Here is a 144,179-nt window from a genome sequence, read left to right as displayed (position 1 = left end):
GTTGTTCAACGAGGATTTTTTCAAATAAATACTAATGTAGTTGCCATTTGATGCACTTGATTGGATACATTTATTAAATTTATTACTTGAGGACAAAAGAGAGAATATTGTACCATTATTATTAATATTAATTATTAGAGCAGTGAAATGATATAGATATCCAAAGATCTAATTATTTAAGTAAAACCAATGAACCTGCCCTTTCATATTAAAATTAAGGCATGTGACCACCGAATCAAAGAGTCAAATACATACTCGATTTTGTTAAATAGACAATAATTTTTATGAATAATATAAATAATAGACTTTACAATTGACCCAATAAAATAAAAAAATATTATACCCTAAGTTACTTTTTAAATCTTAATATTAAGATAACCATTTGCACATCTAGTGAATTGAACATCCAGCTATTATTAACTGTGTATGAATAAATCGAATAAAAAAATAACTATCTAATTAAAAAAATGAACATAATCATTTGCATATCTATTGAACTGAACATTCAATATATCCATTATTTATATTATTTAATATTCTCATTATCTATCTATACTTTTCCATGTTTCATCTATCGTGACCAATCAAGCAAAACTATCGGACTTGGGCTTGGTTCACTAAATAAACCTAGCTATAGTGATTTTCATTATTCATCATTAAGCAAAAGATTAACATCATATATATATATATATAAGCTAAATCTCTATCTATTGCATAGTGTTTGAAGATGAAGCAATTTTGTGAGATTTTGAGATGGCTAAAAATATAGAAAATAAATTTTGAACTATTTTTAATTCACTACAAAAATCTCAGCCGATAGCGGCAATTTTTAAGTTATATAGTGATCATTTTTTATCATCGCAAAATGATTAGCGACGATTCTCGAATTTCTTTAAGATAGGACACGGCTAAAGAAAAAAATAAAGATAATAAAATTGTATCTTACATAACTTCTTAACGAAAATAAATGCGCTCCGAAATTATTAACCAATTCTCTATAACTTCTCCGAATAAGGCAAATGATACTTGTTTATTTTGTTTGGTATTGAAAGATGTCTTAACATTTTAATATACCTTTTTTCCTAAATTAACATCTAATTAAACTTCGGAGTTCTTATTATAATTTGAGAAGACTTACATTGTTTTATGTATGTTCAAATTTTTAGATTTAGCTGAAGATTCAGACAAAATAATTAATAATAATATTTTAAATGGAACAAAGATTGAGACACGTCACAATTTTGTTGAGGTCACATCCCTTGAAACTGACATTGCCATGCATTTCGATCTAAATAAAACTTTGGAAGAAGACAATAAAACTTTACATGGACAATGAAAAAAAGATGAAGTACAAGTTGCATATAGAGGCTTCGATATGAACAAAAAATCATAGTTTAAAGATAGTTTATCAAATTCTTTAGCATGTAAAGCATGTAGATTTATAACCGAATATTTTTTGCTAAGTTAATACGATATTTCAAAAGAAGTGTGATCTAAATAAAGCACTAGTAATTGATGATATAATGGACTTGCTAATCTTTGATTTTAAAAATTGGGTTGATTTATCATATTTTAATGGTTAGGATTATAATATTAAATATTTATTCGGGTTACATAAGGTGCAATTTGAAAGAAGCCTTTCTTGATGTTTAATTGAACTTTGTTTTATTTTTACGAAGTAATGATAGACAGCAATATTTTTTCTTTTAAATTTATATTTAAACACAAATTCAAAAGATCTTAAATTAAACAAGCAAATTTAATTACTACATTTGTTCACATGATAGAAAAATTTTAAATATTATTTTAAATTATTTTGTTTAAAGTCATTTTTGATATTTTTTGTCGCAACATTTTTTTTTTTGAAATTGTACTATAAATTCAAAAAGTAAAAACATATTCGAGCATTGTAATTTTATGGTAGTGGCTTATAAATTGCCGCTAAATCAATACAAAAGTAGTAACGACTACACATCCGTCAGACCGATCGCCATAAAACAACCATTTTACAGCGATTTAATAAAAACTGTCGTTAAATTTACGTAATATTATAGCGTCTATCCAAATTACCACACTCTCCGATAAAATATTCGTGGTTTTCTATCAACAATGTTGTAGTGATATTTCATTATTTTTGTCAAATTATATTTTATAAAAGTTATAACTCAGCAAGTCTTTGTAACTATATATAAATATATTCTATTTGTTAAGGATTCATGTTCTGGAGCATGCAATAATGCATGAATTATATTCATGCATGACGGCAGAGAGATAATGGAAACCTAGAGAAAGCTGAGCTGGCTCTTTCTACTCATTATCAATAATGATGAATCTCAACTACAATTATTGTTAATTATATGAATTATTCTCCAAGTATAAATCATTTTTCGATACAAGTCTATACAAGTCATTTATATTCATGTACGCACGGTCTCTTTATGTCGTTATTGTACGTTCTTCTTCTTTTTTTTTTGCTGTACGTTCTTCTTCTTTCGTTATTGTCGTCACCAACACCACCACCTCTTCCTCCTCCTTTTTTTTCATTGAAATTTTTTCTCCTTCTTCCTTTTCCTCTTTCTCTCTCATCATCAGTTACCTCGTTGTTGAAAAAAATGAACAATTTATCAAGTTCAAATTGTTAATTGAACCAGAACGAAATTGATTATTATTTTGAATCCAATCAAGTGGCTGAGGTGTGGTTCGATTCTAGTTAATATTTTCGTTGGTAGTTTATGATTCTGTAGGTGAATAATGTTGTTTTGTTTGTGAAAATTATTGTTCATCGTTGATGGTTTGAATTGAATGTAATGTAAAAGTTCTGCATTAAAGAAAATATTTTTTCTGTATTTGCAGCAAATTTTGGTGTAATACGAAAATATTTGGGTGTACATGAAGATATTTGAGTGTATTATTTAAGAATTTTTGGTATATGTGTGCTGATAAGTTCTGTATAATTCAAAACTCTTCATCTTCCTCCTCCTCATCTTGTGCTACTTCTTCTTTTTTTATCATCATCATCATCTTTTTCTTCTTTTTTTCTTATTCATCTTTTTCTTTTTCTTTTACCTTCTCAAATTTTTTCTTGTTTTACTCTCTTAACAAAAATAAAAACAAAAAAATCAAACAAAGAAGAAGAGGATGAACTTACATTCATTCAACTAAAAGAAAGAAAGAAATAAGAAAAAGAAGAAGAAGAAGAAAAAAATGCAATGTTAGAGGAAATATTTTTCTGTATTTCCAGTAAATTTGGATGTAACACGAAGATATTTGAGTGTAACACGAAGATATTTGAGTGTATTGTTTAAGAATTTTCGATGTATATATGCTGATAAGTTCTGTATAATTTAAAACTCTTCCTCTTTCTCCTCCTCATCTTCCGCTGCTTCTTCTTCTTTTGTTTTTCTATCAACATCAGTTCATCATCACCATCTTTTTCTTTTTTTTCTTATTCATCTTTTCCTTTTTATTTTACCTTAAGTTTTTTCTTGTTTTACTCTCTTAACAAGAATAAAAACAAAAAAAATCAAACAAAGAAGAAAAAAAACACATAATGGTACAAAATTACTTAGAAGATGATGAACTTACATTCATTCAACTAAAAGAAAGAAAGAAATAAGGAAAAAAGAAGAAAAAATGCAGTATTAGAAAAAATATTTTTCTATATTTGTAGCAAATTTGGGTGTAACACGAAGATATTTTGGTATAACACGAAGATATTTGAGTGTATTATTTAAGAATTTTCGGTCTATGTGTGCTGATAAGTTCTGCATAATTTAAAACTCTTTCTCTTCCTCCTCCTCCTCATCTTTTACTGCTTCTTCTTCTTCATTTTCTTATTTTATATTCTCATCATTTTTTTTGGGAGAAAAAAATCAAACAAAAAAAATTACATAATCTTGCAAAATCAATAAAAATAGGAGTAGAAAAAAAATACAGCAATAACAACAGTAATAAAAAACAATGATAGAGATAAAAACACGTGAAAAAAATAAAGAGAAACACAAAAAAGAATGAGAAAAAAAAGGAAAAAGAGAAAGAAGAAGAAAAATACAGGATACAATAATTTTATGGGGAGTGTTACGGTAAAGATGCAAATGATACATATTTACAAATATTTTAATTTGTGATTTTTTGAAGCACCACGTGTCAAGAGACTAGTGTGTGTCTCTATTAGTAAGTTACTAATTTTTTGAGTAAAGTATCGTTTTTTCCTCAATATTTGGGGTAAATCCTATTTGTGTCACTAACGTTTAAATCGTCATATTTGTATCTCTAACGTTTGTAAAAGTGATTCAATGTTATTTTGCCGTTAATTACACATCATGAACGCTTTAGTTTGAGTTTTAAAAATGTCTTCTTGAAGTTAGAATACAAATGTTTGGAATAGAATCGATGATCCACTCCGAAAAATAGCTCATCAAAAGTTGAAACTAATTCCTACAACATTTATATAATTCACTTTTCTAGGGACATAATTGAATCTAAACACAAATAGTGGGCATAATATTAAAATCGAACACATCCAAGTGAGACCTAATTGAGAATGAATATATTCAAGTAAGAATAATAGAAAAATATAATCTGATTTGTTAGTATAATTGATAGTATGATAATATTGAATCACTTTTATAAACGTTAGGGATACAAATAGGACTTACCCCAAACGTTGGAGACAAAAATGATACTTTACTTTTTTTTATTAAACCGTGACTTTATAACTGTCATTAGTCTTGCACTATGGTCTATTTTTAAAATTAATATTTTTATTTATTTTATATTTAAATTAGTATTAATCAATTTTTATTTTTTATTAAAAATTTTGATTTTTTATTTCACCTTAAAAAGGCTGAAAAAATAAATGGAAGTAACTTATAAAAAATATAAAAACAAAATAATAATATTATTCTTATAGAAAATACTTTTGATATTTATGTTAAAGTAAGATTATTATTAACTAATTATGTTTTAGCAAAATAAAAAGAGTTCGTGTAATAATTATCACAAAATATTAATATCAAAATAATGTATACTATAAAAAATGCATACACCTTAAAATTTAGAATGTTTTATATAAATAAAATAATATTTATTTACAAATATATATAATTCTTGAATACATCGATTATGCATAATAAATACATAAATTTTAGACGATGTGCATCTGAAATAAGTAAGATTTGAAATTGACTAGATTTTAATTTCACCTGTAATGTATAATTAAGACTATGAAGATACGAAAAATATCAACTGACAAAACGAGATGTAACACATCATCGAGACACTGAATTTTTGGGATTGGTATTATATTTTGAGTTTATTTTAGAAAAAAAATATTTTTTATTATTTAGTCATATTACAATAATTTTAAGTTAAATAGATCAGAATAAAAACAAAACAATTTTGAGGCATTTTAGTTTCGTTAGTATTTCGAAGTGTTACCTAAAAACAAAATTAATTTGGACTTAGAAAAGAGATCCAAAAAATGTAAAAAAAAAAAAACTCACTTTTTGCTAAAAAAAATGTCATTTTGAAACAAAAAAATACTTTTTTTATTAGGGTTACGATAACACTCCCAAATAATGAAAGAAAACTCACTCGCAACTCACTCATCTGCGTCGTTTCTCTCAAGTCTCACTTTCTCCATGTTCTGCCGCAGTCGCCGTTTCTCGTCGAGCTACCGTTGTTTGCCTACGTCTGCTACCTCTGTTCTGATTTGTGTCATTGTCTTTGTGAATTTTACCTATGTTGCCCTCTACTTTGTATTTCTTCACATCTTCACTATCCGCAACTCCATGGTGCTATCATCGTTCACGAGTTCGACTACTTCTCCTATAGTCCTATCTCTGTTCTGGTTTGCACCGTCGTGAAATCTATGACTATTTGTCGCTGTCGTTTTGTGTTGCTGCTGCACCCTCACCATCGCTGCCTGCTGCACCGTTATCTTCGATCTGTTGTTGTTGGGACTTTGCCCCTTCTTTTCTTCTGTATCCTCTATTTTTTGTATGCCTTTTGCCATTTTTTGAGCCATTGCTTCTTGATTTTTTTTTTGCTTTTTAAATTTTATTACTTCTAATTTTAGCCTATTACTTATCGTTTATGTTAGATGGCGAGATGGTTCATCCATTCATGACTGATTAGTAATTAATTATTTTGATTATAGTTAATTTGATTATTTGATATTGTTCAATGTTCAATTAAAGATTTAGTATTACAGATTTAGAATTTTTAATTTTGTGTGTTCTATGTTGTATTTGTATAAGAATAATTATAGAGGATTTGAATGTGTATTTTAAAGTATTTGTTATAATGTATGCTATTATTTTAATTTATTATGTGCTTTAAGATTGATATTATTAATTTTGAGGGGTTAGAATTGAGTAAATATACATTATGTATGATATATATAAACTTCATAATAGGTGAACTCGTACGAGTCTATGAGTTAACTCGCGAGTCGAGTCTAGGTCAGCTCCACGAGTTTACTTAGATTCGCGAGTTTGACAACCTTGGGTGAGAGTTTTGACTTATTCACTGAAATGGCGATTTATCTGACGTCCTCACCTGGACGATAGTGAAAAATGCCTACAAGAAATTTTGGTGCCTAAGTCAACAAAAAATTTATGTAGGTTTTAAGGGACTCACATAAGATACGAGTCTGCCACAACCTGCAGTCCCTTGACTTAAAACCTGCATAAACTTTTGTTGACTTAGGCATCAAAATTTTTTATAGGCATTTTCCACTACCATTTAGGCGAGAACGTTGGATAAACTGCCTTTTCGGTGAACAAGTCGAAACTCTCACTTCTAAAGCATTTGGACCTCACGTCTAGGTCCAAAATAAATTTAATTTTTAGATAACACTTCGTAACACTAACTAACCTAGCTAAAATACCTTAAATTATTTTGTTTTTATTCTAATCTATTTTACTTAAAATTATTGTAATATAATTAAAGAATAAATTATCATTTGTACCCATAAAAGTTTAAAACGCTAACAAATGTATCCAAAAAAAATGAAAGTGACTTTATATCCATAAAAGATAGATTTTTACAGACAAATATATCCAAATCTTAAAAAATTATTCAAAATTTTCAATTTGTCCTTTAAATATAATCTAATTTTAATTTATAATTTTATTCCCCATTTTCTCTTCCCCAATTCCAAACTCTGCGTCCCTACCACCGCTCTCATTCCTTGCTACCACCATAGCCATCAACATCATCGACCCACCGTTCTCCCTTCTAGACGTTTCTGCCTCTTTCTCAATAGCCTCTTTCTCCTCTCATCGTCAACATCAACAACCCCATCCTTATTAAGGTTTTTTGAATCTTCCGAATTTCTAAAATATTTCATCATTTCTCACTTCTCACTGGCGCCACTCACGAAGGGCGTCCCATCTTTGTAGGTGCTGGAAGCACTGGTTCGTCTGAGACGAAAACGCTGTCATCATGGTAGCCGTTGTCGTTACCATTTTCTGCTACATGCACCAGTTTGAAGGGAGACTGGGAGTAGCTTAGATCCAGATCGCTGAAACCGAAGATGTCTGGTGAAACAGACGGAGAAGTATGGTTAACGACGGAGACATTGCTGCTGGAAAAGCTGGAGTAGCCGCTGTATCCGGAGAAGTTTTCTTTGTCGGCGTGGTTTTGGTGGTGATTGGAGTCGACGCTGAAGGTATCAAAAGTAGACATGTCTTCTGTCTCTATGTTGTTTTTATTCTCTCTCTCTCTTCTGTACAAAGATGGGTGCTTCGTTTGCTTAACTTAATTAAATAATTGTATTTAGAGAAAGAGAGAGATACTGTTAAAATTAGAACGTTTATTTGAGAAATAAATATTACCAACACGTTCATATCTGCGTTCCTCAATTGCGGATCCTTTTTTCCTTCACTTTGATTTTTTGTGTTACTGATTTGTGGGGTGCCTGATTTTTTTTAAAGTTTGAATTTTTTTTCCATAATTGATGAAGAGGAGAATGAGTCTCGGGAGGAAATAGATGAAAACGAAGGGGACGATGATGATGTTGTTGGGGAGGAGATAGATGAAGACGAGGGGGACGATAATGATGTTGTTGAGGTGCATGAGATTGAAGACGACGATGATGAAGATGGGGTTGAGTATAATGGCGGCGGAAGTGGTGATGATATTAATGGCTATGGTGGTAGCAAGCCAACGGGTTCAGGGTTGAGCCTATTGTGGGGGATGAAGATCATGTAGAGGAATAGAGGGCAGTTTAAAAATTTTAAATAATTTTTTAGGGTTTGGATAGATTTGTCTATAAAAACCTATCTTTTGTGGGTACAAAGTTATTTTTTCGTTTTTTTATGGGTACATTTGTCAGCGTGTTAAACTTTCATGGGTACAAATGATAATTTATTCTATAACTAAACCATCTCAACAATGAAAAATATTTTTTAAAATAAACTCAAAAAATATAACACCAATCCCAAAAAATCAATGCTTTGATGTTGTGTTACATTTCGTTTAGTCAGTTAATATATTTGTATCTCCATAATCTTAACTATACATTATAGGTGAAATTAAAATCTGGTTAATTTCAAATTTTACTTATTTTAAATACATATCGTTTAAAATTTATGCATTTATTATCCATAATTGATATATTCAAGAATTATATATATTAATAAATAAATATTTATTTTATTTATATAAAACATTCTAAATTTTAAGGTGTATGTATTTTCTATAATATACATTATTTTAAAATATTTTGTGATAATCATTACATGAACTCTTTATTTTTCTAAATCATAATTAATTATTTTAACATAAATATCAAAAGTATTTGGTATAAGAATAATATTATTATTTTGTTTTTATATATTTCTTAAGTTAGTTCCATTTATTTTTTCAGCGTTTTTAGGGTGAAATAAAAAAATTAATTTTTTTAATAAAAAATAAAAAATGATTAATACTAATTTAAATATAAAATAAATAAAAATATTAATTTTAAAAATAAACCATGGTTTAAAAAAGACTAATGATAGTTATAAAATTACAGTTTAAAAAAAATTTAATTGTTTATTAATAAAGACTCACACATTAGTCTTTACGTGGTATTCTAAAGAATCATAAATTAAAATATTTGTAAATATATATCATTTTCATTTTTACCATAATATTTTTCTAATTTTATATGCGCGTTATGTAAATAAATTTTGTTAGGTTAGAGTTAAGTTATATGAGTCGTCGGAGTATATATATATATCACCGATCTAGCTATACGTATTAACTAGTTAATCTAACTAACAAATGCCACGCTGGCAAGTACTGTATAAACGGCAATTCCCACCAAGGCACCAATGCATGAGTTGGATTTTTTGTCATAGTACTTTTTTTGTGCCACCATACACCCACAGCATATGCTCCAGTAATCTCTATAAACGGCTCCTCTGTGTCAACAACACTCAATAGCTCACACCATAAGGACCAATATCAACGGGCGATAGCTTTGACTTGCAATCCCCAATGTACTTAATCAAGTGCGCGCGTGCATATGATTCTATCTGCGAGTTCCATTTTACTGATTTAACTCCAACTTTTGCACGTGTAACGTTGTGAGTCTCAACTCTCAAGATAGTTTTTGGAGAATTTTGAGCTAACAAATTAGGAGTTTAGGAGCGATTGCTGTGCGATTTAAACTAAATATAAAAAAATTGATCCGATTTGATATAATTTTAAATGATTTGGATGGAATTGAATTTATAATTTTATAAATTAAAAAAATTAAATATATATAACAAGTTTTAACATTAAAATTTAAATAATTAATAATGACATAACAAATTTTAACAATATCTTAAAAAATTAATAATAATTTAATAATAAAAATAAAATTACAAATTAGTTAAAATAAATAAATAAATAAATAAATAAATAATATTTTAAACATAAATTATTTATTAAATAATAATAAGACATAGATAATATAAAAATATAACGAATTAAATATATTATAAATATAATAATAAAGTAATAATATTATAGTATATTATGCGGTTTAAATTGGATTTAATCGGTTTTGATAAATAGGTCTGAAATCTGATTCGATTCATACTATTGTAAAAAATAGAATCTAATCAAATTTAAATTAGTGTAATTTTAATCAATTTCGATTTAGATTGAATTGAATGAGTAGTCTAATTTAAATGCATTTAAGTTTAAACACCCAAAACAAGAGATTACATACACAAAATTTATTACTAGCCTCAATATCTTCATTTTTAGTTTTGTTCTTTAATTGAAAAAAATTAAAGGCGATTAATTATATGTGTTATCGTATATAATTAGTATTTATAAAGAGAATTATTGGCCTAAATGTGGTGTCAAGGGCCAACAATTTCAAAGCTTTTATGAGGTGCACTTTGGAGAATTGAAGGTAACGAGGTAGAACCGCAAAATTTTTTTTTAAGAAAAATACTTTTGCTCCTCATCATGAAGGATTTTATTTTTTATAAATAAATAAATACTATTGCAGTTGCCATTTGATGCACTTAAATAAATAATGCATGCATTGATTTAATTTACTAGAGGACAAAAGAGAGGACATTATTAGTACCAATTATTATTAATAATTATTTGTAAAAAAATTTTATAATTAAATCACAATTATATAGTAATTTCTAGCAAATTTTCTCATAAATAAGAGGTTAGATATCTTTTATAATATATTTGATGATTATTAAAAAAATTCATTTGAGTCATTATAATTAACATTAACCGATTCTTTAACTTAAGTTTAAAAAATCAAATCACTCAACTATAAAAAAATTATTTTTGTAAATTATAAATGTTTTTAATTTTTTTTTCAATTTTTTTAAAACACCCAATTCTATAATTATCCGGTATCATCATATTAGTTGCATTCAGCGACCTACAAATTTTGGCCAATTCTATTGTTATGTCTTGATTCAAAGTCTCTTTTCTCAACTCTTGGTTTGTCTCTTGAGAGAATAACCAACTTAGTTTCTTCATATTTGATATTTCTATTCAAAATGATGTTGCACACATGAGTGCTGCAACAAAATCACGCACACGGAGTTTCCATGAATTTTTCCTCCTTTCATTTTGGTTTTTCTTTTTAATTTTTTAACCTTTCTTTTCAACTTTTTTTTTTTTTGATTGGCTGAAACATTCAGAAATTGGATGGTTCAGAAATTGGAAAAAATTGTAAAATTAGTCTTCTTTAAAAACACTTATAATTTGTAACAATAATTTTACCATGCTTGAATAGTTTGGTTTTCTAAAAAATAGTTAATTAGTATTAGTTATCTTAATTTAATTTGTAATTTTTTTAATAATTATAAAACATGTCATAGAAGATAGTTAACCTCTTATTTATAAAAGGGTTAGTTAAAAATTACTCAATTATATCTATAAGAGGATTCGTTTTTTGTTGAATTACATTGAATTTTAAATATAACAGATAAAAACTATGAAAATGTTTAATAAAAAAAAAATATTAACCAAAAATAACTAAAACTTATTTAATATTTATTAATTATTATAATAATTAAAAATATTAAATAAAACAAATTCTGGTTATTTTTTTGTCTTTCTAGTATTACCGTGAAAATTAATAGCATAAATGCATAACTAACACCTTCTGAACTAATAGGTAATTCAATAGGTACAGTATATAATAAAATTTTGAAAATAAAATTAAGGAATAGTAAGAATTCAATAAAACAAAAGTGTCTAATATCGTTTCACATTTCAAATGCCATAAAATCAATTTGTTTTTGGTGGATTATTCAAGCAAGTGTTAAATATAAAATAAATAATATTAACTTCTAGATAAAATTGTCTAGTTTAATTTAGTTACTCCCGTGATTTGCGGCTGACTAGTGCAAGTCAACTATGGAAGTCTTCCACTATCTGCATTCTTCAATAATCTGCATCCGTAACCATGGATGCTAAGTTCCTATATATTTGGCTATTACTCTTATCATTTTATCATTTTGGGTATTTTTCTTCCAACTTGAATAGTCATCCTTATATACTAAGTCGCTATTTAAGAAAAGTAATAAGATCATCCGGAGATTTTTACGAATAACATGGAAATTTTGATTAAGTCAGTACGAGAATTAAAATAGCATTATGCTAACATACATCGATAACAGTAACTTAATTTAATTAAGGATTCCGCTAAAGAGACAATGAATTATTTGTACAACGCATACGAAGTATAGTAAATATCTGTAAGTATTCATGAGCCACCGCCCAAAGCCATTCCTTAACGAAAAATCGGGTGGATTGGGGTTTACGTGTAAGAAAGATTTTTCATTTATATATATATATATATATATATATATATATATATGGTATAGTCTATGGTAGTCACAAGTTTTGGTACTTATGGTAGTTATGAATTTTATAAAATGATATTTTCAATCAAACAAAATAAAAAATTGAAGCACGTTTCAGTTCTATTAATAAATAATGACATATTTATGAGTATAAATAAAAAAAATTAGACCATTTATCATATTTCTTGACAAAAAATGATCTACTTAAATTTTAATATTAGAATAATTATCTGCATACCTAGTAAATTGAACATCCGATATATCTATTATTCAAATTATTTAATATTTTCATTGTCTACTTATACTTTTCTTTTTTATTATTAATAATTTTAAATTTCACTTGACTAATATTAAAATTTAATTAATAACAGTAACTTTAGACTTCAAATTTTTTATTGCAGAATAAAATGATTATTTTAATTAAAAATAAAAGATATAAATAATTATTTATTAACATGAGAAAAAAATTAATGCAATGTAATTAAATATTTTTAGATATTATCATTTTTTAAATTTTGGGCATTGGTAGCAACTCAATTTTCAACAACGAGAGAAAATGATAGATCATTTTTTTGTCAAAAAATACGATAAATGGTCTAATTTTTTTCTTTTATTTACACTCATAAACATGTCATCATTTATTAATAGAACTAAATCGTGCTTCAATTTTTCATTTTATTTAGTTAAAAATATCATTTTGTAAAATCTATAACCACCATAAGCACCAAAATTTGTGGCCACCATAGACTACACCTATATATATATATATATATATATATATATATATATATATATATATATATATTCTAAGAATAACTAATATTATTCCAATCCGACAAAATATTGATATTTGTGAGATTATGTATTATAAATAATAGTTTAAAATTAAATATAAAATTAGTTATTTAATATTTATTTTTAATTTAATTTTAATTTTATATTAATTTTAATTATTTTATCAAAATAATTATATAAGTAATAAAATTTTTATTTATTTTTTAGAATTTAATTTTGATGCACTGTTAGTGTAAAGTAATTATATATGTATATTTAATTACGTAACACTATATCAGTAAAAATAATTATTTTTTACATTGATTGTATGAATGGTTATCCAAAGATAAAATGAATGTAATTGCACGATAGAATCGGTCAGATAAAAACGTTTAAAATGTCTTTTTTTTAAAGATAGTCTTAGTAGTTAAAATTTAATACATATAATCGATTAAATCGTATTATTTTTGTCAAAATTAGGCCAGACAAATTAATTTGACTGAAAAAATGGTGACTCAAATCTTGAACCAGTCTAAATTAATATTATTTTTTATAAAAAAAACTACAATACCCTTATTATAAAAATGACTAAAATACTCATATTATATATATATATATATATATATATATATATATATATATATATATATTTTTTTGAAAACTCTAAATTCTAATCCTATAACGGCAGAGAAATAAATTACTAGAATCTAGAATTCTCAAAATTAATATATATATATATATATATATATATATATATATATATATATAATTAGAATACTTTAGTCGTTTTTTTTATAATAAAGATATTGTAGTTATTTTTTATAAAAAATAATATTAATTTAGATCAGATTAACATTTGATTTATTATTTTTTTGGTTAAATTAATTTATCTTACCTAATTTTGATAAAAATAATACGGTTTAATTGATTATATTTGTTAAATTTTAATTACTAAAAAATATTTTAAAAAAAATGTTTCAAACATCTTTATTATCTGAGTAACTCCTTATACTTATACGATAGAATAAAATATTTTACATTATTAATATATTAAAATTAAATTCAATCAAAATAATACTGCCTTTCTAAGACTTCAATTTTATTTTAATTTACGTATTAATTTTAATACAAATTTTAATTTTATTTGAATTTATTTTTTTAAAATATTAAAAATGAGCTTCGGGCTCTAAATTACTACTTACTCAATTAGAAATGTCAAATTCATAAGATTTTTCACTTATAGACAAGACATAATTAAATAACTTGCATAATACTTGAGTGGTTCTCTTCTTATTAAGACCTTTACTATGAGTAACTCTTAGAATATGGTGAAAGTTTATCGCACTTATTTTGATCATCATTTACAAAAATTGTTGCAAGATCTTTCTTCTTGGAAGGAAAAAAAAAAAGGAAAATCACTTAACTGGTTATTCATATACATTTTTTTCCTTTGAAGTCAAACATACAAATTCCATTCAATACTCAAACGTTAATTCATGATGATGATGATGATGTATACGTGGCAGCCATGACCAACTAGTTAATTCAATAAATAGTTCGTAACTTGCAACTGGTTTAAACGACCGAACAGCTGGATAGGTACCAGAATTTCTAAATAATTAGTTGATTAATTTTCACGTTAGTTTTCCTAAGTCCTCTCCGTATACACTACCATTTTGAAAATTCTACTAGTGTTTATTAGTTTCCACGTGAAAATTAAATCATTATAAATAGATCACAATATTAAGTCCAATATTTTCATCAAACCCCTTCATATATATATATACCCTAGAACACAAATAATATATGCATATATCAGTATACTATAAGAAAATATATTGATCTTGAAATAATATCACAACATGGGTGTGACTAAGATCTCATCAACAACGCTTCCTCTCATGGCTGCCATAACCCTAACCATATTATTATTATTATCATCACAAGTTTGTTATGCACAAAACGCACCCCAAGACTACATCAACGCTCACAACAATGCCCGTTCCAAAGTTGGGGTTGGTCCAATGACATGGAATGCAACCCTTGCTTCTTTTGCACAAAACTATACTAACACACTCAAAGAAAGTTGTAACTTGGTGCACTCTAGGGGTCCTTATGGAGAGAACCTTGCAGGGAGTAACGGCGATCTTACGGGCACCGCCGCGGTGAACTTGTGGGTGGCGGAGAAGCAATACTATCACTACAACTCTAATTCTTGTGACTCCGGCAAGGTTTGCGGCCACTATACTCAGGTGGTTTGGCGCAGCTCGATTCATCTTGGGTGTGCTAAAGCAAGGTGTAAGAATGGAGGAACAGTTATAAGTTGTAACTATGCTCCACGTGGCAATATTATTGGCCGAAAACCTTACTAGCTGATTGCATACATACATGTTATATTATCCCTTGTTTCCACTTTCCATTAAGCAGTTAGTTAGCTACTGCTTAATATATAATTTTAAATAGAAATAAGGAAACATTAATAATAATAATAATGATGTTTGTTATATTTTATTTTAATTTATTCACCTCTAATTAGACGCTAAATTATACTACCATTGATTTTTAAGTTGTAGGTAATATTTTTTCAATGCAATTAGGTATTTAAATTTTAAAAAAACTGACTAAAAACTAAAATTTAAAAGATAAATAGCTTGTACATCAAAATTAGTTAAAAAATTAGTTATATACATTTATGTATAAATATATATTATTTAATTTATTTTTAATGTATACTTTGTATTTTAATATATATTTTTTATATTAATATGTACTTAATTTTGAGAACTAATTTTAATATATATTTAATATTATTTTTTATTTTTTTCTCTAAGTCATCGCGCTATTTTCTCGTGGCTTCTAATAAATACTTATATTTATTTATAGGTTTCTTCTCATGGCATAGATTTGGAGAATACGATGATATATTATGTCAACTGAATATATTTGCATATTTTTATAATAATAATAATAATAATAATAATAATAATAATAATAATAATAATAATAATAATAATAATAATAATAATAATTGTTATATTTTATTTTATTCACCTCTAATTAGACACTAAAATAAACTACCATTGATTTTTAAGTTGTAGGTTATATTTCTTTTTTTATAAAAATATTATTTATACATTATAATTAATGAGAAAAATTAACTATATATATTTATATATAAATACATATATTTTAATTTATTTTTAATGTATAATTAATTTTAATAGTTGATTTTAGTATATATCTATTTTTTTTTTCTCTAAGTCATCGCGCTATTTTCTCATGGCTTCTAATAAATACTTATATTTATAGGCTTCTTCTCATGGTATAGATTTGGGGAATACGATGATATATATGATCTATGAACTGAATATATTTGCATATTTGTTTAGCAAGATATAAAAATACTCAGCAAATGTAGTTCTTCTAAGCTGCAAGTATCATTCATTTCTAATGGTAATAATTAAGGAAATTTGCATCTATATTATCTAGAGTTTAGGTTATAAGGCCGTAAACCCATTTCATATTTTTTTTAAACGAGAGGTGTTATACGGATCATTAAAATAGTTTTGGACTTTTAAAAATAATTAAATTAATTCTTGAATTTACAAATAATGAATTTCTTTTATTTTTAGCTTAATTTAACTGCATTTAATATAGTACTAATATGGTATATTAAAATATCAGCATTATTATATCTTTAGCATTGAAATGTCATGGCTAAAATTTTAGTATGATTAAATAGATATCTTAAATAATTAATTGGAAAGTTGAATTAGAAATAACTGAATATTTATTTATAATTTGTAGATTCACGAATTAATTTAGTTATTTCTAAAAGTCATGAATTATTTTAATGAGCGCTCAAAATTTGAGAGACCAAAATTAAATATTACTTCTAATATAATATGACCATAAACATTTCTAACTATACTGCACAAACAAATAATTGAACAATGGCAAAAAAAATATTAATAAAATAAAAAATGAAGTGAAAAAGATGCATCTATCAACTGAGGAATAAAAATAGATTCAGATCAGACCAGATTTTAAAAAGCTAAGTTTATATTATTGCAGTGTGATCTTGGCCGTAGGTTTATTAAAAGTTAAAACCTTGTTTAGATGCTGAATTTAACATGTGCAAAAATTTAGTCTAACCTAAAATTTATTAACAAGTCTGTTAATTAATAAATAAAAAATTTAAATTTAAATAAGTCTAAAGTTTAATAAGATATAATTTTTTTCATATATTTATTAAAAAGATTTGATAAATAAGTGATAATTCATTAATCAATAATAAATTCTTAAATAAAATTCATTCAAATATGTTCTGACCCGGCCCGTCTGAAGCAGCGTCTCAACCCGACCGGCCGACCCGACCGGCCGACCCGTGAGGGGCCAACGTACGCGACCCGATAAGAATGTCCGAGCACCCCCTCTCTTCCCGTACTGCTTGTTACAGCTGGAAGGGGGGAATTTTCTGGAAGGAGCAAGAATCCTGTGGGACCCACTCTAAGGGGTATGGTATATAAGGGGAGGATCTTACCCCTCCTCTAAGGTACGTCACTACCTCCATACTTTTTTTGTCATTTGTACAAATTTTGACTTGAACGTTGGAGTGTCATTGCAAGTGGCTTTTCCCTTTTTGCATCGCAACAGCTCAAAACGTCGCAAAATCTCAGCCCTCACTTACCAGAGACCCAGTTCCAAGCCAGTTTCCACCATCTCACCTTCAAAGCATTACTGACTCGTTCGAAACCCGAAGTATCGAACAAAATCTCACTTATAACATTTTATTGGGTTTGAATTTTTTTTTCTAGTTAGGCTTAAGGTCTTTGGCAAGCTAGTTCTACCCCTGATATCAAACATCTACTTTATTAAACTACGTTAAAAAAAAAACATTTTTAGAATTTTATTTCGTAATTAAAAGTGAGATTTTATTGAAAAAAGAATCGCAAACTATCTAAACAAACAAAGAAAGATATATATATATATATATATATATATATATATATATATATATATATATATATATACGTCAGGTAACCGGAGATTAGAGGATTGGACTTGTAAGGTTGGCCCGATCATATGAGGAGGGAAGCCCTTTGTCTCAGCGCTCGTTCGGGACTTCTGTCCGATTTGTGCGTATGAGTGAATGGGGTGGTACTTACAAAGACACTCTGATGCCTAAGTAAGCAAGGGATCTAAGCAAGTTTAGAGAGTATGGGAATTTTGAAATACCTGAGGTGTCAGTGTATTTATAGTGGTGAACCCATAATCACCGTTAGAGTGGTTCTATCTTTTAAGGAGGATAATCGTTTCTTTATCTTGGGGAGGTTGAAATTTGACTCCTAGAAGTGAGTTGAGAGATTTTAGGAGCAGTTATTTATTTGAATGAGTGTTATATATCTGCCAGTTAATCTTCTCTTCCAACTTTTTTGTGGCAGAATCTATGTAGAATCCGACCTCCTACGAGAAAGTCGGTTGTGGGAGAAAGCCAATCTTATGGATTGGGCCTTTATGTCCTATTTGGATTTGGGTCTTGTCATTGGAATATGGTATGAACCAAATATATATATAATTTATTTTTATTATAAAATTTAAAAAAAATAATATTATAACAATATTATAACATTTTTTATCAAAAAATTTAGGATTCAATTATTATTAAAAAAATAGCATAAGATAAATATATATAAAAGAAGTCTATACAACAAAACAATTCAAACAAACCAATGAAGGAAAATATGCTTACTGAAAAATCGGTGCTGATTACTTATTGGAAAAATATGTTATCGTATAAGTAGAGGCATTATTAGTATTGACTGACTCAAAATTTGAACTGAAATCGTGAAAATAAGGATTAGATTATATTATTTAATAACCAGAGTTAAATAGTTAATTCCCCTTAATTAAGTTCCAACTGTTCTTCTTCTACTTGTTGATTTCTAGATGTGGTGCAAAGTCTAATTCTTCGTATAAATGGATTAATATACAGCATTAGCTAATTAATTAGTCGGGCGGCTTCTAGCATGAATCATAGCTGCTGAAAATTCAACCACAATTAATTACTTGATTGTATATGCCCATTTCTATGTTATTAACTTATTATTGATCTTAAAAAAATATAGGGTACTAAAATACTATCCATTAATTTATTGTCAATAATAATCCATTAATTTATTGTCAATAATAATTAATTATTATATTTTTGAAAATGTTTGGTAACAAAAAAATATTAGCCAAAAATAGTTAGAATTTGTTTTATTTAGCATTCATTAATTATCAATAAGACAAGTTCTGGCTGTTTTTTTTTGTATCCCTAGTACACCCTTATATTTTAATTACAATTAGTATTGACATGTATAAAGAAACACATTCACAGAGACACTTTTATTAGATACAACCATAAAAAAAGGAAAAGTATAGGGTACCAACATATTATCTGCCAATTTATTGCCAATAATAATTAATTATCATATTTTAAACACATATATAAAGAGACACATCCAGAAAATATATCTATAAAGACACTTCTATTAAACACAGTCATAAAAAAATATTTTTATTAGACACATTCACAAAGATACTTCCATTAAACACAGTTATAAATAAGAGTTGGCAGAAGTTGACAGAAATGCTGTTGGTAACGTAGCGAAATTGTAAAAAAAAATATTTTTGTTAGACACAACTATTTCTATTAACCACAGCTATAAACAAGAGTTGGCAAAAATTAGTAGAATTTTTATTGGTTACGTAAAGAGATTGATTGATCTTTTTTGGTAATTTTTTTCTTTAAATTTATAAAAATATCTTATCTTTAGAAAATAAAAACAAAATAAAATGCACAAGTGAAATGCAGAAAACGACAAGAGTGGTGAGAAAAGTGGAGAGTGGCATTGATGAATTTGAGAGTGTTGCAATGTGCCCTTTCACTTTCAACTTGTTACCGTGTCATACCACATGGATGTGAAAGCTTGCATTTTGGCACCTAAGCTCACATTGATTGGTTAGTCTCGTCCAACACATACATGATGAGACAAAGAATAATTGATCATACAAACTAAAGTGACCGTAAATTGGTGTAATTGGTGCGCCTACCTTCCCAAATTAAATTCCGTAGTGCTACACTACTTGTATCTTTAACAGGTCTCTTATTTTCTTATCTTATATTATGTATAGGAACCACGTTCAAAGGAAGTGTAAGAAAATGCGTGACAATAAGGTAAAGCAATATCTTCACTTAAAGTAAAGTGAGCTAATAAGTAATAAGTACATGTTCTGGATATATATTATAACTCCACTGTAGTTTGAGATACATAACTTGAAAGAACTGTCAAAATTTACGCTATAACTCAAGATTATCTTATATTATTCATAACTGATAAATATTTAATACTCTCAATTTTATCCCAGTAACCAGAGAAATAAGTTCTACTTTTTCTAAGTTTCACATAAATTTCTTTCAACCTGGCATTGAGTGTTTGAATACTTTTTGCAATAAATTTTGCGGGACCAAATGTCTAAACAACAACAACAACAAAATCTTGTTCTATCAGGTGGATTTGGCTATATAGATTAAACGACGCTATTGAACTCTATCATATATTATGTCTATAAAAAAATCGTTTATATGTAGATATCATTTGACTATTTTATAGATGGTCTTCTTAGGTTTTTCTCTGTCTTTCATCTCTTATCCATCTCATTCACCCTTCTAACTAAGTATTCTCACAGTCTTTTTTTCACATGTTCAATATCTTAATTAAAAAAAATTAGAATAAAAAAAAATGGTAAGAATTGCACTTTTTAATATAGATCTACCAATTCTTTTATAAAATGTTTGAAAGTATGGCGCCTATTGTCTAAGTGAAGCTCAACTTTATAAGCACAAGAAGAGTACCTAATTGGTGTAAAGTGCGCTAATAATAAGTTTTCCACAACGTTCATAGTGACATATATCATTAGCAATCAAGTACCATCTTTCTTCATCTCATGTTGGCGAATAGAGTAGGCAGCATACATCAACTTGCATATATGGCAGTTAGATATTTTCGTACAAATTCGCAAGATAATTATAATCAACAAGGAGTGCAGCCAACTGCTGCAGCCATGCTTGTAAGTGTGCCACCACACTTTCAACTTGCAAGCTAAGATTTCCTATAAATACCTGGCAACATCGCCAGCATTTTTCATCAAACACGTTCTTCATTGATTTCAAAATCAAAATGGTTAATTCTTGGTTACACAAGATTTCATTTATTCCTCTCCTCTGTGTTTTAGGGTTAGACATTGTAGCCGATATAACCGCCTACGCTCAAGATTCACCGCAAGACTATCTTGATGCTCACAACGCAGCAAGATCAGAGGCAGGTGTAGCCGATTTGGCTTGGGACGATGACGTTGCGGCGTTCGCCGAGAACTACGCATCGGAACGGCAAGGGGACTGCGAAATGATTCACTCCGGTGGCGGCGACGAGGGTTACGGCGAGAACATTGCATGGAGCAGTGGTGATCTTGCAGGCAGCGAAGCAGTGGCAATGTGGGTGGATGAGAAAGACAAGTATGACTACGATTCAAACTCGTGTGTTGGCGGAGAGTGCCGTCACTACACTCAAGTTGTTTGGAGTAACACTATACGGCTTGGATGTGCCAAAGTGAATTGCGATAATGGAGGCACTTTCATTACTTGTAACTACCATCCTCCTGGAAATTATGTTCACCAAAGGCCTTACTAGTAGTGCTCATCTTCTCTTATTAATTTTTTCCTCAAGTTAAGAACGGTTGTATACTTAAAAAGGTGAAAACTCAGGTGAAGTTGACTTCACGTGAAGTTGATACTTAAGAGTCGTTAGATGAAAATTTAGTCAAATCAATCAAATCATATAATGACTCTTAAGTATCAACTTCACGTGAAGTCAACTGCACCTGAGTTTTCACCACTTAAAAAACTATCGGTTGTATACTAAAATCAGGTGATAAAATTGGTTGTTATTATTGTCATCAGGATAGGAAAATATCTAGGTTCTATGCGAACTGCGAAACTTGGGATTTCAATTCCAATATCAACACCATAGATTTGTGCTCATCATTCACTGGTATTGAATGTATAAGAACCCCAATTTCATAATCAATCACCCTTTTATAAATTAAAATACTACTGCTGGCCTACTGATTAAGTGTAATTAACAAGTAATATTTAGAGTAAGCTTAGTAATAGAAACGAGAAATGCTAGGGACAACACTTTCAGTACAAAAAAAAAGACTAATGTTAGTTTAAAAATAAGAAAAATATAAAAAAATGTTTACCATCTAATAAGAGTGGTTAGTGTTATTTCAAAAAAAAAATTGTTTAGAAAAAAAAAAGTATTAGCCACCTAATAATACACATAATAATATGAATTAGATTTGATATTCTCCCAAATTATACTTACAGAAAAAGAAATACTTAAGAAATTTAATGAACTTATGATAATGTGAAATATAGATTGAAGAGAGAAATAATTGAAGAAGAAATGAAAATTGAATTAAACAGATAGCAGCCAATTGAAGCTTATAAATTTGTAGGGTGGAATATTTTTAGAGCATTTGAAGCTTTGAATGGGTAGGTGTCAGTTGCATCACATAATATATACACTACAAAAAATTTTGGTAAAAATGGCGGTTTTTTGGGGTATTTACGGCGGTTTGAACCGCCATTATTACCAAGAATGGCGGTTTTGTAAAACGACGTAATTCTGGGCGCCATTCTGGTTATTATGGCGGTTTTTTAAAAACCGCCACAATTTTCTGGGTTAAAACGGCGGTTCAAACCGCCGTTATTTCCAGAAATTAAAATGGTGGTTTTTGGATAGGTTAAAACGGCGGTTTCTGATAGGTTAAAACGGCGGTTTTTAATATGTTAAAATGGCGGTTTGAACCGCCGTTATTTCCAGGGTTAAAACGGCGGTTTTTGATAGGTTAAAACGGCGGTTTGAACCGCCACTATTACCCTGACAGAATGACGTTTTGATTGATTAAAACGGCGTTTTTAAACCGCCATTTTTACCCTGACAGTAGCATTTTGGTTGGTTAAAATGGCATTTTGAACCGCCGTTTTACCCTGGTGATATTTTTTATCGTTTAAAAAAAGCAGTTTTTACCGACGTTTTTATCGCGCTAAATAAATAATTTTTTGATTAAAATTTCACAATAACAAAAAATCATAATCCATAAATGAAATATTATAACTCATAAACAAAGTATTAATAGAATATATAATTTTTTATTATTGGAAATCAAATGTAATAACTCCTATACAAAAATTTGTCTTACTAAACTTACCAAAATACAAGCATTGCAATAAACACTAATTAGTCAAATCTACCATCTAGTTCTCTAAACTATCTTAATATCTAATAATGTATTTAAACTATCTAATAAGTGTAGTTTTTACTACTTCAAATATGTATCCTCTTAAGTATGGTCTCCTACTTCAAATAAGACATTTATTACATGCATCTCTTGAAGGTGTGGCAGCTTGACAGGTTCTGGAGGGAGTTTTCCTTGAACATTTTGTGCACTCTGAATTCTGTTGATCATTTTATTTTGGGCAACAAATTATTGGAAGATGATACACCTTTTCCTTCAGGGACTGCTGATGAAATCTATGCATAACAAGAAAATGGAAGTAGTATCAAACATAAAATGCCAGAACTGTGATAATTTTATGAATAAGGACAAGGTGATTAGTGTTAGTTCCTATATACCCACAGAGTATTCGTAAAATTTAAAACTAGTTCAGACTAGTGCAGATAAAAACAAATTATTTTGTTAAATAAAAAGAACATAGAAATCTGTCTAGACTCCATCTGAAGAATGCCATAACAGAGTATTAAGTAATAACCTGTGAGAAACTATACCTTCCCCTTGAAAAGTTTTGCTGCTTCTCTGAAAATTGGAAAAAACTCATCTAAATTTTTCTTAGTCACAAACAGCAACAACTACAACACACAATAGAGTTAGAAAATAGTCATTTAAAAGAATATTGCTTCCTACTTTAACAAATATAAAAAGATGCAGACACAAATAATTATCCTCAAGTTTGGATGCAGCAGCTAGCTCCTTACTCTCAGAACCCTGCATGCATATAATAACAAACAAAGGATCTTTAAACCATTGGATTGATTTAACAGCAGTCATGCAACCCAAAGTATGTGCAGAGTTAGAATGTCCATGCAAGAGAGCCTTGAGCTAACCAAAACAAGAGGACATATCACATTAATATAACATCAAGACACTATTGAGGAACATGGCTTTTCATAAACACAAAATACTGGCACTAAAAGCTAAATGGTTAAATCAAATATCAAATATTTATAAAATTTGGAACTTAAAAATAGAAAAGCCATGATTTGTTGCATCGAGAAGCACTGAAAAATAAAAATAATAAAAAAATATATAAAAAGAATGTGGGGAAAAATGAATCAGCTTTATCATACCCTCCTGGTATAGGAAAATTATAGTTGTCAATAAAGTTTTTAGTAACTTAAATATAGTTGTGCGTATATAATTATAAAGGTTAGCTAATAACCCAAAGTTTTTAATTTTTTTCCTCACAAATTTGCTGTATAGTTATCTATCATTTGACTAAAAAGTGAATTAAGAGTATTAGTAAAGGAAGTAAATTAAACAAAGAAAATTTTAGTTTTCTCAATACATTAAATACATAAGAACTTACAAAATCAATATTTACTTTATATTTATAATAATTTTTAACTAATACTTATCAACGTTTTAAACCTAAATATTAAATTTTAAATTAACTATAAATCCTAGTAGCATAAAAATAAAACATTGACTATAAAATCTCATCAAAGATAACCAGAATATTTCCACTCCAACACTCATTAACAAGTACTCGCTGAAACAATGGATCAACCATATGCATTCCTCCAGCACCTTGTATAACCAAAGAAAAGTTCAGGTCCAAATGAGATTATAGAAATTTAGGGAAGTAGGTGCAACTATTTTAATTTAGAAATTTTAATTTAGAAATCTAAATAGACAATGGAACAACTAAAGAATGAAAACATCTTAAGAAACCAAGACAGAAAAGCAAGAAACTTTTGCTTTTTGGAAGATCTAGAGAGTAGAGACCATATGCAATATTTTCCTTACACAGAAAGTTGCATTACTGTGAGCATAGCTCTAATATATTATCACATTGATGTGTGTTAAGTGAGTAACTGATTCTTGTTCTGTTTTTCTCATTCGTATTTATTCATTGGAGAAAGTAATATCAACAGATAAGATCATTAGAGGGAAAGGGGGAGAGTTTGGAATTAAAATGAGGACTTCAAATTATGCAAGCTCATAAAATTCTTGCCTGGTTCCATAATCAATGCTCCAATATTATTGGACCCTCTATATCTAGATAACAGTTTTGATATGTAAGATGAATAGACTACAGCAAGCTCAGAAGTATCCCTGCCCTTGAGAAATATTTTGTCACGTGAAGCAAAGGCTGTGAAAATGTCAAAAAAGAATATGATGATATTCTAAACAAGAAAGGAATTAGTGTTGGAATTTGAAACTTACTAATGTTACCAAGTTTCAGATTTTCAATCTTCAGGCAACAAAAGACTCCACATATTATTGCTCATGAAGACAGAAGGAGGATCCATAAAAAGACCTCTTCCTGTGTACCTATGAAATTAAGAATTGAAACTTATATTATTAGAAGGGTTTCAGAAGTATAAACTAGTTTAGAAAACAATAGTACAGGAGAGGAATCTTGAAAACAAGCTCCAAGCATTTATCAGCTTCCAACACCTTTAATACTGCAACATTGACCAAGAGCCCATGTTAACTGGATGCCAAAACTAAGGTATGAGCATATAAATGACAATCTTGTCAAGTTTCAAACATGGTAAAGCTTCCTTCAATTTTCTAGTGCTCAATCTTCAAGTTAGTGAATGAAGATATTTCATTTCCTTCTTTTGTTTGTTTTCTTTTCCTTTAAGTAACATGAGTTGGAACAACACTATATTGTTTCCTAGTTTCATCACTTCTAAAACAAATTTGTTGAAATCAAATTGGGTTATTCTTTATTGCAGAATTATGTTCAATCATTGCTGTCACTGACACAGTGGTAAAATAATAAACCGGTGGAAGTTAAATTGAATATAACTAATGGCTTTTCATTCAAGAAAGTGAAGTAAATTTCTTACTTGGTTCACAAGGCTCACTAGACCTGCCAATCTCTCCATTGCAGTAGACATGTTTGAGTGTTAGTTTGTTCTTCAAGTTGTCCTGTGATGAGCGGATAATTTGTACGCTTTTTGGCATTGTTTTTAGTATGTTTTTAGTATGATCTAGTTAGTTTTTATTATATTTTTATTAGTTTTTAGTTAAAATTCACTTTTCTGGACTTTACTACGAGTTTGTGTGTTTTTCTGTGATTTCAGGTATTTTCTGGCTGAAATTGAGGGATCTGAGCAAAAATCTGATCCAGAGACTCAAAAGGACTGCAGATGCTGTTGGATTCTGACCTCTCTGCACTCGAAGTGGATTTTCTGGAGCTACAGAAGCCCAATTGGCGCGCTCTCAACGGCGTTGGAAAGTAGACATCCTGGGCTTTCCAGCAATATATGATAGTCCATACTTTGCCCAAGATTTGATGGCCCAAACCGGCGTTCAAAGTCACCTCAAGAAATTCCAGCGTTAAACGCCGGAACTGGCACCTAATTGGGAGTTAAACGCCCAAACTGGCATAAAAGCTGGCGTTTAACTCCAAGAAGAGTCTCTACACGAAAATGCTTCATTGCTCAGCCCAAGCACACACCAAGTGGGCCCGGAAGTGGATTTTTATGTCATTTACTCATCTTTGTACACCTTAGGCTACTAGTTTTCTATAAGTAGGACCTTTTACTATTGTATTAGACATCTTGGTAGCTATCTTTGAGTTTCATGCTATCTTAGATCATTTGGGAGGCTGGCCATTCGGCCATGCCTAGACCTTGTTCTTATGTATTTTCAACGGTGGAGTTTCTACACACCATAGATTAAGGTGTGAAGCTCTGCTGTACCTCGAGTATTAATGCAATTACTATTGTTCTTCTATTCAATTCCGCTTGTTCTTGTTCCAAGATATCACCTGTTCTTCAACTTGATGAATGTGATGATCCGTGACACTCATCATCATTCTCACTTATGAACAAAGTGACTGACAACCACTCTTGTTCTACAAGCATACGAGGCTTAGTGAATATCTCTTGGATTCCTGATACACGATGCATGGTTGATCGCCTGACAACCGAGTGCTCGCCTGACAAACGAGCCAGCCATTCCGTGAGATCAGAGTCTTCGTGGTATAGGCGAGAACTGATGGCGGCATTCAAGAGAATCCGGAAGGTCTAAACCTTGTCTGTGGTATTCTGAGTAGGATTCAATGATTGAATGACTGTGACGTGCTTCAAACTCCTAGCAGGCGGGGCGTTAGTGACAGACGCAAAAGAATCGATGGATTTTATTCCGGCCTGACCGAGAACCGACAGCTGATTAGCCATATGCTGTGACAGAGCATGGGAACATTTTCACTGAGAGGATGGGAGGTAGCCACTGACAACGGTGAAACCCTACATGAGCTTGCCATGGAAAGGAGTAAGAAGGATTGGATGAAGATAGTAGGAAAGCAGAGAGACGGAAGGGAAGGCATCTTCATACGCTTATCTGAAGCTCTCACCAATGATATACATAAGTATCTCTATCTTTATCTTTATGCTTTATTCGTTTATCACTATACCCATTTGAGTCTGCCTGACTGAGATTTACAAGGTGACCATAGCTTGCTTCATACCAACAATCTCCGTGGGATCGACCCTTACTCGCGTAAGGTTTATTACTTGGACGACCCAGTGCACTTGCTGGTTAGTTGTGCGGAGTTGTGTTTATGCCATGGTATTGAGCACCAAGTCTTTGGAGCCATTACTAGGGATTATTTGAGTTGTAGTGATCACAATTTCGTGCACCAAGTTTTTGGCGCCGTTGCCGGGGATTGTTTGAGTATGGACAACTGACGGTTCATCTTGTTGCTTAGATTAGGTATTTTTTTTTTCTTCAGAGTTCTTGAGAATAAATTCTAGTGTTTCATGATGATCTGTTGAAATCTGGCTGGCTGAGAAGCCATGTCTAATCTTATTGGACTGAGGTTTCAACTTATCATCACAAGAGCTTGTTGATTTCTATCAATCTTGCTGTTGGAGCAATGATCTGCTGAGGCTTGGCTGGCCATTGGCCATGTCTAGTGTTTTGGACCGAAGCTTTCTTTGAAAGCTTGGCTGGCTGTGAAGCCATGTCTAATTCCTGGACCGGAGTCTTAGACTAACATTGCAATGATTCCTGGAATCCAAATTGAGAATTCTGAAACCTTTATTTTCTATTTTCATATAATTTTCGAAAAAGCACAAAAAATTACAAAATCATAAAAACCAAAAATATTTTTATGTTTCTTGTTTGAGTCTAGTGTCTAATCTTAAGTTTGGTGTCTTGCATGCCTTGTTTATTTGATATTGGTTCTATTTTCAAGTCAATAGTACAGGGAACTGAAGATTCAGAACATGCAGCAGAGGAATTACACAGAAAAAGCTGGGCGTTCAAAACGCCCAGTGAAGAAGGACAGACTGGCGTTTAAACGCCAGCCAGGGTACCTGGTTGGGCGTTTAACGCCCAAAAAGGTAGCATTTTGGGCGTTAAACGCCAGAATGGATACCATTCTGGGCGTTTAACGCCAGGATGGCACAAGGGGGAGGATTCTGTTTTCAAAATCAATTTTTTTTAAGTTTTCAAAGTTTTTCAAAATCAAATCTTTTTCAAATCATATCTTTTCAATCAAATGTTTTCAAAATCAATTTCTTTCCTTTTTCAAAGATACTTACTAACAATTAATGATTTGATTGAACATTTTAGGTATGTTGCCTTTTCTGTTGAGAAAGGTTTAATGTTTGAATCATATCTTTTCTTGTTAGGCAAGTCATTAATTTTTAAAATCAAATCTTTTTAAATTGTTTTCAAAATCATATCTTTTCAATCATATCTTTTTAAAACCATAACTTTTCAATCATATCTTTTTAATCACATCTTTTTCAAAATAGTTTTCAATCAAATCTTTTTAACTTCTAATTTCAAAGTCTTTTTCAAAAATCATTTGATTTCTTTCCCACTCTTATTTTCGAAAATCAATTAGAGTTTTTCAAAAATGTTTTCAAAATATTTCACTTGATTTTCGAAAATTTCTTCCTCTCTTCCCACATCCTTCTATTTATGGAGTACTACTCCTTCTTAATGCACAATTCGAACTCTATCTAATCAAGTTCGAATCCTTCTACCTCTTCTTTCTATTTTTCTGTTCCTCTGACACCTCAAGGAATCTCTATACTATGACATAGAGGATTCCACATTTTCTTGTTCTCTTCTCTTTCATATGAGCAGGAACAAAGACAAAGGCATTCTTGTTGAAGCTGACCCTGAACCTGAAAGGACCTTGAAGCGAAAACTAAGAGAAGCTAAGGCACAACTCTCTGTAAAGGACCTAACAGAAATCTTCAAAGAAGAAGAAGACATGGCAGCCGAAAACAACAACAATGCAAGGAAGGTGCTGGGTGACTTTACTGCACCTACTCCCGACTTCTATGGGAGAAGCATCTCTATCCCTGCCATTGGAGCAAACAACTTTGAGCTTAAGCCTCAATTAGTTTCTCTAATGCAACAGAATTGCAAGTTCCATGGACTTCCATTGGAAGATCCTCATCAGTTTTTAGCTGAGTTCTTGCAAATCTGTGACACAGTCAAGACTAATGGGGTTGACCCTGAGGTCTACAGACTGATGCTATTCCCTTTTGCTGTAAGAGACAGAGCTAGAATATGGTTGGACTCACAACCTAAAGAAAGCCTGGACTCTTGGGAAAAGCTAGTCAATGCCTTCTTGGCAAAGTTCTTTCCACCTCAAAATTGAGTAAGCTTAGAGTGGAAGTCCAAACCTTCAGACAGAAGGATGGAGAATCCCTCTATGAAGCTTGGGAAAGATACAAACAATTGATCAGAAAGTGTCCCTCAGACATGCTTTGAATGGAGCATCATAGGTATTTTCTATGATGGTCTCTCTGAACTATCCAAGATGTCTTTGGATAGTGCTGGAGGATCTCTTCATCTGAAGAAGACGCCTACAGAGGCTCAAAAGCTCATTGAAATGGTTGCAAATAACCATTCATGTACATTCTGAAAGAAATCCTGTAAACAATGGGACAAGTCAGAAGAAAGGAGTTCTTGAGATTGACACTCTGAATGCCATATTGGCTCAGAACAAGATATTGACTCAACAAGTCAATTTGATTTCTCAAAGTCTGTCTGGAATGCAAAATGCACCAAGCAGTACTAAGGATGCTTCCTCTGAAGAAGAAGCTTATGATCCTGAAACCCTTCAATGGAAGAGGTGAATTACCTAGGAGAAACCCTATGGAAACACCTATAATTCTTCATGGAGAAACAGAATTCTAAGCAGAACCCCTCTGACTTAGCAACCATGGTCTCTGATCTAATCAAAACCACTCAAAGTTCATGACTGAAACAAGGTCCTCCATTAGGAATTTGGAGGCACAAGTGGGACAGCTGAGCAAGAAGTTACTGAACTCCCTAGTACTCTCCCAAGTAATACAGAAGAAAATCCAAAAGGAGAGTGCAAGCCATAACCATGGCCGAATCTGGAGAGGAAGAGAGGAAGTGGACGCCACTGAGGAGGGCCTCAATGGGCGTGCACTGACCTCCAATGAGTTCCCTAGTGAGGAACCATGGGAATCTGAGGCTCAAAATGAGACCATAGAGATTCCATTGGATTTACTTCTGCCATTCATGAGCTCTGATGAGTATTCTCCTCTGAAGAGGATGAGTATGTCACTGAAGAGCAAGTTGCTAATACCTTGGAGCAATCATGAAGCTAAATGACAAGTTATTTGGAAATGACTTGGGAGAATGAACCTCCTTTGCTCACCAAAGAACTGGATGACTTGTCTAGGCAGAAATTACCTCAAAAGAAACAAGATCCTGGGAAGTTTTCATACCTTGCACCATAGGCACCATGACCTTCAAGAAGGCTCTGTGACTTAGGGTCAGTGTAAACCTCATGCTCTCTCTGTATGGCTAGGGATCTTTGAGGTACAAGCTGCAAGAATCTCACTAGAGATGGCGGACAACTCAAGAAAACAAGCTCATGGACTTGTAGAGGATGTATTGGTGAAGATTGAAGACCATTACATCCCTACTGATTTCATAGTCCTAGAGACTGGGAAGTGCATGGATGAATCTATCATCCTTGGCAGACCCTTCCTAGCCACAGCAAAGGCTGTGATTGATGTTGATGGAGGTGAACTGATCATTCAATGAAGAAGAATCCTTTGTGTTAAGGCTCAAGGATATCCCTCTGTCACCATGGAGAGGAAGCATGAAGACTTCTCTCAATCAGAGTCAAACAGAGCCCCCACAGTCAAACTCTAAGTTTGGTGTTGGGAGGCCACAACCAAACTCTAAGTTTGGTGTTGGGAGGTTCCAACATTGCTCTGAGTATCTGTGAGGCTCCATGAGAGCCCTGTCAAGCTACTGACATTAAAGAAGCGCTGTTGGGAGGCAACCCAATGTTATTTTATATTTTCCTTTGTTATTTTATCTTATTTTGTAGGTTGATGATCATAATAAGACACAAAATCAATTGAAAAGCAAACAAATAAAAAACAGAAGAAAATAGCACACCCTGGAGGAAGAACCCACTGGCGTTTAAACGCCAGTGAGGCTAGCAGTTGGGCGTTAACGCCCAGTCTGGCACCATTGGCGTTTAACGCCAGAAAGGGCACCAGACTGGCGTTAAACGCCAGAAAAGGCAAGAACCTGGCGTTAAACGCCAGGAATGGGCACCAGCCAGCGTTTAACGCCAGAAATGGCTCAAACTTGATTTTGTGCCATTTGGTGCAGGGATGACTTTTCCTTGACACCACAGGATCTGTGGACCCCAGGATCCCCACTAACCCCACCACTCTCTCTTCTTCACCCATTCACCAATCACCTCAATACCTCTTCCCAAAAACCCTTCACCTATCAACTCCCATCTTTCTCTTCACCACACATCCATCCTTCATAAAACCCCACCTACCTCACCCTTCAAATTCAAACCACTTTCCCTCCCAAACCACCATAATGCCGAACCCTATTCCCCCCTCTCCTATAAATACCCTTCTTCACTCCTTCATTTTCACACAACCTAAACACCACTTTTCCCCCCCTTGGCCGAAAACATAAGCCACTCCCTTCCTCCTCATTTCTTCTTCTTTACTCTCTTCTTTCTTCGTTTGCTCGAGGACGAGCAACCTTTTAAGTTGGTGTGGTAAAAGCGTTGCTTTTTCGTTTTTCCATAACCATTTATGGCATCCAAGGCCGGAGAAACCTCTAGAAAGAGGAAAGGGAAGGCAAAAGCTTCCGCCTCCGAGTCATAGGAGATAGATAGATTCATCTCAAGGGTGCATCAAGACCACTCTATGAAGTTGTGGCCTTGAAGAAGGTGATCCCGAGGTCCCCTTTTCACTCAAAAAGGTGAATATCCGGAGATCCGCCATGAGATAGAAGAGGTTGGGAAGTACTTACCAACCCATTCAACAAGTCGAATCTTGATGGTTCAAGAGTTCTTGCCAATGCATGGATCACCAAAACCATGATCAAAGTGTGAACCCGATCCAAGAATTATCTTACTATGGTCGGGGGAAATACTTGGATTTTAGTCCGAAAAATGTAAGGTTAGCATTCAACTTGCCCATGATGCAAGGAGATGAACATCCTACACTAGAAGGGTCAACTTTGATCAAAGGTTGGACCAAGTCCTCACATATGTGAAAGGGCGCACAATGGAAGAGAGATTCAAGAGGGAAGCCGTTCAATTGAGAAGGCATGACCTCAAGCCCATGGCTAGAGGATGGTTGGAGTTTATTCAACGCTCAATCATTCCCACTAGCAACCGGTCCGAAGTTACTCTAGACCGAGCCATGATTCATAGCATCATGATTGGAGAAGAAGTGGAAGTTCATGAGGTCATAGCTCAAGAACTCAAGGTGGCGGACAAGTCTTCCACCTTGGCAAGGTTAGCCTTCCCTCATCTCATTTGTCACCTCTGTTATTCAGTTGGAGTTGACATAGAGGGAGACACCCCTATTGATGAGGACAAGCCCATCACTAGAAAAGGTGGAGCACCAAGAGCATTCCATAAGACCTTCAAGAGGAAGAACAAGCCGCCATCACTAAGGTGGACCCGTTCTTTAATCTCCTTGTTTTTATTTCTTGTTTTTCGAATTTTAGTGCTTATGTTTATCTATGTTTGTGTCTTATGATCATTAGTGTCTATGCCTTAAAGTTGTGAGTGTCCTATGAATCCATCACCTTTCTTAGAGATTGTTCTTAATTGAAAAGGAAAAGAATTGCATGAATTTTGAATTTTATAGCAGTTTAATTATTTTGATGTGGTGGCAACACTTTTGTTCTCTGAATGTATGCTTGAACAGTGCATATGTCTTTTGAATTTGTGGTTCATGAATGTTGGCTCTTGAAAGAATGATGAAAAAGGAGACATGTTACTGAGGATCTGAAAAATCATAAAAATGATTCTTGAAGCAAGAAAAAGTAGTGAATATAAAAAAAAAAAGAAAAAGAAGAGGCGAAAAAAAAAACCGAAAAAAAGAAAAAAAAAGAAAAAAAAGAGAAAGAAAAAGAAATAAGTTGTGATCCAAGGCAATAAGAGTGTGCTTAAGAAACCCTGGACACCTCTAATTGGGGACTTTAGCAAAGCTGAGTCACAATCTGAAAAGGTTCACCCAATTATGTGTCTGTGGCATGTATGTATCCGGTGGTAATACTGGAAGACAGAGTGCTTTGGGCCACAGCCAAGACTCAATAAGTAGCTGTGTTCAAGAATCATCATACTTAACTAGGAGAATCAATAACACTATCTGGATTCTGAGTTCCTAAAGAAGCCAATCATTCTGAGTTCCAAAGGATAGAGTGAGATGCCAAAACTATTCAGAGGCAAAAAGCTAAAAGCCCCGCTCATCTAATTAATACTGATCTTCATAGATGTTTTTGGAGTTCATTGCATATTCTCTTCTTTTTATCCTATTTGATCTTTAGTTGCTTGGGGACAAGCAACAATTTAAGTTTGGTGTTGTGATGAGCGGATAATTTGTACGCTTTTTGGCATTGTTTTTAGTATGTTTTTAGTATGATCTAGTTAGTTTTTATTATATTTTTATTAGTTTTTAGTTAAAATTCACTTTTCTGGACTTTACTATGAGTTTGTGTGTTTTTCTGTGATTTCAGGTATTTTCTGGCTGAAATTGAGGATCTGAGCAAAAATCTGATCCAAGAGACTCAAAAGGACTGCAGATGCTGTTGGATTCTGACCTCCCTGCACTCGAAGTGGATTTTCTGGAGCTACAGAAGCCCAATTGGCGCGCTCTCAACGGCGTTGGAAAGTAGACATCCTGGCTTTCCGAAATATATGATAGTCCATACTTTGCCCAAGATTTGATGGCCCAAAACCGGCGTTCAAAGTCACCTCAGAAATTCCAGCGTTAAACGCCGGAACTGGCACCTAATTGGGAGTTAAACGCCCAAACTGGCATAAAAGCTGGCGTTTAACTCCAAGAAGAGTCTCTACACGAAAATGCTTCATTGCTCAGCCCAAGCACACACCAAGTGGGCCCGGAAGTGGATTTTATGTCATTTACTCATCTTTGTACACCTTAGGCTACTAGTTTTCTATAAGTAGACCTTTTACTATTGTATTAGACATCTTGGTAGCTATCTTTGAGTTTCATGCTATCTTAGATTATTGGAGGCTGGCCATTCGGCCATGCCTAGACCTTGTTCTTATGTATTTTCAACGGTGGAGTTTCTACACACCATAGATTAAGGTGTGGAGCTCTGCTGTACCTCGAGTATTAATGCAATTACTATTGTTTTCTATTCAATTCCGCTTGTTCTTGTTCCAAGATATCCACTGTTCTTCAACTTGATGAATGTGATGATCCGTGACACTCATCATCATTCTCACTTATGAACAAAGTGACTGACAACCACTCTTGTTCTACAAGCATACGCTTAGTGAATATCTCTTGGATTCCTGATACACGATGCATGGTTGTGTCTTCAACTTGATGAATGTGATGATCCGTGAACTCATCATCATTCTCACTTATGAACAAAGTGACTGACAACCACTCTTGTTCTACAAGCATACGGGCTTAGTGAATATCTCTTGGATTCCTGATACACGATGCATGGTTGATCGCCTGACAACGAGTGCTCGCCTGACAAACGAGCCAGCCATTCTGTGAGATAGCCACTGACAACGGTGAAACCCTACATGAGCTGCCATGGAAAGGAGTAAGAAGGATTGGATGAAGATAGTAGGAAAGCAGAGAGACGGAAGGGAAGGCATCTTCATACGCTTATCTGAAGCTCACCAATGATACATAAGTATCTATCTTTATCTTTATGCTTTATTCGTTTATCACTATACCCATTTGAGATTTACAAGGTGACCATAGCTTGCTTCATACCAACAATCTCCGTGGGATCGACCCTTACTCGCGTAAGGTTTATTACTTGGACGACCCAGTGCACTTGCTGGTTAGTTGTGCGGAGTTGTGTTTATGCCATGGTATTGAGCACCAAGTCTTTGGAGCCATTACTAGGGATTATTTGAGTTGTAGTGATCACAATTTCGTGCACCATCCTGCTGCTACAGATTCTAAAACCATTTGTTGAAGTTTGTCCATGCCTTGTGAAAGAGCATGTTCTGCTTGCTGACAAGATTTTCCAAGGTTGCTTATGTCTAACCTTTGTTGCTCTGTCATGGTTTCAATCCTAGGGACCAGAATCTGCAATCAAAACAGTTTTTTTTTTAATTATTAATAATGCATCATATCACCATTTACATGCAAAGCTGGTGCTCTCATTCACAATAAGGAAGCTTTTTCTCAACATCTTTTATTTAACTAGATAGTAAGCATCACCTTTAGAATTTCTGAGGGGCAAAAGCTTCCAATCCAGAAGAAAAATTGTTCAACACCTTTATGATCTTTTATATACCTCGCATCAGCAAGAAATTAAAATTGAAAGCCAAAATACACACTTACATCATAAAAACTTAACACAACATTCATGGAATAGATTCGCAGTGCTTTGTGTCTCTTCATTATTGCATTTAACCATCATTCAAACACTACATCAGAAAATACACACCCAGTTTGTACTAATTTCGGACAATGATGCAAATGAATCAGTTCAATAAAACAGATTAGGTCTCAAATAAATAAAATCAGAAGCTAAAAACACACAACACACAGAAAATGCAGCAGTAACAAGCTAACAACAACAACATCACAAAAGATCAATGAAAGTTAAAAACAATAATAAAAACAGAACAGCATTCTTTGTTTCTTCCTACTAGAGCATGAAGTAGATCTAAAAAAATGAAGAGTTACCTATTGGAAGTGATAAAGATCGCGAAACCAAACTGTAGAAGCTTGCTGAAGGCAGCAACAACGGCATTGCTTGCCACGGCGAGGAGATGAGCCAGATTGAAAATGGGTTGCTTGCGATGGCGCAGAGATGAATGACGGCGATGAGATGAGTGACATCTTCATATCAAATCCAAATCATAGAAGCTGTTGAAGGAGGAGAACGCGCGCTGCAAGGAGATCGTCACTGGAGACAACGTTTCAGTTCACAGCACAAAATCTCGTCGGAGGAGAACGCCGAGAAAATCGTTGCCGGAGCATTCGCTGGAGCAGATCATCGCCGGAGCATATCGTCGCCGGAGCATTCGCTGGAGCAGATCATCGCCGGAGCATTCGCTGGAGCAGATCGTTGCCGGAGCAGTCCCTGGTGCAGAACGTTGCCGGAGCAGAGCACAGATCGTCATTTTTGGATTTGACAGTGGTGGCAACACGTGTTAGGATTTTCCTTGTTGGGGGAACACATTGGATTTAAGATATTTGGGTTTTCCTTGCTTTTCGGTTTTCCTTCGTTTGGGCTTTATTTTTTTCACATTGTGCTCTGATAATGGCGGTTGAAACTGCCAAAATTATCAAAAATTGCTATTTTATTCAAATTAATTATGGCAGCATTATAAAATGCCATAATATTTAAATATTACGGCGGTTTTAAAGAACCGCCATAATATAAATGCCATTTTAAACCTTATTTTTTGTAGTGATATACAGGGGTAATGTTTAAATGGTCTGTGAAATTTTTAATTCTTATCAAATTAGTCTTTTACTTTTTTGAAATGACTAAATAAGTTTCTTACTTTTAAAATCGTAAATTTTTGGTAGTCCAAAAACTATCAAACATAATTTTAACGTCGTTGATGTATACAATTAAGTGATAAGTTAGCACTTAACTAAACGACATCGTTCAGAATTTAGGATCTAGTTAAACGGCAATAAGACGATGCCATTTTAGGCTCTGTTTCTCTTTTTTCTCACTCATTCGTCCTCTTATTTCGATCGCTTCCTCTCTTTTCCTTTCGCCTCGCTTCTTTCCAATTCACACCAAACTCGTTTTTAAGTTATTTTTGATGTTGATGTTCCTTTTTTAACACTTAATTAAATACATCAACAACATTAATACATCTAATAATTTTTAGACTAATAAAAATTAACGATTCTAAGAATAAGGGACTTATTTGATTATTTTAAAATGAATGATCATCGAATCAATAATCATATCTGTTCGTTCGTCGGCTTCCGAACAGGTCGGGTGAACAGAAGATGCAAAGGTGGATAGGTGAGGATGTCTTAGTCCTGGTCGCACAGATTGGGGGTCTGCCGTGCTAACGAGCACTTGGGCTGGTGAACGGATGAGGGGGGTGCCACCTGCAAAGACACTCCGACGCTCAAGTCAGTAATGTGCAGGCGGGCAGAATAATGGGGTGAGAGAATGTGACGTACCTCGGGGGAAGAGCCAATCTTCCCCTTATATACATGTCAGTAGTGGGCCCCTTATGGGACAGGCCCATATTTCCGAGGACGCTGTCCTGCAGCCGTGTGTGAACCGTACAGGACGCGTGTCCGGGTCGGTTGAAGGGCGCGGGTCCGGGTCGGGTGCTGCTTAGGTCGGGTCGGCCCAAAGCTGATTCTGGGCCGGGCCGTAACAGTGCCCCCACGCGCCAATGGTAGTCGTGGGAGCTACCAATGGCGTGTCGTCTCGCATCTCATCTGGTCGGTTGCTCGTGGGGAGGACGTGCCCCCAAGGCGCGTCTCTTGGTTGCTCAAACAACCGTTTCATCGCTTCGTTTCCTGCGCCGAGCATTGAATGCTCATAATGGGGTAAAAAACCCCGTTTGAAAAGACCATTTTGCCCCCAGGCGTTTCGCGCTCTGGAGGCAGTTTTTAAACGAGTGGTTTTGATATTTCTGCACTTTATGCACTTCTTTCGCACTCCCTATTCTCCCTTCTTCCTCCTTGCTACAAGGCTTTGCTGTGGTGCCTTCGTTCGTGCTTCTTACATTTTCCCAGATTCAACTTCATCTTCCTTTCATCGATTCAGGTAACTTTTGGATCATCCCTTTTTATGCATTATTTCTGTGCGCCTGTTGTTTGGTTCTTTGAAGTTATCGTGTAGTTTCTTAGTTGCGAGTAGACGTGTTAGGGGAAAAAGTACCATTCCAGGGTAGGTTCTTTCTCGCTCTTTTAGCCATTTAGTCTTGTTTGGCCTTAGTCGGGAAGTTGTGAGGGTGGTGTGTGCGTTCGACTTGAGCAACCGATCTCTTAGACTAACTGGATGGTACCCCCATGTAGGTATGGCTCGCACGGTCTCCCGGGCATCCGTTAATCCTGCGGCGTACGACCAATACGCTTGGGTCGTCTCTGATATAAGGGATTCCCCCAATCAAATGGGTGAGGAGGAGCTCACCGAGTTCCGACAAGCCGGATATCTGTGCGGCGGGACTGACGAGGAGGCCAACTATGACGTCTTCGTCCCAGCTCCTCACGAGCGTTTGTATGAAATCAACTTCCAACCCCGCCAGGTCGCCGACTGGATTTGGTTCTATAAAGCCATGTTCACTCAAGTCGGGGTCCGCATTCCGTTCTCCGCCTTTCAGATGGCGCTCTTAAACCGTATCTCCGTGTCACCGTCGCAGTTGCATCCGAACAGCTGGGCTTCTATCCGCTGTTTCGAGATGGTCTGTGAATATCTCGAACTGCCGGTGTCCGTGGATGTTTTTCTCTTTTTCTTCAACCTCACCAACCCTTCCAAGGAGGGAAAACATAGAAAGGGGTTCATGTCCTTCCGGGCTGCTCAGGGTCGGAAGATTTTCGGCTTGTTCGAAGATTCTTACCATGGGTTTAAAGACAAGTATTTTAAGGTCCGCCCTGCCAAAGGTCGTCACCCCTTTTGGCTGTCTTTGGAGGGGGTACGGCTCATCCCGACTTATTGGAGCTTCGGGGCAGGGTCCAATAGTTTCATTAAGGTGGTTTATAAAAACATGTCGGCAGTAGATCAACAGATTGCCGAGGTGCTAAACGCAGTTTTTGGGAAGAACCCGGTAAATCCCCATCTCCTTATGGGTGACCGGGAGTCCGGCCGTAACTATATTTGTGAGAAGCTTTTTACTTTCCCCTTTGTCTTTTTCCTTCTTGTTGATATATGTGGCGACTAACCGACCTTCTTTGTTTTTCCTGCAGTGGATATGTCTGCATCGGTGACGGGTCTTGCCGACTTGTTTCAGACCTTCCTTGCCGGTGGTGATGACGAGGAGGGTGACGAGCAGCCTACCCCTGAGGGACCTGATGCTCCTCTGGAGGGCCAGGACGCTCCCGAGCAGAGGGCCACAACCGATGGGATCGGAACCTCGGCTCAGGGCGCCATGGTAGAAGGTGGCAAGGCGGTCCATGTTTCCCCTATCCGTGAGGTGACCGGGATTGGGGGTTCGGTGCCCACTCCGGATGATGAGGAGGAGGTGGTAGAAGTCCCCGGCCTGAAGAGAAAGAGGAAGAAAGTCTCTACGGCGTCGTCAAGCCCTGAAGGAGTCCTCACCGTCATGGAGAGGAACTTTGACGCTAGCAACTTCATAGATACTCAATTGATCCCTGGCACTGAGGAGTACTTCCACGAGTCTTCCCTTGCCGGACAGGCGAGGTGGATGTACCGAACACTCCTGCGGGGCGCCGTGATAGCCCGGAAGGCTGAGTTTGAGCTGTCCGGGATGGAGTCTCTTCGTCGGAAGTTGGACTCCGCTGGGAAGGCCAACAATGATTTGAAGAGTGAAGTGGAAACTCTCCGGGAGCAGTTGACTCAAACTTCGGAGAAGTTGGATGCCGCCGAGAAGAAAACCACCACCGCTGAGCAGAAAGCTACCTCCGCCGAACAAAAATTAACAGCTGCCGAGAAGAAACAGAAAGAGTCGGACGCGACGATTGAACGTCTGGTCGAGCGTGAGATGGCTCTGGAGAAACAGGTCGGCGAGGCGCAGAAGCGTACGGCCGAAGTCGAGAAGGAGAAGCAGGCCGTGGAGGCCGAACTGGCAACATGGAAGGCCAAGTACAAAGACGTCGTCAAACAGGGTAAAGGTGCGATTTTGGGCACCGAGGAAGCCCTGAAGGCTCAAATTAAAATTGTTGCCCCTGAGTTCGACACGTCGGCAATTGGCGTTTTTAAGATTATTAAGGATGGCCAGGTTGTTGATGTTCCGAAGAAATGAACTCTTTGTTTCATCGTTTTTGTTTAGCCGTTTTGTTTTGGCTTGTAGACAGTTGCTTTTAGCCGTTTTGGCTTATGCGAACAGTTTAATCTTAGCCGTTTTAATTTTGGCTTGTGAATAATGACTCTTTGGTCGCTTGCTCGTGTTGTCACGATGAAGTTTTTCTTACTTGTCCGATTGTTATCGTTTTTAGTAACCGTTTTTGGTTTATAGTTGTTTACATCGGCGGCCCGTGGGCTCTCGTGTAGTTGTTCGCTACAACGGTAGTTGACGACCTCCCGGGGTGATCAGTCCCGGGTTGGGTGTCGTTGCTAGTCACGACAAGATGATTTATCTGAAAAACGGAGGTAAAATAGAATGGAGAATTTGCACAAGTGTATCTTATTCGGTATCCACATAAAAGACTTGAAAGTTACTATGAAGTTCGAATGACAAATTAACTACTTAGCTAGATTAGCCGGCAGGTCGCTCCGTCCTCTAGGAGTAGAATCTTCTAAGGTTGTCCGCATTCCAGGTTCTCGGGACTTCCTTGCCGTCGAGTCTTTCTAGTTTGAATGCTCCTTTTCCCATCACTTTCTTGACTCTATATGGGCCTTCCCAGTTGGCCGCCAGCTTGCCTTCTCCTGGGGTCGGCAGGCCGATATCATTTCGCCTCAGGACGAGGTCGTTTGGCTCGAATTCCCTCTTGAGCACTTTGGTGTTGTAGCGGAGCGCCACTCTTTGTTTTAGCGCCGTTTCTGTCAAGTGGGCCATTTCTCGGGCTTCCTCTATCAGGTCCTTTTCTACGGCTTCCTCCACCCCTTTCAAAAGAAGTCGTGGGCTTGGTTCTCCGATTTCTACGGGTATTACCGCGTCCACCCCGTACGTTAACCGGAAAGGGGTTTCCTTGGTGGAGGACTGCTCGGTCGTTCAGTAAGACCAGAGGACCGATGCCAGCTCGTCGGCCCAAGCACCCTTTTTGTTGTCCAACCTCTTTTTTAGCCCTGAAAGGATAACCTTGTTGGCGGACTCCACTTGTCCGTTCGTCCGAGGGTGTTCTACCGAAGAGAACCTTTGCCTTATACCTAGGCCGTTGAGAAATTCTGTGAACTTTTTGTCAGCAAATTGTGTGCCGTTGTCCGAGATGACGACTTCTGGTATCCCGAACCGTGTTATCACCTGCCTCCACACGAATTTCCTGCAATTGGCTGAGGATATGCTAGCCAATGGTTCGGCTTCTATCCATTTGGTATAGTAATCAATTGCCACTATGAGATATTTGACCTGCCCAGGGCCGACAGGGAAGGGCCCTAAGAGGTCGATTCCCCACTGAGCGAACGGCCGGGAAGTCGTCAGCAAGCTCAACTCGTTTGCCGGTGCCTTGGCAAAGTTGGCGTTCTGTTGGCATTTTATGCACTTTTTGACAAACTCTTTGGAATCTGCCATCATCGACGGCCAGTAGTACCCAGCTCGGATCAACTTCCTTGCTAGGGCTTTTCCTCCAATGTGGTGCCCACAGCAGCCCTCGTGGACTTCCCTGAGGACGTAGTCCGTTTGGTCGGGGTGTAGGCACTTCAGTAGGGGCTGGCTGAGCCCTTTTCTGAACAGCTGTCCTTGGATGACGGCGTATTTGGCCGCTTCTCTCCTTAATTTCACCGCATCCTTTTCGTCACCAGGGACTTGGCCGTGTTCTAGGTAGTTGGTGATGGGGTCTAGCCATGAAGGACTTAGGGTTGTTATGTGTAGTGCAATTGCAGGTTCCCTTGTCATGCCTTGGATGAGAGACCGGTTTCCCTCCCCTGGCTTCGTGCTGGCTAATTTTGATAGGAGGTCTGCTCGTGTGTTCCTTTCTCTGGGTACATGCTGGATCGTGACCTCGTCGAACTTTTGGCTCAAGCTTTTGACCTTTTCCAAGTACTTCTGCAACAAGGGGTCCTTGGCTTGATAGCTGCCGTTTACTTGGGAAGTGACGACTTGGGAATCGCTGCATACTTCCAGCCTTTTTGCGCCGACCTCTGTTGCTAGGGTCAAGCCTCCTATGAGGGCTTCGTATTCTGCTTGGTTGTTCGAGATGGGGAACTCGAATCTGACCGATTGTTCGTATACGACCCCGTTTGGACTTTCTAGGATGATCCCGGCTCCTCCGAAGGTCTGGTTGGAGGCTCCGTCCACATGGAGCTTCCACCGTGTACCCATGTCTTCGCCTGGGTCTCCTGTTACTTCAACCAAAAAATCCGCCATCGCCTGCGCCTTGATGGCTTGCCGGGGCTCATACCGTATGTCATATTGAGAGAGTTCGATGGACCAAGTCATCATTCTTCCCGCCAGGTCGGGTTTTTGGAGAACTTGTCGGATCCCTTGGTCCGTTCTGACGACCACTTGGTGACTCTGGAAGTACTGTTTTAACCTTCTCGAGGAAGTTAGAAGTGCTAAGGCTAGCTTTTCCAACTTGCTATATCTTAACTCTGCTCCTTGTAGGGCCCTGCTTATGAAGTAGACTGGTTGTTGGGTCTTCCCGTCCTCCCGCACTAGTACTGCGGCCAGGGCTTCGCTTGTTATAGCGAGGTATAGGTACAGTGGTTCCCCGTCCCTTGGCTTCCCGAGAACGGGAGGTGCCGCTAGGATTTCCTTGAAGTGTTGAAAGGCTTCTTCGCACGCAGGCGTCCACTCAAACGCCATCCCTTTCTTCATGAGGTTGAAGAATGGCAGGGCATTTGTCGCCGAGGCCCCGAGAAACCGGGAAAGTGATGTCAATCGCCCTGCCAACCTCTGGACGTCCTTGACACAGCCCGGGCTCTTCATCTGAAGTATTGCCTGGCATTTCTCTGGGTTGGCTTCTACCCCTCTCTGAGTTATCATAAATCCTAGGAACTTGCCGGCTTCCATGGCGAAGGCGCACTTGAGGGGGTTCAGCCTCATACCATGTTGACGGAGGGACGCAAACACACTTGCCAGGTCGTTTAGGAGGTCGTCAGGTCGTGTCGTTTTTGCCAGGATGTCGTCCACGTAAACTTCGACCGTTTTCCCTATGAGGTCGTGGAATACCCTGTTCATCAGCCTTTGATATGTCGCCCCTGCATTTTTCAAGCCAAACGGCATTACCTTGTAGCAGAACGTTCCTCCTGGCGTTATGAACGCCGTTTTGTCTTCGTCTGGTCGGTGCATCGGTATCTGATTGTAACCGGAGTAGGCGTCCATGAAACTCAGATACCGGTATCCCGCCGCAGCGTCGACGAGTGCATCTATATTGGGGAGGGGGAAGCAATCTTTGGGGCATGCTTTGTTAAGGTCAGAGTAGTCCACGCACATTCTCCACCTGCCATTGTGCTTTTTCACCAGCACCACGTTTGAGAGCCACGTCGTGTAATCCACTTCTCGTATAAAGCCCGCTTCTAGGAGGCCGGCCGTTTGCTTGGCTACCTCATCTGCCCTTTCCGCCGACATTTTTCTTCTCCGTTGAGCAACTGGGCGGGCTTCTGGCTTGACGGCTAGGTGATGAGAGATGATTTGTGGATCTATGCCCGGCATGTCGGCTGGTGTCCATGCGAACAAGTCCCTGTTGGCCCTTATCATTTCAATCAAAGGCTCCTTTAGCTCCTGTGGGAGGTTCTTGTTAACGAATGTGAATTTTTCCCCTTTGTCACCGATGCTAAATTTCTCCAGGTCCCCTTCTGGTTCCGGCCTCGGCTTGTCCTCTACTCTGGCATCAAGGTCGGCTAGGAATACGCCGGATGCTTCTTTGGACTTCTTTCTGAGGGAAAGGCTGGCGTTGTCACAAGCGACCGCCGTCTCGAGGTCTCCTCTTATGGTCCCTATGGACCCATCATCGGTGACAAACTTCATAATCAGCAGCTTGGTATTGATTATAGCTTCAAAATCATTGATTGTTTTTCTTCCCAAGATGATGTTGTAGGCCGTGGAATCTCGGAGGATTACGAACTCGGCCATCGCCGACCTTCGGCCTTGCACCTGTCCCACCGAGATTGGTAGGGAAATGACTCCGTCTGGTTTGATGAAGTGGTCGCCTAACCCGATAACCCCGTGCTGGTGAGTCGTCAGGTCGGCGTCTTTCAGCCCCAGTGCGTCGAACACGTTGCGGAACATGATGTTTGAATCAGCCCCTGTGTCGACGAGGATCCGTTTGACGAGGCCGGTTCCCACTCTGGCCGTTATGACCATGGGAGAGTTTTCCGGGGCGTCGCTGAACCATTGATCTTCTGGGCCGAAAGAAATGGACGGAGGTTTTTTGGTACTCTGCGCAGGTGGAGATGAGATCGCCAGAACCTTGGCGTCTTTCTTATGTGCCGACCGGGATTTTGGTGCAGCGTTTTTTGCCGTTACCACGTTTATTACCGTGAGGCCGTGGTCTCTGTCTTCGGGCTCCGGCCGCCGTTTGGCCGAGCGTGCCTTGTCTTCCTCGTCCTGATCACGATAACGCCTTCTCGGCTCCCTGATGAGGTGGGAGAACGCTGCTAGCTTTCCTTCCCTTATCGCCTGTTCTAATGCGTCTTTCAGGTCGAAACAGTCCTGTGTTTGATGGCCATATCCCTTATGGTAGTCACAATAAAGATTCTTGTTTCCACCCGTGCGATCCTTTAGTGGTCGGGGCTTCGGAAGAATTCCCTTCCCAGCTATTTGTTGATAAACTTCCACAATGGGGAGGGTGAGTGGAGTGTAGTTAGTAAACTTCCCGACTCGAGGGAACGGCCTAGGAGCTTTGTTTGATGCCTCCTCCCTAACCTTTTCTTTTGCTCTCTCCCCATCGCCACCGGACTGCCGAGCCTGGCCGTAACCGGGCTGCCACTTATTGGCAGCCACGACTCGGCTGACCTCCTCGTCGTTTATGTACTCTTTGGCCACCGTTTGGATTTCATGCATCGTCCAAACCGGCTTTGTGGTAAGGTGTTTTCGGAAGTTCTCGTTGAGGAGGCCGTTCGTCAGGCAGAGACTGGCCACCGAGTCGGTCAAGCCGTCTATTTCCAAGCATTCATCGTTGAACCGATCTAAGTATCTCATGGTCGGCTCTCCCTGTCTCTGGGTTACCCCGAGGAGGTTGATAGGATGCTTGGCCTTCGCTATTCGCGTTGTGAATTGAGCCAGAAATGCGCGGCTGATGTCTGAAAAACTGTAGATGGAACCTTGGGGGAGGCCATTAAACCATCTGATCGCTGGTCCTGCTAAGGTTACCGGGAAGGCGCGGCACCTTACTTCGTCGCCTACTCCCTCTAGGTTCATCCTAGCTTCGAAGGCCGTGAGATGTTCTAGAGGATCTTGAGTTCCGTCATACCTCATGTCCGTTGGTTTGTCGAAGTGTTTCGGCAACCGGACCTCGAGGATAGATCGGTGGAACGGCGTGACACCCATTATTACGGGTTGTCGTGTTCTCTCGGATTTCCTTTCCCCGTCTTCACGACCTCTCGCCGTTCGGCGAGATTGTCTGCCGCGAGAGTAGATGACTGTGTCATTCCGTCTTCTCGGAATGGGTGATTCCTCTTGCGTGCCCTCTGCTTCCATCCGGGATGTAGATATACGCCGTGAGCGGCTTCGGTGAGAGCTCTCTTCCTCCTCGCCCCCAGGAGACGGGGTGTAGCTTGGGTCGGTAGACCATCCATCCCTCTCCCGGTTGGCCAGCTGTCGTTCTAGGTTCTGGACCCTGTGGCGTAGCTCCTGCATTATTATGGCGCTATCGCCGCCCGTTCCCCCGAATGGTCGGGTTCTCGTGTGTTGTTGGGGGGATCTCCGGCCTCCCCTTTGCGAGGCGACAGAGGCTGCCCCCTCCGCTCCGGCTGCTCGAGCTCGGTCGCCGGGACCTGGCGCGACTTCCATTCAGGCAAAGAGATCCCCACAGACGGCGCCAATGTTCGTTCGTCGGCTTCCGAACAGGTCGGGTGAACAGAAGATGCAAAGGTGGATAGGTGAGGATGTCTTAGTCCTGGTCGCACAGATTGGGGGTCTGCCGTGCTAACGAGCACTTGGGCTGGTGAACGGATGAGGGGGGTGCCACCTGCAAAGACACTCCGACGCTCAAGTCAGTAATGTGCAGGCAGGCAGAATAATGGGGTGAGAGAATGTGACGTACCTCGGGGGAAGAGCCAATCTTCCCCTTATATACATGTCAGTAGTGGGCCCCTTATGGGACAGGCCCATATTTCCGAGGACGCTGTCCTGCAGCCGTGTGTGAACCGTACAGGACGCGTGTCCGGGTCGGTTGAAGGGCGCGGGTCCGGGTCGGGTGCTGCTTGGGTCGGGTCGGCCCAAAGCTGATTCTGGGCCGGGCCGTAACAATATCTTAATTTTCCGGATACGATCAACATTAAAAGTTCCTAATAAAGCTGCGATGTTTTTCATCATCACTGTCTAACGAGTTCAATCATATATACAAATCGCCTACTAATTGAAAATATAACCGTAAAAATTTCACATACAATGACTAAATAAAATCATAAGCAATTGAAAACAAAAATATGTTACAATATATTTAATTTAGGTAAAAGAAAAAAGAAGTGTAAAAAACAAAAATACAGTCAAGATATTTTTAAAAATTAGTTTAATTTTCATATATGTTAATGGTTTTATTCATTTTTCATAATAAAATTGGTGGCAATTTTATTGTCGTTATTTTTTTTTATCGCAACCTCGTCGTATTATAAGTTACTTAAGCACGTTGTAACAATCAAATACAAAGAATAAATGTATTTTAGTATTTATACTCTTAAAAAATACAAGTAGTTCCAAAAATAAAAAATTATTAAACCAGGCCTAAATATACTAGCTGCATCGCATATATATTAGTAAACTTTGAAATATTAAACAAACCAGCTTGCACACTAATGAGAACCAAAAGACAATATATATAACATGATATTATTATTATTTCACTTGTTACCTTCTCGGTTATCTGTTAAGGCTACATGTATATATTGGAAATATTTAATAAAAAAAAATTAACTAAAATCGGTATGAATTTATTTTATTTAATATTTATTAATAAAATAAATTTTAGCTGTTTTTTGTCTTTCTAGTATAACCGTATATCTATCTATATATATATATACACCTCCTTCCCTGAATCAACACTAAGAAATTGCCTTTAATTTTACAATCCTCAAAAAAATAAAAAGAAATTAACAGAATGAAAAGGTTGTTGAAAATTTGGATCGTAGTAATAAGTTTTGTAAATGTGATTTCATGGTTTTCAGTGGCTGCTCGAAATTCTTCAGGGAGTGACTATCTTAGAATTCACAACGATGCACGTGCAAAAGTTGGTGTAGAGCCACTAAAGTGGGACCGGAAGCTGGCAAGACATGCTATGGGATACGTGTATAAATACATTTCACGTTGCAATATCATTAGATTTACGAAATCTAAATATGGCCAAAACATTGTACGCTTCAAGTATTCATCAGAATTAGATCGAACCGGAAAAGATGCTGTGACTTTCTTTGTGAATCAAGAAAGATATTACGACTACAAAACAAATTCTTGCATTGATGACAAAAATCAATGTCTTTACTATACACAGGTTGTTTGGCGTACAACTACTTCTGTAGGATGTTCTGGAAACAAATGCTTGAATAATCAAGGAACCCTTTTTACTTGTTATTATAGCCCTAAAGGCAACATTCCAAATGAGCGCCCCTATTAATTCGTCATTTATCTCCCTCAACACACTTTATCGTCACTACATAAATAAAACCTGGTAGCACTCTACAATACCAATATATGTAAGAATTTAATTTGGATATAATATAAGTTTGCACTTTTTACTACGGTTCTTGATCTTTATGATTAGAGACTTAGAGTAAATATTTGTTCCAGTTCCTAACTATTTGGATAAGGAACTCAGTGTGCCCTAAAAATTGAAAATTATCGAAGCAGTGCTCAGCCACCAAGAAAAATGATCGATCTTCGTGTCCCTTATAACCGGTTGAAAAATGGTAAAATGTTGACGAAGAAATTTTTTTGCAAAGGAACAAAGAAAAATTTAAGAAAATGGAAAGGTTGTTGAAAACTTTGGCACTCGTAATAAGTTTTGTAAGTGTGGTGCCATTGTTATTAATGGCTCAAAAATTCTCCAGAAGACTATCTCAAAATTCATAAGAATGCACGTGCACAACTTGGGGTTGAACCGCTGAAATGGGTTCAAGAGTTGGTAAAACATGCTCAAAATACTATTTGGTGCAGATTTATAGATATTTTATGTGCTTCAATAGCATATCAACACATGGTACTAGCAGGTGCAGGTCCTGGCAGGGCTTGGATACTGGCTGTGTATCCCAAAAAAACAAAAATGGACTTGAAGTGTTTTTTATTTTGGAGTAAAGTCTCGTTTTTGTCTCTAACATTTGGAGTAAATTTTAAAGTTGTTACTAACATTTCAATCATCCTATTTAAGTCCTTAACGTTTCAAAATTGACTCAATATTGTCCTGTCGTTAGGAATCTGTTAACAGAATTGACGACGACGGAACAAAATTGAGACGATTTTGAAACGTTAGGGACTTAAATAAGACGAAAACATTGGGGACAAAAATAATACATAGAAATAAATTTTAATTTTATCTTTCAATAATATCAATTTTTTACTGTACATAGTATTTAATTATTTTTTAATCACATCTAAATAAATTACACTTAATCACATTACTTTCCTTATAAATAAATTTATTTTTTTATAATTTGACACTTAAAGTAATGTAATTTTTTTATAAATAAGTAAATTTTACACTTTCACTCTAAATAAATAATGTAATGATTAGAATGAAAGTGTAAAATTATAAAAAAAACTTATAAGTAATATAATTAAGTAATGAAAGTAAAATTACATTATTTAGAATATAATAAAAGTATAAAATTTATTTATTTATAAAAAATTACATTACTTTAAGTGTAAAATAATAAAAAATTAATTTATTTAGAATGAAAGTGTAAAATTATAAAGAAAATATAAGTAATGTGATTAAGTAATAAAGTAAAATTACATTATTTAGAATAAAAGTGTAAAAGTTATTTATTTATAAAAAAATACAATACTTTAAGTATAAAATTATAAAAAAATTAATTTATTTAGAATGAGATTAACTGTAATTTACTTAGATGTGATTAAAAAATAATTGAATACTATGTACAATAAAAAATTGATATTATTGAAGGATAAAATTAAAATTTATTTCTATGTATCATTTTTGTCCCTAAAATTTCTGTCTTATTTAAATTTCTGATGTTTTAAAATCGTCTCAATTTTGTTCCGCCATCAATTTTGTTAACGGATTCCTAACGGCAGAACAATATTGAGTCAATTTTAAAACGTTAGGAATTTAAATAGGATGATTGAAATGTTAGAGACGATTTTAAGACTTATCCTAAACGTTGAGAACAAAAACGATACTTTACTCTTGATTTTGTTAACATGAACAAAAAAGAGTGAAATCCATCTTTACTGAAGGACATTCCAGTTCAATTAAATAATTTTTTTAAATTAATTCAATTCATTTTAAACTTTTACTAAAACATGAGAGATTTTAGTTTGTACTGTTTTAGAAGAAATGGACACAATGACTTATTAAATTAAACGTATTAAAAATTGTTTTTATTAATCAATACTTTAAAGTTTACTTACGGTAATAATTTATTAATAATTTATAAATAACTTTTTTTAATTAGTTCAATAATATTAAAAATTAAATATCTAACTACCTTGCGAGCGAGTAAATTAAAAAACTAAATTTTTGTTAATATCTATTAATTTAACCAAATTATTTATTAATTTATAAATAAAGTTTAAAAAAATTATAACGACGACACCTAAGTAAATAATTCTCAAACTCAACATATGAGCATCATGCCAGCATTTTAAATTAGTTCAATAATATTAAAAATAAAAATTAAATTTTTAACAACTTTGCTAATAAACTCAAAAACTAAATCCTTTTAATATCTAACAATCTAACTAAATAATTTATTATTTATTAATTTGTAAATAAAGTTTCAAAAATTTCTAAGACGACACCTAAGAAAATAATTCCCAAACTCAATATATGAGTGTCATATCAGCATAAAAACTTTCTATTTGTATTATTATAAAGATAAAGATAAATATTTAAAAAATACTCATAGTAGAAGAAGTTAAATTTACTCTTTCATTACATTTATAGGAACGTAGATGATTCCTAGTTATGATATTCTTTTAATTTATTTGTAAAGTAGTGTTCATTTTTTAGTGTAATAATTATAAACTAATACATGGTGATAATTAATTGGGATTAGAAAAGAGAAGGTAAAAAAAGAATAAAAAAAGGAGGAAAGAAGAAAGAACAAGCCAATATAATAGTAGTCTTGAGACAATGATAGATATATATGTATAAAGAGAATAGTAAAAAAAAAGAATAATAAAAATAAAAATTAAAAAGTCTAAGAATAATAATAGCATGGTGATAATTAATTGCAGTTAAGGTGAATAGATGAAGAAAATAAAGAAAGGAAATAAAATAAGATAATATAATAGTGACGAACTGACTGTGAGACAATAATAGTTATACATGTATGTATAAAGAATGATAAGAGAAAAGGATAGTGTATGATATGATTGTTGAGTAGGTGTGGTAACTTGTGGTGTGATGTACTGTAATCTGGTGTGTCATCGTTAATGCTGTGATATGAATTTTGGAACCGTGACTGCAGTTGGGTTCCTTTAGTGCGTGGTGTGTCATATTGATGCGCTTTCTTTGTACCGTGGCTAGCCAGGTGACTGAGTTGCTGTGTTATTGAACATGGACTTTAGCTTTGATTTAGCAGTGAAGAGGAGGAATTTGGTTCAAAAAGTTCAGAAGAGATCTGTAGTTACACTTTCTCTGATACAAAGGAGGACGATGATGATAATCTATACCTCAAACTATATAATTAGAGGAAGCATAATAATAATAAGTTTGAGTAAAAAAACTCATTCATATAAACTTCAATTAAACAAGTTCATTAATTTATAATGCTTCAATATTATTTTATTTTTTATTAAATTTGATTTGATATGTATTTTTATCTTATACTTTAAGATACAAATTATAGTTTAATTTTAATGTACTGACGATATAAAACATTTTTATATAGTTGTTCGATTACATCTGTTCTTTTGGATGAGACGACATAGGAGTCACTACTAGAAAACTAGTTATTACAGATGGATATTTTCGACGGATTTTATCCCACGGAAATATAGACAGAATTTCAAAAGAATTTTTTTGTCGAAAAACAAAAAAAATAAATTAGCATAAATTACAGACGAAAAATATAATCCGTCGATAATTCTGTTAGTAAAATTAATCTTTTTTTCGTGAAAAATGATTATAGACGAAAAATCCGTCTATAATTAAATAGATAAAACGCTGCATTTTATTAAATTATTACAGACGAAAAATCTGTCTGTAATTTAAAATTTTCCGTCTGAAAATTTTAATTTAGACCTAACCTATACCGTCTTCTCTCTCCGTGGCAGCCCCCGTTCAAACTGTGTTTCGAGCTCCATTCACAAATCAAACACAAGCATCTTCCTCTCTCCTTGGCACGAGTTACTTCTTCTCTCTGTGGCTGCTACTTCTGCTTCTTCCGCCGTGGCCATTGCCGTTGCCGTCGCCGCTTGCATCACACAATCTCTCTCTGTCATACCTTGCGTCCTACGAGATCCCCCTTGCACCATCTCAAATTTCAAGTATATAAATCCTAATTTTGTGATTCTGTTCTTCGTGATAAACCTTAGGGCTCAATTTTTCTGTGCCAGCTTTAGGTTTATCATACTCTACTTTTGTGCTTTGTTTGAATCTGCGAGTTTACTATGATTTTGATGAATTTTTTCTGCAATCGAAGCTTTCGTTTGAATCATTTGCTTGGACGAACGTTGAATCTGTTCTGTTCTGCTCTGTTCAAGTAATTTGTAATTCAATTTGAGCTATTTGTTTGATAATTATTTACAACTTTCATTGTTTGATAATCATTTGCTTGTTATTTAGTGTTACAGCTCAAAATCTTGTTGACATTATGCTTCTAAATTTTCGATATCTTCACTCTTAACGATGGATCTGTAATGCCTCTACTCAAAGTTAGGATTTCATGTCTCTAATTATATGCTAATTATTAGATTATGTTGATAGTAATTGAGATTGTGAATGTTGCAGAGCGTGACAGTGCATAATATATATGTTGGAGAGGGTTCAAACTTCCAATGTAATATATAAAAGGGTGGCTGAGCAGTGAGGTTCTCTTGGTGACTTGGCTGAGCAGAAGAGGATGTGGATCCTTTGTTGTTCCCACGTGAATTGATGGCAGTCCAAAGAATTGCAATTGGGTCTCCTAGAGAGGCTGCTCAGCCTGATGCAATTAGAGCAGCATTTGCAGAATTCTTCTCAATAATTATTTTTTATTTTGCTGCTGAAGGCTCTGGCATGTCAAACAAAGCACCATAAGGAAATTACTTTCTCCTTGGTGATCAACTCTTCTAAATCAAACCTATCAGGTTCAAGAAGAATTCATGCACATATGGTTGATGGATGCTGATTCATGTCTATTTTTTGAGAAAGAATTCAGTTAATCTTTCTGTAATATATGTAAAATTATGTAAAATTTAGTATGGTTGAACAATATACTGAGGATTATAGTTGATAATACACTTTGTTTATGTTTTGAATTATATTGACTTGCTTGTTTATAATAATTTTCTTTTAATTTTATAATACAATGAATTTGTTTATTTTTTGTAATATTATAAATATTTGAATACAAATTAGATAAAAGTTGTATTAAATTTATATTTATTTTGTATGAAAACAAGTTTATTTTGTAATTGAAAAAAAATCTATTTTAGCTTACTGACGGATTTACAGACGAATTTTCTGTCTATAATAAGAGTGTGAGATGATTTTCCAAGGTTTAAATTACAGACGAAAAATCCGTCAGAAAATCCATCTGTAATTACAGACAGAAAATCTGTTGGAAAATTCGTCTGTAATTACAGACGGAAAAATCCGTCGAAAAATCTATCTGTAATTACATACGAAAAATCCGTCGAAAAATTTGTCTGTAATTATAGACGGAAAATCTGTCTGTAATTACAGACGAAAAATCCGTCGAAAAGTTCGTCAGCTTCGGGAAATGGATGGAGAATTTACAGAGGAAAAATCCGTTGGTAATTTTCCGACGAAAAAAATTCGTCGGTAAATAATTTTCGACGAGACTTTTACAGAGAGACAAAATTCGTCGATAATTTTATCGGTAACAAAAAATTCATCTGTAATATATACCAAATTTGTCTATAAATCTATCTGTATTAAACCATTTTCTAGTTATGAGTTTAATTATATTAATTTTTCTATAATAATTTATTACTCTTTCATTTATGCTATTCCAAAAATATAATTTTACTATCTCATTACTTTTTATTTCTTAACATTATTACTATCTGTTTTTTATTGTTATTATTATTTATATTATTATTATCATTATTAAATCAAAATAAAATATACATAAAGAGCCAGTCAACTAATCAATATTTTAATACATTTTACTTTAGTAAAAATTATTTATTCAGCATAAAATTAATTGTCATCGGATCATCTTTTTTTTTAAAATGCTTATTTTATATTGAATAACTAATATAATATATATATTTTTTAAAAGAGAATTCGTTAAAACTTCTTTAATTTTTTAAGCTTAACATTTTTTATTTAAAATAAAATAATTTGTTACCATTTTATTTTAAATAATAAAATTTGTATGCATTCTTAGAATTTTATAAAAAAAGAACAAAAGATTAAATACACATCTAATATAATATTTTTTTTTAAAATAAAATTCAATCTAAGCAAATAAAAAGAACCAAGAAAAAAGTCTATCTAATTAGCCACCCACCACATGACCAAAAAAACAAAACAAAAATTCCATGAAAAAAAAACGGTCAATAACCAAATATTAAAATAATAGCCCACCTCCCTTGCAAGCAGCTGGTTATCTTCTTCCAAGACGTGGCTCCTCTGCAAGCTCGACAAGTGTTATGATCTCTGCCAAGCCTGTTTCCTTTCAAGCATCATAGTGCCACTTGTCACGTAATCTATTAATCTGTATGGACAAATTTGTATTCTATAACTTTTTAAATATTACAAACTGCAAAGGGAAATTACACATCAGAAACCTCGCAAATTTGGCCAAAACGTTGCATATAATCCAGGATCGCCAAGTGGAGCAGATGCGGTGTCTTTTTGGGTGGACATAAAAAATAGTTCTACTAGAAAATTAATTAAGAGTGAAACTAACTCCAATTAACTAATTGAAAAACAAGTTTAAAAATTTTTAATGGCCTAAAAAAGAGTGATTGAATCTATGACTTTCTTAAAAACTTGATTAATAAAATCTTAAACCAAAATTTATAATTTAGCTTCTGTTTGATCTGCGTATTGGATTATGCAAGAGACAATTTCATTTTGTCTCATGAATCTTGAAAAAAAAAACAGAATCAAAGCAGGATAAAAAAATGACATAGTCATATATCCTGGTTCAATTATCTAGTGTAATGTAATCTACATCTAATCTCCACCACAACGTTGGTGAAATTTTCACTATCTTTTCAAGTATTGCATGCATACACCAATCCCAAATACTTAACGTAATTCTATCAGAGACACATCAAACTTTAACATAAACTTGACTTGGCTATATAACTACTTAGACTCAACACACTAAGTGCTTATTATCAAACTTGGCAAAAAATACCTCTCAGATACATGACATACCATAAATTCAACCAAAAGAAATCTAAAATTATTCTCAATTTTTCTCTTCAAGTATTTCTCTCAGTTTTTTTTTTCAATGGTTTTTTCTCAATACCTTTTTTCTTACCTTTTACCTCTTAATGAATACAAAGAAAGATATAGCATTAAAACAAAAATATAAACACTAAACCATGAAGGAGACGATGATTTACAGCCTTGACTATATGCACTAAACCCAACTTTTGAACTCAAAACATTGTTCTTCATCTTAGCGGAGTGTCCCTTTAGTGTAGGTGCAATGCTTCCAAAACTTCAAACTCTGTTTGTGAAGTTTTCACTCTTCACTCTTTTTCTAGTTCTCTCTCCTACCTTGTCTTCAAATAAATTTTTTTTTTATCTTCTTTGAGCCACGGCTAGAATTTCTTTCAAGAATCAATTTCTTGAATTTTGGACTAGTTGAAATCTTCCTTCTTCTTTCTTCAATTAGCCCCAAAAATTAGAAATTTTGAATCAGGACTAAGCACCGTAGCAGACACAGCAGTAACATCATTTATTTTTTTCAAAGAGCTTAGCAAAATTCAAACCCTTAAATTTGTGCTTTGCCTCCAAAAAACATTTTTAACCATTGATTTATAATAAAAAAATTTTGTCACTATTTTTTTCATTTTGTCCAAAATGGTAGTACAGAAAAAAAAATTATGAAACAATTGACTTGCATGTTAAAAGAAACTAATTACCTTTAATCTCTTATTTTGCTGAACTTAATTTGACATGATTTCCTTTTTTCTTTCTTCTTTTGGTGTTAGAATACTCTTTTTTTGTGTGAGCATTACCCGAAATGAACTTTTCTGAAGTTTAGCTTAGGATTGTTTTCTTTTTGTTTGGAAGATAATGAACTGGGTTAATGAATCATTTTTCATTCAGCTGCTTTGTTGATCATTTTATTTCATATGTTTGGACTATAAAAAAAATAATTTAGACATGCAATAAATATTATCAAACTCACTTGAGTTATTAACCCAAATTCAGCATGTTTGTCATCATTAATTTTGTTATTTATATTTCTAAACTCAACAAGATTTATTATAAAAAAAAAGAAAACATCTCACCATCTTAGTTTCTCAAATTAAATTTTAAAATAAAAAGAAGTTGATTTAATTGACTTGTTATATAATTGGTGCCTTAGACTTTTTTCATAAAAAAATATTTTGACTACAACTCCAACTCTTGCACTAATGATAGAAATAAGTATCTTTTTGTCTTTTTGAGTGTCGCAATAATGAAGGCACTCTTGTTATTTTTTACTATAGTCCTCTTGCCAACATTCCAAATAAACTCCCCTATTAAAAGTGTTGTTATTGGTCAAATGAAAAAATAAGTATTTAGGCTTTAATATTTTATCAATCTCTTTACTTTAAAAAAATTAAATAAATAATGAATAGATATTTTGGGTATAATGAATTAATTATGTTCGTTAGTGTTGATTTGTTGCTAAGTTTTGTTGCTGGTTTAGTGTTGAACTTCTTACACTATTAATAGAAGGTGAAAAATAACAAAATAGTTGAAGAGAAAAAGATGAACCATGTGCAATTAGTCGAATAGAATTATACATACGACTAACAAATTTGATCTTCAAAATTGATATTTTTGAATTTATAATTTTTTAAATTTTATATATTTGACCACCAATTTTATATATCTAAGTATCTGACCACCAATTTTTGGCTAAGTTTTGTTGATTTGTTCATTAGTGTAAGTATTAATGGTTCAATTTTTGGCTAAATTTTGTTGCTGGCTCAGTGGCTTGCTGTTTAATGGTTCATTTTATTGTTGTGTTATGGTTCAATATATTGAAAATGTCTTGCTTGCTGTGTTGCTGTTTAATGGTTCATGTTATTGTTGTTTAATGGTTCATTATATTGAAAATATCCTGCTTGCTGTCTTGCTGTTGCTGGTTGCTGATTAATTGTTGAATGTTGATAACTTAGTAATTGGTATTGCTGGATTGTTGGTTATTAATTTGTTGTGCAGTTTATTGCTGGTTATTAATTTATTTGTTGTTGTGTTTCTGGCCTTGATGAGGAGGCTCTGCAACATGTAAATTAAGAGATGGAGGCCAAGGCTGCTGCTCCATTTGCATCAGACAGGTCAAAAGATATTCCTTTTGTTCTATATAATTTGTTCTTTCCTTGTTTCGATGCTCATCAAACAGAAGCTTTCGGCATTTATCCATAGAAATTGTTTCCAAACATGTAAAGCTAATTCTTTGTGGTTACTAACAGCATTTATCTGCAACATTGTTCTATTATTGTTGTATTTCATCACAGTTGATCTTCTTTATTTATATTCATGCAAACTTGTAGAGCTAACACGTCACAGCCTGCTGCAAACAAGGGATCGTACTCTCAGGTGGGATTTTCTTATGAAGGGAATGGAAAGGATGAATCCCAGATTTCAGATGATGAGGATGACAATGAGGAGGATGAAGATGATGAGGATGATGAGGATTTTAACAGTGATGATAGCAATGATGAAGGAATGGAAGTAATAGCTAAAGAATATGGGGTTAAAAGGTATGGTTGGCTTGTTTACATGGATAAGAAAGCTAAGGAGGAAGAAAAAAAGGCAAAAAGAGGTGATCAAAGGTGACCCTGCAATTGTAAGTAAAAATCTGCATGTGATTATAAATATTATTTGGTTGTGTATGTTTCAGGATGAATGTATTGATATTGTTGTATATATTATGAATTTTGTAGAGGAAGCTGAGTCGTAAGGAAAGGAGGAAAGCTTCTCAGATTGAAAGGGAGAGAGAAAGAGAACCAATGCGGATATCTGGAACGTGTGTGCAGCATCATGACCCATACCGGTATAAAATATTGAGAAGTTTAGCTATTATGTAACTTTTTTATTTCAGGTTGGTTTGTATTAAGAAGTTTAGCTATTTTGTTGGAGAAGACACCATAACTTTACATAATAATACAGTAGGATTTTTTTTATTTGATTGGAAAAACCGAATAAATCGAACCAAACCAAACCAATATTAATTAGTTTGGTTTGATTCGAATGACCTTAACAAAAAAATCAAACCAAACCGAATCGCAGTTTAATTAAACGATTGGATTGAATAACTTTTCTTTCAAAAACCGAACCAAACCGAACCAAACCGCACCGCAAACACCCCTACTACGGTAGATATGTTAATCTTGCAGTTTTTTTAATGATTATTTTGGTTTAAACTGTGGTTGTGTTAGTTTGTTAAAGACTTTTTGTCCAGTGTACTACCTGGGTATCTTTCTGTGTAATGTATTGTGAAAATGAAAAATAAATAAATAAAAAGTTTGCAATTAGTACTAATCAAATATATTAAAGCATTCATCATGGTGTACAAGTATATATTATATTTGATCGGTCATTTCATAATCAATCACCCTGTTTATAAGTTAAATATTAATTAATAGTAATACAATATTCAATCAACTTCTAGTTGGCTAGCCAACTCACTTAAGAGACTTAGATTTGTATGATTTGTATTAAATAACACACTCAAAGTGAATTAGATTTAAATTAAAAAAATTCTTAGCTTGTTTGACATTTCGAAATCCTTTCCCCTTGTCTTGCACGGCAATTATCTAGATTATAAAATAATAGTGATGAGGAAAATCAGTGAATGAAATTAATATTTTTCGTCAAATAAAATGTGACCACATATAAAATTAGGAGTCACTAAAAAAAATACGTTTAAAATATTTTTTAATAATTAAAATTTAACACATATAATCGATTAAATGTATTATTTTTGTCAAAATTAAGTCAAATAAATTAATTTGATTGAAAAAATAGCGAATCAAATTTTGAACTGGTCTAAATTAATATTTTTTTTATAAAAATAACTATAATACTCCTATTATAGAAAATAGCTAATATATATATATATATATATATATATATATATATATTTTAAGAATCTTAAATTCTAGTCTTTTTTTTTTCTATTGCCATAGAGTTAAGATTTAGAATTTTTAAAATTAATATTTATATATAATAAAAATATTTTAGTTATTTTTTATAATAGAGATATTGTAGTCATTTTTTATAAAAAATATTAATTTAAATCGGTTCAAAATTTAATTTATTAATTTTTTAGTTAAACTAATTTGTCCGATATAATTTTAATAAAAATAACACAATTTAATCAATTATATGTATTGAATTTTAATTATTAAAAATATTTAAAAAATAAAAAAACGTTTTTAACCTCTTTATCTAGGTCGCTCTCTATAAAATTTTGTAATTATTATGGTCAGCAGAATTAGAAATATCTACGTTCTATGCGAAACTTGGGAACGGAATGGGTCTCTGCGAAATTTCGTTATCTCTTTGATCAACTATTGCTACGTTTGAAGATCTAGTAACTCAATAAAATTGACTATGAATTAATTAAGTAATAACAAGCACCATGAAAATTGAAAAATTCAGCTCATTCTCTCTCCCTCTTTAGTATCATCATATCCAACATAATCTTTCAATTTTGTTCATTTTTCATTTGGTTTTTGCCATGCCCAAAATTATGTTGAGTTTTGTTCCAATTCATATATTCTTGTGGTCATTATTCTGTTTCTTCATGATTGTTTATGGAGCTGAATTAGGTGACATCAATTGCCTAAGAGAAATCAACAACTCATCGGACTCATCTAATCAAATATGGGATTTCAATTTCAATATCAACACCATAGATTTGTGCTCATCATTCACTGGTATTGAATGCATGAACAGTGGTATTGATGAAGAAAAAGTAATAAGTCTCAAGCTTTCTAAGATGGGGTTAGAAGGCCAATTTCCTCATTGCATTGAGAATTTCTCATGGCTGCAGAATCTGAACCTTTCACACAACAAGCTCTTTGGGAATATCCCACCTGATATTTCAAGTAAGCTTCCATATCTAACCTCACTTGACCTATCAAACAACAACTTTTATGGCGAAATCCCAAAGGCTATTGCAAACTTGTCTTACTTGAATACCCTTAGACTTGATGGTAACCAGTTAAATGGAACAATCCCAAAAGAACTTGGCTTTATTCCAAGGATCACAGTGTTCAGTGTTGCAAACAATTTGTTATCAGGGCCAGTGCCTGTGTTTGTGAACAATAATGTTGATGTTACCTTGAGCTATGTCAATAATAGTGGACTCTGTGGGGGAACAACAATGGAAAGCTGTGATGAAGAGAGCTTATTTGGTAAACCCTTTTGGTATAGTTTTGTTATTGCTTTTGTTTGTTCAGCAACTTCTGTCATAGTAACTTTCATGGACTATACTCAACCTTGGAATGAATTCAAAAAGAGTAGTAGGATGAGTAACACCATATATCCCTTGAGAAAAGAACAGAACAACCAAAAGCATACCACTAATGTAGCTCAATTGCTTCCACTGGCTTTGCAAGAGGAAGGAAATAAAGAGGTTTCTCTCTCTCTTGCTTTGTTTATTTTTTCTTTATTTTATCTCTAACATTTTTTAAAAATTTTAAAATATCAATTTGTTTCAATTTTATCTTTATATTTAAAATATATTTTAATTATACCCTTAAATGTTAATACGGTTAAAAAGATATTATCATAGCAATTATATACTATGTATCACTAACACGTGACAACTATAAGTTAATGTGTTAGTGATACATAGCATAAAATTATCACATCATATGTTGGCTTATCCAAAAATATATTATATTAAAACATCAGAAAATAAAATTAAAACGAAACGTTAAGGATAAAATAAAAAAATATAATCTTTGAAAAAATAAAATAACATTTATATTTTTATAAATAAAAAATATATTGATAATACCTTTAAAATATGTCACTTTTATCAAAATTTACTTTAATATAATAATATTTTTTTATTAAAAAAATATTATAAATATCATAATAAAAAAATACACTATTGTAGGATCTAATATTATAGTATATTACTATTTCATGATTTACAGCTCTGTAGATTGTTGGAGAGATTGATACCAAGAATGAGCTTCATGGAGCTTTGCAAAGCAACTAACTACTTTAGCTCAAACAACATCATGGGGTTAGGAACAACAGGGATAATGTACAAGGCAGAGGTTTCAAATAACTGTTTGATAGCAGTTAAGAGATTCTATGATTCTGACAAGTACAAGAGACAATTCTTGCTTGAAACAATGATTCCAGGGAGACACATGCACCGAAACATAGCCTCTCTGCTTGGATTCTGCATAGAGAAGAAGGAGAGGATACTAGTCTATAGCTACATCTCAAATGGAAAATTATGTCACTGGTTACATAATTCTCAATTGGAATGGCCTGAGAGGATTCACATTGCAATTGGGATAGCAAGGGGATTATCTTGGCTTCACAAAAAGTGCAAGATCATACACCTCAATCTATCTTCTGAATGTGTCTTGCTAGATAAGAATTTCGAGCCAAAAATTTCGAATTTCGGCAAAGCAAAGTTCATCATGAACCAAAAGAATCATGCAAGGATGAGACTGTTTCTGGTTGATGAAGTCATTGGGGTGAAGGGTTCTTTTGAGAAGGATATCTATGACTTTGGAATAATCCTTTTTGAGCTTATAACAGGACAAAAATTAAGCCTAAGTAGTGATTCTTGTTCTACTAATTATGATGATGACATTGGTGTTGATAATAGCTCTTTGAGGAGCTATATTAGCAATAGGTTGTTCACTGATCCTAATGATTTTTATTATGCCACTGACAAATGCATAACTGGAAAAGGGTTTGATGATAAAATTCATGGCCTCCTAGAAGTTGCATGCAAATGTGTTAAACCTTCTATGGAACAGAGGCCAAAGATGGATGATGTGTATAGAACTATTACAGCCTTGTGGAAAGGTTGAACCTATGCAGCAACAATATAATAGACTGTATTTGATTTGGTGAATTGTAGTATATATTTTATATTTTATCCTATCTTACATGATACAAAACAAAATTAACCACAGGATGTGTATAAGTACTTTTAATATAAAATTATTTCAGATCAAATTTAATAACTATAGTAATATATGCAGAAGTTTCACATCAGTTAGAGAAAAGAACAAAACATATTTTACAAAACATGAGATTATGGATGTGTTTTGATGGATTATTGCAAAAAGCTTTGCTATATAAATGAAGAAGGTTTAGCTAGCATTAGGGTTGGAAGTGAGCCGAGTTGAGTCGAGCTAGACCAACCTCAAGTTTGGCTCACGAAAATTGAGCTTGGCTCACGGCTCGACTCATTAACAATCTAGCCTATTTCTTAAGCTCAAGCTCGGCTCATCGAAAGCTCACGAGCTGGCTCGAGCTCACGAGCTGGCTCAAATAAGAGAAACATAAATACATAATCTATAATTCTATATCAGTAAATTATAACTTATATATTTTAAAAAATATTTGAAAAGATTAATTTTATATATTGTTTATGAATCAATAAATTATAAATTTTTTATTTATGTCCTATACTAAAATTATATATAAAAAATAAATATAAATATTAAATAATTAAGATTGTTATATATATATATATATATATAATCGAGCAAGCTCACCAGCTAATGAGCTGAGCTTATCCAAGCTCAAGTTCGACTCATTTAATTTATGAGTTTAATTTCAGGCTCAAGCTTAGCTCACCAGCTCACGAGCTTAGCTTATCAAACTGTTAACGAGTCGAGTTCGAGTTTGCTCATGAGCTGGCTTGACTTAGTTCCGGCCCTAGCCAGCATATATACTTGATTAATGAGTCATTTCATTCAGCCATATACAAGCTTTTTAGAATTTGACCCCAAGTTATTATGAAAGATCAGAGGCAGATCAACTAGTAAATAAATGAAACATGTATTCAAGTACGTTAAAAGGTAACTATTATGGTATAATATAAATAGATTATACATATCCAACCCTAAACAGTTCTCTAATTTTGGGAAACATTCACAGAAAACAATAATAAAATGAAGATAAAGATGGTAATAATAATAAGTTTTGTAAGCATATTATTGGCGGTGATTGTGAATGCTACACTCAAGTTGTTTGGAGAGAAACTACTTATAGTTGGGAGTGCTAGAGTTAAGTGTCAAAAGGGATGCACCTTTATTGGTTGTCTCTATAGTCCTGCAGGAAACGTTGAAGGCTTTCACCCTTATAAGTTATAGTTTAATTAATGTGGAATGATATATATATATATATATATATATATATATATATATATATATATATCATATCATATATATATATATATATTATTTTGTGTATTTTCTCTTTCGTACATCTTTCACTTTTAGTATGAAAAATAATTGCAAAAGATGAATGAAAATAATAAAAAAATATCTTTTATACCATAAAAAAATATTAAAAATGTAAAAAAAAAAAATGATAAAATATCATTTTTTTAATTAATTATCACTTACCAAAATATGTTAGTATTCTACCATACCAACACGTAAGAATATGATCGGCTAATATATACTATAAGTTTGCAATAGCTTTCTATTCTCGTTCTTTTTGCATTGATCTTGTATATTTTATGGTTATCAATTTTAGCTTATAACTATGGTTGTGTTTGCCCAATTTTTTTTTTTTCCTTACATGCATAATATATTGAAAGTTAAAACTTAAAACAGTACGCAATTAGTATTAATCACTAATTTTTTCCGATAATTAACAAATTCTTGACCGTCAATAAAAGAAAGTAAAGATTAGTAGATCAAATAACAATTGAAAAATAATAGAAACAACCAATGTTTTAAAAATCGAATTAAGTCAATTAGTTAGATTGAGAATCGTTTAACTATGTGATTTAGTTGTATAAACTAAAATTATCTGTTTAAAAAATGTTCATTAACGATTAAATTGGCCAAAAATCGATCGGTCAAATTAAATAAAAAACTGATCAATTTTTGGTGTGGGTGTCTCTTTTTTTATGATTCTTATAGTATGAGTTCTCTAATGAACTATTTAAATTTACGACAAAAAAATTATTTTTATATATAATAAATCGAAAATATTTAATAATTAAAATAAATTAGATAAAAATAATTAGAATTTATCTTATTTAATATTTATTAATTATTATAATTAATAAATATTAAATAAGATAAATTTTGATTTTTTTTATTTTTCAAGCATTACCAAATGTAGTTTTAATTAGGTCAATTAATTTGTTGTAGGCATCAACTGAGAGTAAACATGGCCATGCATCTATTATTTAAAGGGATTCACTCAAATAAAGACGTTTAAAACATTTTTTTTAAAGATGTTTTTTAATTATTAAAATTTAACATATATAATTTATAAATTATATTATTTTTATCAAAATTAGACCAAATAAATCAGTTTGACCAAAAAATTAATAAATTAAATCTTGAATCGATCTAAATTAATATTTTTTAATAAAAAATAAAACTATAATACTCTTATTATAAAAAATAATTAAAATATATCTATTATATATATTAATTTAAAAAAATTTAAATCCTAACCTTATGACGGCATAGAAAAAAATGTTAGGATTTAGATATATATATGTCATTTTCTATAATAGGGGTATTGTAATTATTTTTTATAAAAAATATTAATTTAAATCAGTTCAAAGTTTGATTTACTGATTTTTTAGTTAAGTCGATTTGTCCGGTCTAATTTTAACACGATTTAATCGATTACATTTGTTTAATTTTAATTGCTAAAAAATATCTTAAAAAAATATGTTTTAAGTGTCTTTATGTGAGTGACTTTCTTATTTAAATAGTAGTACTAGAATGAAGATCAGTACATTTTATGATTTATAGTTATTAATTAATCATTATTAATATTTTTAATAGTGTAAGATTATATTTAATAGTATAAGATTACACACTTTTTTTCTATTAATTAAATACTGATTAAATTTTAATAAAAATTAAATATTTAGACTTTCTTTTATTTAAAGCGTCTATCGTATCGTCTTGATTAAAAGACGTTTTGACTGTATATATTAAAGTAAACAAGTAAAAGTATAAAATAAAATCCACCACCATAATCTAGTAATTATTTGAAAGATCAGAGCCAAGGATCATGCATTATACTTGATCATTAAGCTGCTCTAATAATTGATAATTAATAATTTATATTTCTTTGTCGATCGTCTAGTAAATTTCGATACATGTATTTTAAGTTCACGAAAAGGCAACTATGACATAGTATAAATAGATGATACATATCTAAGTCTAAACACTTCTCCTCTAAAACAATAAAACAAGCATGAAGATGGTAATAATAATAATAATAAGCTTTGTAAGCATATTATTGCCATTGTGCATAGTAACTGCGGTACAAGAGTCTCCAGAAGAGTACTTGAAAGGCCATAATGATGCACGAGCAAGTGTTGGAGTTCCTCCACTGAAGTGGGATGTGAAATTAGCAAAAGAAGCTCAAAAGCTTTTGAATACATTGACCCAAAATTGTTTTAAGGGGAACCTTGAGCCAATCCCAGACCCTTACTATGGCCAGAATGTTGTGTGGAATATGGCATCCGATCACTTTACGGGAGCAAATGCGGTGGCAAAGTGGGTTGCCCATAAAAAGTACTACGACCATAAATCTAATTCGTGCATTGGTGGTGATTGTAAATGCTACATTCAGGTTGTTTGGAGCAACACTACTCATGTTGGGTGTGCTCGTGTTAAGTGTGATAAATGCCAAAGGAGATGCACCCTTGTTCTTTGTCTTTATAGTCCTCCAGGAAACGTTCATGGTGTACGTCCTTACTAGTTAATTAAATTACTTTTATGTACACTAAAATTGGCTATTAAAATTAAATAATATTACCTAATCAAATTATTATAAAGGATAAATAAAGATATATGATTAATAATATTATTTGTGTTTATAAGAAAAAGTGAATCATTCTTTTAATTTAATTGATATAATTAATTTTTTTATAATTATCTTTTGTCATTATTTAATTATTCTAAAAGTTCATTCCAAATTTAATGATGTGAATCAAATTTTAAAATTATTTTCTTCATTATTATCACATACATTTATAATTCTATAATTTTTTTCTCCTAAATAAAAATTTCAAATTCTTATATTTTTAATTCTAAAAAATCTCAAATCACTTCAATACATTTTATAAAAAATTTTAAATTTGATCGATCTCTAACTATTTATTAAGAATTAAAAATATCTAAAATGGTTGGTTTATGACGTGCAAAATAAAATAATAAATAATAAAATAGTACCAACTCATTGATTATAGATATTATGTGTATAAAATTATAAATATTATAAAATAAAAAATAAAATATAAACAACAATTAAGAAATAAAATTTTAAAAATAATTATTAATTTATCATATTAAAATCAATAAATAAGTATATATATATATATATAATAAATAAAAATATTGAAATTATGATTTTTTGGTGTATATATGAGATAATTTGAAATATATAATAAGACAAATAGTTTAAAATTTGGTAATATTAGTTGTAAAAATTTATTAATTATATATGTAAAATTATGAAGGTTATGAGTATGAAATTATGGATGTTATTAAAGTAAAATTCTCGATGTTATATTTGCCTTACCTAACTATGAATATTATGTGTATGAACTTATAAATATTATGAGTAAATTTATCAATTGAATAAATTAATTTAATTATTTAACATTTTTTTCAAATTTTATTCAATTGAATAAATTAATTTAATTATTTAACATTTTTTTCAAATCCAATTATAATAAAATTTGAAAATATATATGTGACTCAGAATAAATCATTTCACTTTTAAAAAAATGAAACAAATTTTCAAATTGTTAAAGATGGTGATTTAAAAAAATTATATGTTGATTTAAATGTATGATATCTTTAAAAAAGTATTAAAATAATTTGAATTATAATTTAAAATATATAATAAAATATAATTTAGAATTGAATAATATTAATTATAAAAATTATGTGTATGAATATATAGATATTACATAACAAAAAAAATGGGTCTTTGTTATTATAATATAAATTAAATACCATATATATAAATTATGTGTATTCATTATTTAATAAGAATGTAAAATTAATAAATGTATACGTTTATAATATGCTATTTATAATATGAGTATCTCTAATGAACTATTTAAATTTACGACAAAAAAAATATTTTTTTATATATAATAAATAAAAAATATTTAATAATTAAAATAAATTAAACAAAAATAATTAGAATTTATCTTATTTAATATTTATTAATTATAATAATTAATAAATATTAAATAAGATAAATTTTGATTTTTTTATTTTTCAAGCATTACCGAATGTAGTTTTAATTAGGTCAATTAATTTGTTGTAGGTGTCAACTTAGAGCAAATATGGCCATGCATCTATCACTACAAGATTTCTACTTGTTTATAGGACTTTTTTTTTGGAAATTTTAAAAAACCTCCATAACATATTTTATTTATGGCAAAATATGAAACCTCCATTAATTAATGTTAGTTTAAATTTTTAAGCCCAATCCTCCAAACAAATAAGCAGTTCCTAATGTACTTGTCCAAAAAAATAAAAGAAGAACAAGAGTGAGAAAGAAACCCTAGATCTACGCCACTGTATTCCTCTCTTCGCCATGGTCACCATCAAGCTCACCGTAGCATCTGAGATCAGAGAGAGAGTAATCGGCGACGCCCGCGACGCCATTTTTGCCGACATCCAGGAGCAGGTTTTCATCCTCAACTCCACTTTCTCATGGAAGGAGTCAGATCGAGCCGCCGCCAAGCGCACCACTCACACACTCGCCGATCTTGCCAAAAATGGTAAATCCTCCGTTCCTCTTCCTCGATCTTCTAGCGTGTGCTCCCTTCGTTTCGGTTTTTGGCAAATTCGGTCGTGCATGTCTCTTGGTGTAAATCCTTCGGTGGTTGTGTCTTGTAAAGGAAGTGGTGAACGTGATTGTCAAAGGAGGAGCTATTCCGGCTTTGGTTCAGCACCTCCAAGCTCCTCCCGTGACTGAAGAAGACCTCGTTCAGAAGATGTTGCTGTTCGAGAAAGGGAGTGCTTTTGCACTTGGACTTCTTGCCATCAAGGTAACTTCTACTCCCCCCTCCCCTAGTATTAATTATTTTTTAGGAATTATTATATTAGAACTAACTCCGCCTATGTTACACTTGCGGTACATAGCCGGTCCCAAGCCCGGATAAAGGAGGAGGGTTGTGTTAGGTCTTCGGCAACCAACATAAAAATATAGCCGAACCTCCATGACATGAATCAAAGACATTATTGCGCTAAAGCTAGGTCGTTGCCCGGAAGTAACGCGCCGTATGGCTTGAGTACGGTGTCGAAGCAAGAGCCGCTGCATCGGTGCCCGGATGTAGTGTTAAATGAGTAAGGGTTCTCGCGTTTTCGTGAACGGACGAGGGTAAATAAGCTAGTTCACAAAGGAAAAGATAAAGGTCGAAGCGACAGAAGGTTGAGATTTGGGACATGGAACATAGGCACTCTAACAGGAAAGTCCATGGAGGTGGTGGACACCATGACAAGGAGGAAGATTAACATTATGTGCCTACAAGAAACGAAATGGGTTGGTGCAAAGGCTAGAGAGTTGGATACTTCTGGTTTCAAACTTTGGTATACAGGAAAGGTGAAGAATAGGAATGGGGTTGGAATAATTGTGGATAAGCAGTGGAAGAAGGACGTAGTGGATGTCAAGAGGGTGGGAGATCGGATCATCTCTATCAAACTTGTGGTGGAGGGAGGTGCTTTCCATGTGATTAGCGCCTATGCACCGCAAGTGGGTTCAGACGAACAATATAAGATAAGGTTTTGGGAGGATCTAGAGAGTTTGGTTCAAGGCATACCTTTGGGAGATAAGATTTTCTTAGGAGGAGATTTAAATGGCCATGTTGGGAGAGAAGTGACTGGATATGGGAGTATTCACGGAGGCCATGGTTTCGGGGTGATCAATGCCGAGGGTAAAACTATTTTGGACTTTTCCTCAACTTTTGATCTTCTCATCGCAAATACATGTTTTAAAAAGAGAGACGAACATCTTATAACCTATAAGAGTGGCATGACAAGCTCTCAAATCGACTTCTTCTTGTTGAGGAGAGTCGACCGGAAATTTTGCATTAACTGTAAAATTATCCCGGGAGAGAGTTTGACAACACAACATAGGGTGCTCGTCATGGATTTTCGCGTTGAGCAAAAGTTGAGGAAAAGACATCATACGAAGAACCCAAGGACGAGGTGGTGGCGGATGAAAGGTGAGGAACAAAGAAGCTTCCTAAGACGGGTAGGAGAAGAGGCAAAGTGGGATGGGAATGGAAGCGCGGAAGAGATGTGGAGGGAGATGGCAGAAGTTATTAGAAGAACAGCAAAAGAAAGTTTTGGTGAATCTAAAGGAATAGGACCAAGAGACAAGGAGTCCTGGTGGTGGAATGCGAGTATACAAGAAAAGATAAAGATAAAAAGGGAATGCTTTAAAGAGTGGTCTTTATGCCGCAATGCAGATAACTGGGAAAAATATAAGGCGGCTAAAAAAGAGACAAAAGTGGCTGTAAGTGAAGCAAGGACAAGAGCATATGAGGGTCTCTACCAGTCTTTGGGCACGAAAGAAGGAGAAAAATGTATATATAGAATCGCAAAGAGTCGGGAAAGAAGAACGAGAGATTTGGATCAGGTTAAGTGCATAAAGGATAAGGATGGAGAGGTGTTGGCTCAAGAGGAGAAGATTAATGAAAGGTGGAAGAGCTACTTCTACGAGTTATTTAATGAGGGACAGAAGACTCTTCCGATCCTTGGTCGATTATGCACAAGGGAAGAAGATAAAAACTTTGACTACTATCGAAGGATTCGAGACTTCGAGGTAAAAGAGGCTCTAAAGCAGATGAAAAATGGCAGGGCAGTAGGACCTGATAATATCCCGATTGAGGTTTGGAAGGGTCTTAGAGGAAAAGGCATCAACTGGTTAACCAAGCTTTTTAATGAGATTTTAAGGTCAAAGAAGATGCCTGATGAGTGGAGAAAGAGCACCTTGGTACCTATCTACAAGAATAAGGGGGATATACAAAGTTGCGAAAACAATAGAGGGATTAAGCTTATGAGTCATACTATAAAGTTATGGGAAAGGGTGATAGAACGGAGGTTGAGAAAAGAGACACAAGTAACAGAGAACCAATTTGGATTTATGCCAGGCAGATCTACCACTGAAGCGATATACCTATTAAGAAGGATGATGGAGAGGTATCGTAGTAATAAAAGGGATCTGCACATGGTGTTTATTGATTTGGAAAAAGCGTATGATAGGGTACCAAGGGAGGTCTTATGGAAGGTTTTAGAAAAGAGGAGAGTAAGGATCGCATATATTCAGGCAATCAAAGACATGTATGATGGGGCCACAACTAGTGTAAAGACTCAAGGTGGTGTGACAGAGGAATTCCCTATTGGTATAGGATTACACCAGGGATCATCCTTAAGTCCATACCTTTTCACATTAGTCTTGGAAGTACTCACAGAGCACATCCAAGAGCCTGTGCCATGGTGCATGCTTTTTTGCCGATGATATCGTCCTTATGGGAGAGTCAAGGGAAGACCTAAATAAGAAGTTGGAGTTATGGAGAGAAGCTCTAGAAGTGTATGGTCTGCGCATAAGCCGTAACAAGACGGAATATATGGAATGTAAATTCAGTCTGAGAAGGGAAAACTCCAATATAGAGGTGAAGATTGGAGAAAACATCCTACGAAAAGTTAAAAGTTTTAAGTATCTTGGGTGCATCATACAGGATAATGGAGAGATTGAACAGGATGTAAATAATAGGATCCAAGCAGGTTGGTCAAAATGGCGGAGTGCATCTGGTTTTATATGCGACAAAAAATGCCTTTAAAACTTAAAGGTAAATTCTATCGCACCGCTATAAGACCGGCTATGCTGTATGGTACGGAGTGTTGGGCGGCTAAAGGGGAGCACGAACATAAGCTGAGTGTGGCAGAGATGAAGATGTTGAGATGGATGAGTGGTTATACGCGATTGGATAAAATAAGGAATGAAGATATAAGGGAGAGAGTTGGAGTAGCACCCATTGTGGAAAAGATGGTTGAATCGCGTCTCAGGTGGTTTGGACATGTGGGAAGAAGACCGATAGAACATCCAGTCAGGAGGGTGGATGAGATGGAAGATGGACAAAGAGCGAAAGGCAGAGGAAGACCTAAGAAGACAATCCGTGAGATGGTCAAACGAGATCTACATGTAAACGGTCTCTCTGTAGACATGATACATGACAGAGCACAATGGCGTCGTTTGATTCATGTAGCCGACCCCACTTAGTGGGACAAGGCTTTGTTGTTGTTGTTTTGTATTATATTAGAACTCATTTATGCCGTCGATTTTGCACTCTGAGGTGTATCTGATGTTTGAGGTGATTCTGCAAAAGTGCAAGTTAAGATTATGGTTATGCTTCGATTACTACCAATTACTAGATAATATATTCCTGTAATAAATTATCAGAAGCGTTGGTTTATTTAAATTCTCTTATTCTGTTAATTTTAAAATGTTATATTTCTGTTTATTGGGAATACTAGGAAAATAATAACCCAAATTATCTTATTTAACTTAATATTTAAATTCTCTTACTCAGTGTTAATTTCCACAGATTTCACAAAAATATTTTATGTGAAGCAGGTGTTAAGCACAGACCTATCATTTTAAGGCCTCTGAAGGTGTTTTCATATGTCTCCTGTATTTGCAACTTGTAGTTGAAAATGAGGAGAACTTCATTCCAAAGGGTGGGCGTTGGAATTTCAACAATAAGGTTAATATTCTCTATTGTTTTATCTTGTTATTTTCTATTCTTATTGTTGAAAAGTTAGAGTTGTTTATCTAACATTGAATGCCATATTTCAGAAACTAGTTAAACTTATGAGGATTGGGCGCTGGCCGCTGATTTTTTTTATATCCTGCTATAGGACCGCAGTTCGCATTTAACCTAGAGTTGAGATGATTCAGTCTTTATTTAAGCATGTTCCTTCCAATGATGGTAACAAAGATGAAGGTATCATCAGGTGAGTGTTATCTAATAATGCTATCGAGTCTTTATTTAAGGACCTGATTGTTGATTTGTTGTGCTCGTTTCTTTCTTTTTTCTCCTTTATTTATGATTATGAAGCTTGCATCTCTTGCCCTTCCAAGAAATATGATTATCTGTAGTTCTCTTTGAAATTTAAATTGCATGATGACAGTGTTCTCTCTTTGTTTTGCTGACTTTTCAATTTTAGCTGCATGTTTACATGAGGCTGGTTTTATGTCAATTAATACTTTTGTCTCAATTTTTCTGCAGACAGTTTTGACAAGGAAAAATACTATCACTAAAATTGAATTTCTAAATGACCCCACCATTTTTGGGTGGGAATTGATTAATGAACCCCGTTGCATGTATGATCCTTTTGGTGACACTCTCCAAGTAAGTCCTATACCTTATATTTAAATATGCTAATTTAAAAGTTTGAATGACTAGTTCAACTTACGATTGAGCCTACAATAAGAAGATTAAAAGGTTCAAATTTCTGCAAAAACTTGACAACTTCACACATTTTCTGAAGAGAGAACAATGTTTGTGGGACTTGCTTCACATTATCCATTAAACTAATGAAGAGAGATGTAACGGATTCTGTAACTTATATATTTTCTAGATTTGTTTATTTCTATTTAAGGAGTTAAATTGACTTTCTAGATAAGGAGCTCTGATTTCAATTTTACTACTCCTAAAATTTCCTGATTTCACGCATTGCTTCCTAAATAGCTTAGCAAAGAAGGAAATCGTGGGAGAGTTGGTTAGGTGAGGTGTTGACTCGGATTTACTCTCTTCCTGGCTCCTTCTGTTCTTCTTTCTTTCAACTGTGGAATAAAACATGGGAAGGGGAAAGATAGAGATAAAGAAGATAGAAAACACGACGACGAGGCAAGTGACGTTCTCAAAGAGAAGGAACGGACTCCTGAAGAAGACCAAGGAGCTCTCTGTCCTCTGTGACGCCCAGATTGGACTCATCGTCTTCTCCAACACTGGCAAGCTCTTCCACTACTCCTTTCACCCCTACAGGTATAAACTTTTTATATTCCTTATGGCTTTCCTCAATTCTATCTACTTATCCTATCATATTTATATATATATATGAACGTCAAATTAATATTTTGGTCAGGATGGATCAAATATATGATATAAACATGCAAATTTTATGGAAGAAGATTTTTCCAGCACTCTTTGCTCTTTACTATGAAGATTGGCTACCTGAGGTCCTGAACAGGCTTAACATTAAACAACTGGCAAGACCATTGCATCTGAGGCTTTGGTTTTTCTAAATGTTATTGCAGAATTTCATTGTGTATGGTTATGCTTGGACCAAAATGACCGATGAAGAATTAAGGAAAATGATTAGCAGAACTTTAACATGTAGAATTGACAAGAGGTAAATGCTATTTGGTAGCATCATGTACAAGTTCACCTGTTTCACTTTTTCCCATAGTTCTTTTTCATGTTGTAAATATTGATGGTTCTGAACTTTGCAGGAAAAGTTGTGAAGACAAAATGGATCAATTCTTGAAAAGATGTTTTTACCATTCTGGTCTGTATAACTCTGAGGATGATTTTTCAGACTTGGACTCCAAGCTGAAAGAAAAAGAGGTAACACTAACATATCAATGGTGTGTCTTTTATGCTATTTGGTTAAAACTTTTAACAAAAGTGTTCTTATCTCCTAAAATACCTCCTAAATATACATCTCTACTACCAGGTGGTGTCATACAATTTAAGGAATTTCATGATTACTAATAACTCTATCAATGATTTCATACTAACTAACATTAGTCTGAGATGGTAAGTTCCTCTTAGTAATTATTCTTGAGACTAATTCTTTACACTGCAGGGTGAAAAAGATTCAAACAGGCTATTTTATTTGTCAATACCTCCAAATATATTTGTGGATGTGGTGAAATGTGCTAGCCTCAAAGCTTCTTCAAGAAATGGCTGGACAAGGGTTATTGTCGAAAAGCCATTTGGCCGCGACTTGGAATCATCAAGTGAGCTAACAAGATGTCCCAAGCAGTACCTAGCTGAAGAACAAATATTCAGGTGAATATGGTTCTTTTCATTTTTCTTTCTAACCTTTACAAGCTAAAAATGAAAGTTGGTAAGAATTGAAATCATTTAGGATTGACCATTACTTGGGGAAGGAGCTTGTGGAGAATCTATCAGTGCTTTGTTTTTCAAATCTTGTTTTTGAACCTCTATGGTGCCGGAACTACATTCGAAATGTGCAGCTAATATTTTCAGAGGATTTTGGAACAGAAGGAAGAGGAGGGTGAGTCATAGTCTCATACAAAACCTATTTCTTCGTTGTGTTTTACAAACAAAACCATACTTCATTGTCTTAGTTTTTTTCTCCAGTTATTTTGATAACTATGGAATCATTCGCGATATAATGCAAAATCACCTTCTGCAAATACTAGCCTTGTTTGCAATGGAAACTCCTGTGAGCTTGGATGCCGAGGACATCAGAAATGAAAAGGTAAGTCTTATGAAATTGAGATTATGAGCTAAGTTTTATGATTCAAGATCACTAAAGCTCCAAGAGTTTAGGTGAACTCTAGAGTTTGATAACCTTTGAACTTGCTGATGATGCTTTATTAATTGATCAATTCTATTCAATGATTACACTTAAGATTGTTGTCTCAAACTCAGGAGAAGGTTCTTAGATCAATGAGACCAATTCAGTTAGAAGATGTTGTTGTTGGTCAATATAAGGGCCGTGCTTTTCATTGACAATGCAAGATGGGATGGAGTTCCTTTTCTCATGAAAGCTGGCAAGGCTCTCCATACTAAACGATATTAAATATTTCCTTTCCAATTTTTTTGGGTTGCCGACAACATTATTGTTTCTTAATTATGTCTATATAGATTTGGGGTTAGTGATACTTGATGAAACCCATTTTTTGGAGTCAAATATAAAAATCTTCTATGAAAACTTAAATTTATACACCTACAGTATAAATTGATGGCATATATGGATTTGTATGAGACCATATCCGATCAAATTGACTTTGGTGCTTTATATGCCAACTTCTTGGGGTCATATATAAAACTTTGAGAATTTAGTTGTATATGGATATCTGATTACCATAAAGGAATTAATAAATTGTCATCCAAATATATATATATAATTGAATATAATATATTATAATTAAACTCAAATTTTAAACTCTAAATCTCATTTGCTTTTAGCTAATCTTGAATCGTAAGCTATTTAAATTCTGTTTTTAAGCTGAATAAATGAATAATATATCTTATTCTAGATGCTTTTGATAGAAAAAGAGACTACCTTGAGATGAGGATTCAGCGCTACCTTGGAAAAGGCATAGCTTTTCTCCAATACGAAGAATTGACTAAGCTTGAAGGAGAACTTCAAAGCTCTGTTGCAAGGGTTCGAAAGCGTCAGGTATATATATATGTGCATTTCGAAGTTGTTTTTTTTTTCTTCTTCACATAGTTTTAAGAAATTTGGTGACCTAAATGAGCAGATACACATACTAATGTCAAAGAAAATAAATAAATAAAGTGATAAGGAGGTTTTTTTGTAAAATGTTTACTGAAGATAATAAGGTATATATTGCGATATGCGTGCATTACATTTCAGACAAAATTAAATGTTTCCATCACTGATCAAATACTGATTATAATTTATATAATTAAGTCAACTAATGTCAGAAATTAGTTTATGTACTAATTTGCCCTGTTTTCCTTCTACAGGAAAAAGTTCTATGCTCATCGAGTTTGTTTAGTCAAGTCAGATATATTTCGAGCAAGGTTTGATGGTGGTTACAGGGTAGGCCTTGATTATTCTTGAAAAATTTTTATAAGTTATTTTTTTTCTTTTTAATTATGTATGAAGTGCAGATTAACTGTGATTAAGCTCCTTTTTTTCCTTGTAAATATTCAAATATAAACTTAATATGAAGTGCAAATTTATGGAAGATTATCATATAGTTATGATCCTAGGATAATGTTACCTTAGCTAGTGTAATATTATTTGCTTTTGGTTGAGCTGATTTTGGTTTAATTTATACTAAGAATTTCGTGGTGGGATATCTTTGTTTTGTACTTGGAATTTTGTAAATCCACTACCAAGAATCATACTCTATCAATGTATTAATATTTCAATTATTTACTTATATTTGTATAGTTATGGTTAGTTAATATGATTAGTAATGTGGCTTGCTACGAACCTCTTTTTTGGCAGTGCTCAAAATTAGGAATAGCAGTCTGGTAGTGGTTTGCCGTTGTTTAGTTTGTGGCCCTTTTTTTAAATTTGAAAATGAACTTTGTGGGGGTTTTAAACTGCCACAAAAATGACAAAAAACTGCCAGAAGCTGTTAACGCAAAACCCCCACAGAACAGCAAAAAAAACCGCCATTAAAACACGTTGTGGCGGTTTTTAAAAACTGCCACAAATAAGCTCGTGGCACCTCCAATTTTGGAGGTTTCGGAAACTGCCACAATTCGTTTTGTGGGGGTTTAAAACCGCCACAAAACACAAAAAAAAACCGCCACAAAATGGCAAGAATCTTGTAGTGTATTATTTAGAGGGGCTTACTCAAATAAAGACGCTTAAAACATTTTTTTAAGATGTTTTTTAATTATTAAAATTTAACATATATAATTTATTAAATTATATTATTTTTGTCAAAATTAGACCAAATAAATCAGTTTGACCAAAAAATTAGTAAATTAAATCTTGAATCGATCTAAATTAATATTTTTTAATAAAAAATATAACTATAATACTCTTATTATAAAAAATAATTAAAATATATCTATTATATATATTAATTTAAAAAAATTTAAATCCTAACCTTATGACGGCATAGAAAAAAAATGTTAGGATTTAGAATTCTTAATAAATAAATAAATATATATATTTTAGTCATTTTCTATAATAGGGGTATTGTAGTTAGTTTTTATAAAAAATATTAATTTAAATTAGTTCAAAGTTTGATTCACTGAATTTTTAGCCAAATCGATTTGTCCAGTCTAATTTTAACACGATTTAATCGATTACATGTGTTAAATTTTAATTGCTAAAAAATATCTTAAAAAAAGATGTTTTAAGTGTCTTTATGTAAGTGACTTTTTTATCTAAATAGTAGTTGTAACACCCTCACTATCAGAAGTCATGCTTCCGGCTGCGCCACTCTGATAGTAAGAAGTATTACGACTACTTTACATACTAAATACTAAAATAGGAGCCTATGACTCAACACTGTATCGCTGATTTCTTTGAAAACCGGAAATAAACACTTTATTTTAAGAAAAATACAATCAAGCATAGATTCATATACAAGACTCTTTACATAACTCATAATATAATATACATATAAAACATACAATTCATGTCCCTCTTACAAACTTGTAATAACAAAGATGAGGGAAGAAAATAATCTAATTAATACAACAACTTATAAACCAAACACAGTACAACTCTTCTTAATGCTTCTTCAGCCGGTTCCTGAAGAGGTAAAGCTGTAGGGGGGTGAGAACCTAACCACACGGTCTCACCACGGAGTTTTAAAGTTGTCATAAGAAGATATTTAATAAGAAATCTGTTTTCAAGCTCAGTGATTATCATTGCCTTATGATTTTTTTTTTAAAAAAACCAATAGGTAATCGTTCAAAACTTTTTCAAAGAAACAATGTTTAATCTTTCAGAAATCCGAAACCTTTCTTTTCTTATAAGAAAATCTCAATCAGAAACTAACCACACAATCAAACAACACAATCATTAATTCATCACCAAAGTTCATTCTCAAATGTAGCACGCCAAGACAAACACAGGCAAGACAGACAAGGAAAGCACAAGTAAGTAGCAGTTACAGCAAATAGTTCAAGTAGCAGTTAAGAACAGTTTAGCAATTAGCCAAACCAAAACAAGTTTAAACCCAAGCAAAGCATACAAATGCATATGATGCATTCCTGTCCTGTGGCTGATGAGGCTCATCTGTTGGTTATCCAGCCAACCCGACAAGTCTGAATTGTACTTAGACTGTCCCCCGACGTGCATCCCCAAGAGTCTATGCATAGCTTTTTCTCAAATCATCAATATTGCTCAATGGGGGTAACATTCCCGCGAATTTATATAGTGCCCGGTAACATTTACATCGTAGGGTCAACAGAGTATCGAGTTTTCAACCTAGTACACATGGTGGCAAGCCATGGTACTTGATCCAGGAAACCTCGTATCTCAGACAATTCAAATTCATAAGCCATATAAATAATTCAAAGCTCATTTTTCAACATTCTCAATTGATATCTCAATATTCTCAACATTCTCAACATCATAATCATTCATCAATCCAAATATCATTTTCAAATTCATTCAAAAACCATATTTCAAGGAAATCCTCGTCATTCTTCTTTCCATTCCATTCACTAACAATTCTCAATCCAAAACATAACTTTTCCCTTGATAAATAAAGTAATCTTAAATCATATAACGCTTGAAATTAAACCTTGTAAAATAACTACTTCAAATGAAACTTCTAATTTTATAAAATTTCGACAGCATCTCCTCTGAAACTCGGATTTTGTCACCCTTTTCGGGTCCCATCCAAACATTTCTCAAACCTTTTCTCAACCATTTCCAAATCTCATTCATTTCCAAAACTCAACCAGTTCCAATATCAAACTGTTTTCAAAGCGAACCAGTGCCAATAACAAATCTCTTTTTAAAATTAAACCATTTTCAAAATTAATTCAGTTTCATATTCCAAATCATTTCAAAAGCCAATTCGTTTACATTATCGAAAATAGCTTCAAAACCAAGAAAGCCATTGTTCATAATAATCAACTAAATAACCTTTCAAACTAATTTCTTTTCAGCCATCACAAACCACTCAAGCAACCAAGCAATCAGTCATTCAGTCCAACAACAACCACATTTATAAGACAATCATAATCACAGACATATGTTTCTCACATTATTATCTATTTATAACAACTCTGTAATATAAAATAGATTTTAAGAAAAACCCCTACCTCGATGTCTCAATCGCAGAATTTAACTCGATAGTCCCCTTTATCCTCAATTCATGGCAGCAGTAGCAATCTTAGCTGCTCCATTACCAATTATGACTTTGCAATAGATAAATCGACAGTGGCTAGAATGGAAACACATTTCTGTAATTAGAGTAAGGGTGGCACAAGGAAACCAAATAGCAGTAGGATAAAGGCAGAAACATTATAAATTTCAGAATTAAAGGAGTTGAAATTAAAATAGGAAGAATAATGCTACCGGAGACAACAATATTCAGTAGTTCCAAACAAGAGCGGCAGCGCCGAGATATGACAATAGTGACTCTGGTATATTAAACGGATCAGAACTAGCTGCGTAAATAAAATAGCACAAATAAGAATCAAAGCGATCTTACCCATGAACTTACTAAGATGAAAAGTAGTGGCTACAACGTCTCTCATTACAATCAATCAGCATCAAGGACACAACCAGGTTCATCACCCAAAAACGGCAGTAACTGCAAACTCCAGAACACCGATAGTAACAGCAGTAGCAGCAGCAGAGGTATCCATCGCCACCCTCTTCCTTTTCTTGCTCAGACTCCTCCCTGCGGTGAACCCAACAGCAGCAACAACACTCATGATAAAGGTAAACTTAACGGATGAAGAAGTTGAAGCAGCGTTAGGGCTTACCAACAGTTACAAGCTTGAAAGGCGATTTTCGGCGCCAGCAGCAGCGACGAGAAGCTCTGGCAACGCAGCAGCCACGCGAGCAGAACGACGGCGAGCCCATCAACGCAGCGGCGACGGCAGCTCAGCGACAGTTTCCTTCGCGCGCGTTTCCCTGTTCGCGACTCAAAATGGCAGCGGATCTGAGGATGACAACACGCGGTGGTTGTAGCGGCGTTCAGGCTCCAACGACGGCGTGGATGGACCCTCGACGGCGACGACGAGAAGCACGGTAGCTGGGTGAGGCAGCGGCGGCGCCAGTCACAGTCTCCCTCTCCCTTTAGATCTCTTCTTCCCCGTTCCTCCTCCTTTGTGGATCTGTTTCCCTCTTCCCCTTTTCTCATCCTCTCCGTTCTTCCCTTTCTTTTCTTTGTTTCTTTCTTTGATTTTCCTGAAGCTGCTGAGTAGTGGGTTTTGGGGAAAGAAGGTTTTCTTCCTGGCGGTGGGTAGTATTACGAAAGTTAGGGTTTTGTTTTTAATTTAATCATATTAGGATATAGAATATTTATTTAAAATCTAATTTGATCTTTAAAATTATTTTAAAAAATATTATTTATGGTATAAAAATACTAATTGATTTTCAATAAATTACCTTAATTGAAAATTCATGGTAATATAATTATTTTTCTTTATTTTTAACTTAAAGTATTAAATGATATAAATTAAATTATCTAAAATCAAATCATATAAAATTCTTATTATTTCATAACTATCAATTTTATAATTTAAATATAGAAAATAATTCAATAATTATAAAATTAAATAAAATTTTTAATTTAATTGTCAAAACTTGATTTAATTACTTTTAATAACATAATTTCTAAAAATAGTCTTTAATGAATAAATAAATTGAAATTAACTCGTAATAATATTTCTTTATGAAAATTCTGGGTCTTACGTCCTATCCACCTTATAAAAATTTTCGTCCTCGAAGATTGATACAAATAAAAGAGATTTCATATTATTTCACTCTTAAAGTGATTTAAAGAAAAGGCAAAAAGTCCTCAACATATATATACATATAGTTTCAAATACCAGAATTTTCATATGGCATAAAGTTATAAAGGATATAAGTGTGATGCGAAACAGAAGTTACAAGATAGGCTTGATGTACAAGGTGATGTGTTTCAAATATGTGATGGTAAAGCAAGACAGCAAAAGGTTATAAAATAAACTGGGGTTAAAACGATGTGCTCAACGTCCGTATACTAATCTTATACCAACTTCAAAGACCCAACTATTTAAACTTCAACATAACTTATCCCCACAATTCTTAACCGTACTTTTATTGAGCAACTCATCCGAAGGTTTTCAACCTCGTCAACACTTTGCAAATCTTAATGGTCACAAACCCAACATCAACAAAATTCTTTCACATGAAATAAGATTCCACAACTCCCTGCAACATCGTATATTTACAAATTTTCACCTTTTGAGTTCAACAAACGTGTCCTAAAAAGCTAATATGCCGTTTATTAAGTCTAACGATCACACAAGATACCAAAACTAATTTCGAGTATACTCAGAAAGATAATAGATCATAGAAAAGAAAGAAAAAGAGACAAGGACCTCGTTCGCAAGAATTTGAAAGAATAAATACAATAGCAGGTAAACAAGGATGCTCAAACAATGGAGTTTGTTAGAAAGAAATTAATTGACAACTTCAAAGATAACCTTTGGATCAAAGAAATTCAATAGGACCAATAAAAAGGAAATCAGCGCATTAATTTGAAACATATCCAAGCTGAGTTGAAGAGGTATGAGATTTCATAGAAAAGGAATGATTAAAAAATATGGTAACGCATTATCGAGGAACAGCTTCAAATGATGACAGGGGTTTCATAGTTCGTGGAGGAATATGGAATCAATAGCCGTGTTGCAAGAGTTTTCACGTAGTCAGAAGTGTAAGCAGTTAAGATGTGCGCAAGGTACAAATGGCGAAGCAAGGAAATTTAAATTACACTCCAAGGAAAGAGAAGGAGGAACCATACCTTAAATTTAATGGCACAATTTAAAACACATAGGTGGTGCACGAATTTGTGATTCGCACAACTAACCAGCAAGTGCACTGGGTCGTCCAAGTAATACCTTACGTGAGTAAGGGTCGATCCCATGGAGATTATTGGCTTGAAGCAATCAATGTTTATTTTATTAATCTTAGTCAGGAAGCCAATAGGATTAAAAGTGAAATTACAAGATTTGATTATAAAAATAAAAGGGAATAACAGCGTTACTTGTTGTGCAGTAATGGGGAATATGTTGGAGTTTTGGAGATGCTTTGTCCTTTGACTTCAACTCTTCCTTGAAATCCTTCAATACACGCAAGGCTCCTTCCATGGCAAGCTCTATGTAGGGTGTCACCGTTGTCAATGGCTACTTTCCATCCTCTCAGTGAAAACGTTCCTATGCTCTGTCACAGCACGGCTAATCATCTGTCGGTTCTCAATCAGGTTGGAATAGAATCCATTGATTCTTTTGCGTCTGTCACTAACGCCCAGCCTTCAGGAGTTTGAAGTACGTCACAGTCATTCAATCCCGGAATCCTACTCGGAATACCACAGACAAGGTTTAGACTTTCCGGATTCTCATGAATGCCGCCATCAATCCGGCTTATACCACGAAGATTCTGATTAATGAATCTAAGAGATATTCATTCAGTCTGATGTAGAACGGAGGTGGTTGTCAGGCACGCGTTCATGGGTTGAGGAAGGTGATGAGTGTCACGGATCATCACCTTCTTCACAATTAAGCGCGAATAAACATCTTAGATAAGAACAAGCGTGTTTGAATGGAAAACAAAGGAATTGTATTAAATCATCGAGACGCTGCAGAGCTCCTCACCCCCAACAATGGAGTTTAGAGACTCATGCCATCAAAAGTATGTAATTCAGATCTGAAAATGTCATGAGGTACAAGAAATGTCTGTAAAAGTTGTTTAAATAGTAAACTAGTAACCTAGGTTTACAGAGAATGAATAAACTAAGATAATTGGTGCAGAAATCCACTTCTGGGGCCCACTTGGTGTGTGCTGGGGCTGAGATTAAAGCTATCCACGAGTAGAGGCCTTTTTTGGCGTTAAACTCCAGGTTATGACGTGTTTTGGGCGTTCAACTCCGGATCATGACGTTTTTCTGGCGTTTAACTCCAGACAGCAGCATGAACTTGGCGTTCAACGCCAAGTTACGTCGTCTATCCTTGCGCAAAGTATGGACTATTATATATTGCTGGAAAGCCCTGGATGTCTACTTTCCAACGCCGTTGAGAGCGCGCCAATTGGACTCCTGTAGCTCCAGAAAATCCATTTCGAGTGCAGGGAGGTCAGGATCCAACAGCATCAGCAGTCCTTTTTCAGCCTAACTCAGATTTTTGCTCAGCTTGCTCAATTTCAGTCAGAAAATACCTGAAATCACAGAAAAATACACACACTCATAGTAAAGTCCAGAAATATGATTTTTGCTTAAAAACTAATAAAATTCTATTAAAAACTAATTGAAACATACTAAAATCTACAAGAATTTACCCCCAAAAAGCGTATAAAATATCCGCTCATCACAACACCAAACTTAAACTGTTGCTTGTCCTCAAGCAACTAGATGAATAAAATAGGTTCTAACAGAAATTAAGAAGTAATAATATCTCAGAGTTTTAAATGAAGTTCAGATTCTTATTAGATGAGCGGGGCTTGTAGCTTTTTGTTTCTGAACAGTTTTGGCATCTCCCTGTATCTTTTGAATTTCAGAATGATTGGCATCCTTAGGAACTCAGAATTCAGATAGTATTATTGACTCTCCTAGTGTAGTATGTTGACTCTTGAACACAGTTATTTTATGAGTCTTGGCCGTGGCCCTAAGCACTTTGTTTTCCAGTATTACCACCGGATACATAAATGCCACAGACACATGACTAGGTGAACCTTTTCAGATTGTGACTTAGCTTTGCTAAAGTCCCCAGTCAGAGGTGTCCAGAGCTCTTAAGCACACTCTGTTTGATTTGGATCACGACTTTAACCACTCAGTCTCAAGTTTGTAACTTGGACCTGCATGCCACAAGCACATGGTTAGGGACAGCTTGGTTTAGCCGCTTAGGCCTGGATTTTATTTCCTTGGGCCCTCCTCTCCATTGATGCTCAAAGCCTTGGATCCTTTTTACCCTTGCCTTTTGGTTTTAAGGGCTGCTTGGCTTTTATTCCTTTTGATTGTATATATATATATATATATATATATATATATATATATATATATATATATATCTCTTTTTTTTGACTGCTTTTTCTTGCTTCAAGAATCAATTTCATGATTTTTCAGATCATCAATAATATTTTTCGTGTTCCTCATCCTTTCAGGAGCCAATATTCATCAAATTCAAAGTACAAATTATGCACTGTTCAAGCATTCATTCAGAGAACAAAAAGTATTGCCACCACACATAATTAATTATAATTTTTATTATTAAGAACTCGAAAATATAAATTACTTCTTTTAAAAAAAATCTACTACTTTATTCATGCCTGATGATGATGAGAAAAATAAATTATAGCTTGATTGGAAATAAAATCAAAATAGATAAACTAAATATCTCCTAAGGTAAATTTCTATAATTATCCTATCACTAAGTTAAAAGCAGGGAAAGAAGAAGAAAAAAAATTTGGAACTCAGCAACCTGTTGTTTTGAGGAGTAGGTGTTCCTCTAATATGTGTGGTGCTTTTTCATGGATTAATTTTTTGACGCTTCAGCTCCCTTAGATCACGTCCTTGCTCTTCCTGTTCTCTTAGGTGCCATGATCTTAATGAGTTTTAGCTCAGTGATCATGGCAAATCACACCAAACTTAGAGGTTTGCTTGTCCTTAAGCAAAAGAAAGGAAAGGAGAGGAGTAGAAGGAAAGGCATTTTCAAATAAAGATAAGATGAGTTGAAAAAGATATGAGAAGAAATTAAAAATATTTGAAAAAGAATTGGATTGGAAAAAGATTTGTGTTTATGAATTAAGATACATTTGATATTTTTGAAAAAGGGATTTTAGAAATTAGGGTTCTTAGAAAACCAATTTGATTTTGAAGGATGACATTTTGAAACATGTTTATGCAAGAAATCATGAATTGAAACTTAAAAATTTAGAAAAATTGTAAAGAAAAACGAATTTTACCTCCTCCCCACCATCCTGGCGTTAAACGCCCAAACAATGCATGTTTTGGGCATTTAACGCCCACATGCTGCTTCTCCTGGGCGTTCAACGCCCAGTTGATGCATCTTTCTGGCGTTGAACGCCAGGAAGTCCTTTGTTACTGGGCGTTTTTCTAAACGCCCAGGATGCTACCAAACTGGCGTTAAACGCCCAGAAGGTGCTTCTTTCTGGCGTTTAACGCCCAGAAGATGCTCCTTTCTGGCGTTTAACGCCCAGAAGGCTACCCTTACTGGCGTTGAACGCCCAGTGGGTGCTTCTTTTGGGCGTTCAACGCCCAAAATGTTTCTTACTGGCTTTTTCATGCCAGTAAGCTTCCAATTTCCTTTATAACTCTGTGAATCCAACCAATTGCTATTTTACCTTGGAGATACTTGGACACAAACCTGTAAAAAAAGAAAATTTATTTAATTAGTAAATAAACTTTGTAAATGGCTGGGTTGCCTCCCAGCAAGCGCTTCTTTATTGTCATTAGCTGGACTATCACTGAGTTTTTACTCGAGTCTCAGCTTTGAGCAGTCTTGCTCAAAATTGCCTTCAAGATAATGTTTGACTCTTTGTCCATTAACAATGAACTTTTTGTTAGAGTCATTATCCTGAAGCTCTATGTATCCATATGGTGATACGTTTGTAATGACATATGGACCTCTCCACCGGGATTTTAATTTCCCGGGGAATAATTTGAGCCTAGAGTTAAATAGCAGAACTTTCTGCCCCGGCTCAAAGACTCTGGATGACAATTTCTTATCATGCCATTTTTTCGCTTTCTCTTTGTAAATCTTTGCATTTTCGAAAGCATTGAGTCTAAATTCCTCTAGCTCATTTAACTGGAGCAATCGTTTTTCTCCAGCTAGCTTGGCATCAAGGTTCAGGAATCTGGTTGCCCAATAGGCCTTGTGTTCCAGTTCCACTGGCAAGTGACATGCCTTTCCATACACAAGCTGGTATGGAGAGGTCCCTATGGGGGTCTTGAATGCTGTTCTGTATGCCCACAGAGCATCATCCAAGCTTCTTGCCCAATCCCTTCTACGGTTAATTACAGTCCGTTCCAGGATTCTTTTGAGCTCTCTATTTGAGACTTCAGCTTGCCCATTAGTTTGTGGATGATATGGAGTAGCTACCCTATAGCTAACTCCATAACAAACCAGAGCAGCATAAAGCTGTTTATTGCAGAAATGAGTGCCCCCATCACTGATTAATACTCTAGGGATACCAAATCTGCTGAAGATGTGTTTCTGGAGGAATTTTAACACTGTTTTAGTGTCATTGGTGGGTGTTGCAATAGCCTCCACCCATTTGGATACATAATCCACTGCCACCAGAATATAAGTGTTTGAGTATGATGGTGGGAAGGGTCCCATGAAGTCAATGCCCCATACATCAAACAACTCAATCTCTAAGATCCCTTGCTGAGGCATGGCATAACTGTGAGGTAGATTGCCAGATCTTTGGCAACTGTCACAATTAAGTACAAACACTCGGGAGTCTTTATAGAGAGTAGGCCAGTAGAAGCCACTTTGGAGGACTCTTGTGGCTGTTCGCTCACTTCCAAAATGTCCTCCATACTGTGATCCATGGCAATGCCAAAGGATCTTTTGTGCTTCCTCTTTAGGCACACATCTACGGATTACTCCGTCTGCACATCTCTTGAAGAGATATGGTTCATCCCAAAGATAGTACTTTGCATCTGTGATTAATTTCTTTGATTGCACCCTACTGTACTCTTTGGGTATGAATCTCACTGCCTTGTAGTTTGCAATGTCTGCAAACCATGGCACTTCCTGGATGGCAAACAGTTGCTCATCCGGAAAGGTTTCAGAGATCTCAGTGAGAGGGAGGGACGCCCCTTCTACTGGTTCTATTCGGGACAGGTGATCTGCTACTTGATTTTCTGTCCCTTTTCTGTCTCTTATTTCTATATCAAACTCTTGCAGAAGCAACACCCATCTGATGAGTCTGGGTTTTGAATCCTGCTTTGTGAGTAGATATTTAAGAGCAGCATGATCAGTGTACACAATCACTTTTGATCCTACTAAATAGGATCTGAATTTGTCAATGGCGTAAACCACTGCAAGTAGCTCTTTTTCTGTGGTTGTGTAATTCTTCTGTGCATCATTTAGAACACGGCTGGCATAGTAAATGACGTGCAGAAGCTTGTCATGCCTTTGTCCCAACACTGCACCAATGGCATGGTCACTGGCATCACACATCAATTCAAATGGTAATGTCCAGTCTGGTGCAGAGATGATTGGTGCTGTAACCAATTTAGCTTTCAGAGTCTCAAATGCCTGCAGACACTCTTTATCAAAGATAAATGGCGTGTCAGCAGCTAGCAGGTTGCTCAGAGGTTTGGCGATTTTTGAAAAATCCTTTATAAACCTCCTATAGAATCCTGCATGCCCCAGAAAGCTTCTGATTGCCTTAACATTGGCAGGTGGTGGTAATTTTTCAATTACCTCTACTTTAGCTTGGTCCACCTCTATCCCCTTGTTTGAGATTTTGTGCCCAAGGACAATTCCTTCAGTCACCATAAAGTGACACTTTTCCCAGTTTAAAACCAGGTTAGTTTCTTGGCATCTTTTCAGAACAAGTGCTAAGTGGTTAAGGCAGGAGCTGAATGAGTCTCCAAATACTGAAAAGTCATCCATGAAGACTTCCAGGAATTTTTCCACCATATCAGAGAAAATTGAGAGCATGCACCTCTGAAAAGTTGCAGGTGCATTGCACAGGCCAAATGGCATCCTTCGGTATGCAAATACTCCGGATGGGCAGGTGAATGCCGTTTTCTCCTGATCCTGGGGATCTACTGCAATTTGATTATAGCCTGAATATCCATCCAGGAAGCAGTAGTATTCATGACCTGCTAGTCTTTCTAGCATTTGGTCTATGAATGGTAAAGGAAAATGATCCTTTCTGGTGGCTGTATTGAGCCTTCTATAATCAATACACATACGCCACCCTGTAACTGTTCTTGTCGGAACCAGTTCATTTTTTTCATTATGAATTACTGTCATGCCACCCTTCTTAGGGACAACTTGGACAGGGCTCACCCAGGGGCTGTCAGAAATAGGATAGATAATCCCAGCCTCTAGTAATTTAGTGACCTCTTTCTGTACCACTTCTTTCATAGCTGGATTCAGCCGCCTTTGTGGTTGAACCACTGGCTTGGCATCATCCTCCAGCAAGATTTTGTGCATGCATCTGGCTGGGCTAATGCCCTTAAGATCACTAATGGACCACCCAAGAGCTGTCTTGTGCGTCCTTAGCACTTGAATTAGTGCTTCCTCTTCCTGTGGCTCTAAGGTAGAGCTTATAATTACAGGAAAGGTTTCACCTTCTCCCAGAAATGCATATTTTAGGGAAGGTGGTAATGGTTTGAGCTCGGGTTTAGGAGGTTTCTCCTCTTCCTGAGGGATTTTCAGAGGTTCCACTATTTTCTCTGACTCCTCCAGATCAGGCTGGACGTCTTTAAAGATGTCCTCTAGCTCTGATTCGAGACTCTCAGCCATATTGACCTCTCTTACCAGAGAGTCAATAATATCAACACTCATGCAGTCATTTTGGGTGTCTGGATGTTGCATTGCTTTGACAACATTCAACTTGAACTCCTCCTCATTGACTCTCAAGGTTACTTCTCCTTTTTGGACGTCAATGAGGGTTCGGCCAGTTGCTAGGAAAGGTCTTCCTAGAATGAGAGTTGCACTCTTGTGCTCCTCCATTTCCAGCACCACAAAGTCAGTAGGAAAGGCAAATGGCCCAACCTTGACAATCATGTCCTCAATCACGCCTGATGGGTATTTAATGGAGCCATCAGCAAGTTGAAGACATATCCTGGTTGGTTTGATTTCTTCAGTTAAACCAAGCTTTCTGATAGTAGATGCAGGTATTAGATTGATACTTGCCCCAAGATCACATAAAGCTTGCTTGGTGCAAGTCCCCTCTAATGTGCATGGTATCATAAAGCTCCCAGGATCTTTAAGCTTCTCAGGCAAGCTTTTCAGAATGACTGCACTGCATTCTTCAGTGAGGTAAACTTTTTCAGTTTCCCTCCAATCCTTCTTATGACTTAAGATCTCTTTCATGAACTTAGCATAAGAGGGTATTTGCTCAAGTGCTTCTGCAAACGGAATCTTTATTTCAAGAGTCCTGAGATAGTCTGCAAAGCGGGCAAATTGCTTATCTTGTTCCGCTTGGCGGAGTTTTTGAGGATAAGGCATTTTGGATTTGTATTCCTCAACCTTAGTTGCTGCAGGTTTATTACCTACAGAAGTGGGTTGGGAAGCCTTTTTTGAAAGGTCAGTACTTGTATGTGACTGATTCCCCACTGGCATTTGAATGCCAGTGGTGGGAGCTGGAGTGGCGTTAGATGCCACTTCCTTGTTTGTTACTGGCGTTTGAACGCCAGAACCATGCTCCCTTTGGGCGTTCAACGCCGGATCCATGCTTGTTTCTGGCGTTGAACGCCAGGAATGAGCATGGTCTGGGTGTTCAGCGCCAGCTTTGTTCCTTTCTGGGCTCTGATTGTCCTCAAAGGGATTTTGAGTATCCTCTTGTTCATTTCTTGGTTTCCTGCTGCTTTGAAGTGAGGTATTTAATGTTTTCCCACTTCTTAATTGAACTGCTTGGCATTCTTCTGTTATTTGTTTTGACAGTTGCTTTTCTGTCTGCTTTAATTGTACTTCCATGTTCCTGTTAGCCATTCTTGTTTCCTGTAATATTTCCTTGAATTCGACTAGCTGCTGAGTTAGAAAATCTAATTGCTGATTGAATTCATTAGCCTGATCCACTGGACTGAGTTCTGCAGTTGCTGTTTTAGCTTCTTCTTTCATAGAGGATTCACTGCTTAGGTACAGATGCTGATTTCTGGCAACTGTATCAATAAGCTCTTGAGCTTCTTCAATTGTTTTTCTCATGTGTATAGATCCACCAGCTGAGTGGTCTAGAGAAATCTGAGCTTTTTCTGTAAGCCCATAGTAGAAGATGTCTAATTGCACCCATTCTGAAAACATTTCAGAGGGACATTTTCTTAGCATCTCTCTGTATCTCTCCCAGGCATCATAAAGAGATTCATTCTCTCCTTGTTTGAAGCCTTGGATGCTTAGCCTTAGCTGTGTCATCCGTTTTGGAGGGAAATAGTGATTCAGGAATTTTTCTGACAGCTGTTTCCATGTTTTTATGCTGTTCTTAGGCTGGTTATTTAACCACCTCTTAGCTTGATCTTTTATAGCAAATGGAAACAGTAATAATCTGTAGACATCCTGATCTACTTCCTTATCATGTACTGTATCAGCAATTTGCAGAAATTGTGCCAGAAACTCTGTAGGTTCTTCATGTGGAAGAACAGAATACTGGCAGTTTTGCTGCACCATGATAATGAGCTGAGGATTCAGCTCAAAGCTACTAACTCCAATGGAGGGTATACAGATACTACTCCCATATGAAGCAGTAGTGGGGTTAGCATATGACCCCAGAGTCCTCTTGGACTGTTCATTCCTACTTGCTTCCATACTGGATTACAATGGATAATTTATATGTTGATTTTTTTTTTGAATTAATTTTTATAAAATAAAATAAATAAATAAAAACAAAATAAATAAAAGAAATTGGAAATATTTTGAAATTGAAAATTGAATTTTTATATAAGATTTTCGAAAAATGTAGTTCAAAATTAGTTAGAAAAGATATATATTTTTTTTGAATTTTGAATTTTATGATGAAAGAGAAAAACACACAAAAGACACAAGACTTAAAATTTTTAGATCTAATGTTCCTTGTTTTCGAAAATTTTTGGAGGGAAAACACCAAGGAACACCAAACTTAAAAATTTTAAGATCAAGACACAAGAAAAACTCAAGAACACTTTGAAGATTCACAAGAACACCAAGAACAAAAGAAAGAACACCAAACTTAAAATTTTTAGAAAACTTTAATAAAATTTTTGAAAATATGAAAGATTAACAAGAAAACACCAAACTTAAAGTTTGGCACAAGATTAAATCAAGAAAAATTATTTTTGAAAAAGGATTTTAAGAAGAAAGTGCCCAATTGCCAAGAACATAAGCCAACACTATAACCAACTGAATTAAAAATGTAATGTATTTTAAAGATGTATTATTTTTATGGATAAAATAAATTTTTGAAAACTAATGTTTTGAAAAAGCACAAGAAAAACAAGAAGAGACACAGAACAAGAAAAACTCAAGATCAAACAAGAAAAATAAGCAAGAACAACTTGAAGATCAATGAAGAACAAAGAACACAAGTCGAAAATTTTAAAGGAAAATATGAGATATGCAATTGACACCAAACTTAGAACAAGACTCTAAACTCACGAAAATTATCAATTAATTAACGGAAAAATAATAAATTTTGAAAAGAAATTTTTTTGAAAAGAGACTATCCTATCAAGATTTAATGACTCTATAACAATAAAAATAAAAATAAAATATTCCTAATCTAAGAAATAAAATAAGCCTTCAATTGTCCAAACTCAATAATCCCCGGCAACGGCGCCAAAAACTTGGTGCACGAATTTGTGATTCGCACAACTAACCAGCAAGTGCACTGGGTCGTCCAAGTAATACCTTACGTGAGTAAGGGTCGATCCCACGGAGATTATTGGCTTGAAGCAATCAATGTTTATTTTATTAATCTTAGTCAGGAAGCCTATAGGATTAAAAGTGAAATTACAAGATTTGATTATAAAAATAAAAGGGAATAACAGCGTTACTTGTTGTGCAGTAATGGGGAATATGTTGGAGTTTTGGAGATGCTTTGTCCTTTGACTTCAACTCTTCCTTAAAATCCTTCAATACACGCAAGGCTCCTTCCATGGCAAGCTCTATGTAGGGTGTCACCGTTGTCAATGGCTACTTCCCATCCTCTCAGTGAAAACGTTCCTATGCTCTGTCACAGCACGGCTAATCATCTGTCGGTTCTCAATCAGGTTGGAATAGAATCCATTGATTCTTTTGCGTCTGTCACTAACGCCCAGCCTTCAGGAGTTTGAAGTACGTCACAGTCATTCAATCCCGGAATCCTACTCGGAATACCACAGACAAGGTTTAGACTTTCCGGATTCTCATGAATGCCGCCATCAATCCGGCTTATACCACGAAGATTCTGATTAATGAATCTAAGAGATATTCATTCAGTCTGATGTAGAACGGAGGTGGTTGTCAGGCACGCGTTCATGGGTTGAGGAAGGTGATGAGTGTCACGGATCATCACCTTCTTCACAATTAAGCGCGAATAAACATCTTAGATAAGAACAAGCGTGTTTGAATGGAAAACAAAGGAATTGTATTAAATCATCGAGACGCTGCAGAGCTCCTCACCCCCAACAATGGAGTTTAGAGACTCATGCCATCAAAAGTATGTAATTCAGATCTGAAAATGTCATGAGGTACAAGAAATGTCTGTAAAAGTTGTTTAAATAGTAAACTAGTAACCTAGGTTTACAGAGAATGAATAAACTAAGATAATTGGTGCAGAAATCCACTTCTGGGGCCCACTTGGTGTGTGCTGGGGCTGAGATTAAAGCTATCCACGAGTAGAGGCCTTTTTTGGCGTTAAACTCCAGGTTATGACGTGTTTTGGGCGTTCAACTCCGGATCATGACGTTTTTCTGGCGTTTAACTCCAGACAGCAGCATGAACTTGGCGTTCAACGCCAAGTTACGTCGTCTATCCTTGCGCAAAGTATGGACTATTATATATTGCTGGAAAGCCCTGGATGTCTACTTTCCAACGCCGTTGAGAGCGCGCCAATTGGACTCCTGTAGCTCCAGAAAATCCATTTCGAGTGCAGGGAGGTCAGGATCCAACAGCATCAGCAGTCCTTTTTCAGCCTAACTCAGATTTTTGCTCAGCTTGCTCAATTTCAGTCAGAAAATACCTGAAATCACAGAAAAATACACACACTCATAGTAAAGTCCAGAAATATGATTTTTGCTTAAAAACTAATAAAATTCTATTAAAAACTAATTGAAACATACTAAAATCTACAAGAATTTACCCCCAAAAAGCGTATAAAATATCCGCTCATCAATAGGCCAATGCAATATAATAAAAAGGGGCACTTTACATTTTCAAAGATTCAAGGGTCGGCATCGTACCCAAAACAATTCCAATGTTATATCAAAAAATACAAAATTCATAAAGAGAATTATAATGACAAGGATAGACGTTTTTAAAGATTCAAACAGCAGTTTACAAATAAGAGACAGACGTATGGAGAGATTTAAGAACTTCAATAGAGATTATGAGAAGAGAACGGTGCGTTTGTTAGAATTGAATTAAAGCTAAATCAAAGTGCAAGATTCACAAGAAAGTGACCAGAGTCAAGGACGTCATTTGCCAAATCCAAGGGAATGTGTAGGAACGCAATCAAATAAAAGATTCACAAGGAATAGATAAACTTAAGAGGAAGATCATCTTACCTAATAAAAAGAGAAGTTATGAAATAAGCAATTGAGGAAACTGAGCAAAGTATAGATGTTTGCGTTACCTCGAAACTCCGCAACTCCTTATAACCTCGTACACTTACCAAATTCATTTTCTGCGCGCACAAATTGCGTCTCTAAAAACTAATATATAAGAAATACTAAACTTGAAAAGATTACAAACGACACAAATGGTATTTGCAAGAAATCGGGAGAATATTCAAGTTCGTAGTTGAACAAGGATGATATTTCCACAAGGATTTTGAAAACACGTGGGATTATCAACAAACAAAGATATGTATAAGCATTGAAGTGTAATGTAAAGGGAGTTAATTTGAAAGCTTAAGAAGGAATCCTGAATCAAAGAGTTTCAACATGGGCAATAATAGGAAAGAGAATACAACAATTTAGAACAACTTCAAATTGAACCTAAAAGAATTGGTTTATCTTTTTATAAAGAAAGTATATAAATTCAATATTTTTCAAAAAAAAAAACTAAACAAAGGTAAATATTATGTTATACTAAATCAAATTCAAATTAAAATTATTTGTGTGAAGTTTATTAAATGAAAATTAACTGGAATAGAAGCAGAAATCTTGCTTTAGGAGGTCTGAAGAGTTTGTAGCTACATAATCAAGTGATATATATATATATATATATATATATATATATATATATATATATATATATATATATATGCATAAAAATTTGAATAACGTTATAAAAGAATCAAATTAGATTCAAATGAGAAAATCTAAGGTAAGGCATTCTTGTAAAAATAAATAAAGACTAAGTTGTACTTTTAGATAGAACATATTGTAACTATATAAAGAAATTATTCATTTTTGTAGGAAAGTACTTATAAAATCAAAGGTTGTCATATTCAGAATTCAAATAATGGTTACAATTAGAATCAAACAGAAAAAGAACCAAAATGGAACTATTTTTAAAAGAGATTCCAAGATAGGAGTTGCAGAGGAAAACTACTATAATTGATACATTTTATCAAATCAATGTCAGTTTTTATTATTCTTATGAAGAGACACAAAAAAAAAAGATTGTAATCCGAGCAAGACACACCATAGTTGCAGAACACGAAACAGGAGAACTAAATCGCATAATCAGTTTACTACGAATCACGTCTCTTAAGATTTCAAATAATTTAGGAACCAAGGATTATGCATTGCACCAAAACTAATTGGAGAGCAAATCAACAAATACTAAATTTATGAGCAGTGTCAAGGTTGAATGTTCCTTAAAGACTCAAGCAACAATTAGGAACATAATCAAGCAAAGATATATCTGAATGACAAGATATGGTAGAAAAATATCCAAAACACATTTCAAGAAAGAAATTAAGAACTAGAGATTCTAATACAATTGATAAAGAGGTAACATCAAGCACGAATAAAGATTATACGTCGAAACGGAAATAATCTCTAGAACTTAGTATTTAGCGTTCCCAAACCCGTGACTCGCGTTATCTATGACTCGCATATCATCTATGATAACCCATTAGTGCTTACATATACATAATTCACTAGTGTTAAGCCAACCAAACTTAATACCAGGAATTATGCAATGCAAGACTAATGGCATTTAATCAATAGACTGTCATGTGCATGAAGCTCTAATTCTCGTTATTCAAATGAGACCTACTACATGACAGACTCTCAGATTATGCAATTGAAGCATAATCAGTCCATTCCCAAGGCTCTACAGGAAAGATCGCTCTGATACCATAATGTAACACCCTCACTATCAGAAGTCACGCTTCCGGCTGCGCCACTCTGATAGCAAGAAGTATTATGACTACTTTACATACTAAATACTAAAATAGGAGCCTGTGACTCAACACTGTATCGCTGATTTCTTTGAAAACTGGAAATAAACACTTTATTTTAATAAAAATACAATCAAGCATAGATTCATATACAAGACTCTTTACATAACTCATAATATAATATACATATAAAACATACAATTCATGTCCCTCTTACAAACTTGTAATAACAAAGATGAGGGAAGAAAATAATCTAATTAATACAACAACTTATAAACCAAACACACTAAAACTCTTCTTAATGCTTCTTCAGCCGGTTCCTGAAAAGGTAAAGCTGTAGGGGGTGAGAACCTAACCACACGGTCTCACCACAGAGTTTTAAAGTTGTCATAAGAAGATATTTAATAAGAAATCTGTTTTCAAGCTCAGTGATTATCATTGCCTTATGATTTTTTTAAAAAAAATCAATAGGTAATCGTTCAAAACTTTTTCAAAGAAACAATGTTTAATCTTTCAGAAATCCGAAACCTTTCTTTTCTTATAAGAAAATCTCAATCAGAAACTAACCACACAATCAAACAACACAATCATTAATTCAGCATCAAAGTTCATTCTCAAATGTAGCACGCCAAGACAAACACAGGCAAGACAGACAAGGAAAGCACAAGTAAGTAGCAGTTACAGCAAATAGTTCAAGTAGCAGTTAAGAACAGTTTAGCAATTAGGCAAACCAAAACAAGTTTAAACCCTAGCAAAGCATACAAATGCATATGATGCATGCCTGTCCTATGGCTGATGAGGCTCATCTGTCAGTTATCCAGCCAACCCAACAAATCTGAATTGTACTTAGACTGTCCCCCGACGTGCATCTCCAAGAGTCTATGCATAGCTTTTTCTCAAATAATCAATATTGCTCAATGGGGGTAACATTCCCGGGAATTTATATAGTGCCCGGTCACACTTACATTATAGGGTCAACAGAGTATCGAGTTTTCAACCTAGTACACATGGTGGCAAGACATGGTACTTGATCCAGGGAACCTCGTATTTCAGATAATTCAAATTCATAAGCCATACGAATAATTCAAAGCTCATTTTTCAAAATTCTCAATCGATATCTCAATATTCTCAACATTCTCAACATCATAATCATTCATCAATCCAAATCCGTTCAAAAACTGTTCTCAATCCAATATCTCAATATTTCATTTCCGAATTAAACCATATTTCAAGGAAATCCTCATCATTCTTCTTTCCATTCCGTTCACTAACAATTCTCAATCCAAAACATAACTTTTTCCTTGATAAATAAAGTAATATTAAATCATATAACGCTTGAAATTAAACCTTGTAAAATAACTACTTGAAATGAAACTTCTAATTTTATAAAATTTCGACAGCATCTCCTCTAAAACTCAGATTTTGTCACCCTTTTCAAACCTTTTCTCAACTATTTTCAAATCTCATTCATTTCCAAAACTCAACCAGTTCCAATATCAAACTGTTTTCAAAGCAAACTAGTGCCAATAACAAATCTCTTTTTAAAATTAAACCAGCTCAAATACTAGATTATTTATAAAATCATTTATAAAGTCAGACTGACTCAAAATTAAACCATTTTCGAAATTAATTCAGTTTCATATTCCAAATCATTTCAAAAGCCAATTCGTTTACATTATCAAAAATAGCTTCAAAACCAAGAAAGCCATTGTTCATAATAATCAACTAAATAATCTTTCGAAATAATCTCTTTTTAGCCATCACAAACCACTCAAGCAACCAAGCAATCAGTCATTCAGTCCAACAACAACCACATTTATAAGACAATCATAATCACAGACATATGTTTCTCACATTATTATCTATTTATAACAACTCTGTAATATAAAATAGATTTTAAGAAAAACCCTACCTCGATGTCTCAATCACAGAATTTAACTCCCTTTATCCCCAATTCATGGCAGCAGTAGCGATCTTAGCCGCTCCATTACCAATTATGACTTTGCAATAGATAAATCGACAGTGGCTAGAATGGAAACACATTTCTGTAATTAGAGTAAGGGTGGCACAAGGAAACCAAATAGCAGTAGGATAAAGGCAGAAACATTATAAATTTCAGAATTAAAGGAGTTGAAATCAAAATAGGAAGAATAATGCTACCGGAGACAACAATATTCAGTAGTTCCAAACAAGAGCGGCAGCGCCGAGATATGACAATAGTGACTCTGGTATATTAAACGGATCTGAACTAGCTGCGTAAATAAAATAGCACAAAGAAGAATCAAAGCGATCTTACCCATGAACTTACTAAGATGAAAAGTAGTGGCTACAACGTCTCTCATTACAATCAATCAGCATCAAGGACACAACCAGGTTCATCACCCAAAAACGGCAGTAACTGTAAACTCCAGAACACCGATAGTAACAGCAGTAGCAGTAGCAGAGGTATCCATCGCCACCCTCTTCCTTTTCTTGCTCAGACTCCTCCCTGCGGTGAACCCAACAGCAGCAACAACACTCATGATAAAGGTAAACTTAACGGATGAAGAAGTTGAAGCAGCGTTAGGGCTTACCAACAGTTACAAGCTTGAAAGGCGATTTCCGGCGCCAGCAGCAGCGACGAGAAGCTCCGGCAACGCAGCAGCCGCGCGAGCAGAACGACGGCGAGCCCATCAACGTGGCGGCGACGGCAGCTCAGCGACAGTTTCCTTCGCGCGCGTTCCCCTGTTCGCGACTCAAAATGGCAGCGGATCTGAGGATGACAACACGCGGTGGTTGCAGCAGCGTTCAGGCTCTAGCGACAGCGTGGATGGACCCTCGACGGCTACGACGAGAAGCACGGTAGCTGGGCGAGGCGGCGGCGGCGCCAGTCACAGTCTCCGTCTCCCTTCAGAAAATCTAATTTAATCATATTAGGATATAGAATATTTATTTAAAATCTAATTTGATCTTTAAAAATATTTTAAAAAATATTATTTGTGATATAAAAATACTAATTGATTTTCAATAAATTATCCTAATTGAAAATTCATGGTAATATAATTATTTTTCTTTATTTTTAACTTGAAGTATTAAATGATATAAATTAAATTATCTAAAATCAAATCATATAAAATTCTTATTATTTCATAACTATCAAATTTATAATTTAAATATAGAAAATAATTCAATAATTATAAAATTAAATAAAATTTTTAATTTAATTGTCAAAACTTGATTTAATTACTTTTAATAACATAATTTTTAAAAATAATCTTTAATGAATAAATAAATTAAAATTAACTCGTAATAATATTTCTTTATGAAAATTCTGGGTCTTACAGTAGTGCTAGAATGAAGGTCACTACATTTTATGATTTATAGTTATTAATTAATCATTATTAATATTTTTAATAGTGTAAGATTATATTTAATAGTATAAAATTACACACTCTTTTTCTATTGATTAAATACTGGTTAAATTTAAAAAAAGATTGAATATATAGATTTTCTTTTATTTAAAGCATCCATCGTATCGTCTTGACGTTTTGGACATATATATTAAAGTAAACACTTTTATTAAATAAAAGTATAAAATAAAATCCACCATAGTGTAATAGTCATTATAAAAGATCAGAGCCAAGAATCATGGATTATACTTGATCATTAAGCTGCTCTAATAATTGATAATTAATAATTTATATTTCTTTGTTGATCATCTAATAAATTTCGATACACATATTCAAGTACACGAAAAGACAACTATGACATAGTATAAATAGATGATACATATCCAAGCTTAAACACTTCTCCTCTAAAATAATAAAATGAGGATGAACATGGTAATAATAATAAGTTTTGTAAGCATATTGATTCGGTCGTTACAAATTCAACATCATAAATCGGCATTATCGTTCATAACTCGGCACTATTCAGATCATTACTCAGAAAAACGACGTTATTGTTCGGCAATTCAATCATTAAATCGGCGTTTCCATCATTAAATCGGCCACTTACGTTATAACTCAGCTTAACGGATTGATTCATAAAAGTGAAACGTCTGACCTAACGTTTCACCTTATTTATTGCCCTTTAATACAGGTAATAAAGGAGAATCATAACAGACTGATACATTTTCACCTACAAAAAGGTATGATCTCCCATCTAAATAGGACATTGAATTCTCAATACTAACTTAAGCTTCGGAGTGCCTTTGCAGGTACACTCCCCCCTGTTTCTTGCTCAAAGCTCTACGCGATTGGACACCCTGTTGGAGAAAAGCTCGGATTATCATAAGGCTTGAAGGTCGGCATCGAAAGTAATAGCTCGGCGCCGGCTCCTAGAGACTGAGCTCTCCCTCCAGGTATCCATACAAGAACAATTGGCGCCCACCGTGGGGCCAAAAATATAAACCTCTCTCCCTCTATATCATCGGCCTCGAGGTTCCCATTTTGAAGTCATGGCTGAACAACCTCCACCCTCGCCATCCGAATTGCTCCGGATGGTGACCGAGTTGCGACAAGTCGTGGCTGAGGAGAACCAAAGAATGGTAAATCAAATCGCCAACTTGAATAACGCTCGAACCGAAAATAATGACCGACAAGAACGGACAGAAGAAGCCGAGCAACAGTCAGGGCCAACACATGTCTCAGACACTGCTCGACAGGAAGGGGAGCAGCCCGAACATAATGAGGACACTCAGAAAAACATCGAAAATGACGATCAGGAAAGCTCCCCTGGACCATTCACGGTGGAGGTGATAAACTTCGTGCTGCCCCGAAGGATTACTCTGCCGACCACCCTAACTCCCTATGATGGGTTAGGTGATCCGAAGAAATACATCAAAAAGTTCACCTCCATAATGATAGTAAACGGTGCATCTGATAAAGTTTTATGTCGTTGTTTTTCGTCTTATTTAGACGGTCCTGCACTTGATTGGTTTTGTTCTTTGCCTGCAGGTTCCATTTCTCGATTCCGAGACATATCAAAACCCTTTGAGGAGCACTTTGCTGGATCAGCCATCTACCTCCACGACTCCGATTACCTGAACACAGTCAAGCAAGGCCAGCACGAAAGCCTTAAGGACTACATGACGCGCTTCACAAAGATAGCTATCAGCATACCCGACCTCCACCCCGAGGTAGAACTACACGCCATAAAAAGTGGATTAAGACCAGAAAAATTCCAGGAAACTATTGCTGTGGCCAAACCAAAAACTATGGCCGAATTCCGTGAAAAAGCTAAAGGACAGATTGACATCGAAGAGCTCCGACAAGCTCGGAAAATAGAAAAGCCTCACTATAAAGACGACGAAAAGCCACGGGACAGCAAGAAGAATTTCAAACCAATCCCACGATATGAGACCTACACCAAATTCAACACCAAGCGCGATGACATCATCAAGGAGATCTTGAATTCGAAGTTAATCAAGCCACCACAAAAAGCTGGCAATTACCCAGATTCAAAAGGCACTGACCGATCAAAATACTGCTCTTTCCACCAAAAGCACAGACACAATACCGACAACTGCATCATCGCCAAAGACCTGTTGGAGCGATTAGCTCGGCAAGGTCATCTGGACAAATTTATCAGCGGCCACATGCAGCGGCGAGCACCTGCTCCAGGAGACCAAAGCTCGGCTACACAACATAACCGAGATAGAGACCGACCGAACAATAATCATCCTGAACTACCAACACATAAAATTAATTGTATTTCCGGAGGTTTTGCAGGTGGAGGAGCCACAAGTTCGGCAAGGAAAAGATCTTACCGAGCTATCCTTTCCATCAACGCCGATCAAAGTCAACAACAGTCGTCGTATACATCTCCACAGATAACATTCCAGACAGCCGACCATGACAACAGCGTAGCAAATTTGGATGATCTCGTCGTAATCCCACTACAGCTTGGAGATCTCCTAATTAAAAAGGTGTTGCTCGACCCAGGCAGCAGTATTGACGTTCTCTTTTACTCGACTTTCCAGAAAATGAAACTGAGCGATAACATCATCCGACCTTCCACTGGTGACTTGGTAGGATTCTCAGGTGAGCGAGTCCCGGTTATGGGCTCTGTGTGGTTACAAACCACACTCGGTAAGTTCCCTTCATCAAAAACTTCAGACATTCAATACTTAGTTGTTGATTGTTTCAGTCCCTATAATATTATACCTGGCCGACCTTTCTTAAATAGATTCGGCGCTATAGTATCTACAATTCATCTTTGTGTTAAATTCCCTTTGCAGGACAACACAATTGCAACCATTCATAGTGATGCCCGAGAGGCCAGGGAGTGCTACAACAATAGTCTCAAAAGACCTCACCGTAACACAAAAGCCCAGGTCCACAATATCGGCAACACGAACAACCAACACATGCTGGCCGACCTTGATCCTAGAGCAAGAACACTAGAAAGGCCGACTCCAACAGAAGACCTAGATAAAATCTACTTCACAGAAAACACGGATAAGTTCACCTACGTCGGCTCAACATTATCTTCAGAAGAAAAATCTTCATTCCGAGCATTCTTACAACAAAATGCCGACCTGTTTGCGTGGACCCCAGCTGATATGCCAGGAATCGATCCATCCATCATAGCACATAAGTTAGCATTAGATCCATCTATCCGACCTGTAGCACAGAAAAAGAGAAATCTCGGGCACGACCAAAAGCAAGCTTCCCTAGAAGAAACCAATAAGCTCATCAACGCGGGCTTCATCCGAGAAATCAGATTCACAACATGGCTGGCGAACGTCGTCATGGTTAAAAAACATAACGGTAAATGCCGCATGTGTTTTGATTTCACCGATCTCAACAAAGCATGCCCCAAAGATTCATACCCTTTACCCTCTATTGATTGTTTAGTTGATAATGCCTCTGGTTTTGAAAAACTCACCTTCATGGATGCCTATTTTGGTTATAACCAGATCCAAATGCACCCATCCGACCAAAATAAGACGGCCTTTATTACTGAATATGGAAACTATTGTTATAAAGTCATGCCATTTGGCCTTAAGAATGCAGGTGCGACATATCAGCGTCTGATGGACAAAGTCTTCGCCAAACATCGAAGTCTATGTTGACGATATGGTCGCCAAGACAAAGATCGGCAATAACCACCTTGACAACCTCACCGAAATCTTCGGACAGCTAAGAAAATACAACATGCGGTTAAATCCCGAAAAGTGTGCATTTGGGGTTCAAAGTGGTAAATTCCTCGGCTTCATGCTTACTAGCCGAGGTATTGAAGCAAATCCTGAGAAATGCCGAGCTATCTTAGACATGACAAGCCCACAAACCATCAAGGAACTCCAGCGGTTAACAGGGAGACTTGCTGCACTTTCTAGATTCTTACCTTGCCTAACTTCTAAATCTTCATGTTTTTTCCAAACTTTAAAAACAAAAAAAGCTTTCCAATGGACTGATGAATGTGAACAAGCCTTTACAACTTTAAAAGAAACGCTTTCAAAACCACCAATTTTACACACACCCCTACAAGGGGAGCCACTATTCTTATATTTGTCTGTCACTAACTGGGCTATAAGCTCTGCTCTTGTTGCATAAAGGGAGAAGAAACAGTTCCCGATCTATTTCACCAGCAAGACCTTACAGAATGCCGAGCTTCGTTACCCGAGCATTGAGAAGCTGGCACTCGCGCTTGTCTTCTCAGCCAGAAGACTCCGACCATACTTTCAGAGCCATGAAATCCATGTTCGAACAGATCAACCTTTGCGACAAGTGCTACAGAAGCCTGAACTGGCTGGCTGACTAGTAAAATGGTCGGTCGAACTATCAGAATTCGATATCAAGTACGAAGGCCGAGCATCCATCAAATCACAGTTTTTGGCCGACTATATTGCCGAGTTCTCAGTACCAAATATAACTGAAGATTACATCGAATGGTCTTTATACGTCGACGGGTCCTCCAACCCACACGGGTGTGGCGTAGGTATTATACTTGACGATGGCCACGGCAACGTCATCGAACACTCCCTCAACTTCTCATTTAAAGCAAGTAACAACCAAATTGAGTATGAAGCATTAATTGCCGGCCTTAGACTCGCTGCCGACCTTAACATCACCGAACTTAAGGTATATTGCGACTCCTTACTTGTCGTCCAACAAGTAAACAACCTATACCAAGTAAAGGACCCTTTGCTCTCTAAATACCTGAATGTCGTGTACAATTTACTTTCAAAATTTTCAAAATATGAAATACAGCACATACCAAGGGAGAGCAATGGCCGAGCTGACATTCTGTCTAAGCTCGCTAGTACCCAACCAAATAGGTCATCGCTTTATCAGTCAACACTACTCAATCCAAGCATTGAACTAACACATGTCTTAAGTGTAAAACAGGAAGCAGATTGGAGATCCCCATACATACAGTATCTCCAGACAGGGGTCTTGCCAGACGACGTCAAAAATACTCGTCGTTTCCGCCGACAAGCCTCCTTTTTTACAATATATAATAATTGCCTATATAGACGGGGATTCTCCCGTCCATTACTAAAATGTCTTTGCAGAATAGAGGCCGAGCTTGCACTTACTGAGGCACATGAAGGGATCTGTGGTACACACCTCGGAGCCCGAAGTCTGTATTCAAAAATCCTCAGAGCTGGATTATATTGGCCGACAATACGACAAGATTGTCAGGCAAAAGTCAAAAGCTGTAACAACTGTCGAAAACACAGTCCGATTACACATCTCCCAGCCGAACTCCTCCACTGTTCCGAAGTTAGTTGGCCGTTCAACCAATGGGGCATAGATATCCTCGGACCTTTTCCCACAGCAGCAGGTCAGGTAAAATTCCTTGTGGTAGCAATTGATTATTTTTCCAAATGGATAAAGGCACAGCCTCTAGCCAAGATTACATCACAACAAATGCTTTCCTTTGTTTGGAAATATATTATTTGTCGATTCAGCATTCCTCGGCACATTATCACAGATAATGGTCGCCAATTTACCGATAAAAAATTTACATCTTTCTTGCAGAACTTGAAAATCAAACACCACTTCTCATCAGTCGAGCACCCACAAACAAATGGATTAGCCGAAGCCGCAAATAAAGTAATATTACATGCTCTAAGAAAGAAACTAGATGATGCAAAAGGCCTCTGGGCCGAGCTTATCCCAGAGATCATATGGGGGTACAATACAACAATTCACTCAACCACAAAGGAAACACCTTTTCGCTTGGTCTACGGTTCAGACGCAATGATACATGTGGAGATCTCCCAATCATCATTACGCACAGAATTGGCCACCTAACTACACAAGATATAGCTCGGCAAACCGAACTTGATCTCATTGAAGAACTCCGGTCATCCGCAGCAATCAAACATTTAGCAATGCAACAGCGCATTACTCGTAGATATAACCAAAAAATTCAACCAAGATCTTTCTAAGTCCACGACCTTGTGCTCAGAAAAACAGAACAAGCTAGGAAACCACCAACACATGGCAAACTAGCAGCTAATTGGGAAGGCCCTTACAGAGTCACAGAAGTAATCGGCAATGGAGCCTATCGCCTACAAACATTAGAGGGTAAAGATCTCCCTAACACTTGGAATGTATCTTCCTTAAAGTTATATTACAGCTAATACCAGGGACAGGCAAGTACTCTTTTTCCTACTACCAAGATTTTTCCCATAAGGGTTTTGCTTGGAGAGATTTTAACGAGGCTAGCCTACCTGGGCCTTTAAATTCAAAGGTCTTACATTAATAAATTCCCTTATCCAGTCAATATTATTTGCATTCTATACTTTTCAACTTGTCAAAACTCAAAAACCAATTTTAATCAAAATCCAGATAAAATCATCCAAAACAGACATATATCCGATCCAACTCGGATTCCGATCATTATATCAGATAAATATCTGATCCAACTCGGATTCCGATCATTATACCAAATAAATATCCGATCTTACTCGGATTTCGATCATTATATCAGACAAATATCCGATCCAACTCGGACTCAGATCATTATATCACTATCTGACCTAAGTCAGTAACCAATCAAACATACAAAATCCTATCTTAATCATAACCCGATGATTCAATAAAAACACATACCCGATCAAAACAAGTCACTAACACAGATACACTCATGCCTACAAATCGGCATCCAAACTAGACTTACTCAGCCATCCTACCACATTTCCATTAAATTTCATGGTATTTCACCATCTCAAAATTTCACCTAAAACGTTTGGCTTCAATGCCATCAGTCACAAAACTAGAAAAACACACATACCAATATCGTATCATTGTCAAAACATGCAGAAACAGCATAAATATCAAAGTTTGTTTTTCAACACACAGAGGCAAAGCATAATTTACAAAATACCAAAAGCCCAACACAGAAGCAACATAGTTTCCAAACAAAAAACTACAACAATTTCTTATCAAACATTTTCAGCCTCCCCTTCAACATCACCATCATCTTCCACCATGGCTCCATCTTGAACAATCTTTCCCGGATCCATCTGAGACAAATCAACACCAGGAGCGAGAAACTTAGCTTGCTGGCAAGCTCGCTCAAAACCTTCCACGAATGAATCAAGAATCTCAGTTCCCCTCTGCTTCTCAACATCCTTTAACTTCGCCGTCAGCTCTATTACTTTTGCACTCATGCTAGAAAGATCGGCTTCTTTCTTCTTAACATCCTCCACTTCCTTCGAATAGTTCTCCTTGATCTCCTTCAGCTCCTTCTCCATTTCCGATAGCTTGCCCTCCAATTCAGCAACCTTTTTACCCTTTAATTCCAGCTCCTCCTTCAAACTTGGATCTTGCTTAACCTCGGCAATCCTTCGATGCTTCTTCTCTCGGCTACACCCTAAACTGGCAAGCCTGAACCCAATTACCTACAAATAAATAAAAAAACAGCACTACCCTCAGTATTCCCACTATGTATCAAACACCAAAAGTAACCTCAAAAAATACAAGTACCTGCATATACCAATCTATGGCAGCATCGCCAACTTCCTCAGCCAACGTGACATCAGACAAATTTTGACATATATCATCGGCAACAGTCATATAGGGGTAGTCCTTCCCCACAACGATGACCCATCACTCTGACCAGTAACATCATGTAATCTCTGTTGACTTTTGAAAAAACTTTCAATCTCCTCAAAGGAAACTTCACCACCATCATCCTCGGAACCTTCCAATAAATCAACAACACTTGTCTTCCTCTTCCTCGCAATGACCTTTCTTCTCCCAGGTTTTGGCTGATTAACTTCGTCAACAACCATAGCCTTCTCTACTTTAGAAGTAGAACCCTCTTTATCAACATTTTTGCTCTTCACCCGAGCTCTTAGAGTAGACGCCGACACCCCTAGATACTTTCCACCTGAAACCATAAAAAACATATACATCAGAGCTATAGTTCAAAACCCATAAACACAAACAATGTAAACAAAACTCACCTAAATACTCTACCACAGCCTGCCTATCTTCCTCCCATTTCAGCAAATCAAACACCGACAATAACTCTTTTCGGTCAATAACCTCCACTAAGTATTCAATGATACATTCATTCTTTGAACTAATGATCTCCGGCCCCAAAATACTCTGAGGCTCCGAACACCACCAAAGTGAAAATCTCTCCCTTAAATGCTCATCAACATAAAATGGAAACTGCCCTTCAGCACTGGTGACCTTCAAGAACATCTCCTTAAAATCTTTAAAGGACGACTTATATAGCTTAAAAATAGCAAACCTTGGAGAACTATTCAAATTCACCCATCCCCCTTTCCAGACACCTTTTGCTTGAAAGAAAGAAAAGAACAACTCCACAGAAGGAGCCTCCTCCAGAAAATCCATCAAAATTTCAAAACCTCGCAAAAATGCCCATCCATTAGGGTGCAGTTGCGAAGGCGCACAGTTAAGCTGCCTCAAAACCTGACACTCAAAATCATTGAACGGCAACCTCACCTTCAATTCCTCCAACACACAGCTATACATATAGAAAAACTCAAACCCTTCCTCCCTATGAAAAACACGATCGCTAAGAGCACAAGGACGCAGCTCAAACAAAACCCCCAAACCACCCCTTGCTATTTTACTCTTATCTATCTCTTTCACAGATTCTTCATCCAAGAATAGTGAGCATCGCTTCCTCACATCATCACCCACCCAATCGTATGACCAATCAACTTTTTCTTCCTTATCTTTCTCAAAACCCATTTCAATAATAAAGAAGAAGAAGGGAAGTTACAGAGATGAAGAGAAGAAAAATGTACCTCTTTTGCTCATTCTTTTTTCCTAAATGCAGCTGATACGCCCGAAACTTAGAACCAAATACAAACACCCCTTGGACTCCAAAAAGGAATTAACTTCCCACTAAAAACGATTTTCGAAAACAACCCAATCAATCACATCAAAAGTCATCACCAGTATTGGGAACACGCAAAGCCTGCAGCACGCATTAAATTTTTCTCTCTCCTCTATTTATAGCACTACTTACCCATTAAAAACTATTTAACAAAGCAGATTGAACTGGAGGCTACAACACATAATCACCTGCCGAACTCTCCAAAAACTGACTTATACACCAGCTCAAATGACCGATTTATACTTCATTAAAAGCTCAACCTGCTTCATTAAAATACTTTCTCAGGCCAAGCTTGGGGGCTATGATCCGGTCGTTACAAATTCAACATCATAAATCGGCATTATCGTTCATAACTCGGCACTATTCAGATCATTACTCAGAAAGACGACGTTATAGTTCGGCAATTCAATCATTAAATCGGCGTTTCCATCATTAAATCGGCCACTTACGTTACAGCTCAGCTTAACGGATTGATTCACAAAAGTGAAACGTCTGACCTAATGTTTCACCTTATTTATTGCCCTTTAATACAGGTAATAAAGGAGAATTATAACAGACTGATACATTTTCACCTACAAAAAGGTATGATCTCCCATCTAAATAGGACATTGAATTCTCAATACTAACGTAAGCTTCGAAGTGCCTTTGCAGGTACACTCCTCCCTGTTTCTTGCTTGAAGCTCTACGCGATTGGACACCCTGTTGGAGAAAAACTCGGATTATCATAAGGCTTGAAGGTCGACATCGAAAGTAATAGCTCGGCGCCGGCTCCCAGAGACTGAGCTCTCCCTCCAGGTATCCATACAAGAACACATATTATTGTCATTGTACATAGTAACTAGACTACATGAGTCTCCAGAAAAGTATTTGAAAGTCTACAATAATGCACGAACAAGTGTTGAGATTCTTCCACTGAAGTGGGATATGGAATTAGAAGAAGTTCAAGAGCATTTGGATAATTTCATCCAAAATTGTCCCAAGGGGAAAATTTAGCCAATGCAATCATAAGCCCTTACTACAGTCAGAATGTTGCGTGGAATATGGGACCCGATCCCTTTACGGCAGCAAAAGCGATGGCGACATGGATTGCCCAAAAAAAGTACTATGACCATAAATCCAATACGTACATTGGTGGTTATTGTAAAAACTACGAGTTAAATCTCAATTTGACCCCTGAAATTTAGCTCGATACTCAGAATGACCCTCACAATTTCGTTGGCCCCAATTAGAACCCCCAAATTTGTAATTGTGGCTCCAACTTGCCCCTGCCATCATCTCCGTCACCAAAATGCTAATTTGATGCAATTGTATGACACGGTGGACACTACTTAAACGACGGCGCATTGGTTTTGCGCTGAAACCCTTTGAAAACCACACCGTTTCAGTTTTTTGTTGGTTAAAACTCTCTTTCTTTCCACTATGACGATCATAAATTGCCAAACATCAAGAAAACCCTTACACTACGTGGTTTCCAAAGGTTTTGCGTGCGAAACTAATGCGCCGTCGTTTAAGTAGTGTCCAACATGTCATGCAATTGCGCTAGATCAGCATTCCGGTGACGGAGATGATCACAGGGGCAAACTGGAGCCACAATTGTAAATTTGGAGGTTTTAACTGGGGCCAACAAAATTGTGGGGGTCATTCTAAGCATCAGGTCAAATTTCAAGGGCCAAATTGAAATTTAACTCGTTTGAGGTTGTTCGGAAAACCACTATTCATATCGAGTGCGCTAGTGTTAAGTGCGATAAATGCCAAATGAGATGCACCTTTTAATTTGTTGTTTGTCTTTATAATTAAATGTACGCTAAAATTATCTATTAAAATTGAGTAATGTTACTTAATTAAATTATTATAAATAATAAATAAAGATATATGATTAATTAATAACATTTGTATTTATAAGAAAGCGTAAATTACTCTTTTAATTTAATTGACACAATTAATTTCTTTTTATAATTAATTTTTTTTATTATTTAATTATTCTAAAAGTTCATTCCAAATTTAATGTAAATCAAATTATAAAATTTTTTTTCTCATTATTACCACATGCATTTATAATTTTATAATTTTTCTCTTCCAAATAAAAATTTTAAATTCTTATATTTTTAATTCCAAAAAATCTCAAATCACCTCAATACATTTTATAAAAAATTTTAAATTTGATTGATCTCTAGCTATTTATTAAAAATTAAAAATATCTAAAATTGTTGGTTTATGATCTACAAAATAAATTAATAAATAATAATAAAATAGTACCAATTAATTGATTATAGATATTATGTTATAAAATTATAAATATTATACATATAAAAAAGTATGAATGTTAAATTAGAGAATTTAATAACTTCAATTATACAATTCATATTTTATATATAGACTATTATAAAATAAAAAATAAAATATAAACAAAAATTAAGAAATAAAATTTTAAAAATAATTATTAATTTGTCATATTAAAATCAATAAATAAGTATATATAAATAATAAATAAAAATATTGAAATTATGATTTAAATTATGAATGTTATGTGTATGAACTTATAAATGTTATGAGTAAATTTATCAATTGAATAAATTAATTTAATTATTTAATATTTTTTTTAAATCCAATTATAATAAAATTTGAAAATATATATGTGGCTCAGAATAAATCTTTTCACTTTAAAAAAAATGAAACAAATTTTCAAATTGTTAAAGATGGTGATTTAAAAAAATTATATGTTGATTTAAATGTATGATATCTTTAAAAAAATATTAAAATAATTTGAATTATAATTTAAAATATATAATAAAATATAATTTAGAATTAAATAAGATTAATTATAAAAATTATGTGTATAAATATATAGATATTACATAACAAAAAATGGGCCTTTGTTATTATAATATAAATTAAATACCATATATATAAATTATGTGTATTCATTATTTAATAAGAATGTAAGTTGATAAATGTATACGTTTATAATATGCTATTTAATATATGTAATCAATATTTTTATATACAATAAATATTTCGGTAAAAAAAATGAGGCGCATGAAAGGATAATAATTAAACTTTGCTCATCTCATTAAATAAAGTTAAAAATAGAAGATTTTAACTGATTTTGATTTCTTAACTTTGGTTTTCAAACATTTTTTATTAAAATTATTTATGAGTATATAATACAAGTTAAAATACAAAATATACCTCAATAAAATTAGGTAAAGAGTAATATATTAAATAAATACTAAATTCTTATTATTCTCATGATGATAGCATTATGGATGCTAATTGAGGAACTATTAGTGATTTTATTATGCCACTGATAAATGCATAATTGGGAATGAGTTAGATGATAAAATCAATGACCTCCTAGAAGTTACATGTGAATGTGTTATGCTATCATGTGAATGTATAACACTAGCTATTAGAGCTGACTTAGATAGATGAAAGGCAGAGTCTATGCAGCAACCAACAAATAGACTGTAATTAATAATTTGATAAATTGTAATTAGATATTTGCTATGGTCTTTAAAAGTATACAAATTAAAAAATTTTAAATATTCAAAATTTACTAAAAAAATTAGACAATAAATAATATTAGATGCCATAGAATTGGCCTTGTAATTAATATGTCACATTATACATCTAAGCATAAGTTTTGACTTGCTAATTAGGCCTAATGATCAATAACTGTTAAAACATTTATATCAAGTTAGAGAGAGGGGGGTTTTAAATCAAACATTTATATTAAGTTAACCCACACATATATGATATAATTTTAGCAATACAAATGGTTATTTTTGTAGAGAAATTATGTTTATATTTCTTTTTTTATATTATTAATTCCAAGACATTATTTGCAATACTAATTTTGGTGAGATCAATATTTTTATTATGGCAAACATAATTTAGATTCACCAATCTTAACGAAATTAATAATTTTATTGTAGAAACTCACTTTAATTGATCAAGTTAAAGATATAAAATAGACTTTTTACTTCTAAGAGAATTTAAAATAAAATAAACATAATATTTATATCATATTCATCTCACATTCACTTTAAAATAAAAGGATACATGAATTATTTATACCAATAAACAAGAAAAAGCCTTTATAATTTAAATAGTATAGAATTAATATATAACACAGTTTAATTACTATATATGTATGTGCTAAACAATATAAAATTTGTATCCCATTGTTATATAACACAGTTTTAACTACTATTTCTCCTTCTTCCTGCATCATTATTTGATTAAGGTATTTACAAACTTTTTTAATTTGACCTCAAGTTGTTATGAAAAATCAGAGTCAAGAATCATCAATTATATATAATCGTTATACTGCTCTAATTGATAATTAATATTTCATATTTCTTTCTTGATCACTAGTAATTAAATCAATACATGTATTCAAATATATCAAAAGGCAACTATATGATATATATAAATAGATTGTACATAGTCATTATTCATTACACTGGTATTGAATGCATGAACAGCGATATTGATGAGGAAAAAGTAATAAGTATCAAGCTTTCTAACATGAGGTTAGAAGGGCAATTTCCTCATTGCATTGAGAATTTCTCATGGCTGCAGAATCTGAACCTTTCACACAACAAGCTCTTTGGGAATATCCCACCTGATATTTCAAGTAAGCTTCCATATCTAACCTCACTTGACCTATCAAACTGTTGGAGATAAGTGTGTATGTCCAACAAAATACTATCATGAATTATTATTATTATTATTCCTTTTTATAAGAATAAACTTTTATAATTTATGATAGTGTCCTTAATTAAAAATTAGAAACGAATAATTACGATAGGGATCGTAATAATGAGATATACGTTTTTTGAATACTTTTAATTTAAATTGTTCTTAATCGTAGAATCACTAAAAATGGGACATTAGTGATTCGGATAGATTAATATATATATAATAGTTTTCATTGGATGAAGATTAATAGATCTCATTTGTTAAATTATATATATAAATGGTATATATAGAGATATAACCATTGAACTGACTCACTCTAAGAATTCCTAATGGTTATAATTACCGTATATTTGTCAATAGGATATTCTTATGATGAACATAATATTAGAATTTTCCTTTGACCTGCGACTATCATAGTAATTAACAATGTATTTGTTATACTTTGATTCTGGACACCTAACACCCTACGGTGTTAGTTGAATGGACATTGGGTATGATTTAAATACTTGTAGAATTAATGATTAGTCAAAATGGAATCCATCAACTATGGTAATGAGTTTGAGCTCTACGATTGTAATGAATGAAATGAACAATACCTTGGCCAAGGGGTTTGAATGAATTAAGAAATGAGTTTCTTAAGTCATTCATAATTCATTATAATAATGGTAACAAGTTAGAGTTTGACAATCAAACCGTACTCTAAAAGTTAGCCAAGAGCTGAAAAGATGGAAGGAGTTGTATTTTTGTTTATCTTGGGTTCTTAGTAAAAAATATTATTACTTCATACTATCGGGTCGTCAAGGAGCGTTGCTAGACGCCAACCTTGATTAGTAAATTTAGTATGACTAATATACTACCCGCTTAGTATTGAACCTATGGGGTCACACACTAACGAGTGTTCTAATCCTTGGTAAATAATTATTTAATTATTATTTTGATTAGATCAAATAAATAATTATATTAATTCAAATGGAGTATTATTATATTCTTTGCTAGCACCATGAATATAATAATATTATAATTGAGAATATTAAATAATTAATTATTTATTCTATGATGAGTTTTAAATATGGATAAGATACTAACTGATTTTGTCTCAAATTAAGTTGTAATTTGATTCACAAATCAGTCACCAATCTCATACTATATATGTGTATATGATAAAAGAAAGAAAATATAAGTTTTCTCTTTTTACCTCCACATACACAAATATTCCAAATTCTTAGTGAAGAATTGCTGGTGCAAGGAGTTGCAAGAAACTTCTCAGTTAAATCCATTGGTCAAAGAGTTGACAACAAGGATTAGTCTCGGTGTGGATACACATAGTACCTTCGTACCATCGAAGGAGAAAGCTTTATTCACTAGGGTACTCAGGTATTGGCATCTAACCCATCTTATTTCAATAAAATTTTAAGCACAAAATAGATCAATAGGATTACTTTATTACTTCCGCTGCGTGTTATGAACACTCGTAATCCTTCAGTGGTATCAGAGCCATGGCACTTTTGTGTTTAAAGTTTTATTGCAAAAATTTTCATAATTAATAGGATTAATTTAAGTTTTGTTATTATAGTGAATGTGATTCCTAATAATGGTATGAGATGCCATTGTCAAAATTATAAATTTATGTGGGATAAAATTATATGTATGTTAAGGAACATACTGTTGTTATTGTTTTATTTATTTATGAAATAAAACTGAAAGGAAAAAGGGATAAATAAATTTTATACTTTGTTTACGAGGAGTTACCTGACAACCAGGAGATTCGTACTCAAGGATAAAATTTATATATGTATTTGATACATGGAATGAATTAATTTTTACTTGAACCTAGACAATATAGGGGTATAAAATATAATTCAATTAAATAATAACCTGACAACCAGGTAATTATTTGGGATTAAAATTGTATGTGATACATTTAATCATCTATTTAAAATTATATGAGTAATGACTTGACAACCAAGATACTCATTCATGATTTTAAATATTTTTTTTTAAGAAATAAAAGATTTCTTAATTTTCTATAATAATAATTATTGTAGAAAGTGTTATTTGTATGTGTGAATGCGTACTTATATTTGTTTTTTTCCTTTTAGATTCATGAATAATATGTCTGCTCTATCACTGCGTGGCATACTTGAAAATAACAAATTGGCTGGAGCCAATTATGATGATTGGTATCGCAATTTGAGAATTGTTCTCATGCATGAAAGGCTAATTGATATAATCGATAAGCCTGCTGTTACGGCCCCAGTTCCTAAAGAGGATGGAAGTATTGATAATGAGGCAACCAAGACTTATGAGAAGTACTTGGAAAATTGTCTTACTGCCAAATGCATCATTTTGGCATCCATGGGTTCTGATCTTCAGAGGCAACATCAGGATATGGATCCACCAACTATTGTTGAACATCTTAAGAAGATGTATGGTGCACAAAGTAAGACAGCCCGATATCAATTGTCCAAAACTTTGTTTAGATCCACACTTGATGTGGACTCTCCTGTTGGACCCCATGTTCTTAAGATGATTGATCTTATTGAACAACTTGAGAAGTTGGGATGCAAATTGGGCAAAGAACTTTCACAAGATTTGATCTTGCAATCTCTTCCAGAAACTTTTTCACAATTCATTGTTAGCTTTAATATGATTAAAGTAAGCTGTGATCTTCATGAAATGCTCAACATGCTAATTGATTATGAGAATCAAATTGCATCTGAGAAAAAGAAAGGAGTTGCTATGGTAGTTGGCAGCTCTTCTAAGAAGAAAGGAAAGTGGAAAGCAAAAGGAAATGGAAAGAATAATTTTAAAAGAGAACCCATGGCACCTAAGTGTGGTGTGACCAAACCCAAGGGTAAGCAAGAAAAGGCTGACAAAAATGATGCTGAATGCTTTTATTGTAAAGGAAAAGGTCATTGGAAAAGAAACTGCAAGGAGTACCTTGCTTCTTTGAAAACCAAAGAGGAAGGTAAGACATACTTGAAAACAGTTTTCATGATTTCTTTGGCTACTATTAATTCTTCCATATGGGTATTAGATACCGGAAGTGCTCATAATATTTGCAATTCGTTGCAGGGACTACGAGTAAGTAGATGGCTGAAAAAGGGAGAAACTTACCTTCAAGTCGGGAACAGAGCAAATGTTGTTGCAGTAGCTATAGGATCTATTTCTTTAGCAATGCCTACGGGCAAGACATTAGTATTGGAGAATTGTCATTATGTTCCTAATTTTGTTGCAAATGTTATTTCTGTTTCTATGTTGGACAAACGTGGTTTTTATTTTAATATTAAAAATGGCATTTGTTCTACTTATTATGGTGATGACTTATACGTAAATGGCTATCTCCAATATGGCATTTATATTCTTCCCGATTTAAATGGTAATTCTGTCATGCATGTTTCTACTCTTAAAAGAGAGAGGAATAATCAAGTAAATGAATCATATCTTTGGCATTGTAGACTTGGTCATATAGGAGAAAAAAGAATTTCTAAGTTACATAAAGAAGGTTACCTTAACAAATATGATTATGAATCATATGTAACTTGTGAATCCTGTCTCAAAGGAAAAATGACCAAAACTCCATTTATGGGACATGGAGAAAGGGCTACAGAATTATTGGGACTAATACATACAGATGTTTGTGGACCAATGAAAATTCAAGCCAAAGGAGGATATTCTTATTTTATCACTTTCACTGATGATATGTCTAGATATGGCTTTGTGTATCTTATGAAACACAAATCTGAGTCATTTGAAATGTTCAAAATTTTTCGCAGTGAAGTTGAAAATCAAACAGGTAAAAGCATTAAGGTGCTTAGATCTGATAGAGGAGGAGAATATCTAAATGATCATTTTCTTGAGTACTTAAAGAAAAATGGGATTCTTTCTCAATGGACACCTCCTGGTACCACACAACACAATGGTGTTTCAGAGAGGAGGAATCGAACTTTATTAGATATGGTTCGATCCATGATGGGTTTTACTGATCTTCCATTGAATTTATGGGGCTATGCTTTAGAAACAGCAGCATATTTGCTAAATAAAGTACCAGCATTGCAAAATACCAAAACTTGGCTATCTCAACAATTCTCCATGAAAGATTTGGGAGAAGCAGCCTATATTCTAGGAATAAAAATCTATAGAGATAGATCTAAAAGGTTGCTTGGACTCTCACAGTCTATGTACATTGATACCATTTTGAAAAGGTATAACATGGAAAATTCCAAAAAGGGCTATTTACCAATAGGCACTGGAATTACTCTCAACAGAAAGGATTGTCCTAAAACTTCTGAAGAGAGAGTACGCATGAGTAGAATACCATATGCTAGTGCAGTGGGAGCTATCATGTATACCATGACATGTACACGTCCTGATGTCGCATATGCGCTAGGAGTAGCCAGTCGATATCAGGCAAATCCCGGTGAGGAACATTGGAAGGTGGTTAAATCCATTCTTAAATATTTAAGAAGAACCAAAGACCAATTCCTCATCTATGGAGATTCTGAACTTATACCAAAAGGGTTCACTGATGCAAGTTTTGCCTCAGATAAAGATGATAGCAAATCTACTTCAGGTTATGTTTTCACCTTAAATGGTGGTGCAGTGAGTTGGAAAAGTTCCAAACAAGCTACTGTAGCTGATTCAACGACTGAAGCTGAGTATATAGCAGCAAGTGAGGCTGCTAAAGAAGCTGTGTGGATGAAGAAGTTCATAAACGAGCTTGGTGTGGTACCTTCAATTAAAGAACCACTTCCGTTACTGTGTGACAATAATGGAGCAATTGCACAAGCAAAAGAGCCAAGATCACATCAAAAATCTAAGCATATCTTGAGAAGGTATCATTTGATAAGAGAGATCGTTGAACGTGGAGACGTTGAAATTCAAAAGGTTGCTGGGAAGGATAATGCAGCAGACCCATTCACTAAGGCGCTTGGATCAAAAGAGTTTGATAAGCACATGTGGGAATTGGGATTGAAATATATGACTGATTGGCTCTAGTGCAAGTGGGAGATTTTGTTGGAAATACATGTATGCCCTAGATCCAATCTGTCATTGGCTCTAGTGCAAGTGGGAGATTGTTGGAGATAAGTGTATATGTCCAACAAAATACTATCATGAATTATTATTATTATTATTCCTTTTTATAAAAATAAACTTTTATAATTTATGATAGTGTCCTTAATTAAAAATTAGAAACGAATAATTACGATAGGGATCGTAATAATGAGATATACGTTTTTTGAGTACTTTTAATTTAAATTGTTCTTAATCGTAGAATCACTAAAAATGGGACATTAGTGATTCGGATAGATTAATATATATATAATAGTCTTCATTGGATGAAGATTAATAGATCTCATTTGTTAAATTATATATATAAATGGTATATATAGAGATATAACCATTGAACTGACTCACTCTAAGAATTCCTAATGGTTATAATTACCGTATATTTGTCAATAGGATATTCTTATGATGAACATAATATTAGAATTTTCCTTTGACCTGCGACTATCATAGTAATTAACAATGTATTTGTTATACTTTGATTCTGGACACCTAACACCCTACGGTGTTAGTTGAATGGACATTGGGTATGATTTAAATACTTGTAGAATTAATGATTAGTCAAAATGGAATCCATCAACTATGGTAATGAGTTTGAGCTCTACGATTGTAATGAATGAAATGAACAATACCTTGGCCAAGGGGTTTGAATGAATTAAGAAATGAGTTTCTTAAGTCATTCATAATTCATTATAATAATGGTAACAAGTTAGAGTTTGACAATCAAACCGTACTCTAAAAGTTAGCCAAGAGCTGAAAAGATGGAAGGAGTTGTATTTTTGTTCATCTTGGGTTCTTAGTAAAAAATATTATTACTTCATACTATCGGGTCGTCAAGGAGCGTTGCTAGACGCCAACCTTGATTAGTAAATTTAGTATGACTAATATACTACCCGCTTAGTATTGAACCTATGGGGTCACACACTAACGAGTGTTCTAATCCTTGGTAAATAATTATTTAATTATTATTTTGATTAGATCAAATAAATAATTATATTAATTCAAATGGAGTATTATTATATTCTTTGCTAGCACCATGATATATAATATTATAATTGAGAATATTAAATAATTAATTATTTATTCTATGATGAGTTTTAAATATGGATAAGATCCTAACTGATTTTGTCTCAAATTAAGTTGTAATTTGATTCACAAATCAGTCACCAATCTCATACTATATATGTGTATATGATAAAAGAAAGAAAATATAAGTTTTCTCTTTTTACCTCCACATACACAAATATTCCAAATTCTTAGTGAAGAATTGCTGGTGCAAGGAGTTGCAAGAAACTTCTCAGTTAAATCCATTGGTCAAAGAGTTGACAACAAGGATTAGTCTCGGTGTGGATACACATAGTACCTTCGTACCATCGAAGGAGAAAGCTTTATTCACTAGGGTACTCAGGTATTGGCATCTAACCCATCTTATTTCAATAAAATTTTAAGCACAAAATAGATCAATAGGATTACTTTATTACTTCCGCTGCGTGTTATGAACACTCGTAATCCTTCACAAACAACAACTTTTATGGTGAAATCCCAAAGGCTATTGCAAACGTATTTTTGTAATTGGACTGTATTAAACGAAAATATCTAATCTAAAAATTGCATTATCAAATGCCCACGTCCACAATCATAAACTCATCAAAATATCCAACCATGAATCTAGATAATAATTAATATAATTATTTTTTAATTATTAGATAAACACCAATTTTAATCTAGCTAAACTGACTGCAAAAACACAATTCTTGTCTCCTGCAAGTACAAACTCCAACGCAGGTGTGGGTCCCTTTGTTCGACATCTTCTACCCCTAGCCTTATGTGCACATTCTTCCATTTGACAAGTAAACTTCTATGGGTGTGTTTAGTTTTGCGTTAGTTAGAAGGAAGAGAAGCACGTGTGAGTGTATTGAACGCTTCCTCTTTTTGTTTGGATGCTTTTTTTTTTTAAACGCCAACGTGATTTTAGGTTCTTAACGTGCGTTTATAAGAAGCTAGAAATTGTAGCTTCTGCGTTTAGATAATCACGTTAGGATTGAATTTATTTTGTTTTATCAATTCTACCCTTTACTTCTTTGTTTGTAGTCCTTTTAGTATTCAAATATTTTAAATATATAATTATATTTTTTTATTAAATTTTTACTTTTGATTTTGTATAAAAAAATATTTTTGTTTGGCTTTGTTAAAATTTGTAAGTGTAATTCTTGTATATTAATTTATTATTATAATTTTGTTATAATATAAATTATTGATCCCATTAAAAAGAACAAAATAAATAAAAAATTAATTATAACTAAGAATCAAGTCATGAATAATTAAAATTTATAGTTTAAAATAATATTAAATAAAAGAGTACAGAGAGTATTAAAAAAATTATAAGTAATATAATTTAATAAAGTATATTTTGATATATATTTTTCATATATTATTTTTGCTTTTGATATAAAAATATATTTTGTCAATTTTTATATATTATTTTTATTTTAGTAAGTAAATATTAATTTTATTATAAAATTAATTAATAATATTTATTTAAATAAATAAATTAAAATGATAGAATAATATAAAAAATTTATTTAATTTGATGTCTATTTTAGTAATTTTTTATCTAAAAGTAATTTTGAGTAGTGTAATCCAAACAATATTTACTTTACTATAATCCATTTTGATAAAAGATTACCAAACATAAATCACTTTAACACAAACTCACTTTTCATCGAAATCAAGTTTGCAAAATCAATTTTATGCAAACTCCGTTTACAAACTGAAATCCAAACACACACTATATATATAGAACAAACTGCCAATTTACACACTAACAAAGTCATATATATATATATATATATATATATATATATTATTTTGTGTATTTTCTCTTTCGTACATCTTTCACTTTTAGTATGAAAAATAATTACAAAAGATGAATGAAAATAAAAAATATCTTTTATACCATAAAAAATATTAAAAATGTAACTTTATTAATTATCACTTACCAAAATATGTTAGTATTCTACCATACCAACACGTAAGAATATGATCGGCTAATATATACTATAAGTTTGCAATAGCTTTCTATTCTCGTTCTTGTTGCATTGATCTTCTAGATTTTATGGTGATCAATTTTAGCTTATAACTATGGTTGTGTTTGCCCAAGTTTTTTTTGCTGCCTTACATGCATAATATATTGAAAGTTAAAACAGTACGCAATTAGTATTAATCACTAATTTTTTCCAATAATTAACAAATTCTTGACCCTCAATGAAGAAAAGTAAAGATTAGTAGATCAAATAACAATTAAAAAAAATAATGAATTAAGTCAATTAGTTAGATTGAGAATCGTTTAATTATGTGATTTAGTTGTATAAACTAAAATTATCTGTTTAAAAAATGTTCATTAACGATTAAATTGGCCAAGAATCGATCGGTCAAATTAAATCGAAAACTGATCAATTTTTGGTGAGTGTCTCTTTTTTTTTATGATTTTTGTGGTATGAGTATCTCTAATGAAAGACAAAAAAATACTTTTTATATATAATAAATCAAAAATATTTAATAATTAAAATAAATTAAACAAAAATAATTAAAATTTATCTTATTTAATATTTATTAATTATATAGATAAATTTTGATTATTTTTTATTTTTCAAGCATTACCGAATATAGTTTTAATTAGGTTAATTAATTTGTTGTACGCGTGAATTGAGAAGAGCAAACATGACCATGCATCTATTATTTAAAGAGAGTCATTTAAATAAAGATGTTTAAAATATTTTTTTAAAGTTGTTTTTTAATTATTAAAATTTAACATATATAATTAATTAAATTATATTATTTTTATCAAAATTAGACCAAATAAATCGATTTGACCGAAAAACTAGTAAACTAAATCTTGAATCAATCTAAATTAATATTTTTTAATAAAAAATATAACTATAATATTCTTATGGGTAAAGTATATTTTTTGTCCTTGAAGTTTGATGAAAATTTCAAAAATACCTCTAAGTTTTATTTTGTTTCAATTTTGCCCCAGAAATTTTCGATTTGTATCAAATATACCCTGACGGCTAATTTTTCAAAATATTTAGGACCGATTTGACAACAATTTCATAATAACAACCCCTCAACACAAGTAAATCAAATATAATTTTCATGCATTATTATTAGATTGGTCTTAAATTTTTTTGAAAATTTAGTCGTCGAGGGTATACTTGATGCAAATCGAAAACTTTTGGAATAAAATTAAAACAAAATAAAATTTAGGGGTATTTTTAAAATTTTTGCCAAATTTCAAGGACAAAAAGTATGTTTTACCCTACTCTTATTATAAAAAATGATTAAAATATATCTATTATATATATCAATTTAAAAAAATTTAAATCCTAACCTTACGAGGGCATAGAAAAAAATGCTAGAATTTAGAGTTCTATATATATATATATATATATCATTTTCTATTATAGGGATATTGTAGTTATTTTTTATAAAAAATATTAATTTAAATCATTTCAAAATTTGATTTACCGATTTTTTAGTCAAATCGATTTGTCCGTTCTAATTTTAACACGATTTAATTGATTACATGTGTTAAATTTTAATTGCTAAAAAATATCTTAAAAAAAGATGTTTTAAATGTCTTTATGTGAGTGACTTTCTTATTTAAACAGTAGTGCTAGAATGAAGGTCGGTACATTTTATGATGTATAGTTATTAATTAATCATTATTAATATTTTTAATGGTATAAGATTATATTTAATAGTATAAGATTTTTTTTTTACCAAAAATAGGAGACTTTAACCCGCAATCTCTTAATTGAGTATAGAAAAACTATGTCATTTGAGTTATAACTCATTAGCATTTAATAGTATAAGATTACACACTCATTTTTATTGATTAAATACTAATTAAATTTTAATAAAAATTGAATCTTTAGAATTTTTTTTATTTAAAGCGTCCATTGTATCGTCTTTGATTAAAAAACGTTTTGGCCGTATATATTAAAGTAAACACCTTTATTAAATAAAAGTATAAAATAAAATCTACCACCATAATCTAGTAGCTATTATAAAAGGTCAGGCCAACGATCATCGATTATACTTGATCATTAAGCTGCTCTAATAATTGATAATTAATAATTTATACATGTATTCAAGTACACGAAAAGGTAACTATAACATAGTATAAATAGATGATACATATCCAAACCTAAACACTTCTCTTCTAAAACAATAAAACAAAGATGAAGATGGTAATAATAATAATAATAATAATAAGCTTTATAAGTATATTATTGCCATTGTGCAGAGTAGATGGGGTAGAAGATTCTCCAAAAGAGTATTTGAAAGTCCATAATGATGCACGAGCAAACGTTGGGGTTCCTCCGCTGAAGTGGCATGTGAAATTAGCAAAAGAAGCTCAAAAGCATTTGATTAAATTCATCCATAATTGTCTCATGGGAAAAATTCAGCCAATCCCAAACCCTTACTACGGCCAGAATGTTGCGTGGAATTTGGCATCCGATCACTTTACGGGAGCAAAAGCGGTGGCGATGTGGGTTGCCCAGAAAAAATACTACGACTATAAATCCAATTCGTGCATTGGTGGTGATTGTGAATTCTACACTCAAGTTGTTTGGAGAAACACTACTCATGTTGGGTGTGCTGCAGTTAAGTGCCAGAAATGCCAAATGAAATGCACCCTTGTTGTTTGTTTTTATAGTCCTCTAGGAAACATTGTTGGTGAACATCCTTACTAGTTAATTAAACTACTTTTATTAAGTGTACACTAAAATTATCTATTAAAATTGAGTAATGTTAGATAGTCAAATTATTATAAACAATAAATAAAGATATATGATTAATTAATAATATTTGTATTTTATAAGAAAGCGTGAATCATTCTTTTAATTTAATTAATACAATTAATTTCTTTTTATAATTATCTTTTTTCATCATTTAATTGTTCTAAAAGTTCATTCCAAATTTAATGTGAATCAAATTCTAAAAATTTTTTTCTCATTACTACCACATGCATTTATAATTTTATAATTTTTTCTCCCAAATAAAAATTTTAAAATTTTATATTTTTAATTTAAAAAAATCTCAAATCACCTCAATACATTTTATAAAAAATTTTAGATTTGATTGATCTCTAGCTATTTATTAAAAATTAAAAATATCTAAAATTATTGGTTTATGACCTGCAAAATAAATTAATAAATAATAATAAAATAATACCAATTCATTGATTATACATATAAAAAAGTATGAATGTTAAATTAGAGAATTTAATAACTTCTATTATACAACTCATATTTTATATATAGACTATTATAAAATAAAAAATAAAATATAAAATATAAAATATAAACAAACATTGAGAAATAAAATTTTAAAAATAATTATTAATTCGTCATATTAAAATCAATAAATAAACATACATATAAATAATAAATAAAAAATATTAAAATTATGATTTTTTTTGATGTACATGTGAGATAATTTGAAATATATAACAAGACAAATAATTTAAAATTTGGTAATATTAATTGTAAAAATTTATTAATTATATATATAAAATTATGAATGCAATGAGTATGAAATTATGGATGTTATTAAAATAAAATTTTGGATGTTATATGTGCTTTACCTAACTATGAATATTATGTGTATGAACTTATGAATGTTAAGAGTAAATTTGTCAATTGAATAAATTAATTTAATTATTTAGTTCACTGATCCTAGTGATTTTTATTATGCCACTGACAAATGCATAACTGGAAAAGGGTTTGATGATAAAATTCATGGCCTCCTAGAAGTTGCATGAAAATGTGTTAAACCTTCTATGGAACAGAGAGGCCAAAGATGGATGATGTGTATAGAACTATTACAGCCTTGTGGAAAGGTTGAACTATGCAGCAACAATATAATAGACTGTATTTGATTTGGTGAATTATAGTATATATTTTATATTTTGTCCTATCTTACATGATATAAAACAAAATTAACCATAGGATGTGTATAAGTACTTTTAATCTAAAGTTATTTCAGATCAAATTTAATAACTATAGTAATATATGCAGAAGTTTCACATCAGTTAAAGAAAGGAACAAAACATATTTTACAAAACATGAATTTATGGATGTGTTTTGATGGGTTATTGCAAGAAGCTTTGCTATATAAATGAAGAAGGTTTAGCCAGCATATATACTTGATTAATGAGTCATTTCATTCAGCCATTTACAAGCTTTTTAGAATTTGAACCCAAGTTATTATAAAAGATCAGAGGCAGATCATCTAGTAAATAAATGAAACACGTATTCAAGTACATTAAAAGGTAACTATGATATAATATAAATAGCTTATAGATATCCAATCCTAAACGCTTCTCTAATTTTTGGAAAACATTGGCAGAAAACAATAATAAAATGAAGATAAAGATGGTAATAGTAATAAGTTTTGTAAGCAAATTATTGGGTGTGCACCCTTATTGGTTGTCCCTATAGTCCTGCAGGAAATGTTGAAGGCTTTCACCCTTATAAGTTATAGTTTAATTATTAAGGAATGATATATATATTATTTTGTGTATTTTTTCTTTCGTACATCTTTCACTTTTAGTATTAAAAACAATTTCAAAAAATGAAGGAAAATAAAAAATATCTTTTATACCATAAAAAATATTAAAAATGTAAAAAAGAAATGATACAAATATCATTTTTTTTCTTTATTAAATATCACTTACCAAAACATGCTAGTATTCTACGATACCAACACGTAAGAATATGATCGGCTAATATATACTATAAGTTTGCAATAGCTTTCTATTTTCGTTCTTGTTGCATTGATCTTGTAGATTTTATGGTTATCAATTTTAGCTTATAACTATGAATGTGTTTGCCCAAGAATTTTTTTTTTTTTTTTACCTTATATGCATAATATATTAAAAGTTAAAACTAGGTACGCAATTAGTATTGAACCACATATCTCTTATATGTCGGAAAGACCGAATTATATCTTGGTTAAAATAGAATCAATTCAAAAATTAAACTAAACTCCTTAACGTAATTGAATCCTATCCCAACAAACCTCTTTTCCAAAAATCACGTCCTCACGTCGGTCACAGAGATCTCGGTACGAGTTGACGAATAATTCAGCCCTAGCCGAACTATAAATTAAGAGGTGACTGACAAAATGAGGCAGAATATTTAATACACCACTTAATTGATTATGCATATATCTTCTTAAGTAATTTTTTACTGATTTGAGCGTCGGAGTCCTTTTTACAAGTAATGCGCTTGGGTCCGAATTCACGAGGGCACTCTGAGTTGAGATCTAATTTCTAGACACTTGAGACCATTACAGGACCGACGTATATCTCGGAAGGAGTAACCCTCCCAGAACATTTAGTGTCCACCATGGGGCCCCTCGCTTCACTTCTAGTTTTAATTAACACTACTATACTTGGTATGTGCTTTTTTCTTTTCAGGAGCCAAATCATGACGGATCATTCGGTAACTCTCAGGCCAACCCCACCAATGCCGAACTTATGACTACTAATACTGCTTTACAGGCAAAAAATGAACGCATGACCGAACTATTAGCAGCTATGCAGAATAACAACGAGGAGAAGAATGACAAAAGGAAAGCCTAGGACAACCTCCATGAGGAGCAACAATCGAGTTGAATGCAAAGATAGGAGAAATACCTCCGAAAGCAGAAAGACGATGGATTGGTCATTTTTCCAAAGAAATAATGAATTTTGAGATGCCTAAAAAATTTACACTTCTAATGACAGTAGCACCGCACTAGGGGATCGGAGAATCTAAAGTTCATGTTACAAAATTTGAATCTATGATGTTTCTTAACAGTGACTACGATCCTATCTTGTGTAGGTCCTTTTCAACCTTTTTGGATGGAGCTGCATTATTATGGTTCTCTAATCTCCCTGCAGGTACAATATCAAATTTTGATGAGTTCGCCAAATTCTTCATCAACCACTTTGCAGCTTCCAAAATCTATGTACAAGATTCTGACTATCTTAGCACAATCAAACAAGGACAACACGAGAACTTAAAAGATTACATGATGCGGTTTACAACAGCAGCAATGGAGATCTCGGACCTCAATCCAGAGGTGCAATTGCATGTAATCAAATGCGGCCTTCGACCTGGAAAATTCCAAGAAGCAATAGCCGTAGCAAAACCAAAAACATTGGAGGAGTTTAGGAAAAAAGCAACCGGACATATTGAAGTAGAGAAGCTCCGTGAAGCTTGGAGGAGCGAAAGACCTCGAAAAGAAGACGAAAAACTTAACTGATCTCAGAACAGAGACTCTAAGAAACCTTTCAAGCGAACGCCGAAGTATGACTCTTACACCAAATTCAACACCAAAAGAGAGGACATAATCAAAGTGATCTTGCACAACAAGCTCATCAAGCCGTCGAGCAAAGCAGGCACGTACCAGGATAAAAAATATGTTGATAAAAGCAAATATTGCGCATTTCACCATAAGTACGGCCATACAACTGATGAATGTATGGTGGCGAAGGATTTGCTGGAAAGATTAGCAAGACAAGGCTTACTGGACAAATATGTCACTTTCAGGGGGCAAAAAAAAAAACAACGAGAGATACCGAGCTATAACTCCAACCATAAAGAAAAAGGAAATTGGCATGGCCCAGTCGAAGCTCTTACCTCCAAAAGAATAATAAATTATATATCAGGTAGTTTTGCAGGTGGAAGAGCAACTAAAATAGCTAGAAAAAAAAGTTATCGGGCCATGATGACAATGGAGGGATCTCGCCAGAAAATCCCTACCTCGGCTCCAACAGCCCAAATCGCTTTCAGCATGTCTGACCTCAAGTCACCATGTCCGAACCTAGATGACCTAGTGGTGATCTCAATTCGTACGGGAGAACTGGTAGTAAAAAAGGTACTACTGGATCCAGGAAGCAGTGTTGACGTGTTGTTCTACTCAACATTCAGAAAAATGCAGCTCAGCGACAAAGCATTACAGCACTTGACCGGGGAATTGGTAGGGTTATCCAGAGAAAGAGTGCTAGTATCAAGTTATGTATGATTGAGAACAACATTAGGGGAACCCTCGAACTCTAAAACTTTAGATATTCAATTCTTAGTAGTTGATTGTCCTAGTCCTTACAATATTTGGGACGTCCGTCCCTTAATTCTTTTGGAGCCATTGTCTCTACAGTTCACCTTTGCGTTAAATTTTCTATGCAGACAATATGGTGGCAATAATACATTCTGACGAAAAAGAAGCCCAACAGGCACGGACCTACGCTTGGTAATGGGGGCACTTGCCCCACTCTCATTTTATTTTTTTAAACAAAAAAGTATACATATATATGCCCCCATTTTAACTTTTAAATGACCCCACTACAAATAAACTAAGCCCAATTATTAAAAGTCTCAAACCCATTTTATCTTTCTATTATATTGACTATTAGTTAACCTAATTAAATTTAGTCTTCTTCCATTCTCAAATTTCAGCCGTCACTCATTTATTCTCTTAAACCCTCTTCTTAGTTTCATATTTTTAACATTTTTTTTCAAAGCGTAACTGTTTGCGTGCTTGGACGGCTTCCAAGGCCCGAATCCAATTAGAAAGTTCAATAAATTTATTGCAAACAACCGTTCACAAGGTAACTTTATTACTTAAATTTAAGAGAAAAGGACAAATTAGTCCCTGACCTTTTACCCCGCGGACATTTTAGTCACTAACTATTGGAAAATACTTTTAAGTCCCCGACGTCCTTAAAAATTAGACGGATCAGTCCCTCCGTCCATAAGCCACCATCAGACCCAACGGAAAAGGCTGACGTGGCTCTCCCTCTGCTTACCTGGCTTAACAACTTTCCCACGTGGCACGTTAGTAGGATGGAGCTTTTGAAAAATAGAGACATAAGTCCCTATCACTCAAAACGACGTCGTTTTGTGTGCTGCCTCTTATATACACCATCATCCATTTCCTTATGTACAATGCCTATTACACCCACAGAGATTTTACTGAATTACATTAAACCCTAAAAAAGTCCAAAGATCAAACGCAGGAATACTCTGTTTCTCCCTAAAAAAAAACCACCATCCAGACTGAGAAGGTTCCGGTGTGCATTCGCTGTTGAAGAGGGGGAACCATATAGTGTTGTCTGATTTGCCGTCTTCGTCATCGAAGGTAAGAATCAATTGCATTGCTTAGTGAGTCAATTGTAAAGTTCAATAGTTATGAAAGTATGAACTGTTGTACGTGCATGGTGATAGTAATGGTAAAAATAGTATGTGCGTTGTAATCGTGAAATTGATTTAATGTTAGGGAAAAAGAAAGTTCTTGGTTGATTTCTGTTTCTATTTTTTGAAGGAGATTGATGTTTGAGTGTAGAGTTAGTTGATCATTGATTTTTGTTTTTTTCCTAGATGGTAGATGTGTTTCTGGTGCCAGTTTTCCACTATGGAGGTAGTTTTGTCAGAAACAGTAATGGTTCCCTTGTTTATCAAAATGGAAAGGTAGAGAAATTTCCCAAAATGGACCTGGGTTTTGTAAATTTTGGGGGCTTGATCACACTTTTTAAAGGCTTAGGGTACCAATCATACAAGGCAATTTATTGGTATGATCCAATGAGTGATGACGCTAAGTCGGGGCTGCACAGTTTGACGGGGGATGCAGAGATTAATGCCATGCGAGAGAACAAAATGAAGAATACAAAGACGAATGAGTTTTACCTGTACTTTAACCACCCTGTTGATGAGCCTGAGATTGTGGAGGATGGTGGAAACAAAGGCAAGAGTCCTGTGTTAGAAGAGATTTAGAATTCATCTTCAGATGATGGGTACGAGAGTATGGAGGATGAGCCCTACAAACCTCCACCACCTGGATATGAAAGTAACAGTGATGAAGAAGAAAATAGTGCTGAGGACAGAACAAGAAAGAGGAAGAGAGTTAGTAAGAGAAAGGAAAAAATTGTGTCTCCAACTAAGCCATCTACAAAGAAGCCATCTGGAAATAAGCCAGCTACAAAGAAGACAGGTGTGAATAGGAATAGGAGAAGTTGGTTAAAGAAGGGACAAAGTAGTGGAATGGGGACATCTGAGGTGAATAGAAGGCAGCAGGCCAGGACTGAGTCCAATGAGTAACAAGCCAATTCTGAGCCCAATGAGCAACATCCCAACAGAGATCCAACTGTGAGGTTCTATGTCAGTGCAGTCCAAGATGATGATGATGACCCCATATATGATTACCATTCTGAGGATTTACACACTCCTATATCATCAGATGATGAATCCAGCAAGCACACGTTTCCTGAATTTGATGATAATTATGCTTTTGGAGAGGGTCGGTTTGAATTAGGGACTAGGTTTGCAACCATAGAGAGATTTAAAGAAGTTGTGAAAGACTCTTTCATTACTGAGGGTAGAGAGCTTAGGTGGATTAAGAATGATAGGGAGAGAGTTAGGGTGGGATGCATGGATGATGAGTGCCCGTGGTTAGTTCATTTGTCATACAACAAATCACTGTAATGCTATCAAGTGAAGACTTACAAAAACGATCACACATGTGCAAGGGACCTGGAAAGTAACACTGCTGATCAACATTGGATTAGTAAGAAGGTGGAGAAGAGAATGAGTACACAGCCTCACATGAGAACAAATGAAGCTGTTGACTTTCTGAGAAAGGAGTTCTCACTCAATGCACATCCAAAAATGGTCTATAGAGCAGTTAAAGAGGCAAAGGAAACGATAATGGGCAATGAGAGGGAGCAGTACAATAATATGAGGGATTATTTGTTTGAGATTCTAAGAAACAACCCTGGGTCTAGGGCAGAGCTGTGTGTAACTCCAATTCCTCAATCCCCTCCTGTGTTTGATAAGCTCTATATAGGGTTAGAGGCATGCAAGCAGGGGTTCAAGAGTGGATATAGGCCTCTAATCCACCTTGATGGTTGTTTCCTGAAGACATACTATGGTGGACAACTCCTAACAGTAGTGACCCAAGATGCGAATAATCAATTTAATTGTTGTTGCTTATGGAGTTGCAAGGTCTGAAACCAAGGAGTCTTGAAAGTGGTTTCTTACTCTACTTCAAGAGGATCTGGGGGGTGTGCAGACTAATGGTTGGAATTTTATGTCCGACCAACAGAAGGTAACATTCATAACTCTTTATATACTTGATACTAGTTGAATTATTCTGAATTCTGTTTAATGGTGAAATCTTTGTGTACCGTGTTAGGGATTGCTACCTGCATTGAAAGAAGTGATGCCAAATGCCCATCACTGAAGCTGTGTGATGCACATTTGGAAAAACTTTATAAACCGATTTAAGGATTTGTATATTCGGGAGGTGGTTTGGGATTGTGCTAGGTGCACCACCATACCCGAATTCAAGAAACATATGGAGAAGCTCAAAGACATTAATCAAGGGACATGGGAATATCATTCCAAGTTTGAGCCAACTACTAGGGTGAAGGCATATTCCTCCCATGGGCCAAAAGTGGACAACCTCACAAATAACATGTGTGAAGTGTTAAATTCAAAGATAGTCAACTATAGAAACAAGCCTATCCTCACAATGTGTGAAGAAATTAGGTGCTATCTAATGCAGAGGGTGATTAAGCATAAAGAGCTACTTAGTGATTATACTGGAAAGCTCGCACCTGTTCAGTAGAAAAGGATAGAGCGTCTAATAAGGCCTACTAATAAATGGCATGCAGAGTGGATAGGTGATGATACACGTAAGCGTTTCGAAACAAGTCGTAAAGCTACAAAGGTGGACGTGGATCTCATCAGGCAGACCTGCTCATGCAACAAATGACAGCTCACTAGTTAGTTTTAATTTATTCGTACGCATTATTTCAATACATGTCCAAGATGTTTTAATCTATTGTTTTCAATATTTTAAGTTTCTGGCTGAATGATGTTTTATTAATGGTTCATTCTATTCTGGTTCATGATGTTGTCTTCTGTGTTAGGCATGCCATGTATCCATGCCATAGCAGCAATAAGGAAGAGGCATAATCATCCGGAAGATTATGTGCATCCATGGTTATGCATAGAGTTAATACACAAGACATATGCTCATTGTATTTAGCATGTACCAAGTGAGGAGTTCTGGACAAAGACTGAGTATTCAAGGCCGGATCCTCCTATCATAAAGAGACCAATTGGCAGGCCAAAAGTGCACAAGCCAATGATGCAACAAGGAGAAAAGTTAAAGAGGTCATTCAAAGTCACTTGTAGTAAGTGTGGTTCAATGGGACATAACTACAAGACATGCAAGGGTGCTCCATCTGACCCCAATTGAAAACCTAAGACAAAGAAGCCCAAGAAAGGTTCCACATCTCAGTCATTGGCAGTCATCCCACTATCACAATCAGCTCCAACTGATAGTGTAAGTAATTCGCTGAAGGAGTAATCTGTTTGATTTCTTAACTAGTTAGGAATTTGTGTCTTATTGAATGTTTATTTAATGTCTATTTACTGTTTAGTCAGGATGCTCCATCTAGTTAGGATCATAACATACCTAGTCAGCAACTCATACCTGCTGTAAGTTACTGAATGTTTAATGTGCATTATTGATTAATTAATGACTAATTACAATTCTTCTCAACCCATGTCTCAACACAGGTCTAAAGTGGTGTAACCCCAGGTCCTTCCAACCCTGTGGCAGCAACACTAGTAGCACCCCAAGTCAGGCCAGGACTAGTAGCCAGAAGGACACTGTTTAGACCTCCACTCCAAGTTCCATCTACAACCCACCAAAAAGCTCAAGCAACTCCATCGAAGATGAGGCCCAAGCAGAAGATATTCAGACCACTAGCTCCACTATGCCCCAGTCCACTCCCCCCTCAAAGTAAGCCAAATCCCATTGGCCCACAACCACCTCAAGTCATCCCAAGACCGAATGCAGCAGCTACCCAGGAGACATTAGCAGTAGCAAGCACGACCACAACCACATTATTCAAATTCATCCCTAATCCACCTTCCATCGTGCCAAAGAAGTGAAGAACTGTGTAACTTTGGGCATTCCACTATATCTTGTATTAGCTTTTAGTCAACTTGGTTTTGCAGTTTGGCTTATACCTATTTCTGGACATCCTCGAATTAGGATCTGTATTTTGTGTTTGAGGCTTACTTTTGACATGTTAAGCTTCATCAAACTATTCACTTTAGGAGACTTGTTCATTTTGGGAAGTTTTAGGAAACTCTGGCTATGAAAAACTTGTTTAGCAATATAACATCAACTTTCTAAATTATGTATACAACTACTAAGTCTCATTCTTCAATGTTTCCATATTTATTTAGATATTCAAAACATAAGTTCAACATACTGATATTATAACTAGAGTTTCATTTAGATTACAGGATCCATAACTTGCCAAAATGGCATGTTTCAATAAACAAGAAAAACCTAGAACATCCCATTCTCTATCATGATTTCTATAATTTATCTCTCAAGCAATAGCTACATAAAAAGCAACAAAAACAGCAAATATAATTATAGGAATACACAAGGCTAACAGGTTTTTCTTCTTCTTCAAAGTAATAATCTTCTCCTCCAAAATAGTCATTCTATGATCCAATTCATCTTCCTCTTCCTCTTCTACAACTTCAACATGTTTCTCAACCAAATGTCTACTGTCATAGATGCAACAATTACTTCCTATTCTAGCAAGATACTCATTGACCCAAACAAAAAATTTGTAATGAGGTTCCTTTCCCTGTCAAAATCACCAAAATCATCTACTGTCTGCATCCATCTCAAATCAGACCAAAGCCAAAATTTTTTAACTTACCTTATAGAATGGACAACCCAAGAAGATTCTGTTAGTGTTGCTAATGGTCCTCGACATATACATTACTGCACAAACTCCACAGAAGCACCTCGAGGCGACAACGTCGTTTGGATGGTTAGCATGAACAACACATGGAATTGAGTTTGAAGCAGATTTTTTTTCCTCTTACTCCACTTACGCTTCTTCTTGAGGTTGATGATGCCCCCTTCGTAGCCATTGTTGAAATTCGTACAACTCTTCTCCTCACCACCAGCCACCACCATAAACAAACGACCCAAATGAATTTGAAGATTAGGGCAGCACACAAAACTACGTTGTTTCGAGTGATAGGGACTTATGTGTCTATTTTTCAAAAACTCCATCCCACTAACATGCCATGTGGGAAAGTCGTTAAGACAGGTAAGCAGAGGGGTAGCCATGTTAGCATTTTTCGTTGGGTCTGACGGTGACTTATGGACGGAGGAACTGATCCGTCTAATTTTTAAGGACGTTAGGGACTTAAAAGTATTTTTCAATGATCAAGGATTAAAATGTCCGCGGGGTAAAAGGTCAGGGACTAATGCATGTTGAGATTAGGGGCTAACATAAATATTCACAACTGAGGTATAACTACATTATAAAGCTCAACTTGCTAAAAGTATGAAAATGGCAAGTCATGTTTGGGGGCTATGTACCGTATCCCTTATATGTCGAAAACACCGAATTATACCTCGATTAAGATAGAATCAATTCAAAAATTAAACGAAACTCCTTAACGTAAACGAATCCTATCCCAACAAACCCCTCTTCCAAAAATCACGCCCTCACGTCGGTCACGGAGATCTCGGCACTAGTTGACGAATAATTCAGCCCTAGACGAGTTATAAATCAAGAGGTGACCGACGACATGAAGTAAAATATTCAATACACCACTTCATTGATTACACGTATATCTTCTTAAGTAATTCTTCACTAACTTAAGTATCGGAATCCTTTTTGCAGGTACCATACTTGGGTCCGAGTTCACGAGGATACTCTGAGTTTAGATCGAATTTTCAAACACCTGAGACCATCACAGGATCGACGTATAGCTCGGAAGGAATAATCCTCCCAGAACAAGTATTAATCATTAATTTTTTTTTGATAATTAACAACTTTTTGACCCTCAATAAAAGAAAGTAAAGATTAGTAGATCAAATAACAATTAAAAATTTGATAGAAACAACCAATGTTTTGAAAATCAAATTGAGTCAATTAGTTAGATTGAGAATCGTTTAACTATATAATTTAGTTGATAAACTAAAATTATCTGTTTAAAAAATGTTCATTAACGATTAAATTGGCCAAAAATCGATCGATCAAACTAAATTGAAAACTGATCATTTTTTTTGTATGGGTGTCCCTTCTTTTATGATTCTTGTAATATGAGTATCTATAATGAATTATTTAAATTTATGACAAAAAATTATTTTTTATATATAATAAATAAATAATATTTAATAATTAAAATAAATTAGACAAAAATAATTAAAATTTATTTTATTAATATTTATTAATTATAATAATAATTAATAATTAATTAATAAATATTAAATAAAATAAATTTTAATTTTTTTTGTTTTACAAACATTATCAAATATAGTTTTGATTGGGTCAATTAATTTGTTGTATGCGTCAACCGAGAACAAACATGATTTAGTAAATATCTATTATTTAAAGGAAAAGTAGTGTCATAAGATTAGCACACATTTGTGATTTATAACCATTAATTAATTAATATTAATATTTTTAATAGTGTAAGATTATATTTAATAATATAAAATTGTATATTCTTTTTCTATTAATTAAATACGGACCAAATATTAATAAAATAATTGATTTTTTAAACTTTTTTTTATTTAAAGCGTCTATTGTATCGTCTTGATTAAAAAACGTTTTTGCCGTATATATTAAAGTAAACACCTTTATTAAATAAAAGTTTAAAACAAAATCCACCACCTTTATTAATAATTTATATTTCTTTGTTGATCATCTAGTAAATTTTGATACATGTATTATTCTAAGTACACGAAAAGGCAACTACGACATAATATAAATAGATGATACATATCCAAACCTAAACACTTGTCCTCTAAAACAATAAAACGAGGATGAAGATAGAAATAATAATAATAAGCTTTGTAAGCATATTATTGCCATTGTGCATAGTAACTGCGGTACAAGACTCTGAGCAAATGTTAGGATTCCTCCGTTGAAGTGGGATGTGAAATTAGCAAAAGAAGCTCAAAAGCTTTTGAATAAACTCATCCGAAATTGTCTCGAGGGGAAACTTCAGCCAATCCCAAGCTCTTACTACGGCCAGAATTCTTTGTGGAATAGGGGATCCGATCCCATTATGGGAGCAAAAGCGGTGGCGTGGTGGATTGCCAACAAAAAGTACTACGACCATAAATCTAATTCATGCATTAGTGGTGATTGTAAATGCTACACTAAAGTTGTTTGGAGAAACACTACTCATGTTGGGTGTGCTAGTGTTAAGTGCGATAAATGTCAAATGAGATGCACCCGTGTTGTTTGTCTTTATAGTCCCGAAGGAAACGTTGATGGTGTACGTCCTTACTATTTAATTAAACTATTTTTATGTACATTATAATTGACCATTAAAATTGAGTAATGTTACATAATTAAATTATTATAAATAATAAATAAAAATATATAATTAATAATATTTGTGTTTATATAAAAAAGTGAATTATTCTTTTAATTTAATTGACATAATTAATTTTTTTATAATTATCTTTTCTTATCATTTATTTATTTTAAAAATTTATTCTAAATTTAATGTGAATTAAATCCCTACCTCGGTTCCAACAGCCCAAATCGCTTTCCACATGTCTGACCTCAAGTCACCATGTCTGACCTCAACTTTTTCGTGTGGGTATCTCTTCTTTTATGATTCTTGTAGTATGAGTATCTATAATGAACTATTTAAATTTGCGACAAAAAATTATTTTTATATATAATAAATAAAAAACATTTAATAATTAAAATAAATTAGACAAAAACAATTAAAATTTATTTTATTTAATATTTATTAATTATAATAATTAATAAATAATTAATAAATATTAAATAAGATAAATTCTTATTATTTTTTTGTTTTTCAAGCATTATCAAATATAGTTTTAATAGGGTCAATTAATTTGTTGTATGCGTCAATCGAGAACAAACATGATCACGTATTTATTATTTAAAGGAAAAATAGTGTCATAAAATTATTAGCATATTTGTAATGGAAAAGTATATGAATCAAGAGGTTATTAGCTAAAAACTAAACAAAACCACATAAATTTATATTAATAATTAATTTTAAATTTTTTAAATTTAAAATTTAAAAAATTTAAAATTGATTAACTAAACCTAATTAAAACATATAAAAACTTTTATCTTCTCTCTCACATTAACCTACCCACCTCTAATAATCAAACACACAGACCTCTCTCATCATCAGGCCCTCTCCGCCTCCTCACCTCCCTACTATGACCCACTCCTTTGATTGCTTCCGCTTCCAGCCGGAACTGTCTTTACCAGATCAGGAGCTCGTGAACCTTATGCTCGGACTCGGGTTTGGGTCTTGGAGCTTCCGCGCGTCAGCGCACGTGACTTCTCCCTCGGAGTCGACGTCAACAGCGACAGGAACAGGCGTGTTGAGACCGAGTAGCTCCGGCATAGGCCTAAGGGAGCCTCCTCGGAGCACCGTTTCAATGGCGGCCTGGCACATGTGCCAGTTTCCAGTCCATAGTAGTCCAACGTCACCGTTAACCGGGTTAACCGTTCGTCCACATGCTTCGAAAAATAGAGACTGAAAAAGAGCTGCACAGAATATATGTTCTTGCTTTTGAAGGTGGACTTGGTTAGAGAGTACTATGATGCAGGTGATCATGTGAAGTTTGGATTGTTAATGGCTTTCACAGTAGTCGCACGGTAGCACATCATCACGATGTTGCTCTCTGCGTTTTGGGATATTAGGTACCATTTTGATGATTAAAGAGACACTACAAGAAAAAAGGCTTGTCGGCACCCTTTTTTCTTGCCACGCTTTTAAAGCATGCCCAAAAGTGGTCTATGGGCACGCTTTTGCGAGGGTGGCCACTGATTTGTGATTTGGCCACGTTTTTTTTACCATGCTTGAAAAGCGTGGCCATAGAGAGAAATCGGCACGCTTTTATGAGGGTGGCCACTTATTTAAAATTTGGCCACGCTTTTTTATCGCCACCCTTAAAAAGCGTGGCCATAGAGGGAAATTAGCACGCTTTTGAAACGTGGCAAAATGGTTTTGTTATTGTTACATTTTAAAGCGTGGCCGTTTCCTCTAAATCTTTTGGCACGCTTTATAAGCGTGACCACAAAGTTCAAAAAAAAAAAAATTACACCCCTCTTAGTTCGAAACAAATAGTTTACACAACAAACTCCCTAAGGCCCTAACAACACTTCTTCCTTTCCTCGAAACACACCCTCCTCTTCTTTGAAACAATGCCTTAAAAGCGAAAACCTTAACACAGAGCTCATCACCCTAACGGCGGCGGCGCTCTTCACCTAACATAGAGCTCATCGCCGGTGCTCTCACTCTCTCCCCTAATAACACTCGTTGGTCAACCTCGTTCCAACCCTCTCTAGCAATCCCTCCGTAGGTGCCACCTCTGCCGGTGTTCCCTGCATCGGCGCTCCTTCCGTCTGTAAACACCTATCCCTCCTGCGGCGGTGACTCACTCTGGTAAGGCCTCCCTCGGCGCTCACTCTCTGTCGCAAACCCTCCGTCGACGCTCTCTCTCGCAAACCCTCAATCGTCACTCCTCCCTCCATGGTTTGGCACCCGCCGCGTTGCCGTCTCCCTGTCTGAAGTCGTCGCACCACCGTCTCCACCTCCGTCACTCGTCGCACCTCCGTCAGCCACGTTCAGCGTTCGCAGCACCGTGGTAAATTATCTGTTCAAGATTTTTCTTGATCTGATTATTTGTTTTTGAACTTGATTTTTTGTTTTGATTTTCTTGGTTCTTCATTTTTTTCTGATTTTTCTAAATTTATATTTTTTGCTCTAATCTGATACTTGGTTTAGGGTTTTTTTTCTTCTAAACTTCTTGACATTTGGTTCTGTTCTGGCAGGCTAAAAGATATCAATTATTTCTTCAGGAATTGAAACAACAAGGGATACAAGAAAAAAGGCTGCAGCTGCTTGTTAATGTTATTGGGGCTTTTAGGCCTGGAGTGTTGACAGGATTGGTTGGAGTAAGCAGGGCTGGAAAAACCACGCTAATGGATGTCTTGGCTGGAAGAAAAACTGGAGGTGTTGTAAAGGTAAAGATTTTCTCCCTTCATTTTTTGTTATCGTTATTATTTTAAAAAAAAATTGAATGTGGAATATGCTAGAAAAATCGGCATGTTATCTTGATGAATATGCAATGTTTTGCAAGAATTAACATCTTTTTGTTTGAAGTCTAACCCCTGCTATTTTGATTTTTTTTTACTAGGTTCTTCTACAGCTAGATTCGTGATTTTTAGAATTCTGCAGCTTCTAATTTTGTAATTTCTAGTGTTTTTATTTTGGAGAATTTGTTTTTTTAACTATATTCATGTGATTTTTTAACTACCATGGCGAACTGAGACAGTAGCAAAATGCATGTATATATGGATTTTCAATTAGTTCTGTGAATTTTTGGGGGTTCGGGGATTTTATTTTTGGGTTTTCTAATTTTTTGGGTTTCTGTTTCTTGCTTTAGTATGTTTTTTTATTTTACAATTTGTTTATGATTTTGTTTCATTATAATCTTGCTTAGCTATATGAGTAATCATTATGTCATACTAGTATATAAGTCTTGTACTCAATTATTTCACATTTTTAAACTTTTCAATTCTCATCTCTTTTCTCAATTGCAATAAATTTCTCCTTTTGTGTTGTATACTGATCTTATCAATAATACTTTAAACTTGAATTGATGCGTCGCTACTCTTCAAAATTATCTTCTCTTCCAGTTTATTTTTCTGTGAATATAATGTGCCTATATCAGTAAGTAGAATGTTTATCTGAGATATCGAATCGGCTAATTTAGAGAATCATTTTTTTCTGTTACTTTTAGTTTGTTCTTCGATATCTCTTTTCTGGATTTGCTGTGATTCTAATTCTAGTGCAAGTTTCCTACCTTTTTTCACACTACTTTGGGTTACTTTTAGTTTGTTCTTCGATCTAAACCAATTCAATTGTATATTTTTTTTGCAACAATATAAATTGCTTCTGTTATTTAAATAAGTGCAGCTGCTCTGCTGGCCGTGCCGGGAAACCTACTGTTAGATGGACTAAGGTTCACACATTTTCTTAGCTGATGAATTTTTGTTTCTGATATCGTTTCTTTCTTTATTAATCCTTTATTTTTGGGGAGATTTTAGATACAAATCTGGTTTGAGGATAGGCTCGAAGACTTACCAGATGACCCTAATAATGAATTGATGATTCTTGAAGACCCTGAATGTAATAAGGAAGGTGAGCTCTCTTGAATGCCTAAGGTTCTTAGCGTAGCTTGTGCTTGTGCTTTGCTCGAGCAGTGCCTATCACTGCTTCTTAAGTATGCTGTAGCCAATGTAGTTTCTGTTAAGATATTTTTTTTCACTATTTTATTGCTTTAAAATGTCTCATAAAAACTGAAATTTGGTTAGTTGCAGTGGAAATGGATTGTGACTTAATCATTACTTTTACTATGCCTTGTTAATCATTACTTTTTCTAGGGTGGTAATTCAATTTGAAGATAAATGTTCTGTTCAAAACAGTAGAGACCAGATTAAAAGCTTTTAAATTGCTAATGCTAACATTATGGGATTGCTAATGCTAATGCTAACATTATGGGATTGCATGTCCCATTTTGTTTCGTATCTGGTTCTCCCCTTGATCTCTTCGTCTCTTTGTTTCTCTGTCCCTTTTTTTCTTTTTTTCTTTTCTGCTTTGCAGCTCTAATTTTCTACAATTGTTGCTTCACATATTCTTGTTTATTGTGGCATTAATGAAAGAAGTTCTCCATCTAATACCTTGCTCTCAATAATACGAGATTTCCTGTTTGACAAAACAAATTTATTCTTTTAATGCACTGTGGTTTTTAGTTTCTAGTTTTTTCTGTTTAGTCAATCTTATTTGTAACTAAAGAGGTTGACCTTTCTGTTCTTCTTTGCAATTCTTATGGCTTGACTTCCTGGATCTTGCATGTCTTCTTTTGGTTGTCTAATCTTTCTTGGTTATTCTTAAGATTCCATATATAAAATTTATCATGTTTTGAACAAAGTGAGCATATCATGGCTGATGTATGTTGCTGGTTATTATGCTCACAAATTATGAAAGTCTCAGTCTTGAAATTGATTACATCTTTTTTATGTTTTGCCCCTTTAAAACCTTTTTTAAAGAGTTGAAAGTAATTTACAAGTTTTAATTATGCAATGTAGGATTCAATCGCAAATGGAATCCCTTTGGAAGATTTTGGACATGGTCATCCTGATCCTAATCTAAGGTGAGTTTAGCTCTTTATTTTATAAAATTGTCTTTATTTTGTATGCTGAAAATGGTCCTGATTTTGGAGCTCCATTACTATAAATATATCTTGAAATTATTAGAATTCTGAAAAACAATGTTGACCATTTAGAATGGTAACATCTATGTGTTCTCCAAGAAAAGAAAAATTATTGTGTATCTTTTGTTTACAGGACTGTTTTAGCTTGGCTTTCTATTATTGCGCACCGCAACAAAGACAAGAAGGCAGGGGAGAAACTGATCTCTTTGGCTGATGTTGTGAAGGAACACTGGGCAACTTATGGATTCTTTTCTAGATATGACTGAGGTAGGTGTCATCATGGTTGCAATTGAAGTTTCATTTGTAACATGATCTTGGCATTTCAGTTTTATCTTTTGATTTTCTTTGTAAAATGAGCATGGTTAAGTGTAATGGTTTATTTTACAAATCCATCTCCTTCATGTAGGAATGTGAATCTGAAGGTGCCAATAAAATGGTAGCATATCTACGAGAGACTGCATCAAAGAGCAAGATTGGCGATAAGTTCTAATGATAATTTTGATAGTTCTAATGATCTCCTAAGTTCTAATGGTGAACTTATTTTGTCCTAATTCAATTATTAGTTTTGTTAAAGTATTGTAATTTTTTAATTACAATTTTAGCATGTAAATAATTCATGTAAATCAATAAAAAAATAATTTTTTATACATTCTAATTTTCTCTTTTTTTTTTTTTAATTTGACAAAGGAATAGGCCACGCTTTGAAAACGTGGCAAAAGATTTTAGCTGGCAAGCCACGCTTTTGAGGTGTTATCGGCACCCTTCAAAAGCGTGGCGATATGTACATTTTTTGGTACGCTTTTAAAGCGTAGCTATAGGTTAATAGATATGGCCACGCTTTTTAAGCGTGCCAACAAATGAAAGCGTGCCAATAGAAAAAACGTGCCGATAGATCCATAAAAGTGTGGCGATAGAGCAACCGGCACGCTGGCGGACGTGACCCTTTTGATGGTTTCAGTGGCTAAGAGAAGGGGGGGTTGAATCTTAGCCCCCTTTTTTTAAATGCTGGCACTTGCTGAACTTCAGAGAAGACTTTTCTGTTTTTGCTCGTCACTTGACACGAGCAACTTTGTTTTGTCTCGTCCCTTGCCACGAGACTTTTTGTTTTGTCTCGTCACTTGGCACGAGATAATTCTGGCTTTTGCTCGTGTGTGGTAGAAAACAGAAATGGAGTAGAAAAAGAAAGAACTTGCACCCAGATATATCCTGGTTCGGCTGCTAAGTGCAGTGCAGCCTACATCCAGTCTCCATCACAAACATGATGGAATTTCACTATAATCAATCTGATTACAACTTGTAAAGTGCTAACCCAACTTACAAGGGAATTCCCACATAATCATGATACACAACATAGATGAACAAAGGACCTCTAAGACATCTATGGCTTTTTCTTTTAATTTTGCACTCTCTGCCTTTTTCCGCTCTATGGCTTTTTCATTACAAACCTCACTTGTTTGCCTTTTTCCATGAGACTCAAGACATGACAAAATTAAACAGAAAATTACAAAACAGAATACATTGAAGGAGAAGAGAAAACTGTTAGCTCAGGTAGCTCTGAGAACTCTGTGCCTTGCATTCTCAAATTTTCTCCTTTCTTCAAACAGTGGTTGTTCCCCTTTTTAAGAAGAGGAAAGCCTCCACACTTGAAGCCAAAACCGAACCAACTTTCTTCCTCCTTCAACAAACCGGTTCGGCCACACAGAGAGAGAAGAGATAACCATGCTAAACCCAACATGCAATTACCTCTAGTCCTTTCTTGATCATCACCCTTCATCAATCCGAGCTCTCCATCCTTGGCTTCCTCTCCAAGATGGATTTCTGGCCCTTGATGCCTCATGATGATGATGACTTCATCTGCTTCAATCTCTGCCTTCAACCATCACTTCGCCACTCTAGCTACTCCCTGTGGTGGTTGAGCAGAATCAAAGACAAGCCATGCTTCAAGAATCTCCTCTAGCTGGCCGAATCTTCTTCTTCCATTTTTGAGCATGAAAGGCTCAAGATAGCTTCACCAAAACTAACCACATTTGGTAAGCATCTTAGCCACAGCTCATCTTTCTTTTGGTATGTTTTCTTGCCATCATTTGCTTGATGGTCTTGATGCATGCTACTCTTTCCTTTTCTTCGTTGAAGAGCACGGCGTCCATGGTTTACTGGACAAGGACCAAAGAGAAAAGAAGAAAGAGATGAGAGAGAAATAAAGAATCTGAAAGAAAAGCAATACAAAGTGGTTGATCAAATTAATTAGGCATAGCTTGCTTTTACTTCCCTATTGAGTGGTGTGTAAGTCATAATAACCATCAATCACATCAGCTGAATTTTTCTCTCATGTTCCCCATGCATTAATTAACAATGTAATAGATTTTGAAATCCATCACATGGTTAACACCTTGGTTCCGTTGGAAGCACTTGGCTTTCATTTTTCCTTTTGTTTCGGACCAAGAATGGAAACATTCATCATTTGTGAGACTTGGGCTTGTAGTGTTGAAATTAAAAGCTGGCCCAATTAGTAAGCATTTGCTTTCCTGATAAGTTGTGTAGCGGATCAAGCATAGGAAGCAAACAAGAAAGCATTTGTTTGGGCTTGCAACATTAACATTTATTCTGGCCCAATTATAACTAGCTTTTAAACACAAAGCTGAATTAATAATGCAACAGTTGGGCTTTGTTAATTTTATTTTGTTTCGGCCCAACAAAATCTGCACAACAAAATTATTTTAATCAGCACATTAATCAAAATTAGCTTAATAATTTTGCTGTTAATAATGTTTGATCATCATCAATTTGGTTTAGAGTTTTCCAAACTCATCAATCTCCCCCTTGATGACAAACATTATTAAAATTGAAATGGAAAGAAATTAAAAGTTTGAGTAAGGAATACTCCCTTTGATTTTGAATTTCTCCCCCTTTCAAAA

General features: G+C 34.3%; 10 protein-coding genes, 1 long non-coding RNA gene and 1 other non-coding gene across 12 annotated transcripts; 10 read left to right on the top strand and 2 right to left on the bottom strand.

The window, feature by feature from the left end:
* Window positions 1-14,884: 14,884 nt before the first annotated feature.
* LOC130955720 (pathogenesis-related protein 1-like) lies at window positions 14,885-15,575 on the top strand. Its single transcript, XM_057882665.1, has one exon. The coding sequence runs from the start codon at window positions 14,966-14,968 to the stop codon at window positions 15,473-15,475; it is 510 nt and encodes a 169-aa protein (XP_057738648.1). The 5' UTR covers window positions 14,885-14,965; the 3' UTR covers window positions 15,476-15,575.
* Window positions 15,576-21,159: 5,584 nt separating this feature from the next.
* LOC130955719 (pathogenesis-related protein 1-like) lies at window positions 21,160-22,234 on the top strand. Its single transcript, XM_057882664.1, has 2 exons — window positions 21,160-21,907; window positions 22,008-22,234. The coding sequence occupies exon 1, from the start codon at window positions 21,329-21,331 to the stop codon at window positions 21,836-21,838; it is 510 nt and encodes a 169-aa protein (XP_057738647.1). The 5' UTR covers window positions 21,160-21,328; the 3' UTR covers window positions 21,839-21,907; window positions 22,008-22,234.
* Window positions 22,235-30,095: 7,861 nt separating this feature from the next.
* LOC130959319 (small nucleolar RNA R71) lies at window positions 30,096-30,203 on the bottom strand. The gene has a single exon (XR_009078411.1). It is a non-coding gene; the product is annotated as a small nucleolar RNA R71 (small nucleolar RNA).
* Window positions 30,204-41,787: 11,584 nt separating this feature from the next.
* Window positions 41,788-43,098, bottom strand: LOC130956627 (uncharacterized). Its single transcript, XM_057883655.1, has 3 exons — window positions 42,776-43,098; window positions 42,142-42,667; window positions 41,788-42,036 (listed from the first exon to the last, which is right to left on the bottom strand). The coding sequence occupies exons 1-3, from the start codon at window positions 43,096-43,098 to the stop codon at window positions 41,788-41,790; spliced, it is 1,098 nt and encodes a 365-aa protein (XP_057739638.1).
* A 3,436-nt stretch (window positions 43,099-46,534) lies between these two features.
* LOC130956626 (pathogenesis-related protein PRB1-3-like) lies at window positions 46,535-48,502 on the top strand. Its single transcript, XM_057883654.1, has 2 exons — window positions 46,535-46,808; window positions 48,057-48,502. The coding sequence occupies exons 1-2, from the start codon at window positions 46,535-46,537 to the stop codon at window positions 48,500-48,502; spliced, it is 720 nt and encodes a 239-aa protein (XP_057739637.1).
* An 8,962-nt stretch (window positions 48,503-57,464) lies between these two features.
* LOC130958204 (uncharacterized) lies at window positions 57,465-58,557 on the top strand. The gene is made up of 3 exons (XM_057885178.1): window positions 57,465-57,753; window positions 57,970-58,265; window positions 58,363-58,557. The coding sequence occupies exons 1-2, from the start codon at window positions 57,716-57,718 to the stop codon at window positions 58,253-58,255; spliced, it is 324 nt and encodes a 107-aa protein (XP_057741161.1). The 5' UTR covers window positions 57,465-57,715; the 3' UTR covers window positions 58,256-58,265; window positions 58,363-58,557.
* A 1,538-nt stretch (window positions 58,558-60,095) lies between these two features.
* Window positions 60,096-62,526, top strand: LOC130956287 (probably inactive leucine-rich repeat receptor-like protein kinase At5g48380). The gene is made up of 2 exons (XM_057883327.1): window positions 60,096-61,061; window positions 61,591-62,526. The coding sequence occupies exons 1-2, from the start codon at window positions 60,162-60,164 to the stop codon at window positions 62,488-62,490; spliced, it is 1,800 nt and encodes a 599-aa protein (XP_057739310.1). The 5' UTR covers window positions 60,096-60,161; the 3' UTR covers window positions 62,491-62,526.
* Window positions 62,527-65,872: 3,346 nt separating this feature from the next.
* LOC130956625 (pathogenesis-related protein 1C-like) lies at window positions 65,873-66,376 on the top strand. Its single transcript, XM_057883653.1, has one exon. The coding sequence runs from the start codon at window positions 65,873-65,875 to the stop codon at window positions 66,374-66,376; it is 504 nt and encodes a 167-aa protein (XP_057739636.1).
* A 7,096-nt stretch (window positions 66,377-73,472) lies between these two features.
* Window positions 73,473-75,480, top strand: LOC130956622 (glucose-6-phosphate 1-dehydrogenase, chloroplastic-like). Its single transcript, XM_057883652.1, is given in 8 exon segments — window positions 73,473-73,691; window positions 73,792-74,058; window positions 74,159-74,273; window positions 74,515-74,720; window positions 74,800-74,949; window positions 75,036-75,156; window positions 75,330-75,394; window positions 75,396-75,480. Coding segments are annotated over 7 exon segments (849 nt in total). The 5' UTR covers window positions 73,473-73,691; window positions 73,792-73,951.
* Window positions 75,481-118,439: 42,959 nt separating this feature from the next.
* LOC130956621 (pathogenesis-related protein PRB1-3-like) lies at window positions 118,440-126,526 on the top strand. Its single transcript, XM_057883651.1, has 4 exons — window positions 118,440-118,482; window positions 119,134-119,281; window positions 123,182-123,581; window positions 126,362-126,526. The coding sequence occupies exons 1-4, from the start codon at window positions 118,440-118,442 to the stop codon at window positions 126,524-126,526; spliced, it is 756 nt and encodes a 251-aa protein (XP_057739634.1).
* Window positions 126,527-126,729: 203 nt separating this feature from the next.
* On the top strand, window positions 126,730-127,191 carry LOC130956620 (uncharacterized). Its single transcript, XM_057883650.1, has one exon. The coding sequence runs from the start codon at window positions 126,730-126,732 to the stop codon at window positions 127,189-127,191; it is 462 nt and encodes a 153-aa protein (XP_057739633.1).
* Window positions 127,192-138,156: 10,965 nt separating this feature from the next.
* On the top strand, window positions 138,157-141,891 carry LOC130956352 (uncharacterized). Its single transcript, XR_009077082.1, has 7 exons — window positions 138,157-138,633; window positions 138,821-139,012; window positions 139,968-140,013; window positions 140,099-140,192; window positions 141,140-141,204; window positions 141,398-141,531; window positions 141,671-141,891. It is a non-coding gene; the product is annotated as an uncharacterized LOC130956352 (long non-coding RNA).
* The last annotated feature ends 2,288 nt before the right edge of the window (window positions 141,892-144,179 follow it).

Source organism: Arachis stenosperma, chromosome 10 (assembly GCF_014773155.1).
Source record: "Arachis stenosperma cultivar V10309 chromosome 10, arast.V10309.gnm1.PFL2, whole genome shotgun sequence".
NCBI lineage: Eukaryota > Viridiplantae > Streptophyta > Magnoliopsida > Fabales > Fabaceae > Arachis > Arachis stenosperma.
This window is presented reverse-complemented; position numbering and strand designations above follow the sequence as displayed.

What these genes read in the sequence shown, in the direction of transcription:
- LOC130955720 (XM_057882665.1), top strand. Translation starts at nt 14,966, where the DNA reads ATGGGTGTGACTAAGATCTCATCAACAACGCTTCCTCTCATGGCTGCC.
- LOC130955719 (XM_057882664.1), top strand. Translation starts at nt 21,329, where the DNA reads ATGGTTAATTCTTGGTTACACAAGATTTCATTTATTCCTCTCCTCTGT.
- LOC130956627 (XM_057883655.1), bottom strand. Translation starts at nt 43,098, where the DNA reads ATGGCGGATTTTTTGGTTGAAGTAACAGGAGACCCAGGCGAAGACATG. An exon ending in AAGGACCCCTTGTTGCAGAA is followed by an intron (nt 42,668 to 42,775) that starts GTACTTGGAAAA and finishes AAAATTAGCCAG; the next exon opens with CACGAAGCCAGGGGAGGGAA. An exon ending in TCCCTGTCGGCCCTGGGCAG is followed by an intron (nt 42,037 to 42,141) that starts GTCAAATATCTC and finishes GTGTGGAGGCAG; the next exon opens with GTGATAACACGGTTCGGGAT.
- LOC130956626 (XM_057883654.1), top strand. Translation starts at nt 46,535, where the DNA reads ATGGCGCTATCGCCGCCCGTTCCCCCGAATGGTCGGGTTCTCGTGTGT. An exon ending in CCTGGTCGCACAGATTGGGG is followed by an intron (nt 46,809 to 48,056) that starts GTCTGCCGTGCT and finishes CATGGTTTTCAG; the next exon opens with TGGCTGCTCGAAATTCTTCA.
- LOC130958204 (XM_057885178.1), top strand. Translation starts at nt 57,716, where the DNA reads ATGGAGGCCAAGGCTGCTGCTCCATTTGCATCAGACAG. An exon ending in GCTCCATTTGCATCAGACAG is followed by an intron (nt 57,754 to 57,969) that starts GTCAAAAGATAT and finishes GCAAACTTGTAG; the next exon opens with AGCTAACACGTCACAGCCTG.
- LOC130956287 (XM_057883327.1), top strand. Translation starts at nt 60,162, where the DNA reads ATGCCCAAAATTATGTTGAGTTTTGTTCCAATTCATATATTCTTGTGG. An exon ending in AAGAGGAAGGAAATAAAGAG is followed by an intron (nt 61,062 to 61,590) that starts GTTTCTCTCTCT and finishes CATGATTTACAG; the next exon opens with CTCTGTAGATTGTTGGAGAG.
- LOC130956625 (XM_057883653.1), top strand. Translation starts at nt 65,873, where the DNA reads ATGGTAATAATAATAATAATAAGCTTTGTAAGCATATTATTGCCATTG.
- LOC130956621 (XM_057883651.1), top strand. Translation starts at nt 118,440, where the DNA reads ATGGAATCCATCAACTATGGTAATGAGTTTGAGCTCTACGATT. An exon ending in TGAGTTTGAGCTCTACGATT is followed by an intron (nt 118,483 to 119,133) that starts GTAATGAATGAA and finishes CCAAATTCTTAG; the next exon opens with TGAAGAATTGCTGGTGCAAG. An exon ending in TTATTCACTAGGGTACTCAG is followed by an intron (nt 119,282 to 123,181) that starts GTATTGGCATCT and finishes GCCATTGTGCAG; the next exon opens with AGTAGATGGGGTAGAAGATT.
- LOC130956620 (XM_057883650.1), top strand. Translation starts at nt 126,730, where the DNA reads ATGTTTCTTAACAGTGACTACGATCCTATCTTGTGTAGGTCCTTTTCA.